The 101,384-nt window shown below is 43.0% G+C and overlaps 1 protein-coding gene across 11 annotated transcripts; it reads right to left on the bottom strand.

The window, feature by feature from the left end:
- Nucleotides 1-274: 274 nt before the first annotated feature.
- Nucleotides 275-72,486, bottom strand: NAXD (NAD(P)HX dehydratase). 11 transcript variants are annotated; one of them, XM_078853577.1, is made up of 12 exons: nucleotides 69,930-70,848; nucleotides 68,196-68,567; nucleotides 65,429-65,579; nucleotides 59,890-59,935; nucleotides 58,562-58,650; nucleotides 36,345-36,453; nucleotides 23,571-23,621; nucleotides 23,383-23,487; nucleotides 22,890-23,010; nucleotides 11,837-11,957; nucleotides 10,472-10,548; nucleotides 601-684 (listed from the first exon to the last, which is right to left on the bottom strand). In XM_078853577.1, the coding sequence occupies exons 1-11, from the start codon at nucleotides 70,477-70,479 to the stop codon at nucleotides 10,509-10,511; spliced, it is 1,755 nt and encodes a 584-aa protein (XP_078709703.1). In that variant the 5' UTR covers nucleotides 70,480-70,848; the 3' UTR covers nucleotides 601-684; nucleotides 10,472-10,508. The 11 variants fall into 11 exon arrangements, 10 of the variants coding, with proteins under 10 accessions (XP_073205893.1, XP_073205884.1, XP_073205860.1 ...); XM_073349792.2 differs by lacking the exons at nucleotides 10,472-10,548; nucleotides 69,930-70,848 and adding an exon at nucleotides 72,358-72,465 and having other exon boundaries at nucleotides 275-684; XM_073349783.2 differs by lacking the exons at nucleotides 10,472-10,548; nucleotides 69,930-70,848 and adding an exon at nucleotides 72,199-72,351 and having other exon boundaries at nucleotides 275-684.
- Nucleotides 72,487-101,384: the final 28,898 nt, after the last annotated feature.

Below are 101,384 nucleotides of genomic sequence, written 5' to 3'. Positions count from 1 at the left end.
CAACCAATTACATTCAAAATGGAAAGCAACTCAAGCTTTTCCTTTCCAAAGCGGCATCTGTAAAAAGGGGAAAATATGAATGTGGAGAAATATGAAGTGCAGTAGCTACTTCTAGATACAGAGTCTAATAACAAAATCATGACAACCGTGGTGCAAGCCAAGAAATTCAGTTCAGCTGGTGGAAGAATTTTACTTTCTTCTTAAGTATCAAGTGCATTTTTGCAGTTCACACACACTTTAGTTATTGCTCAATAACTATGAAAAAGAACAGGAATACTTTCACTTTAGTTTTATTATATTATATAACAGATCTGCAACTACAGCATATTTCAGCCAAAACATTTTTTGTATTCCAAACTCTTAAAAAACTATCTACATTAATCATTTTTTCTATTTAAAAAAAAAAAATCTACCTAGCATACCAATGCTGCTACAGCACTTGAAAGGGTGCATTACTTATGTATATTCTACTGTAAATGTAATTACTGTTGTAGTCATTGTTCTTTGTTTCCTTCCACTCTGGTGCTTTGGCTTCAGGTTTCAAAAAGTTTGTTAAAAGCTGTTCCAACTTCTGAAATCATATCAGATGTAGTCATTGAACGTCCACATTTTTGAAAGGCTTGGTTGTTACATTGCCTTGTAAGAGAACAAGCTCCAAATGCAGCCACTAGAAAAGGATTTTGACTAAAGGAAAAAGGAAAAAACGTACGTTAATTTTCTTTAAACACTCTTACACAGGAGAACCTTGCACAATCCCAGAAGGTAGTGGCTTATGAAGATGGAGGGTTGCAGTAAAAATTAAATCAATCTGGAATACACTGCTGTCTTGTTACTGAATTTAGCGTTAACATAATTTATATGCATGAAAGAATTAGTAACAAATCAGAGATTCTTCAGTGCTTCCATTTACCTTCTCGATGCTTACATTTTCTACAGTTATAAGAGTTTCTCAGTGTTAGAGTGAAGCACATTTATCCTTATTTACCACCTTATGCTAGTTCTTACATTTCCATATTACGGACCCTCATCAGGCTAGAAATCCCATTGTGAATGTTTCTCCCCTCAAATACCCCCCTTCCCCAGTGATATAGTACTCAATTATATGAAAAGTAATATTAGGACAGAAGGACAAGATAAAAACAGGCTTGTTTTAGTGTAATGGGTGAGTGCTTAAGTCCATTCCTATCTTGTATCTGTGTACTGAGTTTCTTTTTCCTGTGGGGGGAGGGAGGGCTTTATATTTGTTACTACCTATTCTCCCCTTCTTCTTCAAGCGTTTGCTCATGTCCATTCCAAAATAGGTGAGTGCTCACCCCGAGCAGAGCCGCCAGAAAGTTTTTCCCTCAGTGGCATCTGTCAGGTTAGTTCTGGTACCCCTTGGAGTCATGTGCTCATACCACTGGAATAAAGGGGCCTGCCACCCCCTCAACTCCTTCTTTCCACCCAGGACAGTCATTGGAACTTCAGTTCATCCTGGCATTCCCCGCAAGCACCTTGCGCCGTGGACTTTGTTCTAGCACCTGTACATAGTTATTCGTAGTGGTTGCGTTCCAGGTAGTTTGTCAGTAAGTTAGTTAAACTGGTGGACCAGGCTTAGTGTGGTTAGCCCTTCCACAGCACTGGGACATGCCTCAGTGCCTGGGGTTTAAGCTGTGTGTGTCATGCGATAAGCTGATGCTGGTTAGTGACCCCCATTGCAGCTGCCTCAAGTCGGTGGGGGAGGCCCACGTGCAGGATCTGTAAAGGTTTCAGGCCCTGCACTAAGAAACACAGGGACACCAGGCTTAAGCTCTTCCTCATGGAGGTGGTACTTCATCCTTCCTCAGAGCCAAGCCAGGCCAACTTGGCACCAAGTACTTTGGGCTCAGTAAGAAGCATACCAGCTTCTCTTAGACAGATGCAATGCTGTTCTGCTTCTCTGGTGCCAAGGAAGGACGTTCCTTGGACTTCTTGGTATTCCCAGCCCCGACAGTCATCCCTGGTGCCAAAGACGACCACTCCTGCAAGGGACTCTTGACACCGCTCTCCCTATCTGGTACCAAGAAAGCAGCAGAAGAAAACTGACCAGGTGTGATCCCCAACACAGAAACACTGGCAGAATATGACCTGTGCTGGGCCACTTGGAAATACCTGCTCTTCGCTTGGTGCTATTGACTCCGGCCTGGGAAGGGCTCCATTGCGTCTGGCACGTTTGGACTCTCCAACAAGAGAGCGCCCTTGGACAACTACGTTGGTGTTACCATCCAGGCCTGAGGCAGCAAGGGAGAAGCCATCACTCCCAATTCTGCTGTCCCCCACCATTTGGGAGTGGTCAGTGGTGGCGCAAGAGGCAAGAGCCCTCACAGCACCAAGACCCCAGGTGCCGTAAAAGGGGAGAGGGGCCACAATGGCATAGCACCAGTCTCCTCCCTCCCAGCGCTTCTCAGCCAGCACCAGTGAGCACCTAAACCAGTTCGGTTTCAGAGTAGCAGCCATGTTAGTCTGTATTCGCAAAAAGAAAAGGAGTAAACGGGATACAATTAATTTAGGCTTGAATAAAGACTGTGTAATGACCCATTCGCTCCCAAAGTAAAACTATTTCCCCATGTTTATTCCCCTCCCCCCACTGTTCTTCAGACGTTCTTGTCAACTGCTGGAAATGGCCCACCTTGAAAATCACTACAAAAGGTCCCCACACCCCCCCACACCCCGCTCTCCTGCTGGTAACAGCTCACCTTAAGTGATCACTCTCATTACAGTGTGTATAGTAACATCCATTGTGTCATGTTCTCTATGTATATAAATCTCCCCACTGTATTTTCCACTGAATGCATCCAATGAAGTGAGCTGTAGCTCACAAAAGCTTATGCTCAAATAAATTTGTTAGTCTCTAAGGTGCCACAAGTCCTCCTTTGCTTTAAACTAGTTTGGTTAGCCTAAACTAGCCAGGGAGCAGAGAGAGCCATAAGCATGGGTTGGCCAGCTGAGCTGCCCCTAGAACATTATAGGGGCTGAGGCCCAGCGACATGAGCCATTAAACCTGAGTCCTTTTCCCTGGCCCACATGGGGAAGGTAGGGAAGAGAGATGTTCTGAGCTGGGCCACCTGAAGGACACCCCAGGAGGCAAGACTCAGGAAGATGAGGCACTAAAGCTATAAGCTCCTCCTTTCCCTGGCACATACGGAGAAAAGGAGGTTTTGAGTGGACTGCCTAGAGCAGTGGTGTTCAATTTGTGGACCCCTAAAAAATTTCAAATAGATGTGCAGACCCCTTTGGTGCAACTAATTTTCAGCAAATGAACTGGTCTGTTTCTCTCTAGACTTGTCAAATTTCAGCATTTATAAAGTGTCTGACTATTCTGCTGCTAGTTCTGTAGCAAGTCTTTGTTCACTGATACAGTGAAAGCATAACTACAGACTACACTGACCTCTGTGTGCATACTGGATAGCATCCACGGAACACTAATATAAGAACTAATTTCACACCTGAATGTCAGCAAGAAATCAAAGTTATTTTTTAAACTACCAGGTTTTTTTTTTAAAAAAAGTGAAGCCAAACAAACAAGTTACGGCTGACAAAATGTAAGACTGAAATTGAGAAGTAAAACGGAAATCTGAAGAGCAAACAGTCAAAGATGCAGAAACAAAAAAGTCATTCTTTAAATAATAATATCACAAGCAGAAAGCCTGTGAGACAACTAGTACGTTTGCTGGACTAGAGGAAATAAAGGGAACAATTAAGATAAGGACATTGCAGAGAAATTAAATTGATGCAAAGAAGTCACCAAGGATGATATTGGGGAGATACCTAATCAAGATCTACTCTTTTCAGTGAGTGATGATGATTAAGATATTGGAACAAATGGATTAAAAAGTAACCAGTCAGAAGGATTAGCCAAGGAAAGGTTACTTACCTTACAGTAACATGAGTTCTATGAGATGTTTTGACTCTATGGGTACTCCACTATAGGATGTGCATGCACCCATGTGCTCTTGACCAGAGAATACCCAATAACGTCCACAGGCCTGCACCTGTGCAGAGCAGTGCCTCATGCTTCCTTACAAGGGCATTTAAGGAGGTGTGGACCCACCGCCATTCGTTTCCTTTTCGACTGCAAAGCTGAAGACTCCACAGCAGATGGGAAAAAGGGCGGGAAGTGGAGCACCTATAGGGACAAAATATCCTGAAGAACTCAAGTTAGTGTGAGGTAAGTAACCGCTCCTCCTCCTTTCAGTGTATGTCCCTGTGTATGCTCCACTGTAGGGGACTCTCAAGCAGTATCTAATTGAAGAAAGGAGTGCTGAGGAGCCAAGTCCAGGACCGCTTGGAAGACTGCCAAAGGTAGTATCATCCCTGGAAGCAGGTGAGTTGGCATAATGCTTTGCAAAGGTATGGATGGTCTAGCAGCAGAGCTACAGATTTCTGCTGTGGAAATTTCTTTCAGAAGAGCTAGAGATGTGTAGTGGGCCTCGTGGAATGTGTTGTCGCTCTCTGAGGGGGCTGCATACCTGCAGATTCATAAGAGTTTAAGATGCAGCCTGAAACCCATTTAGATAGAAATGACTTATCTCCACACAAAGGTTATAATTTGGAGAGAGGATGAAGAGAGAACCTCAGAGATCTGAAAGGTCTTAGTCCTATCAAGGTAGAAGGCACAGACCCTTCTGACATCCAGTGTGTGAAAGCTGGTCTTCTCTCTGGAGGCATGTGGTTTGGGTAGAAGACTGGTAGGCAAATCTCTCGGCTAATGGGATATTCCAAAGAAATCTTCAAGAGGAAATGAGGATGGGGATACAGTGTGACTTTGTCTCCATATAAGATGGCATATAGTGGGTCAGCCATAAGAATGCAGAATTCTCCCATTCATTTGGTTGATATGACAGCTATGACAAATGACGTCTTAAGGGGGAGGGAGAGGAGAGAGCAAGTAGCCACTGGTTCAAAAGGAGGCTTCCTCAGGGCATTAAGAACCAGGCTGAGGTCCCACTGAAGGGCCGGAGGAAAAAGGTTGTGAAGACCCTAGAGGAATCTGGCTGAGGTAGGATGGGCAAAGACTGAAGCCATGGATGGGTGAGTGGGAGGCTGTAATGCTGGCCAAAGGCACTTTAATTGAGCTTACTGATAGCCTTTGCGTCTTTAAGTGTAAGAGACAATCCGTGATCGTAAAAAGCAGGACTCAGATGGAAGAGAGCACCAGGAATAAAAATATTTCCACTTCTGAAGGTAAGTTCTTTTGGGCACTAGAGGTCTCTTACTGGATAGGAGGACTGTTTGAACTGCAGTAGAACAGGTTAGTTCCATGCTTGATAACAGGAGCCAAGTTGTCTGATGCAGAGAAGAGGGGCTGGGATGGAAGTGGGTCCCTAAATTCTGTAACAGGAGATCCTTCCTGAAGGAGTCAGAGAGGAGTTGCAACTGGGAGGTGAAGTAGGTTTGAGTATCACACTTGTCTTGGCCAGGCCAGTGCTATGAGGATGAGCCTCACTCTTTGCTGACACAGTTTGAATAAAGTCTTGAGGATCAGAGGTGGAGATGGGTTAGGCGTACAGCAAAGTAAGGTGCCACGGTGTCATCAGAGCCTCTCCCAATGAATTGCAGCCTTAAGCCCCTCTTGGAGAAGAGAAGGTGACATTTTGCATTGTCCAAAGTGGCAAAAACACTGCTGAGACATCCAAAGTCTGGAAGATGCTGCGGAAGACAATGTCTTTGAGTTCCCATTCATGGTCCTGCCAGAAGCGTCTGCAATTGCAGTACGGAAGCCTGGTAGAGAGACTGCTGAGATTTCTATCTGATGTGAGATGCACTAATTCCACAACCTTAGCGCCTCTGCGTAGAAAGACTGGGATCTTGCTCCACCCTGTCAATTGATGTAATACATCGCTGCCCTGCTGCTCAGAATTACCCTGATGGAATAGCCCTGTATAAGAGAGCAGGCAAGCATACCATACTGCTCTTAACTCCAGGATGTTGATATGGGGCGTAGCCCTGGATATAGTTCGCCCTGCATGGTAACCCCTTGAAGATGGGATGCCTGTTCCAATAGAGAAGTGTCTGTTGTCAGAATCTGTGTTGGTGGAAGCTGAGAGAAGGGAGTTCCCATGGAAACCTTCCAAGGGTTCTTCCTATGTCAGGGAGTCTAGAATCTTCTGCGATAATGTGACACTTTGCAAAGGCTGTGTCTGCTTGGAGTATACACTGATCTTAACCATGTTTGAAAACATGCGAGATGCAGACTTGCATGAGGTTCTACAAATGTGGAGGCTGACACGTGTTTCAAGAGTTGCAGGCAAGTCCTTACAGATGTTTGTGGACTGCACCGTACCATCAAGATTAGACTGGATAGTGTGGAAAACCTGTATTTGGATAGGTAGGCTCTGGCTGATAGGGAGTCCAGGGTAGCGTCTTTATAATGTTGGGTTTTTTTTGGTGGGGGGGGGGGGGGGGGGATTGGATTGCAGTTAGAATAGATTTCTTGTAACTGATGAAAAGGCCCAGAGGTTGGAATAGGTGGTGCTTTGGAGGTTGCCTACTGAAGCTGTAGGTCTGACTGGCCTCTGATCAGCCAGTTGTCCACGTATAGGAATACTGCAATGCTCCAGTGACAAAGGCAAGCTGCTATGGCTAAGAGGATCTTTGTAAAGACCCTTAAGGCCATGGAGAACTCGAAGGGGAGGGCTCAATATTGGTAATGATATTATCCTATTACAAAGTGTAGAAAACACTTGTGGGAATGGTGGATAGCAAACAAAGCAGACATCTTGTAGGTCAAGGGCAACAAACCAATCTTCCAGATCTAGGAATGGAATAATGGTGGCTAGAGTCACCGTTCCAAAATGCTGTGCAAGGATGTAGTTGTTCAAATTCCTGAAGTTGAGGATTGATCTCCACATTCTGTGCTTCTTGAGGACTAGGAAATAGCTGGAATAGAAGCCTTTTCTGACAAACTCGAGTGGTACCAGTTCTATCGCCCCCAATAATAAGAGACTGTACCTCCTGTTGTAGGGGCTCCTCATGAGAAAAGACGAGGGGGTTCAGTGGAAGTGTATGGTGTAACCCACTTTGATGACCTACAAAATCTATTTTCTGAGGTGATGTGTTCCCAGGAAAGTAGAAATTGGGGCAGGCAGTTTCAAAAGCTAGGCTGGATGGAATGATTGCACCACATAGAATGTGGTGGAGGAGGCTGCTCGATGCCCTCAACCGAGGTTATTAAAACGGCCTCTTAGAGGGAGGTGCAGACTGGATAGTTGTAGAAGCAGGTGGACTTCTCTTTTGGGGTTTCGGCCTTCTCCTGAAGGGCTCCACGGTTTGGAGAAGGCATGATGGTATTGAAACAGCCTGGATTGCTGAATGGTTTGAGATCTGCTAAAACATATTTATGTTCCCAGAGACCAGAGTGTTGCCCTGGAGTCCTCAGGGTGTGGAAAGAGTCGTCCAGGTGCTCAATGAAAAGCTTGTGCCCTGCACAGGGAAGGCCGTCTATGGTGTTCTTCTCCTTTCTCATGAGGCGAGAAGACTGAAACCAAGATGTTCTTCTCACAATCACAGTCATGGTCATGGATTTAGAGGCCGTGTCATCAGCATCTAGAGCAGCCTGCAGACAACTAACTGGCCTTCAGAAATGAGGGACAGAATTTGGTCTCTCTGGTCTTGTGGCAGGTGTTCAATAAAGTGTGTGAATTTTGAGTAGTTGTTGAAATCCTATTTCCATCATCAAGGCCTGATAGTTGGCAATCTGAAATAGAAGAGCCAATGATGAGTAGTACTTCCTGCCTCGTAAGTCCAGTGTTTGGACTCCTTATCCAGAGGAGAAGGTCTAAGGCAAGTCTGACTGTTCCCTTTGCTGGCTACGTCCACCCTGAGGGAAAGGATGGGAAAAAGATGCTCCATTTCCTTAGGTGAAATATAATATTTTTTTATCTGTCCACTTACAGGTGGGTAGAACTGTGGCAGGTGTTTGCCACAGAGTGTGAGTGGGAGTTAATAGTGCCTCATTAATTGGAAAAGTAATCTTTCCCTTGGGATTGATGTTAAAATACTCAAAGAGTGCTGGGACTCCTGGCCTTCTTCCATGGGGATCAGTAGGGAATTTGCCAGGCACTTCATGAGGTCCTAGAAGGCCCTGAAGTCATCAACATATGATGATGGCAGTGGCATAGTTGCCTCCTCTGGAGAATGAGGACCAGCTAGTTGAGGAAGAGAGGCCTCTTCAGTCTGTGATTCTTGCTTCTCCTGTGTACCATCTAATACTGACAAAGTGTGTGGTATTGGAGATTGGTTCATCAGTACCGGAGGGTGATACGGTATTGCTGGGAGTTGAAGTTTCTTTTTGCATGACATCCTGAAGAACTGTTCTTCAAGGCGGCTCTGTGCTTCTAGCAGGCACAGTGTGGAGGGGGAGTCTTGGGGGCAGTGTCACCAAACAGTCATAGTCCCAAGACATAGGAGGTTTGGTCAGTTCTGGGAGACCCTCTTCATTAAATGGGCTCATAGAAGCATGATGGTATGGTATAGAAGTGGAGTCCCTGTACCAAAAATCTCACAGTTCATAGTATCATCCCCAGAACTAAGTGGGGGGCAGGCCTCACGTATTGTTGCCAATACCAAAAGACTGGAAGCTCAAGGGAGAATTGGCTCGCAGGCACCAGGGCTGTATTGGGGAGGGGACTGTGGTAGACCTCTTTGAAATGAGGGACTCCAGTTCATCTGGAACTACGAGGTGCTGTGTGGACAGGAATCTGGAACGCGATGGAGGGCTATGATAGTCAATGGCAAAAGCTGGGGTCAGTACCAGAGTGGATATCAGGAAGTAGCTGGTGAATGAAAAGTTCCCTGGATCTTCTTGGACCTCGGAGTTATGGTAAGATGATGGTACCTGAGCATGTGGGGTAGGTCTGTGTGTGTTGCGATGCTGAGGTGTCAGATGGTACCAATGAAGATAGCGGCCTGAGAGTAGAGGGCTTGTCCATGTGGAATTTTTTATGCAGTACTGGTGCCTCAGTGGCATCCTTTGAGGGATGCGAGGTCTCCTGATCAGTCTTTTGGGGTGACACATCCCCTTCTTTGTTTCCCTGCTTGGGAAAAATATGCTTCTTTTTCCTGAAGGTCTTGGTGTCGAGGGCTGCTGACAAGGTTCCAGCAGACACTGGAGTTGCCTGAGATGTTGAGGCTGATGTACTGGGGCAGGGCAGGGAAAAGACACATCTGGAGCTAGGAGGAGTTCAGCATAGTCTCCCTGTCTTTCTTGGACTTGACTTTGAACTCCAAGTAGACCATTGTCAGGAAAGAGTTAAAATGTAGCTAACAGCTAAGACAAAAACCGCAGAACAAGCACGAATGTTTCAATAAGCATTCAGTAGCAAGGACATGGACAACTGTAAACAACTGATAAGCTTATATGGTCAATGCCCGCCCAGTAACTCAGCTCTTAGAAAAATGCTAACCCTCCCTTCAGAGCCCGCCAGATATCTGTAAGAACTAATCCCTACTTCCCCACCCTGCCTCTTTCCCCCACAAGGTAGCCATGGATGCTTGATGCAATAGGATGACCTCTATACATACGTACTTCTTAGTTTTATCTTTGTTTGGGGTTCTCTCGACTTGTAACAATGTCTGTCTCTGTATGTACAGATAAATGCAAATGAATTGATAAGAGAATGTATATAACTGGCCACTATGGCACCATGTCTTTGAAGCTGCTTGCCAGTCTTCCCGATACCATGAATAAAGCCCCTTCAGTATTGTCTGTGCTTGCCTGATTCTTGGGGAAAAGAATCTTTTTGCCTAACACCGTGCACTTCAAAGGAATGTGGGATTCATCCAAGCACCTCAGGCAACTGGAATGTCAGTTGCTATAGGGAAAAGACCTTTGGCAGGTCTGATAGGGTTTAAACCCAGGATTTTAGGCATAACCAAGAGGATCTAGACACTAACTTCAACTTCTAAGGGGTCAAACTACTCCCTCCGCCTCCCCACCCGCAGAGCACAACCAATAAAATAATGAAATAAAATAAGTAAAGATTTCACAGGGAAAAGGGAGGAAGCTGAAAAGAGCTGACACCAAATCGCTCTGACTTGAACAGCAGGCAGTTAAGAAGGAGCTGAGTAGTGGCGGGCACACGCCTCCTCATATGGCCTAGTAGGGAGACATGAGGCACTGCTCTTTACTGGTGTGGACCCTTGGACGCTATTTTGTATTCTCCGGTCAAGAGTGCACGGACGGGCACGCACGCATCCTACAGAGGAGCACCCATAGAGACATATACTCAAAGAACTAAGAGTTCTCAAGAAACAGAGTAAAATGGCTGAGCTGCTTCTAAAAATATGCAATCATTAATATCAGTTACTATACTTGAAGGCTATGAGCAACTAATATTCTAACTATTAAAAAAGAAAAAGGCACTAATGGTGATGGTAGGATTTACAGACCCATGATCCTTACTTCAGGAGAATAAGTAGAAATGATTATTAAAATTAGAATAAAAAAACCCACCTAGATGAAAATGATAATGGGAACAAATAACTGGTCATCACTGTGGATAGTTCACTGAAAAACATCTTCCATGCACACTGGTGGTCAAAAATAGCAAACAATATTAAGATGTATAAAGAATGTAAAAGAAAAATAACTGATAATTTTATAATACTCAGAGTCAGTGGTATGCCCTAACCCAAAATACTGTGTTCAGTCCTGGTCATCTTATCTCAAAACAGATATAGTGAAAACAGAAGGGGTTTAAAGGGGGGGTGATGAAAATGTCTCTAAGCATACAGAAACTGCTACAAGGAGAAATTAAAAAGACTGAGACTCTTTAGGCAAGACACATCATAAAAAGTATATAAAATAACATTTAGTATACAGCAAGTAAATGGGATGATCCTATTTACTCTCTCTCAATATAAAAACTAGGGAACATGCAATTAAATTTAAAAAGGCAATGTATTTAAAACCTACAAAAGGAAATTCTTTAACATAGTGCACAACCTGTGGAACTGACTGGCACAATACACCATTGAGGCCAAAAGTAGAGCAAGTTTCAGAAAAGAATTACATAGTTATATGGCTAATGAGACCATCTCCCGTTCCTAAGGTCATGGAAAGAGAGGGAAAGTTATTCCATAATTGTGCAGGATTTTTTGTGATTTCCTTTGCAGCAGCGCCACTGGCTACAGAAAGGATATAGAACTATATGGACCACTAGTCTGATCTGATAGGAATTATTATGTATTCTTAAAACAGCTGGCAATGACCTTTTATTTTAAAATGTTTTATTGTGAACCCAAATTACTTCTGAGATTTTGACGTAGCCAAATTAAATGTTTAAGTACCTGTAATTGGTTTAGTTGATTCTTCAGTTAGTCCGTTAATATTTTACAATTTATACATTTATAATTTAAATGACAAATTACAGTTGTAGAATAACCTGACTGAACCAACACAATTCATCAATACACCACAGAGAGAGATAATAAAATTATATATATTTGTATATTATTGAGATTTCACTGCTGTACAGCAACTGCCATTTATTTAATATTACATCTGATATATATTCTGCCTATGAAATTCATTTTAAAAAACACATGTTCTGGTAAATAAATATTCTTGGAAGTCCATTCAGGTTTGCATTCCTTTTCTGCCTTGTGATCTTGAGCCATTCTCAGAATCAAGAGACAGTTTGGCTTCATCAAAACCAGAACTATTACAATGGCTATTGTCTACTCTACAACACGACGTTTGTCAGGGTGATCTATCCCAGTGCCCCAAATTCAGATTGTGTTTCTTAATAGCATCTCTACAGGAGTTGCTGTGAGGAACACGGGCTAATATGAGCTAAAAGAACTAATGAAATCATACCCATTAGTTTTTTCTGGTCCAGCAAGAAATGCCCAGTGTGCCAAGACTCCAAGCGAACCTGAAAGAAGGTCCCCTTGTCCGCCACATCTTCGGCTGCTTCCTTCATGACTGCATACAAGTACTACAAAGAAACGAAAAACAAAGGGTCACATATACTTACCTTCTGTTTACGTGACATACTACCAGGGCTGTGAGGGCTGAGGAAACACAAGAAACGCAAGGTATGCTAGAAAATTTCTTCTCTGAGGAGAGACATTGTCAGGTTAGAATTTACTTTAAAGAAGACTTCATCTCCCACTTTTAAAAAAAAAAACATCTTTCAATGATTAAAAGCAAAATCATGTAAAAATAAAACTTATCAAGTATGCAGTTTACTTTTTCCATTTCTCTCAGAATGGAAAATAGACTCTGCATCTAGCCAATTTCATATGTAGGTTTTCATGCACTATTAGATTGTATTACCACAGAAGCTCCAATAGGACTGGGTCTCCACTATATGAACCATTGTACAAACACAAAGCACACCATAATCTCTGACCTGAAGAGTTTACAAATCTGAGAAGTGAGTTACAAGGACAGAGCAGGGGAAAGAAATATAATTAGAAACCAACCAACCAACTTGTAGTGTTTGGGTTGTAAATACTGCTTGGATTTTTTTTTTTTTTTAAATAAAACCTACATTGTGGGCAAAATTTGATCCAAGTATCCCTTTCAAAGGTCATAAATAATTATCAAAACACTCAAACATCTTATGGTATCTGCATTAACTGTCCCAATAAAAGGAGGTAGGCAATTTTTTAAAAATTAACAGAAGATTAGGGCACAGAAGATTTCTGGGTCTCTTAACACACTGTAAATTCTCAGGAGAAAGATGCTTTTGAAAATTTTACCCACTGTCCTAAAAGTCATTTAGGAGCCAAAGTCCCATTGAACATTAATGAACCTCAAGCACTTTGGAAAATGAGACTAAGGTTCTTCTGAAATTTTTACTTTGTGTGCATCATATAGCGGACACCATATAAATTACATTAATACCCACTCAGTCTATAGAGACAATGCTTAACATGAAATGACTGTGAGAACAATTTTTTTTGTAACAGAACCCCTGTAACAAGTTTAATATCGGAATCCAGCATCTATCACAACCCTTCCCACAAAAGGTTGTCAGCAAAACTAACTATATTTTATAAGAATGAGGAGAAATTATTTCAAAGCGCTGTTAATGTTCTGTTAATGTAGGTATAGAAATTTAATTTTCCCATTACCGTAATTTCTGCAACTTTAACTTGGCCACATTGCCTGTATTTAGAACTGTTTATTTTTGCCTTTCCTTGTGAAGTGTGTAATGAAATAGTTCTGTTTGTTGTTAAATGTAAGAAACTATACAGTACATGCACCCACAGTCATGTTATCACCATTGTAGAAGCCACCTAGATGATAGAGCACTGGATTGATAGTCAGGAGACCTGGGTTCAAATCCTGGCTCTGCCACTGGCCTGCCAGTGACCACGGCAAGTCATTTCATTTATCTGTACCTCAGTTTTCCCATATATAAAATGGGAATGATACTTACCCTCCCTTTTATAAAGTGCTTTGAGATCTACTGATAAACTATATAAGCAATGGGTATTACTATTTTTATAAATGTTAATTGTGACACCTTTATGTTGCATTACTTTGGGGAGGAGCAGGGGGGAGAGAGGGAAGAGATTGCCTGTGCTTAATAGGTTCCAGGTAGCATTTAAAGTTATTTTCTTATGGAGGTGGGGGAAGGGGCAAGTTCAGACCTTTGCAACTGAGATTTTCTTCTGTTCTTTGTCAACAGTGTTACTATGGAAAGGTTAGGTCACAGTATTAGATTTTGCATTTTTACTCTGAAGGCACCCAGGTTCATGAAGTGAATTCAAGATAGTATGAGCATGCAAATAGTTTAGCTGTAATCTAACTCCTACTGCCCACAGGATCACTTTCCTCCATTCACCACATATTGAGCTGCAAGGGCTCACAAAGCAAATAAAAAGAAAACAAAATGAATTCAGGCACATCCCCTCCTCCAGGCAAACAACCAGACTCACCCTCTTCTCTCTTTGGGCAAGGGTCACAAAGTCTCTCCCAGATCCAGAACAAACAGAATCTGTCCCAGCAGGGAAACAGTTACTTGGGACAGCAACCCCTGCTCCAGTTCTCCAAAGTCTACCTCTGGGTCCTGGCCTTGACTTCCCCAAGATCCCTGAACATTATTGTTCATCTAAAATACCTGAGCTACTCTCACTTGAATTTTCTGCAAGAGGAATCACTGAGCCTTTTTATTTAGAAAGTGGGGCAATTTACATGAAAAATTGGGGAAATTTATTTGCACATCCTTAAACAATAGCATATAAAATCCAGTTATCACAATCACACCCTTTCCAGGTCAGCTCTAAGGCTGTACTCACTCTCTGTTGGTGGGTGTGGCAGAGAAATATACTATGAGTCTCCCTCTCTCCCCTGCCAGTTGTCTCAGCAGTAATCCATTTGGGCTCATCAGGCCAAGCAACTATGCTTTGTTGGTATCATCAAGAGGGCATGGATTCATTAATCACTAACAACATTCTAGCAGATGCCACCACAACATGCCCGGAAGTTAATTTTTCAATCACTCCTGCCTCCACCTTTCCTCTACCCCCGCCAAGACTAGGTTGTGGATGTGTTTCTCAGTGTGTACCATGTGTGTCTCAAGTTTCAAAGGGCAGAGGGTTTTTTTTTTATTAGCTGTGTGACAAAGGTATATAGTTTTGGGGAAAATCTCTCTAATTCTGCTATTCTGAAGATAATATCTCACAGAATTTTCACTGGAAGGTCTTGAACTCTTGGCAGGAGGCAAGATGGAAAATCCTCTGTTCAAAGCTTTTATTTTGGCCATCTGAGTGGCAGCTGAGCACAAGCCCTGCTTATTAGCCGTGTGTCACCATCTGCCACTACCTCACAGCTCCTTAGCCTTCTAGTCAGTTCTGAATTGTGCAGGAGGCAACTGCTCTTCAAACTAAGCCAATTATAAAAGAAAACTATAAAGTAAAAGATTTCTGGAAGCCTCATATGTACACACCACCTAGAGGGTAAACAAAAGCAGACTCCCCACCCCCACCATAAGCAGAGATGATGGGGCACAAATCAGTGAGGAAGCTTCAAAGAAGCAAAATTCCATGTATGTAATTTAAATAATGGGAAAAAGGTACTATCATCCTCACAAGAGTCTTAGTCTTGGAGACTCAGTAACTCAAGATATGTTTCAAGATAAAAGGTTGACACACTGCAGTAAGCGCATTGCAAAAAGGAAAAAAGGCTGATGACCAGTATTAAGACCTGTGAACTTTTTAAATTAAAATAAATAAAAAAGAATGAAATACTTCCAAGCAACAACAGGCAGCATAAACTGACAGACTGGCAGAGCCTCAGACGATATGTCTTTGTGATGCTTTTCCAAAAATTTGGCCAGTTCAGTTAGAGACCTCTTTGACCTTCCCCAAAGGAACTGTAGGGCACCTTGTCTTGGAAACAGGTTCTGCAGTACTAAGAATTTAGATCATGGCTCTTTCCCAGAGGCCAAATCTAAGCAACAGAGCTTTGTAAAAATGGGCAGGGGTGACCATGTGGATGACCTTCCATATACCTTGCATGGAGCAGTGGCAGCTAGTGGCAATGGTGCTGGTCCATCACAAGATAGAGGTGATAAAACTGTTATTAAATGACACAGAAAAGAATTCAATAAATATTTCTGTTCTGTGTTTGGAAAGAAGCAGGATGGTGCACTTGTATCATACAAGGATGAAGTACTTTCCAGACCATTACAGAAGATATTAGACAAGAACTGCAAGGCATAAACATATTAAAATCAGCAGGCCTGAATAACTTGCACTTGAGTCCTAAAAAAGAGTTGGCTGAAGAGATCTCTCACCTGCTGATGTTAATTATAATAAATCCCGGTATACTGGGAGTACTTGTGACACCTGAGAGACTAACAAATTTATTTGAGCATAAGACTGAAAGAAGACTGGAAGAGTGCTAATGTGCCAATATTCAAAAATGGCAAGCACGATGATCTGGGTAACTACAGGTTGGTTAGCCTGACATCAATCCCAGAAAACATAACAGAAAAGCTGATATGGGATTCAATTGATAAACAATAGGAATACAAATTAATACCAGTCAACACTGCTTTATAGAAAATAGGTCCTGGCAAAGAAACCCAATTCAATTCTTTGGAGAGATTGTAAATTTGGTTGATAAAGGTAACTCCATTGATATAATAAACTTAGACTCCTTGTGAAGTGTTTCACTTAGTATATCAAGACACTCATTATAAAACTGGAATTATACAACGTTAATGGAGCTCTTGTTAAACAGATTAAAAAATGGGCTGACAAATCTAAAAAAGGAGTTGTCAATGGAGAATCATCATTGAATAGGGTGTTTCCAGTAGAGCTCTAGCTATAAGCTCAACGCTATTCAACATTTTTATCAATAATCTGGAAGGAAATATAAAACCACTGCTGATAAAAATCTGTGAATGACAGAGGTTGGCAAAAAGGTAAATAATGAGGACAGGGTAGTCATATGGAGCAATCTGTATCTCTCTGTAACCTGGGCCCAGTCAAACAAAATGCATTTTGATACAGCCAAATACAAAGAATGCAGGCCACACCTACAGAACAGGGAACTGCATCTTGGAAAGCAGTCACTCTGAAAAGGAGCCACAGTGGACAAACAAACAAACATGAGCTCCCGGCACAATACTGTGGCAAAGTGGGCTAATGCGATCCTTGGACCTATACCCAGGGGAGAAGTGAATAGAAGTACGGAGATTATTTTACCTTTGTACGTAGCACTGGTGAAACAGATACTGGAACACTGTGTCCAGTTCTGGTGCCCACATTTTAAAAACAATGTTGAAAAATTAAAGGAGTACTTGTGGCACGTTAGAGACTAACCAATTTATTTGAGCATAAGCTTTCGTGAGCTACAGCTCACTTCATCGGATACATGCTGTAGCTCACAAAAGCTTATGCTCAAATAAATTGGTTAGTCTCTAAGGTGCCACAAGTACTCCTTTTCTTTTTGCGAATACAGACTAACATGGCTGCTACTCTGAAACCTGTTGAAAAATTGGAGATGGTGCAGAAAAGAACCACAAAAATTATTTGAGGGATAGAGGAAATGCCTTACAGTGGGAGACTCAAAGAACTCAATCTGTTTCTGATCAAAAAGATGATGAAGAGGTGACTTGATTACAGAGTGTAAGTACATTCACAAAGAGATAACAGGTATAAAGGGGATTTTTAGCGGAGAAAGGCATAACAAGAACCAACGGCTGGAAGCCAAAGCCAGACAAATTCAATTTAGAAGTCAGGTATAAAATTTTAACAGCGAGGATGATCAACCATTGCAACGAACTACCAAGACTAAATGCCTTTTGGAAGATTGGCTTTAGACAAACACAAGTGATTGAGTTCAATACAGGGATAACTGGGTGAAACGTAAAGGCCTGCATGATACAGTAGTCAGATTAGGTGATTTAATGGTCACCTTCTGGCCTTAAACTATATGAGTATATGACATGAGATGATTTGGAGCAAAGACGATCAGTGGTTCAATTGGTCTAGTGGACCTGGTTCATTTCCTGGCTCTGCCATAGACTTCCTATGTGACCCTAGGCAAGTCACTTAGTCTCTCTTGTGCTTCAATTTCCTATCTATAAAATGGGCATTTCCCTACCGCACAAAGATATACTGAGGTTAAAGCACATTAAAAATTGTAAGGTGCTCAGATATTAAGAGGGCACATTAGATAGGAACCCTCAGGCCCAGCTACCATTGCCAAAAAGTTTTGAACTGAAGAAGTTCCTATACTGTAACACAATGGGTGCTAAAAACCCAGAGTGAGACTCCGGTGAGGATGCCATGCTTAGAAAAAAGAAAAAAAGGTTCTCAAACGTTCCAGAAATAATTTCATCATTTTGCTAATATCAAACATGGGTAATTTCACCCTAAAAATCAGGAAGTTAAGTGAAAACAGGAGGTTATAAGTGAGCAGTCTTACTTATAGCACTTGCTGTTAAGGGCATGATATAATCGGAAAAATCAAAATGCATGGAAATATTCAACACAGCAAAACTCAGGTTATTCATACTATGCCATCAATGCTTGATTTTTAAATGTTAATCAGAATGATTAGGTTAATTTTAGATATTCATGTTCATAGTTTTCTTTACTTTTATTTATTCATATTTTAAAATGTGAGATATGGGCAAGTTCTAGCTATGACCAAATGCATAAGTAACACTGGTAAAGATAATGACTAGTGTAAAGATTTAAAGTGAAATATGTATAAGGAGGCTGTAGACCAAGACATGAATTCAGAGTTCTGCTGCAGCTCACGAAAGCCGATGCTCAAATAAATTGGTTAGTTTCCAAGGTGCCACAGGTCCTCCTTCTCTTTTTGCAGATACAGACTAACACGACTGCTACTCTGAAACCTATTCCTGATTATGCTTGTCTAATTCCTGTCTGTAACAGGTCAGGCAAGTCACTTAATTTTCTCTGTGCTTGTTTCCCCATCTACAAACTGCGCATAATGCCTCTTACCCACCTTCTTAAAGTAATCAGAGATCCTCAGATGAAAGGTACTGTAAGTGCAGGTCTCACATACTGTCTGGCCCCAAACAGAATTATATTTCTTCCAAATGTTTCTCTCAAACAACATCAGTTTTCACACATAAATCTTACTTGGCCGCTTCGGATAGCTATCAAGGACCATTTTGCTTCATTAAATGGAAGATTCAGCTTTAAGAAAGTTATTTCAATTTGAATGAAATCCTCAATCAATACATTTATTTGACCTGGCAACTATTAATACTAAATGAGTAACATTTTAACCTTTTCTGTTTTGCAGGTTGGTCCACAAAGGAATCCTGGTGACATGCCCCAGCATGCAAAAGAACGGCGATATAAATGCTAATGACTAGGGCTGGAGTAATCACTCTAGTGATGTGGGAAAGGTAAGCTGGCTTTTATTTAAAGGGTGTTTATACTGTTATATTCCCTAATCACACTTAAAATTTAGCTAGGTCCTTGAGTGTAAGATACCAGTTGTTTGAAAGTTAAAAAAAAGTCTATTTCACTTTAATTTTCCAGTCATCTGTTTCTTTGATGGAGGCAGGAACTGAGGAGCTGCTCTGATGGCAGGTGGTGTAGAACAGTGCCAGGGAGACTACAGGCTGTGCTCAGAATGTATCTTGAACCAGTGCACTGGAACTGCAATCTCTCAATCAGGTCTAGCTTGGGGATGCAGAAAGGGAACAAACATCCTGTCCTCTGTCTGATTAAGAGAGCAGAAGAATCTATTGGATGCTCGAACATTGCAAAAGCAGCCAAGCAAGACAGGGACTCTAACAAGCAGCTGAATAGCCACTTATCCAGCCATAAAGGGAGTAGGGGGAGGATGTGGGACCTTTAATTCAAGGCCTGAGTGGCACTGGACTGGCTCTCATGCCAGAAGGTGGCTTTTTAACCTCTGTTCAATAGCAAGACATTCCCTTCACCTGATGCTTTCCTACTTTCTTATACACATCTCCAGGCAGTAGGAGAGGAACTGGAGAGAGTAGCATGCTGCTGCTACCTACTAGTAGAGGGAGGCTTGGGGAAGAAGCTAGTGGCTACTTGTCAGAGACTCTCTCTTTTCAAGCAATGCTTTGAGGAGAGAAGCCAGTAACTGATATGGGGCTGGAGAAAAACATAACAATTCATTTTAAAAGTCAAAATACAGACACCTCAAGGACCTAACTAAATTTTAAACTTGTTAGGAACAAAAACTGGTATAACCACACTTTATTATTGCCCAGTTCTCCAAAGAATAATAAAAAGAAAACCTTAGAGAGCTGTGCCATATTGAATAAAAGCTGACTTACCTTTTCCCCTTATGCTGAGTACTCACGCCTGCCCTGATCAGTGATGGTACTGATATCACCTACCAACAGAATGGTGGGGCACATCTTTGTAGAGCAGGAAGTCAACAACTGTAGACCAGGCTATAATGTAGAATTGCAAAAGAAAAGAAAAAAAAGTGTATAAAACTTAATTAAAAGCCTTGCCAATTACGTTCACTGGGCAGTTGGCAGTGCATACCTGAAGTTGAGACTTTTAAAAACATTACAACTCCTCTCACTCTCCAGAAAAAACAGTAGAGAATTATTACTGGTTTCTCAGAGAGCTATGTATGTGAATAAACAATTCACAGATCAAAAGGGACCATTATGATAATCTAGTCTGATCTCCTGAATAACAGGCCACAGAACTGCACAAAATGCTTCTGCATCAAGCCTGTATGTTCTGTTTGAGCTTTAGCATATATTTTACAAAAATATCCAATCTTGATTTAAAAAGAAATCGAGTGACTGAGAATCCATGAAGTCCCTAGGTAAATTATTCCCATGCTTAACTACCTTACTGTTAAAAATGTGCCTTATTTTATTCTGAATTTGTCTATCTTCAGCTTCCAGTCACTGGACCTCATTATGTTTTTTTCTGCTGGATTAAAGGCCCCTACTATCAGAAATCTTCTTTCCATGTAGGTACTTATAGACTGTGATCAAGTCATCCTGTGACTTTCTCCATGTTAAGCTAAATAGATTGACCTTCTTTAGTCTGTCACTCAGATTCAAATACCAAAGAAAAAGGCTACTTGTGATGACTATATTTGCCTTACAATCATCTGAACAGAAGTATGCAATTAGCCAATGTAAACAATCGATAAAAAACTAATGCTATCTACAGTTTTCATTGCTAAAAACTAATGCTATCTACAGTTTTCATTGCTACAGGCAGCTGTATCCTCAAAGCTTTCCTCTGTACCAACTAAGTACAAAGTAGCCTGAAAGCTTTATCTTCAAAATTCCAACTTTTACCTTTTCTGTAGCATATTCAGATTTAGTTTTTAAATTTTTTCACTAGATGTGTAAGAGGTAAGGGATGAGGTCCAGAAACTGCAGCATTTAAACAATAAGGATTAGTGTGCTAAATGCACAAGCCGAAGCAATAGATTCCTGGAAGGAGAAAGGTAAGGGATAAAGATTGTTGGAAGATGGCAACTTTAAAAAGTACAAAACCTTTCAGAACATGGAAGTGTGCCTAAGGCACACTTTCCTAATCCGATAATAGGGATTTTCCCCAGACTGGAATCATCATGTGTGTTGTCTCATCTGATGTAATTTTTTTATGAAGCAGCAGAAGTAAAGACTAAAGATCTTGGAAAGACATGGTATGGAGATTGGTCCTTAGGTGCAGCACAAAAGCAACAAGCAGTGTCTCCTCTCTCAATGCAATTTTGAGAAGCAGTTCTGTGGCATCAAGATGCCTCTTAACATTGCCAGAAGTCCCCAGACTCAGTTGGTTAATCTAAAGAACCTCTGTCAACAGGAGATGCACTTTGCAAACTGAATATTTGTATTGGTTATAACCTCTTCCCAGACACGAAAGACAAACAAACATGGACGTTTGTAACAGACATCATATCCTTGTATTAAGCCCAAGACCTGAAGACTGCTTTTTTAGCAACGTCAACAATGCTGCCCGAGATGTAAAAGGACCCAAGAAAGGGAAGATATTGAATATATGGTCTGATGGGACCAATATAACAAGTAAGGGAAGCAACCTAACACAGCTGGGCCTCAGACAACACACATAATGGCTTGGCAATTGAAAAAAGTTGTTTTTTAGAATGAAAAACAAAATGAATGGCTATACAACTATGAAAAAATAGTACTCCATAGAGCCAGAGAAAGGGCCGGGGGAGGGAGGAAGAGAATAATTAGGAAACCTCAAAGACACCAAGCCTGCTCTGAGCTCACTGCACACCTGGTGGTCAGAAGGCACTGGAGAACAGTTGGGGCACTCCCTCTTTTATGGCCTCTGAATCCTGTGTGAGGAGAGAGGGTGGGGGCTGAGTGGCCCCATCTTCTAGAAAATTCTGAGGAGGCACTTATCCAAGGAGTGGGGAGCTACATAGGCAATTTTCAAAAGGAGAACAGAGAGCTATTCCCCCACTTTCCACCATCCAGGAAAACACCTGTATGTAATAAGGAAGCAATGAAGAAAAACAAATATTGCAAAAATCCTACATTGTTCTAAAACACTGTTGGCAACTAACACAGGACAGCCATACACTGGAAGTCAGGATATTCTGACTTCCGACAGTGTATATATAAAATAACTGTTAAAGCGGCATATACACTTGTCTGAAATTGATAGTTCATATCAGCTCCTGTTAGACCTCAGCTATCTCGTTTGTTATGTAAAACATGGTTACAGTCTCACAGGGGGATTACAACATTGTTTGAATTAATTTTCTATTGATTACTAGAAAACTTGGCATCAAGCAAACAACTCCTTTTTTAAAAACTGCTAAGTAGTAATTTAACTTTTTTAAATAGAAGTTTTAAAAGGGGCAACAGTTATCTACAAAGAATTTAGCAAAAATGTTGCTAAGTCTAAAGTATGTGGCATGTACATTAAGTCTAATAGACATGAGTGATGTATATCACTGCCTGCAGAGTTGTTGATAAAGAGTTTACAGATCTACATAAGACGATGGGCAACATCACGTGACGAAGCAGCTGATGGAGCCATTCAATACATCTTCATTCCTCAGTCACATCAATACGTAGTGAAACAACTAAGTTTCCCTTGAGTAAATACATCTGGAACTAGTTTGTTAATACTTTGAACTTATAACTGCACTCCTTTCATCTGAGGATTTTAAAGAACTTCACAAAAATTAAGCTTCTCAACACGCACGTGACATAGATAAGTATTATGCCCATTTTAAAGACGGGAACAAGGAAGTTAAAGGACTTGCACATCAAAGCCACTAAAAATCACACACACTTTTTAAGCATCAAGCTTCAAAAGATATCTAAAGTGCTGTGCAAAAACGTATCAGTCAATCCTTGAATCAAATGAATCAGCTACAGCTGGACCACAACTTTAAAAAAAAAAATCATACAGCTGAAGACTTCACTTACCTTTTTCTCCATCTGAAATAAGATCTCGTTCTCCTTTCTGAACAATTGTCAAATTCCCCATGGCTTGACTGAGCCGTAACACACATCCATGGTGATCATTGCTATCCACAGGATCTCTAAGCTACAACACAAGAATTCCATACAGAATAATTCATTTTACCATTAATGCAAAACCAAACAATTTAAGCCTATGAAAAAAGATTTGTTATTCAGTCTTTCTATACTTTTTTATATTCTTTCCATTCATCCATTTTGTGCTGCCGAAAAAGAAAATGGTTATAAAAGTATCTTTTTTTTGCTTGCTTTAAGGATGTGCCAAGCAATGATCCAGTGTTGTCATGACAACTATCACATGCAGATTTACTTATCCCCACGATGCTTTTTACGTAGCTAAGGAACAATATGAAAGTTTGATACAATATCAACAAATATTTTTTGAAAGATGAAACAAACACATACTTATGTATCACCAAAAAATTAATCAGCAGCTCACCATAGCTTCATAAAGTCTGCTAAACTCCATATAGTTTGGAGTAAGAATGGCTCGCTGGTAACCTTGAATAAGAGAGGGTTGTTGGGAAATGAGCCACAATCCATCCTGCAGAAGACAGTTAAAAAAAGAATTTATTTAATAGCTTTTTAAATGTCAGACAAATAAATGTATGAAAAAAAAATACTTACAGCATCAATGACAATAGGAATTCCTTTGACCTTGGCTTTTTCTATAATACCCTGCAAGAAATGCAAATGATTTTAAGACGCTTGCTATGTTAACTCCCAAAAGATCTAAATGAAATTCAGCAGTTTATTTCAGTCTAAAAAAAGCTGCCTAAGGAGTCTGGTCACACAGATCACCATTTCAAAGAAAAAATTAAAAACATGGTTAGAGAAGACACTTCCATATCAAATTTGTGCATTTTACAGACAGAGATATCTTCTAATTGCTAGCAATGCAAATTTAGTAGGACGTCTTAAAGATAAGCTGTACTCTTTCTGGTTCACATTTAACCAGCAGCAATGGAATCCTGCAACTGAAACTAGGATAATATTTGTGTTGATGTGTGAATGAGAAAATAATCCAATTCACACTCCCATAGCTGTACTGGCTTCAAAATGCTAATAAGTAAAATGCAGTAAAAGAAAAGGAATAAGATGATGACTAAATAAGTTCAGGAAATATATCTGCCGAGCAAGACTGTGTTAAGTTTAGTCACTTTTCTGACCATAACCACACTGTAATACGACTGTGTTAATAACATACCTTGTGTGACAAGACAGACATGAAATGATTTTACACTAGCAGAATGAGTTTAGAAACAAACAGGAAGGGTGGACTTTTATTTGCAAAAAGAAAAGGAGTACTTGTGGCACCTTAGAGACTAACCAATTTATTTGAGCATAAGCTTTCATGAGCTACAGCTCACTTCATCGGATGCATACTGTGGAAAATACAGAAGATGTTTTTATACACACAGACCATGAAAAAATGGGTGTTTATCACTACAAAAGGTTTTGTCTCCCCCCACCACACTCTCCTGCTGGTAATAGCTTATGTAAAGTGATCACTCTCCTTACAATGTGTATGATAATCAAGGTGGGCCATTTCCAGCACAAATCCAGGTTATCATACACGTTGTAAGGAGAGTGATCACTTTAGATAAGCTATTACCAGCAGGAGAGTGGGGTGGAGGGAGAGAAAACCTTTTGTAGTGATAATCACCCATTTTTTCATGGTCTGTGTGTATAAAAACATCTTCTGTATTTTCCACAGTATGCATCCGATGAAGTGAACTGTAGCTCATGAAAGCTTATGCTCTAATAAATTGGTTAGTCTCTAAGGTGCCACAAGTCCTCCTTTTCTTTTTGCGAATACAGACTAACACGGCTGTTACTCTGAAACCTTTTATTTGCAAAGTTTCTTGCAACAAGTACATACCAGTCCAAAAATAAACTGTCTCTCTGTCCCCTCATTAATCACTGAAAGGCAGCAGTGATTAATAAAAGCTTTTAGAATGTTGTTTGTCGTTGGCTTATGCACTGACGCTTGAGGATTTAGATCTCCCCCCTGCCCACATATAATGTAACAGGGAATGTTATCTAAATGTCTAATAATTTTTTTTAACCCTACTAAGCTTGTGTTCAGATTATATCACACCGCCATGAGCGCCACAGGTTAATTATGTACAGTAAAAACTGTGTTATCAGAAGTGCCGGTTAATAAAGTGCTGGATATCTCCCAATACAAAATCAATCAATCAATCTAGTAACTGACAACCTCCATTTCCCCAATGTGCCGGATAACAAAGCTTTTACTGTATTGTGTAAAAAAATATTTTATCATCAGTTTTAAATTCACCAAATATACTCTGTTCTTGTACTATGAAGGAGAGCAAATAAGAGTGTCCCAATTTGTCTTGTCTATCATCATCATCACCACCACTACTCCCATAACCACATTGGTTGTTGGGGCACCATCACTGATAAGCCATTAACCAATTGTCTCCACCCCTGACGATTGTGTGTCAGTGCTCGAGTCTCCGCGAAGTCCGTTCCTGTCCACTCTTATGTTGTCAATCCATCACTTCTTCTGTCTCTTCTTCTCCTCTTCCCCTGTACTGTCCCTTGGAGGATGATCGTGGATAGGCCAGTGAGCTTGTTACATGGCCGTACCACTTCAGTTTGCACTTCTTCATGGTCGTCAGGAGGTCTTCATATGACTTGGAGCGTTGGGTGATGTTGCAGACCTCTTCATTAGTGACGTGATCAAAGTAGGAGATGCCCAGGATTTTACGGAAGTATCTCATCTCTTCTACCTGTATTTTCCATTCAAGTTTTGCCATAAGGGTCCATGTCTCGCACACATACAGAAAAACTGAGATGACCAGTGCGTGCAGCAGTTTCAGCTTGGATTCCAGAGAGATGTTCTTATTCCTCCAAATTGGCTTTAGCTTTCCCACTGTTGCTTGCGCAGTTCTTGCCAGAATTTCTGCCTTTGATCCTTCATCAGTGATGACTGCCCCCAAATACCTGAACTGTTTCGCTGTCTCCAGCTCTTGTCCACTGACAGTGATATGTGAGCTGATCCCATCATGTACGTTTATCATCAGCTTGGTTTTCTCTGCACTGATTTCCATACCGTATTTTGCAGAGCTTTCATCCAATCGTTTCACAAAATTGGCAAGCTCATCTTCGTTACCTGTCAGGCCGGTCAATGTCATCAGCTAAGCGAAGATTTGAGATTGTTTGCCCCCCAGGGCTGATTGTGCATATGTGATCTTCCAGGGCATCAGTCATTTTGCGCTCCAAGTAGATGTTGAACAGCGTGGGTGAAAGAAGGCAGCCTTGCCAGACTCCAACAGTGTTACAAAACCACACTCTTATTGTGCCATTGACAAGAACTGTACTGCTGGCCTTGGCATACAGTTGTTTAATGGTAAGAATAAGCTTAAAACCAACACTGTACTTCTTCATGGTTGCTCAGAGAGCTTCATGCCATACTCTGTCAAATGCCTTTTTGAAGCCAACAAAGACATGGTAGATGTCCTGCTGATGTTGTAAGTACTTCGCACATAGAACATGAAGATTAAAAATCTGTTCCATGGTAATTCTTCCAGCACGAAAGCCAGCCTGTTCTTCAGCAATGATATTCTCTGCTTGTGGCTTCAATCTGTTCAATATGACTTTCAACATCAATTTGCTGGCATAGCTAATTAAGCTTAAAGTCTGGTAATTTTGACACAAGTGCAGGTTGCCTTTCCTTGGCAGAGTGATGATTAGTGACTGTGAACACATGGAGGGCCACTCATCGGTCTGCCAGATCTTGGTGAGTACATCTATTACTATTTCTACTCCAAATTCCTTCAGTTTGGCTGGGATGTTGTCAATACCTGTAGCCTTTCCATTCTTGAGTGATTTCACAGGTGTCCCCACTTCTTCACGCAGTACTGGAAAGTCATCCTCCTCTTAAATCTGGGCTGTCCAGGACACTAGGATCTCCATTTGTCCGGTGATTGTATACATCAAAGCAGTAATTTGTCCATCTGGACAATCGAGATACAAAAGGAGCACTTAAAGACAACAAAGTCACTTCGGAGAAACTAAATGAATTCTTTGCTTCAGTCTTCACAGCTGAGGAAGTTAGGGAGATTCCCAAATCTGAGCCGTCCTTTGCAGGTGGCAAATCTGAGGAATTGTCATAGATTGAAGTGTCATTAGACTAGGTTTTGGAATGAATTGATAAACTTAACAGTAACAAGTCACCGGGACCAGATAGCATTTACCCAAGAGTTTTGAAAGAACTCAAAATTGGAATTACAGAACTATTAACTGTGATTTGTAATCTGTCCTTTAAATCAGCTTCTGTACCTAAAGACTGGAAAATAGCTAATGTAACACCAATATTTAAAAAGGGCTCTAGAGGCGATCCCAGCAATTACAGACGGGTAAGTCTAACGTCAGTACTGGGCAAATTAGTTGAAATAATAGAAAAGAATAAAATTATCAGACACATAGAAGAACATAAATGGTTGGGTCAAAGTCTACATGGTTTCTGTAAAGGGAAATGTCTTACTAATCTATTAGAGTTCTTTGAGGGGTCAACAAACATGTGGACAAGGAGGATCCAGTGGACATAGTGTACTTAGATTTCCAGAAAGCCTTTGACAAGGTCCCTCACCAAAGGCTCTTACTTAAATTAAGTTGTCATGGGATAAGGAGGAAGATCCTTTCATGGACTGAGAACTGGTTAAAAAGACAGGGAACAAAGGGTAGGAATAAATGGTAAATTTTCAGAATGGAGGGGGTAACTAGTGGTGTTCCCCAAGGGTCAGTCCTAGGACTTATTCATAAATGATCTGGAGAAAGGGGTAAACAGTGAGGTGGCAAAGTTTGCAGATTATACTAAACTGCTCAAGATAGTTAAAGACCAAAGCAGACTGTGAAGAACTTCAAAAAGATCTCTCAAAATTAAGTGACTGTGCAACAAAACGGCAAAAGAAATTTAATGTGGATAAATGTAAAGTACTGCACAATGGAAAAAATAACCGCAACTATACATACAATATGATGGGGGCTAATTTAGCTACAATTAATCAGGATAGAGAAATTGGAGTCATCGTGGATAGTTCTCTGAAGACGTCCGTGCAGCGGCAGTCAAAAAAGCAAACATGATGTTAGGAATCATTAAAAAAGGGATAGAGAATAAGATGAAGAATATCTTATTGCCCTTATATAAATCTGTGGTACGCCCACATCTTGAATACCGCGTACAGATGTGGTCTTCTCATCTCAAAAAAAATATACCGGCAGTAGAAAAGGTTCAGAGAATGGCAACTAAAATGAGGGGTTAGGAATAGGTCCCATATGAGGAGAGATTGACGAGATTAGGACTTTTCATCTCGGAAAAGAGGAGACTAAGGGGGGGAATATGATAGAGGTATAGAAAATCATGAGTGGTGTGGAGAAAGTGAATAAGGAAAAGTAAAGTTATTTACTTGTTCCCATAATATAAGAACATGGGGCCACCAAATGAAATTAATGGGCAGCAGGTTTAAAACAAATAAAAGGAAGTTCTTCTTCACACAGCACACAGTCAACCTGTGGAACTCCTTGCCTGCAGAGGTTGAGAAGGCTAGGACTATAACAGGGTTTAAAAGAGAACTAGATAAATTCATGCAGATTAAGTCCATTAATGGCTATTAGCCAGGATAGGTGAGGATTGGTGTCCCTAGCCTCCGTTTGTCAGAGGGTGGAGATGGATGGCAGGAGACAGATCACTTTATCATTACCAGTTAGGTTCACTCCCTCTGGGGCACCTGGCATTGGCCACTGTCAGCAGACAGGATACTGGGCTGGGTGGACATTTGATCTGACCCAGTAAGGCCATTCTTATGTTCACCTGTTGATGATGTCTTTCTTCTGTAAGACTGTTCCCTTCTTTGTCTTGAATTGCATTAGCATTGGTCCATCTTTCCTTCGTCAGATCTTTTACAATCTGGAAGATTCATTTGCTATTTTTATTATTGATACATTCTTCAATTTTAGAGCATTGTTTTTCTATCCATATCTCCTTGGCCACCTTCATTCCTTTCTTGATCTTTCTGCCAATCACTCTGTATTTATCAGCTCCCTCAGTGCGATTCTCGTCTCTCTTGAGTTCTCTTCTAATGTCACACATTTGTAGTATTTCATTTGTGACCCAAGGTTTTTTCTTCTTACAGTGTATCCCAAGAATGTCCATTGCTGTCTCATTCATTACAGTGTTGAATTACAGTGGTCACTGTTTCTATGTCTTCCTCCAGAGCAAGCAACGGAGCAAATTTTCCACCAATCATTGCTTGGAATGACTCCGCAATGCTTTGGTCTCTAAGTCAAACTTGATTCTGCTGAACTTTGGCCTAATTATTTTCCTTAGCTGCAGCAAAAAGTTTAGCATGAGGTTGTGATCACTTCCAGCATCAGCACTGGGGAAGCTCCTTGTTTTAGCTCTGTTGATCCCAGAACGAAATCAGTTTTGCACAATGTCGTCATCGATCTGACTGTGATGAAAACCATCAGGTGCATGCCATGTTGATCGTCTGGATGCTTTATGTACTCCTAATGCATTTACACGGACCAGATTGTTATAGCTGGCAAACTCCAAAAGTCTCAATCCTCGCTCATTGGTTACCGCATCACAGAAAGGGCCACAATAATTTTGCCAGTCTGCGTGTGCATCAGTACCTACTTTAGCATTCCAATCTCCCTGTACAATCAAGATATCTTTCTTGTGTACCTTATCAATGATATCTTGGAGCTGATTATAAAAATCTTCAATTTGCTCATCGTCATAGTCTGTTGTAGGGGCGTAGACTTGTACTACTGTGATATTGAACGGTACAGCCTTTAGACTGATGGAAATAAGCTTGCTAGATATTGGGTTGCATCCTAATACTGTATTCTTGATATCCTTATGCAGAAGAAATCCTACACCGTTGATATGTTTGTCCTCTCCACTGTAATAGAGTACATGGCCTTCCTCTGTTAGAGCCTCTCCAAAGTTCTTCCGTCTGACCTCAGAGATTCCTAGGAGGTGCCAGGGGTATTGTTCCATTTCATCTGTGAGTTCTTTCAACCTCCCTATTTGTCTCAATGTCCTTACATTCCATGTGGCTATGGTAACGTTCTCTTCCACAGAGCCTCTTTATTGGGATTACACCAGTAGTATACTTGTCGCGTTCACCCTGGCAGGAGACGGTTGGCATGGTCATTAACAACCCAAGCTGCAACCAATCCGGTATGGACATGGTTGACTTGCTCATCATATGGTGTGTCTTGGGCAAATTTTTAACCTGGGGGAGCCCATCCCTCTCCAGGCAGTCCCCTTTTAGTTGCCTTTTACGACATGCAGGAGCAGCAGTGGGGACTATTCGGTTCCCAAGCCCACAGGGGGTATACTTGTCTATACTATTTGTTATTTTATATTGATCTATTTCTTCACCATATTAAATAGCTCTAACACTTCCATTCTTTTAACGATTTTCCCTAATGGTCTTTGGACTCCCATCTACTTCTGATATTGCTGACGTGACCAGAACTGAACACAGTGCCCATTTTTTGCATACCCTAACACTTGTTTTTTGTCTGATCGCTGCTGTGCAGCAAACAGATGTTTTGAGGGAGCAGTCCACATTAACACCCAGAGGCTTTTCTTGAATGCTTACTGTCAATTTAGAACCCTATGCTGCCTATAAAAAGTTCAAATTAGTCTTTCCAACATGTTTAACTTTTAATTTGTTAAGGATTAATTTCAATATGCTGTCATACTGTTCATTTACCTTTTTTTAGGACCCAGCAAAGTTCTTCAATCTTCTCATCTCAAGCAATCTAAATAATTTTGTACCATTTACAAATTTTTACCACCATACAAATATAGCTACTAATGATCTACAAGAGTAGGTAAATTTAACAGTGGTTCTAGTATGGAGCCTTGGGACCCCCACCCTGCAATTTTCTAAAAGAGATGCTCTAGTTCAAGCAGGAATTAATTCAGAAAAGGTCTATTGCCTGTGTTATGCAGGAAGTCAGAACGGATGATCATGGTGATCCCTTCTGGCTCTATAATCTATGAATTAATCTTTTGGAATATTGAAAACTGACTATGTATTCCTACTTTTTGCTTTCCTGCAAAGACTTTATGAAAGTCCAAATGAAACATACCGACATGCTTTCCATTATCCATTATTTTGCTGAAACACACAAAATTCTAGTAGATTTGCACAGCATGATTTTCCTTTACAGAAGCCATGCTGGTTTTGTCCTTATATCATGTGCATTTACAATTATATTTGGTTGCTTTAATCAGTTCACTTGGAAATAAAGTAAGTGTTTTGTTTAATTCCCAGGATCAACCCTAACATTTTCAGAATATAACACCATCAATTACTGCAATCTGGTATTGGAGCCAGTTTTACATGGACTGCATATTTTTGTATCTCAGTCACTTCATTCTTAAGCTTCTTCAGTACTCTGGGATGATCACCATTCAAACATGATGACTTACTGCTACTAACCTAATCATCGTTTGTTTCAGAACCTCATCTTTTGATCCCTCAATATTTTGACAGTACCTCATGCCTATTACCTGAAAAATTAGATATAGGGTAGACACCTCCCCAATATATTCTGTGGAGAAGACTGATGCAAAGGTACCCAACAGAACCACAAAAATCCAATCTCACCTTCAAACACTACTCATCTTCATCACAGTAGTAACTCGGAATATTCAGAAGACATCTAAATGGACTCTCTTCTCCTCTACACAGAATACAACGTACCGTAGCAGTTAAAGGTTAACTCCCCCATTCAGAACAGAATGGGACCACCACCTACTTACAGGGTCTTACTTTGGAACCTTATTAAGTTATTTTATATGCCAACATCACTAACTATTTCACTGTTGACAAGTCAAAGCAAAAACACCCAGCTGCTTGAAACAGCTCAGCTGGGAATGAGCTGAAATAGCTCAGTTAGGAGAGCATTAGACTGAAGATCTAAAGGTCCCTGGTTTGATCTCGGTTTCGGCAGATGATTTTGGGATAGCTCAGTGGTTTGAGCATTGGGCCTGCTAAACCCAGGGTTGTGAGTTCAATCCTTGAGGGGGCCATTTAGGAATCTGGGGCAAAAATTGAGGATTGGTCCTGCTTTGAGCAGGGGATTGGACTAGATGACCTCCTGAGGTCCCTTCCAACCCTGATATTCTATGATTCTATGACACACAGTACTTGTCATGCTCCAATACTCTTATTTATTTGAATGAACATTCAAAGGCAATAAAACAAGAATTAAAAAATGTAAACCTGTCTACCAAAGATCAAATATCAAAATAATTTAAAATGTTTACTACTATTAAAAAAATATGGTAACTGTCATTGGAACAAATAGAACACAAGATACCAAACACCCTCTGGGCGGAAACACATCTTCATGAAAAACTCATGAGATTTGCATATTTAAACCAGTGTTCCCAAGAAATTTTTATTGCTGCTGAACCTCAATCTAAAACAAGGTAATTTTCTATAACACCCTCTGAGTCAGAAGCACCTATTCTGAGAAGAACCTATGTAAAAATGGCACCCTCTTGATCAACAGATCTGTTCCTTTTCCTTGGGGATGTTTAGTCTACGGAAGAGAAGAATGAGGGGGGATTTGATAGCTGCTTTCAACTACCTGAAAGGGGGTTCCAAAGAGGATGGCTCTAGACTGTTCTCAGTGGTAGCAGATGACAGAACAAGGAGTAATGGTCTCAAGTTGCAGTGGGGGAGATTTAGGTTGGATATTAGGAAAAACTTTTTCACTAGGAGGGTGGTGAAACGCTGGAATGCGTTACCTAGGGAGGTGGTGGAATCTCCTTCCTTAGAAGTTTTTAAGGTCAGGCTTGACAAAGCCCTGGCTGGGATGATTTAACTGGGGATCGGTCCTGCTTTGAGCAGGGGATTGGACTAGATGACTTCCTGAGGTCCCTTCCAACCCTGATATTCTATGATCCTATAGTCTATGTGTGCTGAGGGCTTGATCTGGCTTGCAGAACCTTTAATAGTGGTAAAGATTTAAACAACAGAAAGAATGAACCCAGCTTGATTGAGGGGTATGTCAACGCTGCAATAAAAGATCACAGCTGGCCTTGGTCAGTTGACTCAGGCTCACGGGACTTGGGCTGCAGGGTTAAAAATTGCAATGTAGACATTCATGCTCAGGCTGGAGCCTGGGCTCTGAGATCCCCACAAGGAAGGAGGGTCTTGGAGCCTGGACTCCAGCCCCAGCCTAAATCTCTACACATGTCAGCAACTTATGTGTTACCCTGGATTTGAGGGATGTGTACCACAAAATATTATCAAGCCAACTGCAACCACGTTATGTGCATTCAGCCACTATTAATTAATAAAAGAGAACACTGCATAGTTAAGGTTTAATTGGAAAGCAGGCTTTTAGAGGCAAAGTCAAAACTAGCTGGCAGTTTCTGCTAATCAGAATGGGAGGAAGGGAAAGAAAAGTAAACAAATGAGACTGAAAACCGTGGTGGTTAGGAGACCTTAAGTCTGGGCCCCTCTAATATTAAAAGTTTATTGAAAGTTAGGAGAAATGATAGCTCATAGTGACCTCCCTGCTGGGTTATGTGTTTTGTAACAATGTGTTATAAAAAGACTAGATAATAGAGTGTAATTTGGAGCAGTCCTCCGAAGTCAACTTGAGACATTTTTTCCCCGACATCTTTTCTCCCCGGCAGGTGAGCAACTAGTCACTGCAAACCTGCTGTTAATTACTCACTATCGTTCCAGATGTTAGGTAAATATCTGGGATGTTCTGAAACTATTGCTTATCTCTGAGTGTGCTTAAAATCTAATGAACTGCAGTTTTAGATAGAGCACGCTTACTTGCATTCATCTTTTATCAGACGGAATTGCTGTGTTCCCATTGATTTATTCCCGATACCGGCTGGAGTGAAATAGTTAAGCTACCCCTGCTGGGGTTCTGAAAATCCTGCGTAACAGAGGCATCCATTTTATGAAAATATTTGTCCTTCTGTATATGAACTATTCACGTATTAAACAATTCAAACTGAAACTAGTTAAGAGATCTAATTTTAACATGTACAGTATGCATTAAAAAGTTTACCATCACCCTTGTAGTTTAAAGGGGGGAAGGAGAGTGGTCTTTGGCAGAGGAAAAGGAAAATCTTAAGATGATTTGGGGAAAATTAAAAAAAAAAAAAAAAGAAGAAGCAGAAACACCCAATCACTGAAACTAACAGAACTGGAGAAACTGCATATAAATTACTCCCCAAACAGTTTTCTTTTGCACAGGAAACAAATATAGGCAAGACCTACTTCTCAATTTCTCTCTGAATTCAAAAAGAATCCTTTGCCAGTGAACTTGCTTGGAATCCGCAATTAAGAGCTTCCACAGTACAGGACAACTGTACCTGTATTCCCCTCAACAGTTCAGCAAAGGCAACAACTCTTGGCTTCCAGCTCCCCAGCTGTTGCCTCTTTTGGGTCTCTCTCCCTTCTGACCAAAATATTCCCAGGCTGAACAGTTGTCTTTCCTTTACTGTGTCATTCCCAGTCAGGTTGTCCTAGGACACCTGCTTCTTTTCTCTTCAGAGATGGGTAACAAAGTGATTGCTACAAACATAAGTTACCACACAACTCTTTGTAAGCAAGCCTGCTTTATAAGGAACAAAGCATTACAGAGAAAACATAACAACAACAAATAAATCAGCTGGTCAAAATTTTTAGACAATTATTTTTTACCTTCAATTTCAACCAAATTTTGGACTTCTCATTGAAAATTCTAAACTTTTTGTTTTGCTTTTAAAAAATCTGAAATGAAATAAAAATTTCAAATGGAAACAGAACATTACGATTGTTTTGTTTCAGTTTTTTGTTGAAAAACAGAAACATCTCATAGAAAAGTAAACATTTTTAATGAAAACCTGTTTTGTTCAAAGTTTTTCACAGAAATAAAAACTGATTTTTGACCAGCTCTATAAATAAAGAGAACCTCCCACTTGTTAGCACACTGAGTCTTTTCACTAATATAGCATCTATACATCATCAAATAATTTTTTAAAAATGAACAGAAGGAAGATAAGTCACAGTTTCAATGCAGAAGTTCCCAAAATCACTCTCTTTCTCCATCACATTCAGGATACTTTAACCTTCTGGTTTAAGTGTTTCTTGAATCTACTGTTTTGTAAATTCCACGCTGAAATGTCAAGATCTCTGAAAAACCTAGCAATCCAACTTTTTGTTATGGTCACTGATTAGCCCAGCATTTCGCTTCACCAGATTTTACTATATTGTACACACAGCTTCCGGCATTAGACTGAAACATGAACTTTGGTGTGTTGACATAGGACAGCAATAATGCAAGACTTCATCTTGGAATATTGTGTAACAGTTTGTTCCTCTCTGTATAGAAATATTTAAATGCTCTTTTTTCCAGCAAGAATATTGCTTCCATTAGAAAAGGAAGTTTATATTTATTTATTAGCAACTCCTCCAGTGCGTGGGTACACATTTGCTTACTGATATTGTTCTTGGCAAAAAGTTTTCAAACCTGGGTGCCTAAAGTGAGTTGAAGCTTAAGCATTTCAGTGATTATTTTTGATCATTTCCATTTTGGTGATGAATCTGTTAAAAAAAAAAAGGGGGGGGGCGGGGAGGGGTTGGGGACAACATTTTCTAACATAGGAGCCTAAATATAGAGTTAGGTGCTTAACTTTAGACACCTGCGTTAGAAAATGTTGGCCTTTGTTTTTACAGATTTACTATCAAAATGAAAGTGATCAAAATAAACCACTTGGATGCATGAGCTTCAAGCCTCACTCTGAGTTTCTGATGGTGAAAATATGACTTAGGGCTTGTCTACATGGCAAGCCAACAGGAAGCCAGAGGATGAATCTACAGTGTACAAGCTTGTCTCCCATTTGAAATGGCAGTACATCAAAGTGTACTTTGTAACTGTTAATGTGTGGTAGCAGAGTCCACGCAGTGAGTTAACGTGTGACAGTCTAGCATGCTGCAGATTCTCACTGTGGCTTGCCATGCACCAACTTGCCACTTAGACAAGCCCTAAGATCTATGACCCTCACCACAAAGGCTGGGCAACTTCTAGTTTTAGCTTTTCTCTTTAAATTATAGTTACTCACATTTAGTGACCAACAGATCTTGACTACTACCAGTCATAACAAAAAGAAATCGTTTATAGAAATTTCATTTGAAGGCAGTTTTGATTCACTTATAGCCAGTACTCCTATTACAGATGTTGCTTTCAAACTATATTTTAATGGCTCCATTAAGACTATTACACAATAACCCCACTGAAAAATATTAGTTTAGCTGCACAAAAACTGAAAACTTGGTTTATAAAATTCAGTAACAAAGATGTAGAGCAAAATACTAGAGTACATATTACCTTAGCGTTCTCAAGTAGTACGTCATCTCTACCTAAACCAGGTCCTATGACAACTGAATGCAGTCGCGGCAACCACTTTTCCACTTCATGAACAGCATTAGGACGGTCACTACGTAGGGAAAACAAGTACAAAGCATTTACTTTCAACACTCTCAAATCTGAAATCTAGCATCTCCCATGTACATCTGAGGTTAGCCAAACATTACTGCTATCATGCCGGTTTTTGCCCTCTAGTGAAATAAACAGATTTTTGTTTTGTTGAAAGTTTGTTTTTTCATCTTACTGGGGAGAGGAGAATTGGGAACCATTTGGGGCCTAAGCGCTCTCTAAGGAGTGGAACACCTGTTAGCAAAGGCCCCAGTCTTGCAATTAGATCTGTGCAGGCAGACTCTGATCCCACAAGGAATCCTGTTCACTTGAACAGGATGCTACACAGATGCACAATCAATGCTTTAATTAGGAATTCTAGGGATCAGGATCTTTATGTTCAAATGCCCAGCTATTTCATTAGTTAAAAGGACTGGTGTTCTCTGTTCTATATAGAGCTCAGACTCCCCTCAAATCACTACCCAAAACTGTAAAGAAACCATCTTTGAAAAACAGATTTGTGGTAAATGATGTGTCTATTTACTTATCCTTCACCTTTACGAAGGTAAGGTTCACGGACATTACTATAAGCCTCTACTGTAAAAAAAAAAAAAAAGTCAAACAAGTCGAGTTCTACAAAATTCTGATTTGAATTTTAAAATATGCCAGCATGAGGAACTTGGAAAACTACAGTATAAAGGTAAGTGCCACTGGAGAAATAGTAGATTTCCTTTAGATTAGTACATGAGTCCTTGTGTATACTAGAAAAATGCAGTTAATGAAACTGATTTAACAATTGAGTGAGTTCAACTTGTGCAAACACCCAATACAGCAGTATCAATACATTACCAATTTAAGAAAGGGTTAAACAAGTTTAAATACATCTAGGATTATGGATCTGCACTGGTTTAATTAGACTGATTTTTACATCTATTTAGTTAAAACAGTGCATCTTTCCATACTGGAAAAAGCCTCAGAGATGGAAGAGATCTCTTAGACCTAATCATTCTCCCTGTAGAATTGTTCCCTACGATACATGCTGTATTTCCCCAAAGGAAGATGAAGGTTATTTACCTGTAATGGAGTTCTTTCAGATGGACTCTGTATATTCACACTACTGGGGGATGTGCCAGTGGGTACACCTCAGGAAAACCTGCTCAGAGCAATGCCAAATGAGAGCATCACCACTCACCACTCCCCTCTGTGTTCTGGAACATTCCAAGGCTGAGGCTACGAAAGGGGGCTTGACACCCTCTGCCACTTCTGTTCCTTCCACTTCCTCTTCAGACTTAAGATTCTGAGGAGAAGGTGGGCAGGGAGTGAGACAATGCAGAATCCATCTCAAAGAATTCTCATTACAGGTAATTAATCTTCATTTCTTCTTTTAGTATTCTCTGCATATTTCCACTCATGAGATAGTTTGATAAGCAGCACTTCCTGTAAGGAAGGTATGATCTGGGGTCCTAATTGAACAGGGATCATAGTAATGCTCTTCCAAATTGCACATTCCACTGAGATGCTAAGTCTAGGGAGTAGTGTTTTGTAAGTGTACATACAGAGCTCCAAGTTGCAGTTCGACAGATCTTCGCAATTTGAACAGGTCTAAGGTGTGCTACAAAGGCTGCAATTGCTCTAGTAGAGTGTAATCTAACCCCCAAGGAGGGTGGAATGGATACTAGTTCACAGCGCTCCTGCTTGCACTGCCTAACCCAACTAAGTAGCATCTATGAAGAGAGAGTGTCCCTTATGGTTATCAGCGTATGAAATGAAGACACTGTTAAGACACTAAGGGTATGTCTACACTACCCTCCGGATTGGCGGGTAGTGATCGATCTATCGGGGATCAATTTATCACATCTAGGGTAGATGCGATAAATCGATCCCTAATCGCTCTGCCATCAACTCCTGTACTCCACCGCGGCGAGAGGCAGAAGCGAAGTCGACGGGGAAGCAGCAGCAGTTGACCCTGATCCATGAGGGCACGAGGTAAGTTGACCTATGATAAGTCGACTTCCGCTACGTTGTTCTCGTAGCTGAAGTTGCATATCTTAGGTCGATCCCCCCCGGGTGTAGACCAGGCCTAAGCCTTTTAGCATCCAAAGTATGCAGCTCTGTCTTGTCTACATGAGTACAAGGTCTAGGGAAAAGACTGGATAATTAATAGTTTGATTAAAAGGTGAAAGTCACACACCACCCTGGGAAGGAAACTAAGATTAGAGCAATGCACCACCATATCCTCTGGAAGACAGTGAATGAAGGATACACTAGGCAGGCATCTAATCCACTCATTTGTCTAGCTGATGTCATAGCTATGACAAAAGCCATTTTGATAGACAAGTAGAACAAAGAACACTCTGCTGTGGCCTCAAAGGAAGTCTGCGTAAGAACTAATTTGAGTTCCCAGGATGGGACTGAAACTTTTATGCATGGATACATACTGACAAGTCCCTTCATAAATTCCTTTAACGTATTATGTGCAAAGACTTATTTATCTACCAACACATTACAGACAGCTATAGCTGTTAAGTGAACTTTCAAAGGAGAAGATAGAAAACCCCAAATGATTTAATTAAAGCATTCCAGAATAGACTGAATTGCTGCTACTGATGGATACATGTTTCTTGCTTGCTCATTTCACAAACTTATTCCACTTGAGATAATACCTTCCAGTAAACTGCTTTCTAGAGTTAATCAATGCTAGTGACACTTCCGACGTGCAAGATTTCCGAAGGTACATTAGATTCCTATAGGCTATGCAGTCAGACGCAATAATAGGGTGTCAGGAGATAACTCAACAGAAGGGCAGAATGTAATAAGTCTTTGGCCACAAGGACAGGCCTATATACACCCTTGGAGAGCTGGAAAAAGTCTAAGAACCACTGTTGCCTTGCCCATGCTAGGGGAATCAACGTTATTTTGGTTCTGTCTTATCTTATCTTCTTTATCACCTTTGGAGGAGAGGGAAGGGGGAAAAGATACAAGGCAGACCTTTTCCCCACTCCAGTAGAAAGTCATCCAATATAGACAGACTGTCTCTCCCCCTTCTTGAGCAAAACCTCTGATACTTCGCATTTTGTCTGGTTGCAAATAAATGTATGTCTGAGAACCCCCACAGGGTGAAGATCTCATCTATCACTGATATTTTTAACAATCAGTCATGAAGTTCCATTACATCTCTGCTCTTTTGATCCACCAGTATGCAGTCCTTGCTTACGAGGCGAAGAGCTACGGGATAAATAATCACAAAGCACAACTGCTTTCTCGTGCTGTTGTAGAGAAAGAATTCCCCCCATTTGTTCATATAATACACTGCCATTGTGTTGTTTATGAAGACTTGCACTACCTTGTTCTGGTTGTGAGGTAGAAAAGATTTCAGGCAGAAAGGCTCTGTTCCTACATGAGAATCAGGAACTGCTCCTGTAAAGGAAATCCTTTGTGTAGAGATTTTTTTCTTGTTTATCAAAAGCCCTAATGTCTCAGAAAGAGAGAGACCACTTGAACTACAACCTTGGAAAGGCCTTCATCTGATAAGGTTTTGGTCAGTCAGTTGTCTAAGTAAGGTTAAATTTGAGGTTTAAGATTCAATCCTGAAGACAAATGTTGAAGACTGCCTCCCCTTCCTTTGGGGCTTTAAAGCCTTTTGCCTCTGTTGTGGCTGGGAAGGAGGGGGCTGTTCATGCAGAAAGAGGTATCTTTGTGAAAAATAAGACAATGAAGAGGAAGGGGGATATAACTGTCTAGGATATCTGAAAACAAGTCCTGAGGTCCTCTTTCTTGGAGGCTGGCAGACTTCCCAGCATCTTTAGTTGACCTAGTGTCCTTCATTTTCTCTTAATTACTGAATAACCCATAGCCTTTGAAAAGAAGGTCTTCTACCTTGGATTTAGTTTCAGGTAGGAGAGCAGACAAACAAAGCCAAGTATGTCTGTGTAGTGCAATAGCTGACACACTCACTCTTGCTATTGAGTCCAATGAATCATAAGAAGCTCTGAACAAATGTTTAGCCATTATTTCACCCTCCATTATGAAGGCGCTGCCAAGTTTCCTTTGGTCTTCGACAAGCACTTTGGCAAATACTCTATGCTCATTTTCTCCCTTAAGTGGTACTAATAGTGCAATCTCCCTGCCTGAATTTGCCATTCAAACATTGAGCAAAGGAGATGAAAACGCTTTTCTGCCAATTGCATCCCATTTTCTTTCCCTCTCCGTCAGAAGGAGTAGAATGTAACTGTCCTCTGGATCTTTATATTGACACTACCACCACATGAGAATTAGAGGTAGTGTGTATATGAAAGAACGAGAACCTTCATACAGTAATTGGTACAATATGCCAGCTTTTTTTCAGCATAGTCTGCCATAATAGAGAAGTCCAAACTGCCTGTACATGCCTAAAATGGGAAGGGTAATCTTAGTTATAGACTGAGAACCCAGAACGCTGAATACAGCATGGGAAGTTTCTTGGTCTGTGATTGATGGGAGAGATCAAAAGTCATGTAATTGTATTGCAACCTCACGTGGGGAGGATGCCGAAGCAACATCAAGATTTTCATCCATGAAAGATTCCTCGTCAAGATCTGGCTCCAAATCCTCACATTCAAATTGAGCAGCAGGTGCTGCTTCTTCCTCTGATAATTCATCAGGAACTATAGTGGAAGAACGCTCCCTAAAACCAGGTGAAGATGACGGATCCAGGAGTCTCTGATCCAAGGAGTGATACTTTTCTGGCCTATATTAGAAAGGAGTTTCTACCTTGATTAGAATGTGGAACATTCCCATACTGCCTAAGAAAGGGCTAATCGGGCCAACAAGACAAGAGCAGTATCTCCCAATCATACCAGTAACCAAAGTCAGGCTAGGAGGGTGTGATGTTCTGTAAGCGCTGTATTTAGGAGATGTAATCTTTCTAATGAGAATGGAACATAGGAGGTATATGGGTATGCTTAACATGTTTCAAAACTTCTTCAGACTACAGCTCTACCCTCGCATCTGATCTTGACTCGGACTCAAATTATTGGAGAAACTACAGGACCTGTCATATGTAAAACTCAAGAAGGGCAAAATAACTTTATTGGGGAATCCTAAAGGCATTTTAAAAGAAAGTGTCCAGGGATATCTACAACGATTTGTCTGATCACCTTCTTTTCTCTGGTGGGGAGATTGGAGCAGAAGAACTAACAGGATTCTTCCTCTTTGCTGCTTTCCATTTGGGAGATGAGACAACATTGTCTCGTTGCAGATGTGACAATAGGTCCAAATGCAGAACCATATGGTGCACTTGCAATACCCCTGTGAGAGCTGATACAGTGTGGATGGGAGATACAGAATCTACTGCTGAATCTCTTCAGATCCAATACAATCTTAGAAATCAGAACATGGCTCTTAACCTGAGATTTACCCCATGCCAGATTTTTGTTTTGTTTAGGATTTGCAGTCCTTAGATCGGAGTCTGAGGATTCCCCTGAATGAGATTTGGCCCTGCTTATAGAAACCTTCTTATTCTGCAGAGTTCTCCTTAGAATTCAGTTAGATGGATTTGAAAGTTTCTCCTGTGGTTTGCCTCTGAATTCAGAGGCTGGCAAAGGGATCCTCTGAGAGCTTTGAGGTCAGATACAATAGTCTGGAATCAGTCCCCACTGAAGTCTTGAATTCTGATCCTGGGGCAGAGACTGGAACCTTTGGCATAGTGCTCTCAACCTCCTTAGACTTCAAGGTAACAAGCGCAACTCTCTTATGGTTATGTACAGACCCTTTAAATGTGCCAGATCTGGGAGTTTTTGCAGCCAGAGATTCCTGCAGTAATGAGGCCTGCAGCATATTCTGGCATTCCTTGTGAGTCCAGCAGTTAAAGTGCTGCAAATTGAGCCACTCGAAGAAGAGTGACCCTCTCTGAGCCACAACAGGCATCTGGTATGGGTGTCTGACGCTGAGAAGACTGTTGGACAACAGGAACACCTCTTGAAGCCTTGTCTTCTTGTTTTCAGATCTGGTGGTTGGAACCAAAGTAGGAATTAACTAGCCTAAGAAATAAAAACCTTCACAGAAAATTAAAAAGAACCAGCTAATTAACCATCCTTAAAACTAAAACTGGCTAAATAGAAGGCACTGAATTCACTAGAGAAGGACCCAGATCAGATGGGTCTGGAAAAGTAGAGGTCTGGCTGCTGCTGTGGCTGGAAGGAACTGAGGCGGCAGGGGTGCCAGCCCACCCGCTTTTTATAGCCTCACTCTCAGAATACTCATGAGCACAGATGGCAGGTGTGGAGGGGCACTTAAGCACACCAACAAGCACTGCTATAAGAAGGTGCAACCATTTGGCTGCGCTCACAGGCTCATCCCCATGAGTGGGAAGATGCAAAGACATGAAGAATGTACACTATTCAGATCCTGTTTGGGTGGCTGTGGAGAGAGGGAAAAGGGGACAGCAGGTTTCCCTACTTGCTGGTGGAAGGGAAAGAAACAGAATAATGGTGGAAGGAATTTAGCTCCTCCCTCTCAATAAGTGTACTCTGATACCAAAACCTGGTATATTTTAAAACCAATTGAAATTACAAAAAGTAGTTCATTTTGTGTGCCCTTTCCACCTCTTTTAAAAGGGGGTCAACTTAGCACCTGGACATTTTGCTATTAGTAACTATCCTGACTTTTGAATGTTAAGTCTCATACTTAATAGTAACGGACATTTGCTTGTTACTGGAACCTTTGAAAAATTGTAATTAGAGAATAATGAGCTCAAACTGCTACATGTTTTAAGCGTACACCACAGCCTTTTTTGGAATGAGTACCGCTGTTCATTGTTCTAACATGGCAAAGCTATGATCTACTTGTATTTTTTTCCTCGGATGTTCAGTTATGGCCACTGTCCCCCTCATTCCCTGTCAATTAACAGAAAAATCAAACTATCCAACTGGTGATATTATCCAGTAGAAATACGTCACACTTCCGTAGTCCTACATGGGGAAGCTGTCCAGAACAGCCATTGCAAACTCTAATCAGTTGCAGAATAGGTTTCTCTGCAACGGCTATTCTGGTCTAGGGCTTCTGGGGACGGTGATCAGTTTGCCCTGGGCCCCCAAAACCTGTGTGGTGCTGCAACCCTGTACACCATGTCACAATGCCACTCACTGGAATTAGACTCCGTGGCCTGTCTGTCATGATGGAGGGCCGAATCTGAGGGGTGCTGCAACCCTGCAGGATGGGAGCCACCACTGCAGGGCGAGAGAAGGGCAAGCTCACCATCCACAATGTCTCTCCCCGGGTCTCCCCGAGTAGAATTTTTTTTGGAAGGTTGGGGGGGGGTGGGGGTTGCTCAGTTTCAGATTTTACCCCAGGCTCCCAAAAATCTCTGGTAAGCCCTGGTCTGGTCAACAAGCCCTAATATTTTCCATGCACTTCACTCACATGCTAATTAATCCTCACAATACTCCTTGGAGTTAGGTAAGAGGTAGTAAAACACTATGGAAGGCAGGAAGTAGGACTTTGGTTTTGCTTCTTTTTAACAGCATTAGCAAAACTACATTATAACAAAGGAATGAGCAGCAAACCCTCTCTACTTTAAGCAAAAAAAGTGTTGCAAGATACTATTACTTGGAAAATCTTGAATTTGCAACATTCGTACAAAAGCTTCGTGTTTACAGATAACAGCCATCCTAGGTGTTTTAGAAGCATCAGTTATAACGATTGTTCATAACACTTGGGAGCAAACATTTAGCTTAGGTCTGTCAGAACTAGCACACTCTACAATGATTTTCTTCAAGTGTGAGGCAGGAGTCAAAAGCATTTGCAGCTATATGAGCTCAACCAGTTCTCTTCAACCCAACCCATGATGCAGTGCCTCATTTGGAAGTTGGCCAAAAGCCCCTCTGACTAGCAAGAGCTGCTTCAGGAATCCCATAATGCACTAGGACAAGCTCCCAAAAGACACTTTGTGCTGAGATTCCAAAATGGTTCTGTCAAAAATAGGATTGCTGTGCAGAAGTGATGAACCAGTGCATAGGTAAATGAGACAAACCACCATTTGATAAAAATGTGTGTCCCTGCAACAGTTTCCTTGCTTAGTGTACTGACACCCAATTTCTAATTAAAGTTTGTCTCCTTTAAACCCACAAAGAACAGTAATAAAACAGTCTCCAAATAGATATTTTCTGTCTTCTCTCTAATCAGATATATGAAAAACATTAAAGGCAAGCAGAAATGTGCTACTGGAAGTCTTGAGCTTCTAAAGCATTATTAAAAAATTATTCATTTTTACACACAATCGAGTATGTGGAAAGGCTCCAGTAACCCAAATTCTAATAAAGGTACCATTTCTGGAAAAAAAAATGTAATGTGGGCCACTGTTTTATTCATTTATTAAATTACTTTTCTCTTCTGCATTCTGCAATTTAAGTGTTATGTAACAAGATTTTATTCCATGCTAAAAGAGAAGCTTTGAAAAGCATGACTTTAAAATGATTTTGGCTAGGAAAGAACAAATGCATGTAATAAATAAAAGAGGTTTGTTAAATTTAGGCTAATAGCTGAATCCAAGTCATCAGTAGTTGCATAACTATGTTGTCGCTTTTCGGACAGTTCATGAACATAACCTCATAGCAGAAAATTCACTATTTTTTTTATTTTCAAGCTTGAAAGTTTTGTTTCCTCAGCTCAACCAATGATACACACTCTTTAAGACAACCATTTGTTCAGAAATACAAAATCCAATGTTGAGCCAATCCTGCTTATTTTGCCTTTGGTGATAATATTTAGCATTTCTGTACTCCTTTTCATCTTCAAAGCATTTTACAAACATTAACTTTCATGCAACACTTCTTTGCAATTTCACATCAAGAAAGAACACAAAGCAGACTGCCAGAAAGAACCAGAGATTAGGAGCAACAATAATGATGATACCACCACAAAATTCACTGACATAAAGAAATGCTGAAAAATGATTGCTGGGTTATTGTTTTTTTAATAAGGGAATCAGAGTAAGTACTGCCTAGAGTAGCATCAAACCCACTTCATTTCAGAATATCAGTGGTGTTCAGAATACCTATGATTGCACAGCTAAAGAGAAATATGGATTGCTTATATTGCATAGTAGTTCTGAATACATAAATTATAAAATTGCCATTTTATAGTCTACACCACACACACAGACACCAAATTACAGATGTAACACTGTTACTGTAACCAGTATGGGGTAATTACCTAACACGTAACCTTGTTTCACTGAAGATACGATCTTGCAGGATTCTCAACCAAAGTAAAAACTAGACACCCCCACTTCTTACTGGTCACTGTGTTGACCCCCTAAGTCAGTGGTTCTCAACCCAGGGTAGGTGTACCTCTGGGGGTACATTAACTCATCTATATATCTGCTTAGTTTTACAAAAGGGTATATAAAAAGCACTAGTAAACTCAGGACAAACTAAGAGTTCACACCGACAACGACTTATTTATGCTGCTCTATATACTATCTCGGCAGTTCTCAAAACTGTGGGTCGCAAGTTTGTCTTTATGGGATCGTCAGGGCCGACCTCAGACATACTGGGGCCGAGGACAGAAAACTGAAGCCCAAGCCCCGCCACCCAGGATGGAATGCAAAGCCTGAGCAACTTAGCTTCTTGTAGTGTGGGGCCCCAGGCAATTGCCCTGCCTGCCACCTCCTAACACCGGCCCTGAGAGTAGGAATAGACTCAATGTGGAAAAAAACATCTCTAAGGTGCCACAAGTACTCCTTTTCTTTTTGCGAATACAGACTAACACGGCTGTTACTCTGAAAAAAACAGTTGTTGCTGTCACTTCACTGCCTCCCAGAATGACAAGGCTCCCAAGTGAAAAACAGACTTAAGTATCACGCTGAAATGTAAGTACAATATTTATATTCCAATTGATTTATTTTACAATTATATAATAAAAGTGATAAAGTAAGCAATTTTTCAGTCACAGTGTGCTGTGATGCTTGTATTTTCAGCTCTGATTTGTAAGCAAGCAGTTTTTAAGTGAGGTGAAACTTGGGATGTGCAAGACAAATCAGATGCCTGAAAAGAGTACAGTAGTCTGGAAAAGTTGAGAACCTCTGCCCTAAGGAATGCAATTGCTATCCTCTAGACATTCCAGTCAGTGCCTTCAACTGATCACTAGCCTAAGCTCCCAGAGAGAAGACTATTCAAAATGATCAACACAATCAAAAATGAACCTCAAAAGGGGGAAAAATGAAAAACGAAGTGCAAGAGAAACCTCCTTCAAAAAACCACCATCAGGCTCTGAGGGGAACTGGTCAGAAGAACAAGAATAATAAAAGATGAGATCTTCAGAGAAGCAGAGTTATGAGAAACAAATGTTCTCTTATCCAACAGATATTACCTCTGCAGGACTCCTACTCCTGAAGCGTAAGAAGCCCTAGGAATGTCCCAAAAGAATAGCATTAACAATATAAAAAGGAGCCAGGAATCTCTTACAAGTCCAACATATAACATTTGAGAATGCAAAAAGGATTAACAATCCAATGCAAAAATTGACCAAATGAAAATTAGGGATGTCCCCAAATAAAATCTTTTTTTGAGTGGGGTGACTGGGCAAGAGTTTGGATTCCCCTATGGTGGGAATGAAAATCTCATAGTGAAAATCCACTTGGAGGTTGAATCCAAGTAATAATACTTTGTAAATCTGGAGCATAAACTATACAGTTGCTTTGCAGATATCTGCAATCAAAACATTCCTGAGGCAGGCCAAAGTGGCAGCTTTTCTTCAAATGCTGTGAACCTTTAAGCATCTGCTTAGCTCCAGGCTAGCCAAATAATAGCAATGTGAAATACCATCAGATTTTTTTTTTGACTAAGTTCCCTTAATAATGGTAAATTAAATGATAGATATAAATAAGAAAGAAAGAGGAAGTGTCCCCATAGTGGGATCCAAAGGCACCTTCCTGAAAAGCCCAGCAAATGTCTCCCTGATTCTCCCCTGGCTACTGGTAAAAAGGGCAGAAGTATGCATAGGTGTATTTATCAGCATCTTATGTGCTTGTTATTCTTCTTTCTTTGTACACCCAAAACACGTATGAGACAGTCTGCAGTGAGTAACTAGGAACTGTGGAAGGGGATAGAAAAATAAAGCCATAAACTCATAAGCAAGAGTGTGGCAAGACTTGCTAGTCCTGAAGTTTGTTTTCGTTTTCTTTTGTAATCAGAGTTCTGCATCTGCCCAAATGGAGGCTAATTGTTGTGCAAGGAAGCAGAGCACTGGCAAGCCAAGGTGCAGTCACCCAATCAATAATTTCACTCATCACTGGAGAATGTGTTTTCCAAGTCTTGCTCATTAGCAGTGCACTCTAAGGGCAGGTCTATATTTACAATGCTGCATCAGTGCAGCTGCAGCACTTCAGCCAAGATCTACTATGCCAGTGGGAGAGCTTCTCCCGTTGATGTAGTTAATCCACCTGTGACGGGTTCCCCCTCCCCAGAGTGCCAACTGGAACTGGGGTACCACTGAGCCCCCCCCCCAACTCACAAGCCTGGGCTCCCATTCACCCTGTAATGCTGTGAGAAGCTGCAGACACGCTCCCGGTCTCTCACTTTCACCAGCACAGAGGTAGTAACACAGCTGTAGTAACACGCTGACAGGCTTTCTGACCAGTCCCTGCATGGGAAGGCTATACAGCTAGGGCACTTACCAGCTCCCAGGCATACACCCCTCTGGAGGGTAAACCCAAATTATACAGTCTTGCGCTGCACAGGGAACTGTACAGCGTAAGCTCATGAAATTTGCCCCCTCCCTCAATGTGGAAGAAGATATGCAACAACTTTCTGCCCCAAGTTATGATTTCCACACACTGATTTTAGACAAAACAAAAACAAGTTTATTAACTACAAAAGATAGATTTTAAGTGATTATAAGGGATAGCAAACAGATGAACGCAAATTACCTAGCAAATGAACAAAAACACAATTTAAGCTTAATACACTAAAGAGATTGGATATGAGTAGCAAATTCTCACCCTAATTGTTGATTTAAGCAGTTTGAAGAGATTCTTGAGGGGCCAGCTGCACTTGCTCACAGCTTAAAAACCACAGGTATTCCTTTTGCAAGCTAGAAATCCCTCTAGCCTAGGTTCCCCCAAGTTTAGTCCTTTTTCCTCAGGTGTTTCCAGGAGTCTCTTTGGGCAGGGAGTCAGTGAAGAACCACGATGTCACTCCCCTGACTTAAATAGCTTTTGCATATGGCATGAACCTTTTGTCTCCCATCTTGGTTCCCATGCCTTTCAGTGGAAAAATACTGGTATTCCAAGATGGAGTCCAGTACCAGGTAATCTGGTCACATGCCCCTGTAGTGTTATAGCAGCCATGACTCAGAGGCTGTTAGTAGTGTCCTCAGGAAGGCTCCTCCCCACCCCCCACCCCAGGAGATTAGCTTCTTCTAAGACCTATTGTTCTCCCTAATGGCCCTTCCCAGCCAGCCATCTAGACTGATTGCATTCTGCCTTGTGGGTGTTCCCCAGGTGTAATCACATTTGTAATAGATGCATAGACAATATTCCTAACTTCAGATATCAAAATGATACATCCATACAAATAGGATAATCATATTCAGTGTATCATAACCTTTGCAGTGATACCCTACAGGATCCATCTTGCACAAAACACATCATAGTTATGCCATAATCATAACAATATCTCTAGAAGAACATGGGGCGTAGTGTCACACCACCTCTGCAAGAGATGTTAGTTATGTTGATAGGAGAAGCTCCCTCGTGAACACAGAACTGTCTATACCGGGGGTTAGAACAGTATAATGGTGTTGGTCAAGGGGTGTGGATTTTTCACACTTCTGTGTAACAGTTATACCAATGTATGTTCATAGTATTGACCTGGCCTAAGACTCATTTAGGCAACTCCAAATAAATTGGCATAAAACTACAAAGTTCTGTTATATAAAATCAGATAAAGCCATTTATATTTTTAAGTGGCCAGTTTCAAAAGTCTAAGCAGAGTCTTATCTTCAAAGATAAGAAAAAGTTTCTGATATGTGACTCAATGGGCTTCACTTGTGTTTGTCCAGTGCTTCAGGTAATTATATTAATGCAAACTGAAATTTAGATCTGCTGACATTTACACTGAGGCACCTTATACAGTAGATAAACAGATTTAAAACCAGCACACAGTGTATAGCTCCAGGATTTAAGTAATCTTAGAAAGTGGAGTAATTAACCAATATGCCAAATCCTGGGTGAGGTCGTGATGGGAAGAGAATATTCTGGGCAGATTAGCTAGAGAAAAGTGTGGGGGGGAGGATTTTCTTTTTATCGTGAAGTTATGTGACTCTATAAACTCCTACAACTGATCTATTTGTTAAACGTATACACAATTATTCTTGCAGTAAATTGACAAATCTAAATTTTATTTCAGAAAGGCTATGTTTAAATATGTTATAAAATAAATACAGTAATTGTATGTTCATGAAAGATACCAGACTGACAGCAACCAACAACGATGTACTGCACAGGAAATGCAAGAGTACCTACACCGTCCACCCAGGTGCCTCAGACTGAACCTGGGATGGACCACCTACCTGGACAGAGGGTACTTTCATCTTGGCTTACTAAATGTTTGGTCTCTTTTCTGAAGCAGACAGGGGAGTGTACAGTAATAATGGATTTTGTAGTAGAAATCTGTCTGTCTACCAGGGATGGAACCAAGTCCACTAACTTTTCATACAGATCACTGAAAAGACATCAGAAAGCAGAAACTTTCAGTATTTAATATCTTGAACTGGATTTGAAATGGTGACCTTTATGTGAAAAGCTCTATAATCCCATTACCAATCCAAGTTTCCCTCATAAAGGGCCTTAATGAACCAGATCAAATCAAAGTGACTTCACTGGCATGCTGTGGGTCAGAAGGTACCCGAGAACCAAAAAGACCTATCTGAATTTTAAGAAATGGTAATTTAAAGGGTTACACTGAATTAAATTCAGAATACTAATACTTTTATTCATCAACCAAATTGTGGTTAATTATCACAGTGGACTTCAGACAAACTGGATGACTTTATATAATATCTGAGCTGCAGACCCCAGGTATACCAAGAGTTACTTTCATCTTTAATGCCCTTGCATTTGTGGACTAGGTAAGCAAAAACAAACCAAAGAAAGAGGGGGTTCTATATCTTTAACATCAACCGTTTTCTTCATGGATTTACCAGTAACAAAACCACCACTAGAGAATCTGGCAGGCTTCACCTGCAGACTAAAACAGGAGCCATGGTGGCAATCCAGTAGTGCAGTTCCAAGAGCACTGAAGTTATATGTTCACAGTAAGATACTTTGTTTAATAAATGGGCTGCCACATTCTGCACCAGCTTCATTTTCTAACCTCATGACAACAAAGACACGGATGACTCTATCAAGATCTGCATCTGAAAGAAACAGTCACATTCATCCTACCAGGCAACAACGGAGAACCAACAAAATGAGCATATTTGGCCACAGTTGCTAGTTGAACATCCAAGAACAGACTTGGGTAGAGTTTCAGCTAGTTAGATTTCAAACACTGGATCTTTTGTTTCACTGTGCCAAAATGATCAGAGGTGATACAGCCATCGAACTGTGTACGGTCAACACACTATTGTGATCCATGTCTCCTTATTAACTATCCCAGAGGCATTATATGACTGTTGGGCAACAGAAGTGACAGAATACAGCCCTATGTACACTGCCAAAGAGAGCCCTCAGGACAAATGAGCCACTGCCTAACTGTCCTCTGAGGCTTCTCACACAAGAACAAAGCCAATCAAGAGCAACTCTACCCACCTTGCCAAAGACTATCAATACAGCCATTTTATAGCCTGCACTTGGATATATCCAATTCTTTATCTGAGTTACAACATGGTTTGGTTTCAATCACACTACCAATTTTAATTTGTTGCAGCAATGCCAGGGAACAGCCATATTGGAACCATGTACCTTGACTCAGATTTTTTTTTAATAGTTTAGATCATCATGAAACAGGGGCCCTGACCAGCTGCAGTCATTAAAAATTCTAAGCACTGGTGGGCTGACAATTTCAACTTCATACATTTTACACTACCTATAATTTTCTTGTACTTTTACAGTGGGGTACAGTAGTTACAATTCCCCTCTCCCCCAAAAAACCATATATTGTTGCTGGCACAGATGGCTGCCATGTAAGAACTTAAGAATGACCATATTGGGTCAGACCAATGGCCCATCTAGCCCAATATCCTGTATTCCAGTGGCTACTGCCAGATGCTTCAGAGGGAATGAACAGAAGAGGGCAATTATCAAGTGAACCATCCCACATTGTCCAGTCCCTACTTCCGGAAGTCAAAGATTTAGGGACATCCATAGCATGGGGTTATGTCCCTCAGCATCTTGGCTAATTGCCATTAATGGACTTTATGCAACTTTAACTATAGCATTGCCATTGTAAAGACAAACACAAGACATTAAAAAAACGTTAAAGAGAACTGCTGCAGAACTTTTACAAACCCCACTAATTCCTGGAATCTTCTCTACAAGAATTATAACAAATCACTTTTACCCTAATTAGGAAAAAGTTCACACAAAGTCTTGATTATTTACATACAAGACCTATGGTCTAAGCTGCTGGTCTGTGGGTAATACATTGGCATGCAACAGCCATAGGTCCTAGTCCCTGAGCCAGTCTTAGTTCCCCAGGTTGGCAGGGGCTCAGAGTATGACTGCAGATGAGTGAGGCTAGGCTTTGCGGAAAAAGGAGCACTCAAATTGCTCTGAAATCACCCCTGTAGTAGCACCTTTGCTCTTTCAGGGTGGCTGGCCCCAGTCCAAAGTCTCACTCAAAGCAAAAGGTATGTTACATTTGGGGTGAATCAGGTGGACCTTTTTCTAGGGTGTAGTGATGGTTAAGTATGTAGGAACTAATGCTGTATCTGCCAGACTTCTTGCCTAACCTTGCAACATTCTCTCTTCTCATACAGCCAGCTGACATTCAGGGGCCAGATCCTGCCCCTTAAGTTTTGTAATTGATTTCAATGGGTATGGAATGGAGTCCTTAATGAGGTAGTGAGGGCCAAGATGCACCACTTGCCTGTCTCTCTACTGAGTAGAGTTTGAAACAGAGTCCAGGATGTTCCAAATCCCAAAGTGCACATATCACACACCAGTTTTGGAGCATTCAGCGCATACTTTTGGTTGAGTAGGCCTGTATGCAGCGTATATCACTGGGGCCCAAAAGCTGCTAGGAACTCAGACACTTGGAAGGCTGGGAAGAGAAGGAGGTTGGCTGGCAAGGGCATGCACAGGAATAAAAATTTGGCTGCTTTTGGAGGGACACTTTGTGTGACCCCTGCAGCTGGAGGACCTGCCTCTCCACCTCACCCACCCCCCCGGCAGCCAGCGGAGCTGCTTCTCCCTTCCCATCCCCTAACGCTGGAGGATCTGCCTCTCCCCATCATGACCCCAGGGCCAGAGGAGCAGTCATCTCCCCACTACAGCTGGTGGAGCTGGCTCTTCTCCCCCTCCTCCTGTGGCCCCAGGACCAGAGGAGCTCACTCTCCCCTCTCCGGTACCAGAGAAGTTCTGTGCTCCCGCTGATGGGGGGAGGAGAAGGAAACCTGTGCTGCCCCCCCCCCCCCCGCACACAACCCTGTTGAGTGTGCAAGTCAGCAAGCTGGAACTTACTTCACTAGGAGGGTGGTGAAGCACTGGAATGGGTTACCTAGGGAGGTGGTGGAATCTCCTTCCTTAGAGGTTTTTAAGGTCAGGCTTGACAAAGCCCTGGCTGGGATGATTTAGTTGGGGATTGGTCCTGCTTTGAGCAGGGGGTTGGACTAGATGACCTCCTGAGGTCTCTTCCAACCCTGATATTCTATGAACTGGGACATTTATCATCTGTACTGCAATAGCACTTAAAGGCTCCAATAACGACCTCAACATGCTAGACCGGGGTTGGCAAACTTTTTGGCTCAAGAGCCACATCTTGGTATGGAAATTGTATGGTGGGCTGTGAATGCTCACGAAATGGGGGTTGGGATGCAGGAGGGGGTGAGGGCTCTGGGGGAGGTAGGGGGCCCAGAAATGAGGAGTTCAGGGTGCAGGCGCGGGCTGGGGCAGGGTTTGGAGGGTCTGAGGGCTCCAGCTGGAGGTGCGGGCTCTGGGGTGGGGCTGAGGGATTTGGGGTGTAGGACGGTGCTCCAGGCTGGGACTGAGGGGTTCAGAGTGTGGGAGAGGGCTCCGGACTGGTGCAAGGAATTGGGGCACAGGAGGGTGCGGGCTCTGGCTGGGGGTGCAGGTTCTGGGGTGGGGCTGAGGATGAGGGGTTTGGGGTGCAGGAGGGTGCTCCAGGTTGGGACCGAGAGGTTTGGAGGGCAGGAGGGGGATCAGGGCTGGGGAAGGGGGTTTGGGCATGGGAGGGGCTCAGGGGTGCAGGCTCCAGGCAGCGCTTACCTGAAGCAGCAACAAGTTCCTGGCCAATGGGAGCTGCGGAGGCAGCGCTTGGGGCAGGTGCAGCATGCAGAGCCCCCTGGCTGCCCCTACGCGTAGGAGCTGGGGCAGGAGGGGGAGGACACAACACATTGCTGCTTCCGGAATCCACGTGGAGCCGCAGCGCGCGCACACACAGAGCGGCCCCTGACCCTGTTCCCCGGCTGGAGCACAGGAGCGGGGCAAGCCCCAGGCCCCACTCTCCAGCAGGAGCTCAAGGGCCAGATTAAATCGGCTGGCAGGCCAGATGTGGCCCACAGGCTGTAGTTTTCCCACTCCTGTGCTAGACACTGTACGTGCCTATAATGACAACACAGTGGGCACCCTGAAGAATTTACAGTGTAAGTATGCGATGACATAAAAAAGATGAATATGATGTGAGATGGTGGGGTGAAGAGGGAGATTGTGATCCAGGCACTATGGGCTCAAGTTTTGCAGCATGTGCTATTCAATTCCACAGCAAAGTTAATTAGGTTACCTTGTTGATTTTTTTGCATTACCTTGCCAAATCCTCTCAAAAGGTGCAGCAGTATATTTTACAGAATCCCTGGATAAAGGAGAAAATTACTCCTGATAAGGCTGAATGTTTAGGTTCCCTATAGAGCAAGGGCGGGCAAACTTTGTGGCTTGAGATACGCATCCGGTTTCTGAAATTGTATGGAGGGCCGGTTAGGGGAGGCTATGCCTCCCCAAACAGTCAGGCATGGCCTGGCCCCCACCCCCATCCAACCCCCCCTGCTTCTCTCCCCCTGATGCCCCCCCTCCCCGGACTCCTGCCCCATCCAACCCCCTGTTCCCTGACGGCCCCCAAGGAACCTCTGCCCCATCCACCCCCTCCTCTGTCCCCTGATTACCACCAGACCCTCTGCCCCTGACTGCCCCCCGCTGCCCCATTCAACCCCCCTTCTCCTTCCTGACTGTCCCCCCGTTCCCCACCCTCTGACCGCCCCAACCCCTATCCACACTCTGGCCCCTGACCACCCCCCCGAACTTCCCTGCCCTCTATCCAACCCCCCCCGCTCCCTGCCCCCTTACCGCGCTGCCTGGAGCACTGGGGGTGTGGCTGCACCAGGACAGGCAGCCACGCAGGACAGAGCACCGGATCAGGCTGGGCTCTGCAGCTGCGCTGCCGGTGGCGCAGTAAGGTGAGGCTGCGGTGGAGGAGGAACAGCGGGGAGGGGCTGGGAACTAGCCTCCCGGGCCAGGAGCTCATGGGCCGAGCAGGATGGTCCTGTGGGCTGTAGTTTGCCCACCTCTGTTATAGAGACAGCTACTATTACCCAGCTCCTGGGATGTAATGGGGGAAAAGGAGTATGTGGCAGCTAGGTAAAGCTCTATCGTTCCCAGGCCTCATGCTGCTACCCTTGCCTCACTGGGAGGGGAGCAGGCACCCTGCCACCATCTGTCCAAGTGGCAGATGGGGCAATGGTCTGAAACTAGGAGTTGTGGTACACCTAGGACTGCAAATTACCCAATTCAGCCCCACATCCTTTGCGGCTCACAAGGAATGGAATTCTACCCAGTTCCTGCAGCTCATCAGGTTGGCCCTCTGCCCTAACAACCTTCCTTCTCAAACTTTGTTCAGACCCCCACGCCATGACATTTTGTATCCTGGGCATGAGTGCGTGTGCCTGGCTCCCAAGGCTCATCAGCTCAGCCTCTGGCTGTCACATACCTCCTCTGACCCACACCTTCAAAAGATAGGCAAAGGCCATCCTGATGAGCCCAGAGAGCTTTCATTTCATGTTCCAGCTTGCACTTTTAAGGAGAGCAAGGCAGGAAAATGTGCTACTTATCGTAATGTCCTCCCTCTTGAGGTGAAAGCAGTACTAAAAGAGGAAGCTGCAGTCAGCTCACAGTAGAGCAGAGAGCATAAGATGTCAGACTCCTGACTGCACTAAAAGGGGGCATTGTACAGCAGTCTGGCAAAATGTCAAATTCTGCAAAATAAAAATCAGTGAACACAGAATACACAAGGCCCTGATAATGATTGGCATAACAAGCAGGGTCACAGAACGTCAGCTGCCTAGCCACTGTCATGCATTATGCAGATATCACAGCAAAGGTGACCTTTAATGAGGGGTAGGAAGAAGGACAATGCAACAGCTCTGCAAACTTTTATAGGGAGCGCCTCTCATTCATAAAGAGAGATAACTATGCAAGGGATGTTTGAGAGGAAAAAATGGACTGATGCGTTTTGCCGTTGCTGGAAGAGGAGAAACAGGGACTGACAGCTCAATACCACATAAGAGATGATATGTAAAAGATGCAACTAAGTCTTGAATGGCTTTAAAAGTGAATGTGGGCAGTGTGTGTTTGACACAGACAAAACTGGATTTAAAACATTGCATCAAGGCATTTGGGAACCCACAAAAATGTACAGTGCTCACATTTATGAGGAAAGACCATTATTAAGACCGCAAACAATTCATGGAGGTCACAGAAGAAGGGAGGGGAAACAGGGCTGGGGCATGGGGTTGGGACTCCCCTCCCAACAGGTAAGATTTAGTCACAGGTATTTTTAATAAAAGTCATGGACAAGTCAAAGGGCTGTGACTTATTGTTTATTGCCCGTGACCTGTCCATGACTTTTATTAAAAATACCCAGGACCAAAACGTACCCTTAATCATTATCTTACATTTGGAGGCAGGAGAATGGGCAAGAAGTCTTATAGGGAGGTAAAAATTTTTTTTTTTAAAACCAAACCTGAACATTGTTTGCGTTTTTATATCTTAAACTTTATTCAAGTTTAAGTAATGTTCCCAGCAATATCCAACCATACTGAATAAGTACACCTCTCCCCCGATAGAACGCGGTCCTCGGGAGCCAAAAAAAAAAATCTTACCACGTTATAGGTGAATCCGCATTATATCAAACTTGCTTTGATCCACCGGAGCACTGCTTTACCACGTTATATCTGAATTCATGTTATATCGGGGTAGAGGTGTATATTAGCTGACTGTTTCTGCTAAGTCAGTTTGAAGTGTAAAAATAGCGATAGACACAAACAGTGACAAGGCTTCAGACCTAACATTCTATTTGGATGAATAGGGCAAGTTCATTCACACACACAGCGTTTGTCTTTTTTACAGAATTAATAGGACAGTGCATCAGATTAGCATCAAAAGGTTTCCTGTGCAACCAGAGGGGCAACTTTTTTTTTTTTTTTTTTTAAATTGACAGATTTATTCTACAGAAGACACTGAACTAAAATCTGTGTGGAAAGAAGAACCCGTAGGAATTCCACATATAGAAATTTAGAGAGAGAGAGAATCCGTCACTTCATGAAGATCCAGCAATCTCTCCTTTCTGACCACATTATCTCATTTTTTCCTATGATACCTTTTCATTACCACAAACTAGTCAACGGTACTGTGTATCAACTCCTCCCACATAAAGTCACATTGGTTACCCCAACTGTCATAGCTCCACTGAAGTAAGTGGAGCTGTGACAATTTACACCAGCTGAGGATCTAGCCATTGGAGTATAGACATTAGTGTGGTTGCACCAGGGCAATGCAAACAACTCTACCTTGTCTACACCAGGAAAACAAAAAGGTGTGCTTTAAAAATAATTTTTTAAAAAAGCCCCTCCCCCCCCCCAAAAATCCTGATTGCTTACTTGTTTTAAACATATTTTTCCAATTTTCACACAGAAAACATTTAACATCTTTAAAATGTGCTAACTGGTAGCAGTCAATCCCAGGCTTCCCTTTAGGGTTGATCACTTTAAAAAAAACATGTTAGCACCCTTTTTAAAGTATTAAATCCTGTCTACAGTAGCATTTATCAAATGTTTCGATTCTTGTTTTTAAAGCACTGTTTTTTCTAGGTTATGTAAGGTTCTAGTGTGTGTAGACATGATTTACACCAATGCACTGCAATTTGTACTGCAAGCTTACTGTAGGCCTCACTTACAGGGCTCTAGATCTTGATTCTTACTTGGTACATTCATTCCTAACAATTTGCAAAACCTAACCCAAACAATGTCGCCTGTAAGATATCCAGTTAGTGACACACTCCAGCCAACAACTGAAACAAAAACCAACTAACCTCTCACAAATTCATATAAGCAGACCTTGATATTTTATACTGAGTCTAGTTAACAAATGTAGTCATTAAAGGGTTATCTACAAGGTGAAACATTTAAGAAGTTTAGATTAAAAAGAAAATCATAAAAAATTAAAATCAGTTTCTCGTGCAGTAATTTAGCATGTATAGTGTCATGTCCACAGTGGTGAGAAAGTAAAACTGATTCAGAACCAAGAAGGAAAAAAATTGGGATGTGAGTGTTTTATTTTGGCTTTTAAAAAGAGATTCTAAAATGCGGACTTGTCCCATACTCAGTTCTGGATTTTGTGACTGCTCCCGTTTAATGCATAACAATTACAAACACATCAGCAAGCAAGCTGAAAGAATAACGTTTGCTTTTTTAATTTGTGCTTTGACAGAAACACGCACGCGCAAACACACGTACATGGCTCTAACAGGTCAGAATCTGCGCATGCTCTTAAATGAAAATACGTAATACATAATCACTTTCATAACCTTTAATTCACCTGTCCTGTGATTCAGGAAGAGCAACATTGTAAACCAATGAACTATCACACTGAAATGTTCAATCTTGTAGTCCTGACTTGATAATTTAAAGAAAAAAAGGTTACTTACAGCACTGGATGAACAATCAGCTCCGGACTATATGACTTTATTACAGCTGCTGCATCTTTGGTACAAAATACGTGGGATAAGTCTGCACCCTAAGAAAGAAAATTTGCAGAATTACCATTTGTAATCTTAGTAGTGCATAAACAATTATTCCAATAGCTATTCATTGAACAACTATGGATTCCTACTGCTTGTTAAATAAAGCAAACTTGGCACCTATTTGTTCCATCTTGACTAGCATTCAATAGTTTGGAGAGAAATTACTTTATTTCTTAGCTCTAACTTCCATGCTAAATTGCATATTTACAGATATACTTGCTTACTGAACAGGATTATGGCAAAAAAATCAGTGAAAGTTTAGGGCCAGATCTTGAAACCCTTTATCACATGAGTAATCCTCTCCATTCATGCATGAGCAAGAATGACAGGCCTAGTCCCACAGTAAGGAAAGACAAAAAGGAGACAGTCAAGTAGGAGATAGGTTACAGCACAGACAAAAATTGGTGTTGTGCTATATTCATGCAGGATAAACAAGATTACCCAGGAGTTATTTTCCAATCCCATAGTTTTTGATCCAATGAGCCAAATCTGGCCTAGAGATAAATTGGCACAATTTCATTTATTACCATTGAATTGCATGCATTTCTGAGTTTGACCCTATGCTTCTTTTACCTCTGATAAGAAAAAGCAAATAATATACACGTAGGTTAGGTAGCCAGGGACAAGAAGTTTCCAATACTTCGGGTGTAGAAAGACACACCAGACTTAAAAGATACAAACACTTAAAGGAAGACAGTAACCAACTAATGGTTCCTCTGGTGTATTAATATCATCATTTAACATTTTCCAACCCCTGAGCAATTTAAGGTCCTGATCCTGAAGTTTGTTCTGTTAAGGTGAAATGCTATGTCTGTGCATAGGCCCACTGAATTCAGTAAGGTTCCAGGTTGGTGCAGCAGCCTGCCTGCACATAACAAATGGCTGTATTATGGCCATAGTGTCTTGTCATACCGAGTAGTCATCTCTGTCAAACTTTAAATACAAAAGAGCCCAGTTTAAATTATTTTTGGTCTTGCCTAAATTAAATAATAATAAACTTAGCTTACTGAAAAGAAAAAAAAATGAATGACTTACAAATCTGAGATTCTTCCTAGCCATAAAAGTTATGAATGTTCTAGAACTCAGAAATTATTAAAAAGATAAAAAAAGTTACATTTCTAGTAGAACTAAAATCCCATACATAGTACAATACAAGCCTTTTGCAAATGACACTAGACAATCCATTTATGTTATTAAAAATACATTACACATGAAAGCTGGAAAACACGTACCACTTTTAGAGCTGAAATTGCAGCAAAATATGGTGCCCCAGTGTACCTACAAATGAAACATTTTCTAGGTTAGGAAACAGACACACAATTGTACCAAAAGACAAAGTTGGCAATTGATCACCCTGCTACAACGAAGAATCGAATTCAAGAGCAAGTTAAATAAATAAGCTCAAGTAGTTCCTATTTATAAAGGATGGGTGAAATCCTGGCCACACTGAAGTCAATAGCAAAACTCCAAGTGACTTCAACGAGGCTGAGATTTCACCCTATGCATCCACTCTCATTTGTGTGATATTTACATGGATTACATCATAAATAAAAGTCAACACAAAGTACTCACATAAGCACAAAAGACAGACTCAATCCATTCAGAAAAGGGACTCAGAAAAAGCTCAGGTATAAAAGACAGTATCTTGCAACGTGCCTTGCCAGGTCAAATTTGGGCTCTAGTAGACCAATCAAAAAAGCGAATTAGAGAGACAAGGATAATCCAATAGGGAAATCCTAACTGTAACAAAAAGGTCCCTTCCAACCCTGATATTCTATGAAAATAATGAATTTAGCTCTTTAAGTGGTATTTTTAATCTGTAGATTTCCAAGTACGTCACAATAGAAGTAATATCGCCATTTTAGAGACGGCCAAACGGAGGCACAGTAAGGTGAAATGACTCACGCAACGCATCACAATGGGTGTCACAACTGAGATGTTCGGCAGTCTTGCCTTGGGCTCAGAGCAGGTCAGAGTTCAAGATGGACCAGAGAGCAAAACCGAGAGTCAGGCATCAGAAAGGGTCAAGATACCAGGAGATCAACAGCAGGATCAGGTACTAGAGAGGAAGCAGTCCTAAACACGGGGAACCCAGCTGCATGGACAACTTCCTGTCCCTGTGCTTAGTTTAAATAGCAGCTCTGAACCAGTCAGTCAGATCCCAGGACTGGACTCCTCTGTCAAAGTTCAGCTTCTATTCTGACAACTTTTAGGTCACTGGGCAACAGGCTGGAACTTACTAGCTCCTCAGGACCCGGGTTCAAGACACGTGGTCCCTATCATCAGGTCCCTGGCAGAACCAGGAATAGAGCCTAGGTCCTATAACTTCCAGTCCTGTGCCCTCCTCAATTGACCTACACTATCTTCTGTTCCCCAGAGTTCAAATCAGGATACTATTAGCAAAAACATGCCACCTGATTAGTGTTGAGAAGGTGCATAATAAGAGTCTCAAAAGGCAGCTTGAATTCAAACCAAGAACCATGGCCAGGTAGCCAAGATGTAGTTCATAAGTCTGGTGTAAGTCAGGAATCGTATAAGGATATCACCACTATCATCAGTTGTTTCACCTTGTTACTTTATTCTCAATGCTTCTCCCATAAGCTCCATTTAAATTTCCTTCTACATTGTGTAAAGACAGACATTAGGGTGGAAAGAAGAGAGAAGGTAGAGGGGAATGGAACTCAAATGACCAAACTTCAACTGCATTTATAGCCAAAACAGGGATGGCATGACATTTACCAGAAGTGGTTTTTACTACCCCAAGAAAAGCTAGTTAGAAAGTGCCTTAAAGTGTGACTATGATAAAAACTGTTTCATTAATGCATACCACCTTACACTTAGTTTTAGTTAGATTCAAATTGTGGTTATATGAATTAAATTTCTGAATCTATTGGCTTAAATTTGGCAAAAAAAGTAAAATTGAACTGGGTGTAATTCTAATATATGCAATCATAGCATTGAACATGGGAACGTCTACACATTTTGTTTGGTATTTTCTCAAGTTACACATTTCAGTCAGGACCTGTTCCATTTTTCCATGTTACATAGACAAAAATTAAAAACAGTTGGTTATATGAAAGTGACAATACCGCAGAACTGTAGGCTTGAAACTTTAAGCAATCAGAAGCATGCAGAATTGTAGACTACCACTCCAGGTCCATATGGCAGTACAGCATTCTGTAGCACAAGCCCAACTTTTATGAAATGTACACACTAAGCCTCAATTTTGAGCTGATGTATCCAAAGTTTGAAAAGATTTGTTCTGTGCTTGCTGAACACTGATGCAATTGTACCACCAGTTCTATGAAGTCAGATGTAATATTAGTAGTCTTCAGATTTTTCCCACCATGTTACAGGGGAAACTTTTTCCTTCATAGCAGATGAAAACACTGATTTTAGATACAGCATTTCTACTTTAAATGCAAGTGAATATGGCAGAAAGTGAGGATTTTTACTGAGCAACCACTGCCCGGCAATTTCTTCTTATTCAGTTGACAATTTCTTTCCTGCTTATTTTAGATGAAGACCAAACCAGGTTGGCCAACATGTGTACAGGAGTAACTGCCTCATTAAATCTGTTTTGTGCTGTTGCTTTGCACGGTGCAAGATCTTCAGTAAATCCAACCATTCTTTGCATGCAACTGCAATTGTTAATGTGCCCCTTTGGAATGTGTCAAATGCCACAGCAACTGGTTTTTATTGACTGATCAAGTTCTTTGCTTCTTGGTAAATCCCTTGATTAGTAGTTACACTGATCACTCTATCTTCAAATTCTGCCTCATGATCACTCACAATCCTGAGATAACACAGCTAATTTTTAATTTATGTTTCCAGGCATACTATTTGAGTGTTCCATTGTGTCTCACCAGGGATTTGGGATTTCACAGATCCTTGGCATTTTTTTTAAACAGGCTCCAGTATTCAAATACTTTTGTAAATCTACTACATGTTTCATCAAAGCACTTTGTGCAAGGTCTTGTCCAAGTAGATTTAGCCAATGTAAGGCACAACTATATGTAACTAAAGTGTCATTTTTTCCAAATTACTTCTCATTCTTTACAACTTTTCCCCCGCACTGTCTGTCAGGTAGCTCACCACCACAAATATACAATTCACTTACTAATGCCTTGGCTTCCCTTGCCAGGGTATCACAGTACTTTCCTGTCTTATTGCTCCAAGTCTCAACCTCTGTCACATTTTAAGATTCACCCCAGACCAGTGAGTGGTTGTGTCACTACTCGCCCCATAACTCTGAATGCCTTAAAATGCTCTGCTGCTGTAACTCCCTGTCTGGGCGCTCCCAACCAGCATACGAGCATGCACTGAATGACTGCATGTTAAGCAGCACTGGTTCAGCAGCTCTGATTCCAGCAGCCTGCTTGCTACACTACAGCCAGACTCTGGTCTCAACCAGCTTTTGTTTTTATTAGCCAAGTGACCCCCAACACACACCCAGTCCCAAATTTCCCCAAAACCATCTACCCTGAAAATGTCCAGCCCTATCCTGGAACATTCAGAGAAGTAATACGGTCTGTTGCTCCTTTAAAGACACAAAAGCACAGCAGCCTGTTGCTTTAACTGGAATTAATAATCAATTTAAGTCAAACACAGTAGTAGGCGGATTTGGAATAAAAGTAAAACAAGTTTATTTAACCAAAAATACACAGATTTTAAGTGCATTCAAGAGATAAAGTCAGAAATGGTAACAAATAAAAGTGAAAACACCAATCTAAAAGTTTAACAAAGACTGTCTTGCGAAATTTAAGTTTTAAAGAGGATTTTCCTCTGATCCAGTCTTTCCAGCTTTTTACTGAATGGCCTGGCCAGGACATCACAGAGATCAAATTGCTTGGTTTCTTAAGGCAAAGAATCCCTTAGGGGCTCACTCCCCCTCTCTTTATAGTCCCATGAACATTTGAAACACATTCTTCTGAAGGGTTCCCTCGGGTAAAGTTCATTAATTCATGCTGAATAACGGAGCCATGAGGTTGGGAGGATAAGACTCCAAGCTGGTTCCTTCCCCGCTGGCTGTTGCTACTATGCTCATTATCTCTTTCTGCTGCAACTTCCCATACAAATGATAACTCACTGAATTTGGCCACACCTGACCTGAGGTGTTGGCCTCTTTTCTTACCTGAGGAAAACCTGTTTATCAACTCCCCGACATGCCTGGTTTTTAGTCACAGACTTTAAAGCATAATATTAGTGAGTATCTATAGTTTCACACACAGCCTTGTTACATATATTGTACAATGATATTATTGACCAGCATGTTATTTGTTTTCAAATGATACCTCACAAGGCATACTCTGTACAAAAATCATTGCAGTGGTGTGAATACAGAAGTGCTTGCGCTCACAACCACTGATACATAAACCACAATTTTCCCTGTGTGCATACAGTTAGCTATCACTGGGTCACTACACATTACTCCAACCATATGCTTTTCCACATAATTTATTGCATGCTACTATCCTCAAGCCATCAGTATTTGTGTTTAACAGTTCACCAGCTACCTGCTTTCAACTGGATGCTTTGCAGCTTGGCCTTAGGCAGCTAATCATTGCTTGAGAAGTTGGACGTTGAATAAAAGAGAAGGGAATATTATAGCCATAAAATATTCTGCAATTTTCAAGTTTAATTTCTGTTTCAGTTTTGGAGTTGTTTGTGTTACAAAAATATCCATTTTTGGTTCAAAAAACATGATACTTACTCCTTGTTTTCTTTAGCCGACCTGGATCTGATGTACTTGGCAATGGTTATGCAAGTATTATCTGTACTCATCCTCAGGGTTTGATTCCAGTTCTACTACTTAGTGTATGCGCAACATGCTTCAGGTGGCATGGGACCAGGATTCAACACCAAATTTGGTCCGCGGGTTGGATCATTAGCTTCCCCAAGTTGGGCTGGATACTGACAGGGAGTGCGACGTGAATGCTGATCCATGTGTTTAGCCAAAGGGAGTCTGGTGTCTTTCTTCTTTCCACAGCATTTTGCAAAATGTTTCCTCATACGGTCTGCCTTCCCATTCACTTTTTCTTTGCAATTTCTGCCTTTAAGAATCTCTTTGCCGCCACCATGAACTTTCTCAAAATAGCCATGGACTGGGTCAAGTGGTCTTCCACCTTTGCTCATGCTGAAATACTTTGACTTGAGTCACCATACACCGGAATTCAGTTGCAGCAACTGTACGCCAACTAGTCCAGTACTCCGTCTCTTGATTTGGCTAGACAGGTAGTCTGGCAATTTACCTCAAACAGAAAATGAAACGTCTGAATCTGGGAATTCCCCTTCTCTGTTTGCTTAACAAACATGTAATTTTCATTGCTAAAGCAAAGAAGGGGTATTCCCAGATTCAGACGTTTCAGTTTCTGTTTGAGGTAGCTAAGGCACTAGCATACAGTTTTAGGTCTTTTTTGTTTTATTTTAACTGAAATTAAAAGAGACCATGTTACTGCAAAATCATTATTAAGTTGCTTGATATTTGCCAGTAATTTTCATTAGTATGTTCTAATAATTTTATTCTTCCAGTTTCCCAGTTTAAACTGGTATTTACCAGCCCTGACCTAAACTAGTTTTCCCCCCAAGAAATTGCCAACCCTTAAGTCTTGCATCACTGACATAGGGGGACACGTATTCTGATTCTAATGATCGACTAAGTAAAGCCCCCTTTGAAAACAGTATTTTCAACGTAAATTATTTTAAAAAGTAGTAAAACATGTACTTGAAATCCCTAATCAACAACAGCATATATATTTCTGTTTAACTTACTCTTGACATCCTCCCACGATGCCTATCCGTCCATCTTGACCTTTATGCTTCTTTGCCGTTAGAGGAGGAATAACATTGCGCACCAACTGAAAAATATTCTCCATATCCTTTATAGAATGTGTTTTGTGTAGTGAAAAGGCTCTCTCGATAACTAGAAAAAGATAGAAACATTAAAAAAATTACTTCAGAAATGTTTCTTTTTAAATTGATAGAAACCTCAGTGCATTTTGAAACATTCAGAAGTATTCGTGTAATCAATTTCTATAACAGATGTTACATAGTCGCACAGAATGATTAAAAAACCCAAACTCTCCAATTTTACTTTGAACAAAACTATTCAGTCTTGCACTCAGTAATTGTCCTTGCCATACCAACACCACAAATAAAAAAAAGATGTTCTAAGAAAGTTAGGAGACAACTCTGAAAATATTCCTGTAACAAACAAGAAAACACCGGCTCTGCGCAATGTCAGCAGAAAACCCTTTTCTCCAATCTTTACAGAATCTAACATTAAACCACACTAGCTAAACTGTAGCAAAAATCACTTTATAGTGTTCAATAATGATAATTATATTCCTGGCTGATCTCTTGTTTTGACAAGACTTCTATAATATAAAGAAAAGGCGTGCTTGTGGCACCTTAGAGACTAACCAATTTATTTGAGCATAAGCTTTCGTGAGCTACAGCTCACTTCGAAGTGAGCTGTAGCTCACGAAAGCTTATGCTCAAATAAATTGTGAGCTGTAGCTCACGAAAGCTTATGCTCAAATAAATTGGTTAGTCTCTAAGGTGCCACAAGCACGCCTTTTCTTTTTGTGAATACAGACTAACGCGGCTGTTACTCTGAAACCTTCTATAATACAGGCATTCAATTCCCATTGGGATCAAACACTAACCTTCTTGGAGCATGGCCAAAAAATATCATTGTCACAATCCAGAATATAACAAAAAACTCATCTCCGCTCTGGAAATAGGGCAATATTTCCCCCTTAAAATTACTCCACATTTTACAAACTACCTAGTTTTCTACCATAAAATCTACAAGAAACATGCATCCCATACACCTCACAACCTACTTACAGTGCCTTGGCTGCTAAAAAACCTTCAGTTTTCTTGCTTTTCTAGAACAGAGACTATAATGAGGGGGAAACAAGAGAACATAAAAAAAAAAGAAGGAACTCTAGACTGGATTTCACTTCTGCCTAAAGATTTCACTTCAACTTTAGATACAAATAACTTAGGTCCCAAATCATTAACATATACAGTATGTTGCCTTAAATTACTTTTAAAGCATATTTTATTATAAACTGTAAAAAAAATCCTCTTATGATTGGAAGCCAATTCAGAGTTTCTCTTGCTACAGTACAAAATTACAACTACATCTGCATCATCAAATGTAGTACACAGGTAATAGAACATCTTTCAGATTAAAAGTGAATGCATTTTAGAAGTAATAAATATTAAGGTTAAATATGTATTGTGTTCAAGATTTAGGAGCTTAAGTAGTTTTCTGTACCACTACTGGTAAGAAATAAACTGTAGTAGACATACAGGGTCTAATTTAAATATTAAAATATTGCTCAAAAACTTTGATAAACTATTATGACATCAAAAAGTAGTATTACAGACCAGATATCCATTCAATAGAATAAGAAAGTATGCTAACTTAAACCATAACAGGCCTAAACATTCATTCCTTGTTTATTCAAGACTCCACTAAATTTCAAGAGAAGTTTGGGAAACTTCATTTCAGAGAAACACAGAACTGGGCCTTACATTTATTTGGCTCTTTAAATGTCCAAACTATAAGTTCTGATAGCCTGCCCAGAACCAGAAACTGGCTTACAGAGTTTTATTTCTAATTCTGCTTATCTATATATATAAATAAGACTACTCATCCACTGAATACTGAACCCACATATGATTTTAAAAACAAAAGTAAAACAAAACAACTGTTCATTCCAACCTGATGGGCTATAACCTGTTAGCCTGTAACCTAAGCCCTGCCACCCAGGGCAGAAGCCATCAGGCTTCAGCCCCAGATGGTGGAGCTCAGGCTTCAGCTTCGGCCCTGGATCTCAGCAAGTCTACGCCAGCCCTGGCGACCCCAACTGAAATGGGGTCACGACCCACAGTTTGAGAACCGCTGATCCAGAGTGAAATCCAGGCCCTACTGAAATGAATGGCAAAACTTCCTTAGACTTCAGCAGGGCCAGGACTTCAGCCGTAATGTTCAAAACATGTCCGACATACCCACTGTTAAAAACCTCAATACATGTTATTTTTCCAGGTCTTTTTCATTACTTTGAATTAACATTTTCAAGTATGATGACAGCCTTGACAGCAAGATTACTACTCAAAAATGTTAAGATCTATATTTCTTTTTTCAATTTTATGTAGACTATTGTTTCATTCTGCTGCAAGACACTTGCTTCCAGATCATTTCCAGTAAAAGTTAAGCTCCATAACATATTATATATAATTGCATTCTATATAGATCTGAACGTGACATGAACTGATCAGTTCTTATGGATTACTTTTCCAAAATGTTATTTCAATATTTAGAATTTGTTAGAGTCTTTTTTATTTTAATATCAGTACAATAGCAAGGCAAGGCATTTTAATTCAATTTACAGACAAAATAAAACTCATCACAATATTGAAAATAAGTCAAAGCTAGACATTTATTTTCAGATACGACCACCAGCCATTGCACAAATCTTTTAAATATAATATTAGATCTTATTTATGCTATAGAATGAAGTACCTATTGGTGGAGAAAGTGCTGCTGTCATAGCATTATAATTAAAGTTATCGCCATATGATCGGTGATTTGCTCTCTGAGGTGGACTAGTTGGTATAGACTGTGACCTTTGTGATACTGTAGAAGAAATTCCTGCCAACATCTGTCCCAACATTTGTAACATCTGGAGTTCTCGAGCATGCTCAGCTTCACGGCGCTTGTCCTCAATTTTAAGTCGTTGCTCTTCATATTTGTAAAATTTCTCTTCTGTATCCACACTCTGTTGTAGGAATTTCTCCATCATTTTATCCAGTGTTAAATTTGCATGGCGTTTTTTTGATCTTTTGGGTTGAGAGAGTGGTTGTGTACTGGTTTGAGCATTGATTTGTTTAAAGCCTAAAACAAAGTAGATAAAATTATTTTCAATCTTCCAGACATACTAAAAGGAACAAGTAAATAGTAAAACTGTTCCCCTTGTGAAATGGAGATCTATTTTGCCATCTCAAAGTATCATTTTGTTTCAAAATTAGGCATGATTATTTCTGATGATTTTAAGGAGTACCAAAATAGGGAATACATGCTTATCCAACAAATTATACAGGTAACATGTAATCAAATAGGGACCCCTTTTAACTGCTGTAGTACTAAACTTCAAAAATAGGAAGAGGCTTTTTGATCTTTTAAAAAGGTTTGTGAAAGCTATTCAACAGTACAGCCTCATTTGTGTATTGCAGGTAATTACGCTAATCAGAATTGAGCTTCAGCCTGCTGGCATTTTAGATTTGCATTTCAAAAAAGATGTTAGTGTAAACAACACTTTGATGAGATTTATGTATAAAAAGGAGATTGGTTAAATGTCAACCAATTGGCTAACTTCCGAGTGTTCCAAAGACAGAGTCAGGTTTTAGACAAATACCCACAGCACAAGACTGGACTTTAAAAAACATTTGTGCAGAGTACAAAGGGCAACAGGGAAAGGGGCAGGCTTTATGTTGCTTTCTACTCCCCTCCCCCCAACTGTACTATTCAACTGAGTCAAATACGAGTTCTAGAAAAAGCCCAGTTAGGTTTGTGGCCCACAAATGACAGTACATAGATAAAAACAAACAGAACATTTTCCTAACTATTATCATAGCGAACTATTTTTAAAAAATAATAGTTACACAGTGATAAACAGAACTGCATAGCATCTATAGCAAAGTTTAAACATAGCAGGAATGATGAGGATGCTGCCATTTTTATCCAGAACTGTTTGGCACCTCCTATCTTATCTCTACTTTAGTTTCCTATTTGTTTCCTATTGATAACAAACGAATGAAAACTAGAGACCCTTCATTCTCCCTCCCCCATATTGCAACTATTTACTTAGTAATTTTTAAGAGCTTCATGAACTAATTCCTTTCCACTCCTGCTTTCATTCTGGGAAGAGCCAAAGGGACGAAACACTGGGATAGGGAAGGAGAAGGGCAAAAAGGAGAAGAGAAATTAAATGGAGGAGATAGGACTCCACAGTGGGGGGGGGGGAGGGGTTAAAGACACTAAAGACGTTTTAATCCAGTTCCCCTTGAAGAGGATGAGAGGAGTCTGGAAGGGAAGAGGCCAGTGCAGAAGCGATTGGAAGCACGTTAGCTAGAGGCGCTAGTACTTCTATTGTATGGGGGGGAGGGACAGAGGATATGGGGGCAAAGACGGGGGGAGGGATACCCCTACCAGCGTGCATACGGGGTGGGGCTCCCCGGCCCGGCAGCTGGTACTTACCCTCGGCGGGTGGCACGGGGATGGCGAACGGGGGGCACTCCACCTTGATGGGGTGCTCGGCGTAGGACGAGCACTCGCCCGAGTCCTCGGTGAAGTGGTCGTGGGGGGACTCGAGCTCGGCGTCCTCGTCGAGCTCGGTGTCGGGCTCGCGGCTGTTGTGGGGGGTGCCCGGCGTGGGCGGCCCGGCGGCGGGCTGGACGCCGTCGGCGGGCTGGGCCAGCAGCTCGGGCGCGCTGTCCGGCCCGCCCCGGCAGCTGAGGATCCGGTCCATCTCGTCGTAGTACTTGCAGATCTTGCGGGCGTGCCCGTTCTTCTTCAGCCCGTCCCGGGCCTGGTAGTACTGGCGCTTGAGGCCCTTGATGCGGATGCGGCACTGCTCCGGGGTGCGCTCGAAGCCCAGCTCGGCCAGGCGGCAGGCCACGTCCCGGTACACATGGCTGTTCCGAAAGTTCCCGTCCAGCGCCGACTGCACGTCGGCCTCGCCCCAGATCTCCAGCAGCGCCCGCGTCTCCAGGTCGGACCACAGGAAGCCCCGCGTGTTGGTGATCATCCTCGGCCGGCCGGCCGGCGCTGCAATGGCCGCGCACCCGGGGAGAGCGGGGGGGGGGGGGGGTAGCGCCCGCCCGGCCTCGCCTACAGCCCCGGCGGCGCAGCGGCAAGTGGCGGAGAAGCCAGCGCCGGGCCCCGCATCCCAGCCCGCCGCCCCCCCACGCAAACAAACTTTCCGGCCGCCGCCGCCCGGTCCGGGTCCCCTGCAGACGGAGCCGCGGCCCCGCAGGCGCAGGGCGCCGCCCGCTCAGCCAGTCAGCCGGGCGCGGCCGCTCCCCGGGCCCCGGCAGGACGCTGGCTGAGCTGCTAGGCCCCGCTCGCTGCTCATCACACGGCGCCCCCGCCCGCCGCGGCCGGAGCCCCGCACGCTGCCCTCCCCCCCCCCTCTCTCACACACAGGGCGCCGCAGGCAGCTCCGCGCCCAGACGCCCGCCCGCCCGCCCGGCGTCACCGCGCACTGCGCGCTACCTCACCCCGCACGCCGGGGCTCAGCCGGGCCGGCCCGCGGCTGCTGGGAGCGGGGCCCGCGCCGCAGCTCCGAGCTCGCTCGCCCGGGCCAGGCCCGGGCCACGCAGCGGTGACACACAGACAGCACCTGCCGCTCGAGTCAGGCCGCGGCCGGCTCCTTAAACAACCAACCCTCGGCCGTGGCCGGCCCTCAGCCCTGCTCTCGGCAGCTCCTGGCCAACACCCCGCTCCCCTCGCGTCATGCCCCCGGGAGAGTCGCTAGTCGCTAGTCCACCACCACGGTAACAGGCAGGTGTGGAAGCGTTGCGCCTGGATGTATTATTTTTTATTCCAGGCGCACTTGGAGAGGTCCTTGTGTTAGGCGATAGGCAAACACCGAGGCCCCTGTGCTGAAAACTGGTCCGTGTGATGTGAACCCTCTTGTTAACAGACAGCTCCTGCCTGAGCAGCCGAATCACCTCTTCAATAATCAATATCTTCTTACCAAACACCACCTCCAAAAAAATAAAGCCGTCAGCTATAGCTCTCCACGCCCATGTATCGTTGCCTGCTATTTACATCTCACTCCTCTTTGGACGCTAGTGAGTTTCACTTTGGCAGGGTCATGCTGAAACCCTGGACTGCGAACATGGCACGGGAAAGCCTTCACCCAATTGACTAAAGAACAGTTTATATTCATTCCACACATTTCCATGGATACTAGGTTTTATACAAAACGAGGAAGGCACAATGTATAGGTTGGGCCTAAACGTTAGCTAAAATTTGTACAGACCGTTGTAAATACAAGGCACGACTGAAATCAAATGACAACGCATTGCTGTTCTCAGCGGAGGCCCTGTCTCCGACAGCGCAACCCTCTTCCTGAGCTCCTTCTTCCAATGCTTCCCGTGGCACTGCTCCGGGAAGACACCCACCCACGGCTTTGCTTTCTAATTCCTCCGCCCCGCGCCTGTGAAACTCCGCGGGGGAGTCAGAAGGGTGGGGTGCCCTGAAGAGCATCAAGTCCAGGCAACCCAGACCAAGGGGCAGTTTCTTTGACGAGTGGAGACCCTGCTTGGGCACAGGGCACTTTGCTTCGTCCAGCAGTTTTCAGAAAGCCGGCGACGCGCGCCCAGCGCACACACCTGTCTGGCCCGTGGCGAGCCGGGAAAAGCTTCCGCCATTCGCTTAGGCTGGCGGCAGCTGCCGCCCAAACGAAGCTGCGGGTCCCCCATACCCTGCTGGCGAGAGACCCAGTGGAGAGGGCTTATACCTTTGTCATACTGCAGCCAGATGATCGTAACTACAGCCGAGGCCAGTGCTGCGAGCACACAAGTGGTGACAGTGCCCCTTCCCCAAATCATCTCGGATGGGGGCCTGGGAACGGCCCCAGCACGGGCCCCGCACGCACCGCTCTGCACTCTCCTCTTACCTAGCCACCAAGCGGGGCTCACACCACCTCCTGCCAAACACACAGGCAAGCGCCTGACACAACTCATCAGCGCTGCTTCCGGCTCCACGCCGCCGCGGGCTGCCCACACAAGCCCGCAGCGCCACGCCTTCCTCTGGGGCACACCCACGAGCGGCAGCCAATCCCGGCTCTAGCCGAGCTCCTGACAGACACATCAGAGCCGTGCTGCCGGCTGGAGGGGAGTAGCCTGCTCTGCTCCAGTGTGTACAGAATGCACTCAGGCTCGAGAGGGTGTCAGGGCTGCTGAGGGCATTTTACCTGCTGATCTAAGGCAACAAATGTGCACCAGGAGCCACCTCTCCCACCCCCTGCTGCACAGACTGAGAAAAGAGTGAAGGTTTCACCACTCCTGCTTGAAGTGGACTGCAAACAATATTATGCATTAGCCAAAAGATAGGTGTAAAGCAGAGGAGGGGAAAACCTAAACCCAAAGCAAGGAACAACATGGGCACTTAAATTTTGAAAGGGAGTCACTGCCCTGTACTAAATCCAGCCCACTCTTCCCCTCCAGAATCCAAGACCAGAGACAGAAACTGTTTGATTCCCCCTCATTCTGACCTCTTGAGGCCCAACAGATTGTAAAATCTGCCCTTGAAGAAGTTATCAATGTTGCAATTTGCAAACTTGCCAAAGGGTCTGGATTTAGTTTAGGATTGTTGCTTGACAAAAGACTAGGGTTAAAAATCCAAACCCAGGATGCTGTTAAAATGTAAATGAGATTGTTCAAATCAGGATTTACTTTTCATATACAAGATAAATTTCTCATATAGGCTTTTCAAGCTGCTGGTTTAATTTATTTTTTTTTGCACCAGTTAAAATAACCCATAAATTATCTTTTCCATCTTTTAATTTGATCTCTTCTTTCAAAAAGCTCTCTGTCTCCCTCACCTGACCAGGGTCGTCTGTGTGACACTCTGATTTATGAGTGAGAGTCATCTATAAACTGTTATTTATATCTCGTGGCAGATCATTAAAATGGGATTATTGAAGTACTTTCATTAACTCCAGAACATGGCCAGGGTGAATGCAAATGCCACGATTATGGTCATCCTTAGCTGTATTTCACATATGAAACCCAGGTAACAAATTAAAAGAGGAGGCTAGCCAAGGAGAGCCGGTGAGGTTGGATTTGGCTCATAAGAAATCTGAGACATTAAGGCTCAGGACAGTTTTAATTTCTGTCCTGGATTCATGCACAGTTCTACCAAGAATACTTTTGATATCAACTCATATAAACACCTGGTCTAACAACAGGGAGAAGTCACTACAGTTTTAATGGTTTAGTTAATTCATATTCTGGTAGGGACAAGACAAATGATATTTTCTCCAGTCATTTTTTAAAATTTAGGGTCATTGTCAAGTATTACTTAATTTAATTATTTTTAGTTGCATTTCCTTAATATAGGTTCTTCGTGTTTGCTATGAATGTAAAAAAAATACCAGTTTGGGCAAATTTCCTCTGAACTCATTTAGCATGAGTAACCTCCTTTTTCCTGAGCTGATGTACAGATTGCATGGCAGCCCAAAAGAAGTCCAGTTGCTAATGAGCTTTAGCTATTCCAGGGAATTTGACCCAAGGAATGGAATATTATGTTGTGGAATTACAAAATTCCAACTCCAGAGTAAACATGTCTGGAACCTGGCATCATGTACAGAGCCACCTTATAATATTGTTTCTCATGATCATTTGTCGACTGTGGGTGAGCAAGAAGAAAATAAATGTCTGTTGACTCCCATCAAGACATCTCCTGCTCTTAGTACACAGGATACTGGCAGCTGCACCAAAGATGTATTTTGTGCTAAATATAAAAGTGATAGATGACAAGATAGGAAGTTGTTAATTACAGAAACAGGAGTAGCAAACAGGGGAGTTTTGCAAGGGAGTTCTCCAGATGAAAGAGGAGCGGCTACATGACCTTTGGGGTGAGTGTGTTGTCTGTTTGTTTGTTGTGTGTTTGCTGCTGGACTGTAGTATAGGACTGTTTGCAGGGGCCTGTATGTGCTGAGTTTAGTGGCCTGCTAGGCAAGGCTGAGAACTTCTTAACAAGGCCTTGATCCCTAATCCCTTTAGGATCCATTAACTATTAACCAGGGGAGGGCTATTCAGGGAGAACAAGGGTTTAAAAAGCCAGCTCCTAAGTGACCAGAGGAGCTAGTGAACAGGAGCAGGAAACTGAGTGTTTTGCGAGGAAGTTTAGAGAGGGAGCCAGCTACATTCTCTAAATGTCTGGGAACCGGGAACCGCAGTCACTGGGAGCTGTGAGTGGCCGTACCTGCGAACGCTCAGGTAAACAAAGCGTCTTGTGGCCCGCAGGGCCACAAACAAGCCACGAACCAAGTTTGGGAACCCCTGAGTTAGGCTAATAAACACCTTCCCCCCTCCCCACCTCAACAAAACAGAACAACCCCAAAAATGGTGCAGGAGTAAAAAAAAAAACTGCAGGCAGAAGTCCTACAGCAATCCAGTTTATTGCACTGAATGCAGCATGTATGATTACAAGCCTTGTGGGCAGGTGGCGTATGTGTGCATTCAGTGCAAGGAGCTGATGGCCTCAGGGACTGAGTACGGGTTCTTGAGTCCAGAATAGCTGAACTGGAGAAGCTAAGGGAGAGAGAAAGGTACATAGATGAGGCTTTCTCGGACAGAGTAGAGCGGTCCCACCCCCCACTCTGACAGGCTCTGTGCTGTTGAGGAGGATGAAAGTCTTGGGGAAGGAGAATCTCAAACTGGAATGGAACAAAACAGTCGCATAGCTGGGACCCTCCTTTCAGATGGATGTCATGGTATTATCCACTCATACTGAGGATCTCTCTCTGCGGGAGGCCAGTTATAAGGAAGAGAGAGAGAAAAGTAATGGGGGATCTGATCATTAGAAATATAGATAGCTGGCTTTGTGATGACTGGGACAACCTCATAGTGAATTGCTTGCTGGATGCAAAGGTTGCGGTCCTCTCAAGACATCTAGACGGGATTATGTGCAGTGCTGGGGAGGAGCTGGTGGTTTTGTCGTAGGTGTAGGTACCAATGACAGAGAAAGATAGGAGAGAGGTCCTAGAGGCCAAATATAGGCTGCTAGGTAAGAGATTGAAGTTCAGGACTTCCATGATAGCATTGTCTGAAATGTTTCCAGTTCCCACATAGGGCCAGTTAGACAGGGAGATCTGCAGGGTCACAATGCATGAATGGCGTGAGGAGGAGGATTTTAGGTATATTAGGAACTGGGGAACCATTTGGGAAAGGAGGAGCCTATAAAGGAGGGATGAGCGCTACATAAACCAAAAGGGAACTAGATTGCTGGCATGTAAAATTAAAAAGGTTGTAGAGCAGTTTTTAAACCAAGGGCTGGGGGAGAGCCGACAGGAACAGAGGAGCACACGGTTCAGACAGAAGCACCTTATAAGGGAGGATATATTAACGGGGATTTCTCTCTCTCTCTCTCTCTTTATCTAGTAAAGAGGAGAGAATAGAAGTTGATAAAGTACAGTTAGGAACTGAACAGAAACAGTCAAATGAAAAAGAGTCCCATTCAATTACATCACATGAAGGCAGACAACTAAAAAGTGATACATTTTACAGGTGCTTGTATACAAATGCTAGAAGGCTAAATACTAAAATGGGTGAACTTGAGTGCCTGGTATTAAATGAGGATATTGATATAATTGGGATCACACAAACTTGATGGAATAATGACAGGTTAATACCAGGGTACAAAATATATAGGAATGACAAAGTAGGTTGTCAAGTATCAGGGAGTAGCTGTGTTAGTCTGTAACCACAAAAACAACAAGGAGACCGGTGGCACCTTAAAGACTAACAGATTTATTTGGGCATAAGCTTTTGTGGGTAAAAACTCACTTCTTCAGATGTAAAGAAAAATATAGAGACAAATACAGTAAAAATCATACATGACTCAAACTGTCCCATAGAATCTCTATGGATAGAAATTCCATGCTGGAATAATAAGAGTATAACACACGGAATATACTACCAACCACCTGACTAGGATGGTGATGGTGATTGTGAAATGCTCAGGGTGATTAGAGAGGCTATAAAACTAGGAAACTTAATAATAATGGGGGATTTCAACTATCCCCATATTGACTGGGTACATGTCACCTCAGGACGGGATGCAGAGATAAAATTTCCAGACACCATAAATGACTGCTTCTTGGAGCAGCTAGTCATGCAACCACAAGGGGAGAGGCAATTCTTGATTTAATCCAAAATGGAGCACAGGATCTGGTCAAAGAGATGGATATAGTTGAACCATTAGCTAGGTAATAGCGACCATAATATAAATAAATTTAACATCTCTGGGCTGGAGGGCAAATACCAAAGAAGCCCACCACAGTAGCATTTAACTTTAGAAAAGGGGAACTACACAAAAATGAGGAAACTAGTGAAATGGAAATTAAAAGGAACAGTCACAAGAATGAAATGCCTGCAAACTTTTTAAAAACACCACAATAGAAACTCAAATTAAATGTATATCCCAAATTTTAAAAAAATAGTAAGAGGACCAAAACAAAATGCCACCAAGTCTAAACAACAGAGAGGCTGTTAGAGGCAAAAAGGCATCCTTTAAAAATTGGAAGTCAAATCCTACTGAGGAAAATAGAAACCAGCATAAACTCTGGCAAGCCAAGTTTAAAAGTAGAATTAGGCAGGCCAAAAGGAATATGAAGAGTAAATAGAAAAAGACCCAAAAACTGACAGCAAAAAGTTTTTTAAGTACATCAGAAGTAGGAAGCCTGCCAAACAGTAAGTGGGACCACTGGATGACCAAGATGCTCTAAGGTGCCATTAGTACTCCTTTTCTTTTTGCAAATACAGACTAACACGGCTGCTACTCTGAAACCTGTCAAGGTGCTAAAGGAGCACTCAAGGAAGACAAGGCCATTGCGAAGAAGCTAAATGAATTCTTTGCTTTGGTCTTCACTGCAGAGGATGTGAAGGAGATTCCTATACCTGAGCCCTTCTTTTTAGGTGACAAATCTGAGTAACTGTCCCAGATTGAGATGTCAATAGACTTCATGTTTAGGCTGTTACAGTGGCTGATGAGATTACACTTGATAATTTGTTGGCAAAATCTACATATAGAATTCACAACCAATTTGGGATTTGTGCCCTGGTTCTTCACAGTCTGCCCTGTGGTTGGTACTCATACTGTTGAGTCATAGAAGGCAGCTTTATAATAGGGTCAATGACTAAATTTTATTTATTATTTATTTGTATTTTGATAGCGTATCAGTGATCAGAGCCTCACTGTTCTACGTACTGTACACACATATAGGGAAAATATGGCCCCTGCCTTGAAAAACAACAACAAAACACCCCAAAAACTTTAAATTCAATTAAGACAGAGACACTCAAAATGATGGGGCAGATCCTCTAGTGGCATAAATTGGTGTAGATTCATTGACACAATTTACACTAGGGCCCGGATCCTGCAAACATGCACCCATTTAACATTATTACCATGAGGAGATAATGGGTATGTCTACATTGTAGCTTGGAGGGTGCTTCTCAGCTCAGGTAGGCAGATACACACTAGCTCTGCTAAAGTTCTAAAAATAGCAGTGTAGCTGGTGGGGTAGAATGGGCAGTGGCTCAGGCTAGACACTTAAGTTGGTACCAAGGGGGTCCAGGTGAGTTTGTACTCAGGCAGTCAGCCCAAGCTGCTGCTGATGCTACCCGTGACTGCACTGCTGGTTTTAATGTGTCTTTACCAATGCTAGAAGCACACTTCCAGCTGCACTGTAGATTCACCCTAATGTTTGTAGGATCAGGGCCTACATGAGGATCTGGTCCAATCAGTATAATAATAGTAATAATAATTAATAAATATAAATAAACTTCCACTTATATAGTCATTTCCATTGGTGGAAATCAATGCTTTTTAAAAACATTTATGAATCCATTTTCACAAATTGACTGTGAAATTGGGAAATATTATCCCCATTTTATATACATGGAGAAACTAAGGGACAATGAGATTATGGCCAGAATTTTCAAAAGGTTCTGTAGGTTGCCCAAAGTCCTGTAGGAATTCTGAGGGAGAGCTAGGAAGTGAACCCAGATCTTCTGATTTGTAGTCATATGCTTAAGCCACAAGGCCATCCTTCCCCAAATAACGAGAGCATAAACTCTATGTCCATTTCAAAGGTCATAAATTAGTCTTATAAATTTTTCTGGCCAAACTATCATAATCGGGCACACTGCATCTTTTTTAGTTGCTAGGAAGCGGTTCAACACATTCCACTCCATGCATCTGATGAAGTGCGATCTAGCCCACGAAAGCTTATTTTCAAATTAACTTGCTAGTCTCTAAGGTGCCACAAAGACTCCTCGTTGTTTTTGCTGATACAGACTAACACTGCTGCCACTCTGAAACCTGTCATCAGGAAACTGTGTAAGCCTGGAACTGAGTATCAGGAAGTTTTTCCCTCTGGATCCCTGGGCTCCAGGGGAGAGGAGGACAGGTGTCTGGGTAAGGGGGGCCCTGCAGCTGGGCTCAGGGGGGGAAGGATAGGGGATGCAGGTATATGGGCTGGGAGCCCCCATGGTTAAGCTCTGGGGAGGAGGAGGGTTGGGTGTATTGGCTGAGAGGGCCCACAGGTAGGCTCTTGAGGGAAGGGGTTGTGGGTGTCTGGGCCCTCAGCTGGGCTCTGTGGGGGCCGAAGGGGGCAGAGAAACAGGAATTGGTTGTCACAGGGGTTTCTTTAACTCTCTACTCCTGGGGGAATTTTTGTGTTTGTCTGTATTGTTACAGACATAGTTGCTGACAGGTATTTTGAAATAAATTACCAAAATAATTGAAGCTGGCATGATTATGTACTGCTATTTTGACAAATAAAATTTGCACAATTTAGCAGAATTTTAAAATATTTTGCGCAGAATTTTTAATTTTTTGGCACAGAGTGCCCCAAGGAGTAAGCTATCTCTCTTCATAAAGGGGCTTAATGCTTCTTCCATTTAGCCTGAAAGAAGGATGGTTAGCACACCTATTAGCTTTTACAAGGTCTGCAGATCAAAGGCCTGCTTGTTGGCGGCTATTAATACCCTTCAGCATAACAAAATTTAATCCTTCCTGCTGCTAAAGTATTTTATCAGATTTGCCAAATAAACATACACACTAGCTCAAACACTGGTCATATTTTAAATGATCTCACCCAGGATCTAATTCATTTGTTCAGTTATTAACTTGGTCCCAGCCATCAATTTTGCTATAACATAACATAATCCCTTTACTGAAGCGGGAATCCTAATATGTGTTTTTGACATTAAGGCAGTTTAAGATCAAACTGGATATTCACTCACTTTGAATTGGGCCCACTTAAAAGGAGCCAGGTAAAAGCTAAGGTTCTTTGGGCCTTATCCTACAGCCACTGACTTCAATCAAACACTTTATCTTTCTCACTGTCTACCTGATTGATCAAAGGGAGTTTTTCTACTGAGATCAAAGAAAGCCCCTTTCTCTTTGGCTGGTTAAACTACTCTGCCTATGCTCAGTAGCCTGATTTGCAATCAAAGAATGCGTTTACTGTTAAATAATTTCAGATTACCAGTACTGACATCTTCATAACATTATTACTGAAAACAAAGCAAGGAAAAGTGATGAAAAAAGATGTAGACAATCCAAATGTTAATTACTAACATATGTAGTACTAAGGATTTTGACTAGGAATATATTGCTACCAGATCAAGAAGTGTATTTCTACAGAAGATATACTTAGTGTAAGTTCATTGGCTGGGGAATAATGTCTGTTTAGTCTTTGAGATTTCACAGCCGTTCTGTTTAATAATTTGTATATTTTAGCAGTGTAACTGAGAGCAGAGTTGTGCCCTTTCTGGTTGTTTTTCACAAGGATTGCCTGCACTGTTGACAGTTGAACTGTGCACTGATATTATATCTCATTTACTAATGAGAATATGTTAAATTGTTAAATCAAATCAGTATCAGGATTAAAAGTGCTACTTTGAATAGTCCCTTACAATATGTTCTAACTACTTATGATAAACAATCTGTTTCATGTTCTATTTTGCTGTGATGCTGGGTGTACTTTTCTCAGGCCTGAAGAAGAGCTCTGTGTGGCTCAAAAGCTTGTCTCTCTCACAACAGACGATGGTCCAATAAAATATATTACCTCACCCACCTTGTCTCTCTGCTATATGTCATACTCAGACAAGATGAACTTAATTAGTAACAATTGTTCTACTATGAATGTTGGTATTAGAAACCAGGGGTCATCCTTGGTTTACGTCCACAGAAGTAATTCAATTTACACCAGTAATGCATTGCACCAGAAGGGCTAAGGGATGAATGAGCGTGAAGACAGAACTACATTCTTCCCCACAAGAATGGTGCCTCCAATACTGGATTGAGGCACTTTGATTAGTGAGCATGGGAGAAACACATGCTGCTGCCTGTGGCATATCTTTTACGGAGAGATTTAAGATTTCAGTCTCCTGGGTTGTTGATTTGTTATCTCTGTTGGGTAGTAATTGCACAAATATATACATATGGATATATTCTCTGTCATGAAGTATAACATAAATCTCTCTCTTCTCTTCCTCTTTTTAATCCAGTTTGGCTTTTTTAACCCATTCGTAGTCTTAAATCAAGTTTACTATTTGTCCTGTTTTGAGATGGACTCATCCAGAATCCATCTTTTAAAGTGTGCAAGAGTATGTCTACACAGCAAAGAAAAACCCACGGCTGGCCCACGCCAGCCAGCTTGGGCTCATGGACAGGGCCGTATTAATCTTTTGTGGGCCTGGCACCAAATATATTTGTGGGCCCCCATGGAGGCAATGTAGCATGGCATGGGGAGGTCAGTCCCCAGAGCGAGGGGCCAGCCAGGGGCAATAGGTCATGGCATGGCAGGGGCAGCCCCGCTCCGCCCAGCATAAGGGCACTATTTACAAACCAGCAGTTGCCAGACGCAGAGTGGCCCACCCGGCCCTGTGCTGCCAGCATGCCCCTTCCCCTCCGGGGGTGGGCCCATGCTGCGCCACACAGCCCCCCTACTCCCTATGCCCAGCCCCCCACAGATCCCTACACACAAATGCACAGCGCCCTGCACACCACCCCTGCCCACAGCTCCACCCCCCCCTGCACAGAACCCGCACTCCCGAGTGCCCCAACACACACAGCTCTTCCCCACCCCTTCACAGCCCACCACTCCTCCACGCCTTGCCTCCCGGCCACATTCACCAACCCTGCTGGGAGGCGACTGTCTGCTGGGATGAGCCGGCAGCACAACCAGGAATGGGAATCGCTCCGGCCCCTCGGGAGTGGCGCGATCAACCAGGCCAGGGCCTGCCCCTGCTGGGCTCCCTCAAGACACACCAGCCAAGCCCCCCAGCACTGTCCCTCCTCACAGCTGGCTGAGACTGGCCAGGCTTCTGCACCAGTCCCAAGCGGCTCAGCTCCGAGGGGACAGGCAGGGCCCCACAGGTGGTGGGAAGCAGAGACTGCCCACAGCTGGAGGTGCACAGGGGTCCGGCCAGGGGGCAGAGAGAAGCAGGGGGTGGGGCCAGGGGGCAGAGAGGAGCTCTCGGCCGGCCGGCGGGCAGGCCAACAGGAGCAAGTGGTGGGTGGGGGGAGCCAGTGGGGTCTCAGGGCGCAGTGCAAGCGGAGCAGGCCAGGGCCCCTTCTGAGCATGGACCCAGCTCCATGGAGCCACTGGCGCCATTGTAAACCTGGCCCTGCTCATGGGGCTCGGGTTGCGGGCCTGTTTCATTGCTATGTAGACTTCTGGGCTCAGGCTCAGAGCCCTCCCGCCTCACAGGGTCCTAGAGCCCGGGCCCCAGCCTGAGCCTGAGCCCAGGAGTCTACACTGCAATGAAACAGCCCCGCAGCCCGAGCCTGAGTCAGCTAGCAAGGGCCAGCCACAGGTGTCTAGTTGCTGTGTAGACGTACCCAGCTAGACTTAGAGCTCTAGCTTCCTAGCCCCACGGAGCTAGGACTGCCTACCAGGAAAGCTGCTGAAGGGCCTTAGCTGCCTGGACCGTGTGGAGAGGATAGTGGGACCTTCTTTACTCTGTTTTCCCTTTTGGAGCCCAAGGTGTTCAGCCTGGGCTCCTCAGACACACAGAGTTTCTAGGAACCCAGATCCCCTTCATAGAGATTTATCTTTTGCCTTGCAGGGAACAGTGGGGTGAGCCCGGATTGTCTTGTGGCCTGCAGGATTATTTTTTGTTTGCCTTTTTTGTTTTGGACTGCTGTTATGCTCAGAAGAGAAGGAGCTGTGTTTCTAGGACTTACTGCGGGAGGAACACATCCTGGACTCCAAACTGGCACTACAGTGATGTCTACATACAAGGAAGTATGTCTGGGATGAGAGAGGTTCCTAGGGTCAGATTAAAAAATTATGGGGCCCTGTGCACTATAGTAATTGGGTCCCCCACCTTCCATAAACTAGATAGCAAAGTGCTCCTGCTCCAAACATACCCCACCCCACACACAGACCCCTGAATGCCCCTCTCTTCCCACCCCACACACAGACTCCCAAATACCACTCGTAACCCACCCATACATCAGCCCACACAGACCTCTGAATGCCTCTCCCACCCCACCCCCTCCATACACAGACCTCCAAATGCCTGTCCAACACCCTCTCCCAGCCCTGCTAATCCTGACAGCCCCCGCACATACCAGCAGCCCTCATATACACCCCACGCATCTCACCCCACCATCCTCAGCTCCCAATATCCCAACTCCAGTATCCCCAGAATCCCCTATTCCCCACGCAGCCCCCACAACTCACCCCACTGTCCCTGACATCCTTCATTACCCCCACAACTCACCCCATCTCCCCCAACATCCTCCACTTGCCCCTAACCCAGGGGCGGCCAACTTGTGGCTCCGGAGCTGCATGCGGCTCTTCAGAAGATAATACGGCTCCTGCTAGGAGCCAACTTTGGGGGGGAAATGGTGGATGCTCAGCACCAACCAGCAGCCCTATCAGAATCTCCGACCTGAACTGTGACATTGAATCGCAATTGCACTTGCAACTTCAGCAGTGTGAGTATCTGAGCATTGCTTTGGATGAGTCGTGCCATGCACAGGATAAACCTTATTATCAGTATTTGTCTGCACTGTGTCTGACGACTGTGTTGTAAGGGACGAACTCCTCGATATTGTGTCACTAAAGGACAGAACTTGTGGACGAGATTTAAAGGCAGCACTGATGTTGGTAGTTACAAAAAACCACTTGCTTTTACAGAAGCTCACTGCCATTGCAATGGACGGGGCTCCGTCCAGGAGGGGATTTGCGAATGGATTAGTAGGGCTTTGTAAGTCTGACGAGAGCTTTCCCGAATTTTGGGCATTTCACTGTATTATTCATCAGGAGCAACTGGTATCAAAAATCTCAAATTTCATCACGTCATGAAACCTGTTTTTCACATTGTGACATTCATTCTCTGAAATGCACTCAATCACAGACAATTTCAAAATCTAATTGAAGAACTGGATGAAGACGACTCCCCTGCCAATTTGCCATTTCACTGTACACTTTGATGGCTCTCAAGAGGTAAAGTTATTTCCTGTTTTTTTTGAGCTCCTGGAACCAGTAAAATTGTTTATGAGGAGAAGCACAGAATACACCCTGAGCTTACAGAACCTGGATGGGTTCTAGACTTGGCATTTCTTGCAGACATGCTGCTGCATTTGGATAAACTAACATGGACTTACAAGGAGAATTCCAGTTGCTGTCTGATCTAGTGCAAGGTGTATTTGCATTCATGAACAAACTGCAGTTGTTTCACAGACAAATGCTTGACGGAGAGCTGACATACTTTCCCTCAATGTCACAACTTCAAGCCAGTTCAAAACAAGATGCAGCAGAACCCCTAAAATGGAGCACAACTAGGTATGTGAGCATGATTAAAAATCTTAAGGACAGTTTTGAGGAAAGATTCCAAGATTTGCAGCAGAAAAGACCTCAAATCAGATTTCAGATTGACCCTTTTAGTACTGAAGTCAATTGTCTGAAGCCCCCTTTAGTCACTGATGAAGCAACATCCCAGATGGAAATAATAGAACTTTTGGAATATGACAGACTGAAATCTGTTCAGAAGACAGAGAGGACCCTTACTTTCTGGAAATCTGTACCAAAGGATAAATACCTCAACATCAAAGGTGCAGTCCTAAAATTAATCTCGATGTTTGCCTCGACCTATCTTTGTGAGTCTGTTTTCTCGACACTCAAACATGTGAAATCCAAGCATCGATCCATTTTGATAGATAGCCACTTAAGAGAACTGCTGCATGTGAACACAACTGATCACAAACCAAACTTCATGGGAATTGTTGAAAGTAAAGATTGCCAGAAGTCCCACTAAGTAAAAGATTAAGTTGTTATTATCGTTAACTATACTTTATAAATGTATAATAAATACACATTATCAACTTATATAATGATTATGTGTGGGCATATTATACACACACACATATATATAATCATTACATATTACTATGACTCTTTGGCAATGTACATTGGTAAATTCTGGCTCTCTCTCAGGCTCAGGTTGGCCACCCCTGCCCTAACTCCTCACCCTGCAACACTCCCCACTCACCCCATAGCCCACCAATGACTCATCTCCAGCCCTCATCCCCTGCTTTGAGGCCCTTCCTGGCCACTCACCAGCATCCCCTTGGCTCAGTGCTCCTGTCCCAGGCTAGGGCGGCTCCTCCTGATCCTGGCCTCCCAGCTCTGCTCTCGCACAGCCCACACTGCCTAGGTTTGGCCCCTCCATCATGGCCGTGCCAAATTTGAGCAAGTGGCACTGCGGCACATCACCACTCAGTTTACCCCTCCCTCCCCCGGAGATGGGGGCCCTGTGCAAATGCACAACATGCACATTGGTTAATCCAGACCTGGAGGTGTTTACCCTCACCCCAATGGGGTGCCCTAGAGGTATTACCAGTGGTGAGCTGGAGCCGGTTCACACCGGTTCACATGAACCGGTTGTTAAATTTTGAAGCCGGTTTAGAACCGGTTGTTAAAGGGGTGGGGAAGCTCAGGCGAGATGGAAAGGATGGGGCCCGCGGGACCATCCTGTCTGTCCCGCCTGAGCTCTCGGCTGGGGAGGCTCCCATGTGAATTCTTACTGACCTGGCGGCACTCCGAGTCTTCGGCGGCACTTCAGCGGCGGGTCCTTCATTGCTGCCGAAGACCCGGAGGGACTGAAGGACGTGCTGCCAAAGTGCCGTTGAAGACCCGGAGCGAGTGAAGGAACCAGTTCTTGAGCTTCTGGCAACTCATCACTGGGTATAACCTATGATATACCTTTATACCAGTGGTCCCCAAACTTTTCAGGGTCACACTCACATCCCCATTACCCCTGTCTGCTGCCCTACCCTTCCCCCCCAAGCCAGGGCTGGGAACGGGGTCCCAATTCTGGAGGGGGATGGGGAGAGGGGTAAGGGGGCCAAGGCTGGGGCCACAGCTGGGGGTGGGCAGGGCCAGGAGTAGAGCCTCAGCCAAGGGCCAAGGCTGGGGGCCGAGGCTGAGGCTGGGGGCCAGGCCCCCCCCGGCACAAGGTCGGCAGCTGGGTGGTGTTCCCTTTACACCCCCTGTGGGGGTTGACCTGGGCCCCACCTGTGCCCCTCCAAACCTTCCACCACACACCCCTAGGGGGGCATGCCCCACAGTTTGGGGACCTCTGCTTTATACCAATATAACTGCATCTACCCTAGAGGGATTGTGCCATTTTAACTATAATGGTATAGTTAGAGCAGTACAACTTTCTAGTGTAGCCAAGAATCTAATGGCCAATTAGTTAATTTAGCCCCAGGTTTTCTACAGAGTAATTCTGAATAAACAAACTTTCATGAATACATTTCAATGATCTGTCCTTTTGTATTGCTAAAGGTTCCAGGTAACACCTTTTCCAGAATGACATTATCATGTAAATGAAGAGTCATCTTCTGATAAGTCATTTGCCTAATGAGTAGTTCGCTTGTGTAAGGGAGGCATTATAGGTATAAAGATCAAGGACAGGATTTTTGAATGAGGTGGGATAATGGGAAGCAGGAGTGTTAAAGGAAGCTCCCCAGAACTAGCAACGCTGCTGTACTTATTACACTGAGGTGGATGTGGGCAAAAACAGAGAGGTAGAGTGAGCGAGAACCATTGAGAATACTTCTGGAATCAACAAGTCAGCTTCATCCACCTTAAATCTTTTTGTCTAGCATATATTGCATTGGATGCTTCAGCAAATAGCATATGTTGATAGTTTATTACTATTTGTGACTGGCTCATTAGTATGATGACATAGTCTTTTATGTGAAGCCTGAGTGACGAGCAGTTTTTTTTTTAAATTGCCTCATCATGAAGCTATAGAAGGACAGGGTGTTGCTTTGGTCCCAGAAGTGGCTCCTTAAGGATTAAAAAAGACAATGAAAAACAAATAAAAATGTTAGAACTTGCATGCATATTGTGACAAAGTTCCTCCTCTGCCTCAGTGGGTCCTGCGCTTATTGGCGGATTTGCTTTCCTCAGAGATTCACGGCAGCCCTCAGTTTGGCCACTCTTGCTATTGGCTCAAACCTGGCATCCACTCAGCTAACCTCATCACTGGCCAGCATGGAGGACATGGAGAACAATCCCCGCAGTCTCCGTGTCTCACCTAGTGGGTCGGGGACAGGGCAGATCCCTTTCCAATTTAGACCTTCCCTTCTGGTGTTTCTCACAGACCAGGTTAACTCTTCCTGTGTCCGATCAGGAGTTGGGAACTGGAGGGGGAACCCAGGCACACCCTCTACACCGGGTTCCAACCCAGGGCCCTGTGGATAGCAGCTGTCCACAATGTCCCCTGTATCAGCTGCGTGACAGCTACAACTCCCCGGGCTACTTCCTCATTGCCTTCCCCCCAGCATGTTCTTTATCCTCACTGCAGGATCTTCCTCCTGAAGCTTGATCATGCTTGAACTCTTCACTCCTCCAGCAGCACACCTTCTCACTCCCTGCTCCTGGTGCAACCCCCTACTAACTGATGGGAGGTCCTTTTTAAACCAGGTGTCCTGATTAACCTGCCTGCCATAATTGAATATAGAAAGTTCTTAATTGGCTCCAGGTGTCTTGATTAGCTTGCCTGTCTTAATTGGTTCTGGCAAACTCCTGATTGTTCTAGGGCAGCCCCTGCTCTGGTCACTCAGGGAACAGAAAACTGTTCATCCAGTGGCCAATATATTTGCCTTCTACCAGACTCCTGTATCCCACTAGTCTGGGTCTGTCACAATATCTAAAAGGATATTTCTGGTGCAGTAAGGTCCTCACGGCATCTCCAGCCATGTTCCATCATGTTGAATTTGGCCCATAACGTGACTCTGGTTACAGAGAATTCATGGCGTAACCCTAGGTTATTACGTGTACCGTGTTTCTTAGGAAAAAAAAATCTTTTTGATTAGTTTATTCCCTATTTTCTCCTTTTAAGTCTCCTTTGCCTGCTTTACAGGCTTCTTTTTACTGAAGGTTTTGGAGGCCAATGAATCTGCTCCAATGCTACCCTAGTTCAACGGTTTATTCCAGTGACTGGTTGCTGACATATTCCAGGAAGCCGCATCATCACACAGTTCTAGCAGAAGGTGTTTGGGAGGCTCTGTGCCCTAGTTCTGATGGACCCCCCATTCCCCAATTCTGCAAATGCACATTGGCTAATCATTTAATTTAAAGGAAGCAAAAAACATTGAAGGATGATTTTTCTTAGCTCAACTTTTTAAATGTAAACAAGAAGGTTCTGCATTGGCATGTAGAAAGATATGAAAGTTAAGGACATAAATTCAAATCAAGTGTCCATTGTTTGAGAAATTCAGAGGTGGCTGGCTTATTATGAAGTGTTAATTCAGTCTGTGTAAACAGCTTCTGGCAGTATAAGCAAAACTTGTATTATTAAGTTCATCTAAGGTAACTTTATTATAGAAGGAAGTAAAAATGGCCCTTTAATATAAAAATCTGCCCCAGAGAATGGGAGTGGTGAGAAAAGGAACCACTGACTCCATTCAGAAATCTTACCAGTTCTCAATAGTTTATTTTGAGGGGCTGATCCAGGGACAGTGTAAAGAATTGTCAGCCCAGAGCAGGGGCCTTGCTATGCATGAGATCAAGATTAGCCAGAGTATGGTCTCAAAGCAGCTATATTTCTTCCCATCCCCAGCAACCGTTTTCATTCGTGGAGCCAGAATTTTTCCCTATATATTCTGACAAAGCATTTGGAGTAGGTTGGGTCATATTGAGGATATGTATGGGAAGACATAAGATTATTTGGGGGCCTCATAGACCCGAAGCAGGTTTGGTTATAGTAAAGACGTGGGAACCAACACCTCACAAAGGAAGAGGAGTAGGCGACCTGGCACTTTTCTTAAATTTTGCAGATTACCTTTTGAGAATACTTTATCATTAGTGGCCAATTGACCCCAGAACAACACTTTCTAGCTGCGTGGTTCAAAGATGTTTATATGTGGGCTACAACACCAGCCACAGAAGCTGTTCCCTTTTGAAACAATTCTCTTCTGCACTAGTCTGTTGTGAAAGACGGCAGAAACCTTAGGAAAGTTAAATTTAGGACCTAAAAGTAATAGTGACTTCTTATGATTCCTACAATATGGAATACAGATGTTATAAGTGAGATTAATACATGCAGCAACTCACAGTCATTGAAGTTTAAACACTAAACACATTCTTATCATTCTAATACCTATTTTAACAATACTAACACAAAGGTGAGCCAGACTGATTCCAGCTATGTATTTGTCAATATTCAATTGAGGCATGGGGACCTTGGCATTAGCTGGCATCTGGTCTGCCAGCATTACAATTATTATGAAGGATATTATGAAATATGGGCAGGTTTTAGCCTATTCCTAGCTGTTGCTTCATTTATGGACAGATGCTGTGCCATTGTACTTGTGTACCATCCCATCTCCTCCTCCCTCTTGCTACCACGGTGCTTCAAATGGCAGACAAGTTGGGGAGGGGGGAGCAGCAGCTTACAGGGGCTGAACGCAGTAGCTTTTTTTAATGGAAAAACATTAATGCAAAAGTTGAATATTTGTGGCCTTATCTCGGAGAAAATGTAATTTGTTGTTGTAACACAATCCTTAAAGGCACTTCTATCCAATACCCCTGCTTGCGAAGTCGCCCTCTCACTAGTGCAGAATCTGGCTTATTGCTGATCTTACTTGGTCCACTCCTGGAGAGAGTAGTAAAATAGAATTATTCACCTAATAAAAATTCCAGACAGTCTGTGAGATTCATTGGTAAGGGAAGCCTCCATCTGCCACTGCTTTAACTTGCAATCCCTGTCCAGGCACTTATCAATTCATCTGTCACAAGACACAGAAAGATTTCCATTGCATACACAGAAGATCTCCCTGAGGTCTAGAATAATGGGTCCTTCTTTCATTCTCGTATCTGAAGCGGCATGACATCTTGTAAGGTGGCAGCAGCCTGAAAAGGGTTTAGTATAATCACCATTTCTGCCCTGTCTCCCAGGACCTGCACCCCTCCCCGCTTTTCTCAAAAAGAAATTTTTGGGAGAGTTGAAAGGTTAATGAACTCATCATTAAGGCTATGATTTTGTCCCCCCCACGCCTGCGGCAGCCAGGAGTTGCAAGGTACCCCCAGAGCGCTGAGACACTCTGGGCAGTGGGGATACCCCACAGTGCCTGGCTGCCACAGGTCGCAGGGCCCCTGAGAGCTCCGAGCTGCTGTGGGTGGCACGGGGACCCCACAGCTCAATGCTGCTGCGATCAGCAGGGGGCTCTGAGCCGAGGAGCTCCCAGGCGTTGCAGGCGGTGGAGACCCACCCGGAGCTCCAAGCCATCACAGGCGGGGGGGGGCACCCAGAGTTCCGAGGCATGGGTGGTGGGGGCTCCTAGAGCTCTGAGCCAGGGCCCTCACAGCTGCGCAGCCGCCACAGGCAGTGTAGGGACTCCAGAGCTCCTCATTTTGTCACAGATATTTTTAGTAAGTCAGGGACAGGTCAAGGGCTTCTGTGAATTTTTCTTTATTGCCCGTGACCTGTCCATGACTTTTACTAAAAAATTCTATGATGAAATCTGAGCCTTACTCATCATCTCTTTCCCTGGGAAAATTTGGTGGCCAAGAGACTCAGCAAAGATAAAGGCATTCTCTGGATATAGATTCTGATATATTTTATTTGTGGCTGTGCACAATGAGGGATTCAAGGGCACTCACAAACTTTTCTCCATCTCTCTGTCAGGACTAAGTAGAACAGTATCAGACTCACTGAGGGAAGGAAGGGCACCTAAGAGATCATTTAGTGTCAGTGAAAGCCTTCAGAATTTGAGGTCAAAGCAACAGAGGATCAGAGATGCATGGAGGTGCATAAGGACTCCTCCAGGTGACTGGAAAAGCACAAGAAGTCTGAGGAGAACTGAAGAAAGGAAGACAAGGAGATGGAGGAGAAGCTGCAGGCTAGCATCTCATGCATGATCATGAGATGAAGGAGTGAGACATGGCATTTCAGAGGACATTATTTGGGCTCATGAGCCATGAGGGCAAATCCATAGTGTGCATAAGCACCATGACTCTACTTCAGTGTTGCCATGTCCTACAGCCTATGAACCCAATGCCTGAAGGAACCAATCAATGAGCCATGGAACCTCAGACCATCATCAGATCTGTGCATTCTACACCTGTTCCAATTCAGGGGAAAGAGAACAGATAAACTAATGTTTAGTTTTCTTAGTAGTGACAAGTTTTTGTTATGTCTTATGTTTGCATGTTTGAACCACATTAGGGCAGTGGATTTGCCCACATTTTTAGCATGAATCAATTTCAATAAAAGTAAAGAGAAAGGAATCTTTATTTCTTTAATGCATGCAAAAGCATTACATGTGATTTCAAGGCAGCAGCATCAATTAGCCCCAGTATATTCCCCATGCAGTTCAAGAATATCAGTGCACAAGGCATCCCTTGTGGCCTTTTCTGTAACAGACCCTGTGCCAGCAAGGGGTATATTTGGTGGCTGCCTGGAAGCAGACTCCAGATCATCATTGTTGGCACAGACAAATCCATTGCAAAGTATTTGCCCTTATCCTCCCATATAACATGAAGCATACAACATGCCCTGATCACATGTATGATGTTAAACACACTAAAGTCCAGACAAATCAGTAAGCAGCACCATCTTGCTTTCAGTTGGCCAAAAGCACATTCCACCATCAACTTGTACCTGCTCAATGTGTTGTTAAACTGCTCCTTTTCCAGTTGGTGCAAATCAGTATAAGCAGAGTCTGAATGAGCTGTCCCCTGACATCTAGAGATGAGCTGTGGAAGAGGAGTTCAGGAGCTGATCTCGTTTGCATGTGCACCCCCACCCTGCCTAGGTGCTCAGCATGATGGGATTGCTTGGCCAAATGGTCACTTTTGGCTGGTGTGGGATCCCCAGTCTCCTTGTTATTGGGGCAGGAGTAATAAAGGGTTGTTAACCTTGTGGTGTGAATCAAGGGCAGCAGAACTGTACTTGGCATTTCCCAACTGCCACTCTCAACTAAACTCTCAACTAAACATTACTTGCTAGGCAGGGACATGGGTTCCAAAGCCCAATGAGTTGAGAAAGGATGGGAACAGGCACTTGTAGCTGGTGGTGTGGGCTATGCCTAAGGGTGCCAGGCACTGTTTGATCCTTTCTGTCTCCAGTGTGTAATAACAGCTAATTTAGATTCAATTGAGAGTCTTGTTACATACTGCAGAGCTGAAATCACTGATACCTAGGTTTAAGTATTAGACCTGCTTTGGGACAGTGTTTCTGATGCAAGAGACTGTCCAGTGTGCACCAGCAGTGAGGCTCCCTAACTAACAGCTGAACTCATTGAGAGCTGTGTTAAGTGGTGAGCCCTGAAGACATCTTGGCAAGCAGCCAGCAGGGTGGCTGGTGAAGAGGCATGGTGAGTGGCCAGCAGGGTGGCTGGTGGAGAGTGCCAGAGCAGAGCCCCACAGAGGGGCAGTGAGTGATTGCCGAAGCAGCGGAACAAGTAAGGTGCCTCCTTACCCGCCCCTCCACCCAGGGTTGGAGGTGAACTCTGCAGATGCACCTCTGAACTTTGGGTCTGCGCTGTCCAAGGTGGGGTGCAGAGAAGGGATGGGCATGTTAAAAGGACTTTTGGGTTGCTGGACTTAAGAACCCACGGGGAAAAGGACACTGCCCAATTTACTTGGCGGTGGGTCTTTTGCTCATGGTTATGTTTATGGACCCTGTTTGCAGTGTTTTCCCAAATTAATGCTGAGTTTCTTCCCTCCTTTTATTAAAAGATTTTTGCTACACTCAGACTCTGTGCTTGCAAGAGGGGAAGTATTGCCTCTTTGAGGCGCCCAGAAGGGTTACATCAGAATAAGCCTTCATCAATCAGGGCAGCAGAGGGTAGGCTGGGTTGCTTAAAATCACAGTGGGCACAGATACTCCACTGATCACTGTGTTGTTTGGGGGAAACAACATACTAGCTTGCCCATATTGAAACAAGCCAGATCTGAATACCCTGGTATCTTTCTCTGTGCCGCCGCATCTGATGTAGGTGTCCATGAATATTCTACAGTGATCCACAAAGCCCCACATAATGATGGAATAGAATCTTTCCTGTTAATGTATTTGCATGCATAGGATGGGTATATGCATGCCATCAATCATACCTACACTGTGCAGGAACCCCATCCATTCCAAACCCCACAGGACCTTAAATTGTAAATTCCTTCAAGCACAGACCTGTTTTTTTTCCCATTGGTATGTAAAGTGCCATGCACACTGATGGGACTGTATAATAATATCCCTTCGTATATTGTAATTTTGTTTGGACTTTTTGAACTGACATGCCCATATTATCTTCACCTGCACATCTTTTACAAAAAGGACAGTGTATTGGGTACACAACATACAGGAGAAGGAACAGGCAAATAAGGGAACTGGGAATATATTCAAAGGGCATTGGCAAGGCACCTTTCATATTTTTTCTATTGTTTATAATAATCCATTGAAATTTAATGAAGTTGTTTACTTATGTGTTTTTCCCCTTCTATCAGTTGTGTGCAATTCTGCTGAGTTCTCCTGTGTCTTTGGCTACTGGAACTGCTTCTTTTCATTAAAAAGAAAAGGAGTACTTGTGGCACCTTAGAGACTCAAGTACTCCTTTTCTTTTTGCGAATACAGACTAACACGGCTGTTCCTCTGAAACCTTCTTTTCATTGTGAACATGTGCATTAAAACACTTACTTTGAGAAAAAAAAATATTTAGATCATTACACGGACTTAGCAAACAGCCATCCGAAATAAAGATTGGTCAGGCTTCAGGTTTCTCAATCTTAACAGTGTCCATGTAATATCAACTGAACATTTTACACTAATGAGGAGACAGTTGCACATGGACACAGAGTTACTGTAGCTTTGACTTATTGCGTAGCTGACTTCCTTGAAAATGTTCCAGTTTTTGTGTCTGTCAACTGATGCGATGTCTTTATGCAGTATAGATTCTTGGCTCATTCCTTTGCTGCACGTTATTGGACATGGACCACTCATCATCTTGTTGACAAAAATATTGAACTTGAAGAATATCATTTTGCTTAAACAGGAGAATCACACTTTCCTGTTCCTTCTGTCCCCACCTCAAAAAGGAACGATATGCAGCTGTAGACTGGGCCAAAGAGAGCCCTAGAAACATGGACGGTGGGTGAACCACAGGCTTGGGGAGCTCAGTCCATCCTACCCCTTCCACCTGAGGCCCCGCCCCTTCCATCCCCCCAAGCCTAGAGCCCCCCCAACCCCAGGTCACCTGCGTGCCTGGCAGGTGATGCACGGGACCCTCACCAGTCACAGAGTGCTGGGAGTGCAGGTGGCATGCGGCCTGCCTCCTCCCCAGCCCCAGAACACCGGGCGGACAGTGCATGGCCCTTCCTCCCACCAGCCCTGAAGGGCTGGGCAGCGCAGCCCCAGCACCGCACCCTCCCCCACACCCCCCTGCAGCGTTGGGCAGCCCCAGCCACCCAAGTCCCAGCTGCCTTAGCCCTTGCCGGTTTCCCTTCCAGGAAGAGGAGCAGCCTGCCTGGGCTGGGGCCAGCTAACAGCAGGAGGAGCCTCATGGTGGAGTGTGGGCAGGGCTACACGGGGCTGTTTGTGTAGGCACAGCCTTCCCCAGCCTATTATACACACTGCCCATGCCTAGAAATGTTCATCTTTTTGCCTGTAGCACTAACTAAATGAGAATTAAGCAATTCAACAAGTGTTGAAAACATAGGCATGCCACTGTGAGTTTTCTAATTTAATACAAATATTTGCTTTCAAGCACATTATACAAGTATGTCATGCTATGCTGGGGTCACAGAGAGAATAATTCAGTGTATCTACTTTTCTCATATGATTTTCTAGAAAAACATCCTTGAAATCAAGGGGGCAAAGGAGATAGTTGGAACTTTATAATAATTACCCTACTGAAAATTGTATAAAGAAAAGGAGTACTTGTGGCACCTTAGAGACTAACCAATTTATTTGAGCATGAGCTTTCGTGAGCTACAGCTCACTTCATCAGATGCATTCAGTGGAAAATACAGTGGGGAGATTTAAATACACAGAGAACATGAAGCAATGGGTGTTACCGTACACACTGTAAGGAGAGGTTTCAGAGTAACAGCCGTGTTAGTCGGTATTCGCAAAAAGAAAAGGAGTACTTGTGGCACCTTAGAGACTAACCAATTTATTAGAGCATGAGCTTTCGTGAGCTACAGCTCACTTCCTCAGATGCATATCGTGGAAACTGCAGCAGGCTTTATATATACACAGAGAATATGAAACAATACCTATTCCCACCCCACTGTCCTGCTGGTAATAGCTTATCTAAAGTGATTTCCAGCACAAATCCAGGTTTTCTCACCCTCCACCCCCCCACACAAATTCACTCTCCTGCTGGTGATAGCCCATCCAAAGTGACAACTCTTTACACAATGTGCATGACAATCAAGCTGGGCTATTTCCTGCACAAATCCAGGTTCTCACATCCCCCCCACCCCCATACACACACAAACTCACTCTCCTTGTAGCTAATTGTAGCCCTCTGTCCTGACCCACTTGCCTTCTTAGGCCCTAACCGTGCAAAGGCTTATGCATGTGTTTAATTTTAAGCATGCAAGTAGTTCCATGGAATTCATGGGACTAATCACATGCATAAGCCTTTGCAGAATCAAGGCCTTCATTTGTAAGCTCTTCAAGATAGGGATCATGTCTTCCTAAGTGTTTGTATACTGTCTGGCACAAATGGACCCTGCTCTTGGTTGGGAACTATTTACTAGATCAAATATTACTGTAGGATATGCTTTCATATACTTTCATACTGCATAGCTCTGGCATTACATCTCAGTCCTGACCTCCAGTATCTCTGCTATTCCATGTAGCTGTCTATGCGACAAGCTAGGGATGGATTCCTCTGCTCATGTGCTCATACAGTACACTTCCTTGTTAAGTTAATCAGCAAGCTGAGACCACAGCAGCTGCTGCCAGGAAGCTCCCTCCGTCCTGAGCCCTGTCGTGTGTCCCCCTGCTCTATGGATATGGGGTAAGTGGGGTGCAGAAGCAGTGGGGAGGGGGGCACCCTGAAATTAGCCCCCCCCCCCCAGCAAGCAGGAGGCTTCAAGGCAGAGGGCAGGAACAGCACATGGCAGTGGGGGGAGGGGCAGTTGAACTGCCCGCAATTGATAGCCCGCTGGGGGGCTGCTGCACAGGGAATTTAGGGGAGCGGGGAGCTAATGGAGGGCCGCTGGCCCACCCTGGTTCCAAGCCCCCACCCGCTAGCTGCAACGGGCTGCTGTTCCTGCAAACAGTGGACAAAGCAGGCGGCTGCCAAACGACGTTATAAGGGAGCATTGCGCAACTTTAAACGAGCATGTTCCCTAATTGATCAGCAACATAACAACGTTAACCGGGACGACTTTAAGTGAGGAGTTCCTGTACTTGCGGTAGCTTGATGAGAGTTAGTATGAGTATAAATAGTAGCATAGCCACAGTAGCATGGGCAGTGGCAGCAGCGGCTGTGTCAAATACAAACCCATTTGAAAACAGTGGATATGTACTTGGCATGGCTCAGCCATGCCCGCACTGCTGCTACCCAGGCTACACTACTATTCATATTTGTGCTAGCTCTCATTGAGCTACTGCAAGTATGTGTAAATACGTGGGGGGGAAGCTCACTGAGCTTGTGTGGCATAGCCTTAGTCTCTTTCCAATTCGAGAACAAGAATTGTGCCAAACTAGGTGTGGGTTTGTGATATATACAAATGTCAAATCGGGATGCATATGGAATTACCAAACTTATTTTCTACTTGTGGTCAAATTCAGATGGGAAGCTAGACTTCTAGTGGTAAGTGTATGTTCTCCCCTTCCCCTCTGTGGTTTCTTTGTGTCTATCTTTGTCACAGAGGCTGAAGGGAGAGTATCTACTATACTTTGGGGTTCCTCTTTACAGATAACGAAGGTGAGACATTGTTAGAAAAAGCATCAAAACAAGTGATGGAACCACTTGAGATACTAAGTGACAGTAAGCACCAGGCCTGGATGGTATTTACCCAAAAGTACTAATGGAAATTAAGAATGGAATGTACGACCTGTTAACGAAAATATTAATCTATCATTGCAAATGTATTATACTGTGCTTAGATGCTACAATGATGTGTGCTATAGAAATACCTTAGACAGATATTTTATTTTTCTATTTATTAGAGAATAGGAAGGGTGCCAACACTGAACTCATGCTAAAAAAGACCCAAAGAAATATAGGCCAATTATCTTGATTTCATTACAGGGAATAATTGTTAAGAAAGTAATTAAAGACAAAATTACAGAGCACTAAAATAAGTATAATGTGATAAGGACAAATTAGCACATCTTCTGTGAGAGTAAATTGTGACTAACGTTTTATAATTTTTTTCAAGCATTAACAAAAAATAGTGGATAAAGGTGATATCATTTATTGGATAAAGTCTCACACTAGAGCTATAAAATAAGCATGATAACCACAGGGTGAGAGGTAAATTATTGTCATTGATCAAAAACTATTTAGGAGGAAGGAAGCAAAGTATATGAATCAATGGCTAATTCTCATACTGGATAAGGTTAATATTGGGTTGGCTCAGAGATCAGTACAGTGAAAAATTTCTGTTGTGCTGTCACCAAGCAAAGCCAATAAGAGGTAGCAAATTAATGATAAAAAGATGTCAGAAAATATTACAGTTCATTACCAAAAAGGTACAGATCCTAAAACTTGTTGGAAATTGGTGATTAGCACTTATTGTCCCTCTCACCCACTCAAACCTTAATGTCGTTCTACCATGCTGCAAAACCATTCAACAGTGTTATGCAATTATTTTGTTCAAAGTTCTCATAATGTGAAAAAGGGTCCAGTTACCATCTTCACCTCCCTGGAATAAATCCACTTGCCATGGTCCAGACTGTGCATCTACCTATGCAAAAGGTGATATGCGACTGGGCACAATTGCTCTCTGTTCATGCCCCCTAGAGCGCAAAAGGATGGGAAGTGAGGGAATAAGTTGGGCTGAGTATTTGGCCAGTGGCATACAAAGCACAAACCCAAATCCCTGGCAACAGAACTCAGACCCAAATTACTGTTAATACTGTAGCAGTAACAAACAAACAAATGAATTTATAAGTAAGTTAGCAAAACTTTATAACATGCTAAAAATCTCAACTCCACAATAAAGTCTCATGTCAGTCTCTAGACTCCTGCATGAGACTGGAGAGGTTGGAGAGGACCCCAATTCACCTTCCAGCTATCTGTGTGGGCCTGGTAGCAATGAAGCCTACCAGGGTTGTAAAGTGCGTGGCTATTCACCAGACACCTGCCCAGGCCAGGCTGTACTGGGAGCTTGGCAGGAAGCCCAGAGAACTCCCTTCTTTATTCTCTAGACCCCTATAAAAGGCCAGGAAGCAACAAGATCCTAGTGAAGAGGACAGGAAAAGCTCCCTTTTTCATTTGCTGGGAGGTGAGGGCACTGTGAGATAAATGCTCAGGTCTTTCCCAGAAGGCACTGTTACAAACATGGCTTGGTATATAGGTTTGACTAAACAAACTTAGAAGACATATTGCTGTATTGTGGGAAAAACGTTGCTGAGTGGAGACACAATTCAATTGTGTTCGTTGTAATTCACTTAGATGAGAGTGTCACAAACTGGCTACAAAAAGTCAGTTGTACTTGTTGTACTGACAGGCCCTAAAATGAGGCCAAACGATATGAAAACTATGTTTAAACATGACCCACGGTGGCTGGCTAAACCAGGTCAAAAATCAGTTTAGCTGGAACCTTAACTCATTTTGATAGTTTCTTAACTTCGTCTGAGTCCTGATAGGGATATGCACGCTTCCGTCCTTCAAAACTTGGGAACACGACAATTTCCTGGACAAGAGCTGTTTTCTATAGCTGAGGGAAGGAAGGCAAACTATGTGCTCTGTGAGGAGAGTCTCTGATTTTTAAACATATTAACATTTCAGAGCTATATTCTGCTTCATTAACACATTCTCAAAAGAACAATAAATGCATGCACGTATAATTTATGGCATGTGATTGTCTTTTGTTAGTTTCTTGTGTCACTTATATTGTCAGATAACTCTCTGAAGATCAGGGCTTTATTATTCCCTTTACATGAGACAAATGAAGTAAGAAACAATTAGAGAATATGAATAATAAGCATGAAGAAACCTGGTCCCAGGGTCTTAGTCACAAATTGATGTTTCTGAAGAAATAATGGAGACTTTGCAATAACATTTTTTTGCCTTCATCTCAAAATGCCAAATGAATGAATTAAAATAAGGAGTGCCCCCAGTGGCAGATTAATTGGTCCCGGGCCAATTTGGGGGCACCCAGCAGGAGCACCAAAGCCTGGGTAGAAGTGTGGGGGTGGACGAGGCCCCACCCTCTCCATGGCCCAGCTCCCTGCTCTTCCTCTTTCCCCCAAGGCCCGGCCCCCTGGCCAGGCTGGAAGCTGGAGTTGGGCCATAGTAAGAGCCACCCAGGGAGCACAGCCACTGTGGGGAGCCCCAGACCATCCATCTGCCCTGGGCTGGGGGCCAGGGTGCCAGAGAGGAACCTTTGGCCCATGTCCCTGCCACCTGGGGGTGCACCACCCATGGGAGGTAGAGATTCTGGGGCTCCATATATAGCGGCCTGGGCTCCCTGGGTGGCTCTTACCATGGCCTGGCGCCGGCTCTTGGCCTGGCCATGGGGTGGGCCTCAGAAGGGAAGAGGAAAAGCAGGGGCCAGGCCACTGAGACGGACCGGGCCTCATGGTGAGGGGGAACTCAACCCACCCCCCACCCCAGCTGTCCACCAGGAAGAGGCTGGCACTCCTGGCAGGTGCTGTGCTTCCTGGCGGGGTAACTTTGTATTAATGCATTTTGGTACATTTGTGTTTTAATGGGATGTGGGGAGGCTAAATGTTCTTTGTGCCCAGGACCCCCATGCATTTTAATTTTCCTCTGAGCAGAGCAAGAAAGAATATATAGAACTGCTCCTGCTAAAATTATTAGAGACATTCTGGGACTCTGTCTCAAAGACATGAATGGGTTTCTGACCTGAACTGTCATGCATTTGTTATACAGTAACTCCCCACTTAACATCCTGTCGCTTAACATTGTTTCGATCTTACGTCCCTGTTTAATTACAGAACATGCTCCATTTAAAGTTTTGCAATGCTTCGCTATAACGTTGTTTGGCTGACTGCTTTGTCCACAGCTGGCAGGCCCCCTATCAGCTCCCCTACCCTCCCCCACAAACAGTGCCTTCCGCCAGCCAGCAGACCCCACGGATCAGCGCCTTCCCCCGCCTCTCCCCGCCTCCTGCCCGCAGCAATCAGCTGGCTTGTGGCATTCCGGAGGGAGGGGGGAGGAGCGAGGACTCAGCACGCAGGCTCCCCCTCCCTCCCCTGCCTCTTGAACGCTGCAAACCAGCTGACTGTCTCGGGCAGAAGGCAGTGGATGGAGGGGGAAGGCTGCGCGCCGAGTCCTCACTCCTCCCTCCTGCCCCTTGAACGCCACAAGCCAGCTGATTGCCATGGGCAGGAGGGAGGGGGAAGGAGCGAGCATGCGGCGCGCCTTGCCCCTCCCTCCCTTGCCTCCTGCCTGCGGCAATCAGCTGGCTTGCAGCATTCAGGGGGCAGGGGAGGGAGGGGGAGCCTGCATGCCATGTCCTTGCTCCTCCCCCCTTCCTCCTGAATGCCACAAAGCGGGGGGGGGGGGAGGGAAGAAGAGGCGGGTTAAGGGTGGGGGCTAGGGGGAAGGGGTGGAGTGGGTGGGCCGAGGGTTGAGCCCCCCGCCCCTGGTGTTTGCAGAGTAGGAGAGCTGCCACTGCTGCTGCACAATGTGCTTCTCCTAGCCTACAGCCCCTTCAGCCTCCTTGCCTGCCTCATCTCCAGTGCCAGTGGGCTGTGCCTGTGTGGGGTAAGGTGGGGGCACCTCCCAACTATAGTACTGTACTGTATGGCAAAAAAATGTTTTTCCTGGAACCAACCCCCCCATTTACATTCATTCTTATGGGGGAATTGGATTCGCTTAACGTCGTTCCGCTTAAAGTCGCATGTTTCAGGAACAGAACTACAAGTTACTGTATATGTAGCTTTGGGTGATTTAACAAGACAGACTAGATAGAAAACTATGGGAGAAATGAAAAAAATTAAATTTGTTAGTTACAGCATATATCAGTTGCACTCTGGAATTGATGAGTACAATTTGCTTACACTCACATAAAACAGTTTTGTAGAGCAGTATGAATTGTAGCGACTCATAGGACCAATTTCTGCCCTGATACATACTCTCTGTGACTTCATGAAAGGCTCAGATTGCACAAGGTTTGATCATGGCTCAAATTTTACTGGGGGCAGATTTTTCCTTTACAGCCCTGCTGTGGTTCTAAGAATAAGAGTCCCCTGATAAAACTCCCTTCTAAAGAAACCCCTCTTCATTTTTCCT

This window comes from Lepidochelys kempii, chromosome 1, assembly GCF_965140285.1.
Source record: "Lepidochelys kempii isolate rLepKem1 chromosome 1, rLepKem1.hap1, whole genome shotgun sequence".
Lineage (NCBI taxonomy): Eukaryota > Metazoa > Chordata > Testudines > Cheloniidae > Lepidochelys > Lepidochelys kempii.
This window is presented reverse-complemented; position numbering and strand designations above follow the sequence as displayed.

What these genes read in the sequence shown, in the direction of transcription:
- NAXD (XM_073349759.2), bottom strand. Translation starts at nt 70,479, where the DNA reads ATGATCACCAACACGCGGGGCTTCCTGTGGTCCGACCTGGAGACGCGG. An exon ending in ATCGTGGGAGGATGTCAAGA is followed by an intron (nt 59,936 to 65,428) that starts GTAAGTTAAACA and finishes TTTCATTTGTAG; the next exon opens with GTACACTGGGGCACCATATT. An exon ending in CAATTTCAGCTCTAAAAGTG is followed by an intron (nt 58,651 to 59,889) that starts GTACGTGTTTTC and finishes TTTCTTTCTTAG; the next exon opens with GGTGCAGACTTATCCCACGT.